At 39.1% G+C, this 144,179-nt stretch overlaps 1 long non-coding RNA gene across 1 annotated transcript; it reads right to left on the bottom strand.

Moving 5' to 3' along the window:
• Positions 1-48,454: 48,454 nt before the first annotated feature.
• Positions 48,455-135,930, bottom strand: LOC126086547 (uncharacterized). Its single transcript, XR_007519550.1, has 5 exons — positions 135,815-135,930; positions 133,508-134,732; positions 128,998-129,072; positions 60,606-60,746; positions 48,455-50,797 (listed from the first exon to the last, which is right to left on the bottom strand). It is a non-coding gene; the product is annotated as an uncharacterized LOC126086547 (long non-coding RNA).
• Between the last annotated feature and the right edge of the window lie 8,249 nt (positions 135,931-144,179).

The following is a 144,179-nucleotide window of genomic DNA, read 5'->3' as shown; positions in this document are numbered from 1 at the left end:
CAATTGTGGCCAGGCACCAACTAGTTCTTCTGGTCTCAGGATAATGTAGGTCTCTGGTTCATGTGGCCCTTTCTGTCTCTTGGGTTCTTAGTTGTCGTGTAACCTTGGTGTTCTTCCTTTGCCTTTGCTCCAGGTGGGTTGAGACCAATTGATGTATCTTAAATGGCCGCTTGTTAGCATTTAGGACCCCAGACGCCACATTTCAAAGTGGGATGCAGAATGTTTTCATAATGGAATTGTTTTGCCCATTGACTTAGAAGTCCCCTCAAACCATGTTCCCCAGACCCCAGCCCCTGTTCTGCTGACCTTTGAAGCTTTCATTTTATCCCAGAAACCTCTTTCCTTTTAGTCCAGTCCAATTAGATTGGCCTTCCTTGTATTGAGTGTTGTCTTTCCCTTCACCCAAAGCAGTTCTTATCTACTGATTGATCAATAAAAAACCCTCTCCCTCCCTCCCTCCCTCCCCCCTTTGTAACCACAAAAGTATGTGTTCTTCTCCGTTTTTTCTATTTCTCAAGATCTTATAATAGAGGTCTTATACAATATTTGTCCTTTTGCAACTGACTCATTTCGCTCAGCATAATGCCTTCCAGATTCCTCCATGTTATAAAATGTTTCAGAGATTCGTCACTGTTCTTTATCGATGCATAGTATTCCATTGTGTGAATATGCCACAATTTATTTACCCATTCATCCGTTGATGGACACCTTGGTTGCTTCCAGCTTTTTGCTATTGTAAACAGAGCTGCAATAAACATGGGTGTGCATATATCTGTTTGTGTGAAGGCTCTTGTATCTCTAGGGTATATTCCGAGGAGTGGGATTTCTGGGTTGTATGGTAGTTCTATTTCTAACTGTTTAAGATAACGCCAGATGGATTTCCAAAGTGGTTGTACCATTTTACAATCCCACCAGCAGTGTATGAGAGTTCCAATCTCTCTGCAGCCTCTCCAACATTTATTATTTTGTGATTTTGGATTAATGCCAGTCTAGTTGGTGTGAGAAGGAATCTCATTGTAGTTTTAATTTGCATTTCTCTAATGGCTAATGATCGGGAGCATTTTCTCATGTGTCTGTTGGCTGCCTGAATATCTTCTTTAGTGAAATGTGTGTTCATATCCTTTGCCCACTTCTTGATTGGGTTGTTTGTCTTTTTGTGGTTGAGTTTTGACAGAATCATGTAGATTTTAGAGATCAGGCGCTGGTCGGAGATGTCATAGCTGAATATTCTTTCCCAGTCTGTAGGTGGTCTTTTTACTCTTTTGGTGAAGTCTTTAGATGAGCATAGGTGTTTGATTTTTAGGAGCTCCCAGTTATCTGGTTTCTCTTCATCATTTTTGGTAATGTTTTGTATTCTGTTTATGCCCTGTATTAGGTCTCCTAGGGTTGTCCCTATTTTTTCTTCCATGATCTTTATCGTTTTAGTCTTTATGTTTAGGTCTTTGATCCACTTGGAGTTAGTTTTTGTGCATGGTGTGAGGTATGGGTCCTGTTTCATTCTTTTGCAAATGGATATCCAGTTATGCCAGCACCATTTGTTAAAAAGACTATCATTTCCCCAATTGACTGACACTGGTCCTCTGTCAAATATCAGCTGCTCATACGTGGATGGATTTATATCTGGGTTCTCAATTCTGTTCCATTGGTCTATGTGCCTGTTGTTGTACCAGTACCAGGCTGTTTTGACTACTGTAGCTGTATAATAGGTTCTGAAATCAGGTAGAGTGAGGCCTCCCACTTTCTTCTTCTTTTTCAGTAATGCTTTACTTATCCAGGGGTTCTTTCCCTTCCATATGAAATTAGTGATTTGTTTCTCTATCTCCTTAAAATATGACATTGGTATTTGGATTGGAGGTGCGTTATATGTATAGATGGCTTTTGGTAGAATAGACATTTTTACTATGTTAAGTCTTCCTATCCATGAGCAGGGTATGTTTTTCCACTTAAGTATGTCCTTTTGAATTTCTTGTAGCAGAGTTTTATAGTTTTCTTTGTATAGGCCTTTTACATCCTTGGTAAGATTTATTCCTAAGTATTTTATCTTCTTGGGGGCTACTGTGAATGGTATTGACTTGGTGATTTCCTCTTCGGTGTTCTTTTTGTTGATGTAGAGGAATCCAAGTGATTTTTGTATGTTTATTTTATAACCTGAGACTCTTCCAAACTCTTCTATTAGTTTCAGTAGTTTTCTGGAGGATTCCTTAGGGTTTTCCATGTATACGATCATGTCATCTGCAAATAGTGATAGCTTTACTTCCTCCTTACCAATCTGGATACCCTTTATTTCTTTGTCTAGCCTAATTGCCCTGGCTAGGACTTCAAGTACGATGTTGAATAAGAGCGGTGATAAAGGGCATCCTTGTCTGGTTCCCGTTCTCAAGGGAAATGCTTTCAGGTTCTCTCCATTTAGAATGATATTGGCTGTTGGCTTTGCATAAAAAAAAAAAAGATGCCCTTTATTATGTTGAGGAATTTTCCTTCAATTCCTATTTTGGTAAGAGTTTTTATCATAAATGGGTGTTGAACTTTGTCAGATGCCTTTTCTGCATCTATTGATAAGATCATGTGGTTTTTATCTTTTGTTTTATTTAAGTGATGGATTACCTTGATGGTTTTTCTGATATTAAACCAGCCTTGCATACCTGGTATAAATCCCACTTGATCAGGGTGAATTATTTTTTTGATGTGTTGTTGGATTCTATTGGCTAGAATTTTGTTGAGGATTTTTGCATCTATGTTCATGAGGGATATAGGTCTATAATTTTCTTTTTTTGTAATGTCTTTACCTGGTTTTGGTATCAGGGAGATGGTAGCTTCATAGAATGAGTTGGGTAGTATTCCGTCTTTTTCTATGCTTTGAAATACCTTCAGTAGTAGTGGTGTTAACTCTTCTCTGAAGGTTTGGTAGAACTCTGCAGTGCAGCCGTCTGGGCCAGGACTTTTTTTTGTTGGAAGTTTTTTGATTACTGTTTCAATCTCTTTTTTTGTTATGGGTCTATTTAGTTGTTCTACTTCTGAATGTGTTAGTTTAGGTAGGTAGTATTGTTCCAAGAATTTATCCATTTCTTCTAGGTTTTCAAATTTGTTAGAGTACAATTTTTCGTAGTAATCTGAAATGATTCTTTTAATTTCATTTGGTTCTGTTGTGATGTGGTCCTTCTTGTTTCTTGTTCGGGTTATTTGTCTCCTTTCCTGTTTTTCTTTAGTCAGTCTAGCCAATGGTTTATCAATTTTGTTAATTTTTTCAAAGAACCAGCTTTTGGCTTTGTTAATTCTTTCAATTGTTTTTCTGTTCTCTAATTCATTTAGTTCAGCTCTCATTTTTATTATTTGTTTTCTTCTGGTGCCTGATGGGTTCTTTTGTTGCTCACTTTCTATTTGTTCAAGTTGTCGCGACAGTTCTCTGATTTTGGCTCTTTCTTCTTTATGTATGTGTGCATTTATCGATATAAATTGGCCTCTGAGCACTGCTTTTGCTGTGTCCCAGAGGTTTTGATAGGAAGTATTTTCATTCTCGTTGCTTTCTAAGAATTTCCTTATTCCCTCCTTGATGTCTTCTATAACCCAGTCTTTTTTCAGGAGGGTATTGTTCATTTTCCAAGTATTTGATTTCTTTTCCCTAGTTTTTCTGTTATTGATTTCTAGCTTCATTGCCTTGTGGTCTGAGAAGATGCTTTGTAATATTTCGATGTTTTGGATTCTGCAAAGATTTGTTTTATGACCTAATATGTGGTCTCTTCCAGAGAATGTTCCGTGTGCACTAGAAAAAAAAGTATATTTTGCAGCAGTTGGGTGGAGAGTTCTGTATAAGTCAATGAGGTCAAGTTGGTTGATTGTTGTAAGTAGGTCTTCCGTGTCTCTATTGAGCTTCTTACTGGATGTCCTGTCCTTCTCCGAAAGTGGTGTGTTGAAGTCTCCTACTATAAATGTGGAGGTGTCTATCTCACTTTTCAATTCTGTTAAAATTTGATTTATGTATCTTGCAGCCCTGTCATTGGGTGCATAAATATTTAATATGGTTATGTCTTCCTGATCAATTGTCCCTTTTATCATTATATAGTGTCCTTCTTTATCCTTTGTGGCGGATTTAAGTCTAAAGTCTATTTTGTCAGAAATTAATATTGCTACTCCTCTTCTTTTTTGCTTATTGTTTGCTTGATATATTTTTTTCCATCCTTTGAGTTTTAGTTTGTTTGTGTCTCTAAGGTGTGTCTCTTGTAGGCAGCATATAGATGGATCGTGTTTCTTTATCCAGTCTGTGACTCTCTGTCTCTTTATTGGTGCATTTAGTCCATTTACATTCAGCGTAACTATAGATAAATAAGTTTTTAGTGCTGTCATTTTGATGCCTTTTCATGTGTGTTGTTGTCCATTTCATTTTTCCACATGCTTTTTTTGTGCTGAGACGTTTTTCTTAGTAGCTTGTGAGATCCTCATTTTCATAATGTTTAACTTTGTGTTTGTTGAGTCGTTACATTTTTCTTGGCTTTTTTCTTGAGTTATGGAATTGATATTCCTTTTTGTGGTTACCTTATTATTTACCCCTATTTTTCTAAGTAAAAACCTAACCAGTATCGTTCTATATGGCCTTGTATCACTCTCTGTCTGGCAGTTCAATGCCTCCTATATTTAGTCCCTCTTTTTGATTATTGTGATCGTTTATCTATTGATTTCCATGATTCCCTGTTATGTGTATTATTTTGTTTATTTATTTATTTTTTAGAATTAATCTTAATTTGTTTGTTTTTGTGCTTTCCCCGTTTGAGTTGCGTTGATATCAGGGTGTTCTGTTTTGTGACCTTGTATTGTGCTGGTACCTGATATTATTGGTCATCAGGCCAAACAATCTCTTTTAGCATTTCTTGCAGTCTTGGTTTAGTTTTTGCAAATTCTCTAAACTTGTGTTTATCTGTAAATATCTTAATTTCTCCTTCATATTTCAGAGAGAGTTTTGCTGGATATATGATCCTTGGTTGGCAGTTTTTCTCCTTCAGTACTCTGTATATGTCGTCCCATTCCCTTCTTGCCTGCATGGTTTCTGCTGAGTAGTCTGAACTTATTCTTATTGACTCTCCCTTGAAGGAAACCTTTCTTTTCTCCCTGGCTGCTTTTAAAATTTTCTGTTTGTCTTTGGTTTTGGCAAGTTTGATGATAATATGTCTTGGTGTTTTTCTTTTGGGATCAATCTTAAATGGGGTTCGATGAGCATCCTGGATAGATATCCTTTCGTCTTTCATGATGTCAGGGAAGTTTTGTGTCAGGAGTTCTTCAACTATTTTCTCTGTGTTTTCTGTCCCCCCTCCCTGTTCTGGGACTCCAATCACTCGCAAGTTATCCTTCTTGATAGAGTCCCACATGATTCTTAGGGTTTCTTCATTTTTTTAAATTCTTTTATCTGATTTTTTTTTCCAGCTATGTTGGTGTTGATTCCCTGGTCCTCCAGAAGTCCCAGTCTACATTCTAATTGCTCGAGTCTGCTCCTCTGACTTCGTATTGCGTTGTCAAATTCTGTAATTTTATTGTTAATCTTTTGGATTTCTACATGCTGTCTCTCTATGGATTCTTGCAACTTATTCATTTTTCCACTATGTTCTTGAATAATCTTTTTGAGTTCTTCAACAGTTTTATCCGTGTGTTCCTTGGCTTTTTCTGCAGTTAGCGTAATTTCATTTGTGATGTCTTTAAGCATTCTGTAAATTAGTTTTTTATATTCTGTGTCTGATAATTCCAGGATTGTATCTTCATTTGGGAAAGATTTTGATTCTTTTGTTTGGGGGGTTGGAGAAGCTGTCATGGTCTGTTTCTTTATGTGGTTTGATATGGACTGCTGTCTCCGAGCCATCACTGGGAAACTAGTTTTTCCAGGTAATCAGCTAAAAACAAATGCAGTCAGGTCCCTATCTGAATTCTCCCTCTGGCTCAGGGTATTCGGATGTTAATGGAGCCGCCTGGGGAGGGTGGGGGAGGGATCAGAGAACTAGAAGTGTAGCACCTCAGAATATAGAGCTGATGCCCGTGTTCATGCTCCGCCCGCATCTGCCAAAATCCCGGCGGGACATCTCCCCAGCTGGGTTGCTGCTCTCCCTGCTCCAAGACCAGTCACTTCCTCCCGGGGACTTCTCCCTCCGGCGGGTGGCTCCGCTCGCGTGAACTTGGTGGGCGTCGCCCTCATGAACAGCTGGGCCCACCCCCGGGGTCTATTTAGGGAACACACTCACGCCCCGCCCGCGCTCGCCAAAATCCCAGCGGGACGGCTCCCCGGCTGGGACGCTGCTCTCCCCGCTCCGAGACCTGTCACTTCCTCCCGGGGACTTCTCCCTCCGGTGCACTGCACCGCTCACGTGAACTGGGTGGGCGTCGTCCTCACAAACAGCTGGGCCCGCCCCCGGGGTCTATTCAGGGGAACATGCTCACGCCCCGCCCGCGCTCGCCAAAATCCCAGCGGGAGGGCTCCCTGGCTGGGACGCTGCTCTCCCTGCTCTGAGACCTGTCACTTCCTCCCGGGGACTTCTCCCTCCGGTGCGCTGCACTGCTCGCGCGAACTGGGTGGGCGTCGCCCTCACGAACGGCTGGGCCTGCCCCCGGGGTCACTTTAGGGAAATATAGCTGATCCCCATGCTCGCACCACGCCCGCTTCCCGCCAAACTCCCGGCGGGACGGCTCCCGGGCTGGGATGCTGCTCTCCCCGCTCCAAGATCAGTCACTGCCTCCCGGGTGCTTCTCCCACCGGCTGTGCCACTACGCCGCCCGCGCCAACAGGCTAGGCTCTCTCCCGGGATGAGTTCGGGGGGTAGGGCTGGGCCCCTTGTCTGTGCCGTCTGCCCCCCTGGGCTCTGGCCCAGATCAGGCTCCGAAGGTCACCTGCCTGGTACGCTGGCTCCTGGTTCTGAAAACGATCACTGTCTGCCCGTATTTGTTCGTTCTCCGTCTCTAAGTCTGTGTTTGTTGTTCAGAGTTCGTAGATTGTTATGTATGTGATCGATTCACTTGTTTTTCCGAGTCTTTGTTGCAAGAGGGATCCACGGTAGTGTCCACCTAGTCCGCCATCTTGGCCCCGCCTCCAGGGCTCTTTCTTAAGAATCTTAATTCATTATCACAGTTAATCTTCACACAGCCCTATGAAATATTTAGTACCATTCTGCTAATTTTTAGATTATAAAATTAAAACTCAGAGAGTTTAAGTAACCTCCTCAAGTCACACAATTAGGAAGGAGTAAATTTGGAACTACCTCAGTTTTCATATATACCATATTTTAACTCTAAGCTAGCTGCTATAGGGCACAATATGGCTTAAAGGACAATGACTGAGGACACAAGAATCTTAAAATAATATAAAATGGTGTATCTGTAATGCCAACCATTTACCAAGCATTATTTTAGAGGCCTTACATATATCATTGTATTTGATTTCATGTAATTATCACAACTGCACTACATAGAAAATATGTCTACCCCAATTTTTTAGTTCAAGAAACTCTCTCTCAGAGAGGTTAATTTGCCCATAGTCCCAAATCCAAAATGTGCTGCAGCAGAGCAGCAGGCTCCACCTGACTACATAGCTCATTCTCTCCTAGTGCATCTTGTTGCTCCCAACAGGACAGAGACCCCAGGTGAACACGTCTGTAGGGGACATAGTGAGATGATAAGACAGTGGGCAGAGCATGAAGGACACAGAGCATAGAGCAGAGTGCAGTGAGGGCTTCTTATGAAGACTTAGCCAGAGGAGCTAGAGAAGAACAATCTCATGAAGAGGGGAATCAGCAGGAAAAGGCAGAGGTAGATGGTGTGCAGGTAGTCAGAGTGGCTTTCCAGGCAGAAGAGAACTAACTTGAACTAAGTTTGGGTTCAGAGTATGACTCTCTCCCACTGCATGGCTTCCTCTCCTTCCACACACACAGAGTGACAGAGCAGTTTCTGAAAAGGGAAAATGGAGAACAAAGAAAGTGAGCTCTTTTGCTGCCCTTTCCAACAAATAATCTTTTAGGCAACTGACCCAGCACAATCAGAAATGCACTAGCATTGTCTTGCCAGGAAATCAGAGATGGTCTCAGACCCAGTTCCAGAAAAGCCTTGGCCCTCGTCTAATCTATAGAGAATAAAGATGCACATTTCAAGAATTGTCCCCCTAGAATGGGTTCCTGGTTCCTGCCACATGGCTGCTAACCCAAAAAACCAAACCAGTTGCTGTCAAGTGAATTCTGAGATTCACAGTAACACTATAGTGACATGGCTACTCGAGTAGCAGAATTTGCCAGAATACAAAGGACAGTAATTATTCTATAAGGTAGAGGCCAATCCTTTTGGCAGGAGTAGAGTAGGATATGGAGTCCCTGGGTGGTGCAAATAGTTAAGATGCTCAGCTGCTAACTGAAAGGTTAGAAGTTTGAGTCTACCCAGAGACACTTCAGAAGAAATCTCTGGAAATCTACTTCCAAAAAGTCAGTCACTGAAAACCCTATGGAGCACGGCTTATTCTGACATATATGAGGTTGCCATGAGTTAGAAACAACTCCAGGACAAATGGGTTGTTTTTGTTGTTGTTGTTTAGAGTGGGACATTTATGCCCCTGAGATCAAGGGAATTTACTTAGCTGGGAAGGCAGATGTATTAGCAAGATACATGCCAGACTATTTTTACATGACTGATGTAAGTCAGTAGCATAAGCTTCTATTCTTCTTTTAGGATATCATTTCACATTCTGGCAAACCACTGTATTAATTTGAGAGACTGTATTTATTTAGAAGAATAATTAGTAAATTGCTTTTAATGTGTGAAAACAGTAGCCACTATAATTCTCCCTATCCTGAAGCATTTTATTCGATCCTGATCTTAATGTTGGGATTCTTAGTACTTAATTTGTAGGAAATGTAATAATCAAGGGTTTTCATCGTTAGTGCCTGTTTGATTTGTCCTAATTCAATATGTCTTGTTAAATATCCAAGGAGGACAGGAACAGAATGCCAGAAGTCCTTCTTAAATAGGCCCAACAGCATCCTCAAGGGTTTCATTTATGACACATCACCTGGCATTTGGCACCATGAAGACTGGAAACACAAATAATAGTTCCTGAGGGACAAGCCCAGAGCCCCCAGGTCTTTGTTATCCTGCCTGAGTCTCTCAGTGTTGGGATGCTGGGAAGCAATTGCTTTCTCTCCCTCCTTTCCTCCTCCTCTTCCTTCTCCTCCCAATCTTCTGCCTCCATTGCTTTCCCTCCCTGCTGTTGCTTACACATTGCCCACATGCTGTTTTTTCTTTTGAGACTCCGAGCTGGGTAGAATAGCCTTTCTTGACTGGACACCTGCCCCTGGAAAGATGGTCAGAAACGATAATGATGTGTCCTGGTCCCCAAAAATCCCACCCAAAATGAAAAGTGTTTTTTTTTTTCCTAAAATAAAAGAGAATAGAGAGCACTACACGTGAGTGTAAGCTTGAATTGGGGGCAGTTGCAAGGGGTGGGAGTAAAATAAATCACAGAGGCACAAAGTGTTGCAAAAGGGTGAGAGGGATAAAGAGTACGGGTAAAACAGAGAGAGGGAGAAGCACAACTGCAAACTGCAAATTTGAAGGTGAAAAATCTATTCATTTTATTTAATTTGAATTTTTAGTGTCACGAGATTAAAGTTTTCAAATTTCTCATGTTTGTATTTATTCTTCTGCAAATTGTCCTCATATTCTATGCCCATTTTCTATTGTATTTTGTGTTTGATGATTTTTAAAAAAAAATAATATGCCACATATTTTGACATTTTTCCCAAGTAAAGATTTTTCTTTTAATTCTGTTTATACTATTTTTGGTCTCAAAATTTTGTATATTTTAATGTTTTGACACGTCCCTTATTATTTTTCCCTTCACTCTGATATGTAGAACCATTTTTCTTCTTATAATGTGAGATAAATCTTTACTTTTATTTTTTTATATGACTTCTACATTTTTTTAAATATTTTAATATTTAATCCTTCTGTAACGTCATTTAGATGTAGCACCTGGCAACTAAGATTCACACATCCTTCTTGTCTGATGTGATCCAGTGCCTTGTAACAGTGAATGCAGCATTCACACACTACTGTGCTCTCAGGCAGTAAGACTTAGTTATTTCATCAAAAACTAAATGAACACACACAGCTTTTTTTACTGTGGTAATACATATAAAAATACACATATGACATAAAATTTGCCATTTTAACCATTTTCAAGTATACAATTCAGTGGCATTAATTATAGTCACAACCATCACCATTTGTTTCTAAAACCTTTTCATCACACCATATAGAAACTGTACCCATGTAAGCCTTACCGCCCCATTCCCCACCCCCAAGCTCATGGTAGTCACTAATCTACTCTCTACCTCTGTGTATTTGTCTTTTATAGATATTTCATTCAAGCAGGATCATACAATATTTGTCTTTTTGTGTCTGGCTTATTTTACTAAGTACAATGTTTTCCTGGTCCATCCATGTTGTAGACTTTTATTTCTGTTTCTTGTCTAATTATTCTGGCTACAACTTCAAGTACAGTGTGGAATAGCAGTGGTGAAAGCAGGCATCTTTGTTTTGTTCCTGATCATACGTCTTTCACCATTGAGTGTAATGAATGTGGTGTATTACTTCGATTTTCTTATGTTGAACCACTTCTACATTCCTGGCATAAAACCTACTTTGTCAAAAGGTGTATAATCCATTAAATATGCTGTTGGATATGGTTTGCTAGTTCTTTGTTAAGGATTTTTGCATCTAAATTCATAAAAGATATCAGTCCATAGTTTTATTTTCTTTTGGTGTCTTTATCTGACTGTGGTATCAGGGTAACGTTGGCCTCATAGAATGAGTTAGGAAGCGTTCCCTCCTCTTCTAATTTTTGTAAGAGTTTGAGAGAGATTTGTGTGTTTCATAGAATTAACCAATGAAGCCATTTAGCCATCTGATTCACAATGTTTCTTTATTGGGAGGGTTTTGATTACTGATTCAATCCCTTTATTTGTCATAGGTCTGATGAGATTTTCTATATCTTCTTGAATCAGTTTAGGTAATTTGTGTTGTTTCTAGGAATTTGTCCATTTCATCTGTTGTTGTTGTTATGTGCCATCAAGTTGGTTCCGACCCATAGTGACCCTATAGGACAGAGTAGAACTGCCCCATAGGATTTCCAAGGAGCGGCTGGTGGATTCAAACTGCAGACAACTTGGTTAACAGCCGAGCTCTTAACCACTGCACCATAAGGACTCCCCATTTCATCTAGATTATCTAATTTGTTAGTGTACAATTTTTTATAGTATTCTCTTACAATCCTTTTTATTTCTCTATGGGCATTTTTTTTATAGGCATTAGCAATATCCCCACATTCATTTCTGATTTTAGTTATTTGTGCCTTCTCTCTTTTTTCTTTGTCAGTCTAGCTAAAGGTTTTTCAATTGTATTGATCTTTCAAAAAAAAAAGCCAGCCTTCGGTTTAGTTGCTTTCCTATTTTTATCTATTCTCTTTTCAATTATATCTTTTCTAATCTTTATTATTTATTTCCTTTTGCTAGCTTTGGGAACACATATAGCTTTGATGTGTTTTAACAGACCACATTAAGTTTCTCTTTCTAGCAAGAATACCAAAAGAATACAGTAAGGATTAATTTGAAAGAAGTTGGTGCTAAAGTGTTCTAATTATTCTATAATGTTTTGCTACTTAAAGTAAAGAAAAGAAAAGAAGAGGGATACTTTAAAAATCACCCCCAGATAGGTTTACCCAGAAAAAACAAAATGCTGGCAAATCCTTGTTTCTTCTAGGCTAGACCTTCCAACTCAAAGTGCGGTTGGCTGACCAACAGCATTGGCATTGCCTGGGAGCATTACAACTAGGATTCTCAGGCCCCGCCCCAACCCTACTGAGTCAGCATCTGCAATTTCATGAGATTCCTCAGGTGCTTCCTATGCACAGACATATCTGAGAAGCGCTGCTCCATTCCAGACCTTTTCATTTTAATTTCAGCTCTCAAATGAATCAATACCTTGTGCCAGCAGTGGACCTAATTGGGAAGCAGTATTTCTACAGAGCTTCTCAAACTTACAGAGAACTCGTTTTCCCATTGGAGTCAGAGAAAAAAATAAAATGAAATAAAAAGCTCAATATAAATAGAAAACTTAGAGCTAGATTTCAATATGCTGAAGTTTTCAAGGCTACAAAGAAGTATAAGTGTGTCATTGTGGCAGGCTCCGAAGGAACGCAGCACTCTCTCCCTCTCTGTGCTCATGCTTGAAGCTAATCCACTTCACCAAATCCATTCTGATTGCTACAGTCCCATTTATAAGTTTGGAACTCTCTCAGGCCAGGTGGATTTTGGCAAATGTTAGATAGTTAGTGATGTGAGTGCTCTATGGTTTCAGCCAGCAATTCTACTTCTAGGTGTCAACTCTAGATATGTTCTTAGGTTTTAGCACATCAAAACATGCTCATTACAGCATTGGTTCTAATGATAATAAAAAAATAAGATACAACACAAATGTCTATCAGCATGAAAATGGACCAATAAATTGTGGTACATTTACATAGTATAATACTACATAGTATTTTAAATACATGAACTTCACCCATTGACAGCAACAATTCTCAAAAGCATAGTATTAAAATAAAGCATTTTGTGTAAAATATGAAACTACTCAAATGAAGTTTAAAAATCTATAAAACAATACTTCATAATGTGTCTGAACACAAACAGAAATAGAAGTATAAAATCATTCATGTAAAATCATTCATGTGAATGATAAATGCTGAATTCGTGATTTTGGCAACTGGGGAGGGTACATAGATGTTTTTATACTAAGTCATACCTCAGACATATTGTGGGTTCAGTTCTTGCAATAAGGTGAGTCATAAGAATTTTTTGGTTTTCTAGTGTGTGTAAAACTTGTATTTCCAATAATTCTGTAGTCTATTAAGTGTGCAATAGCATTATGTCTAAAAAAAGAATGTACATACCTTATTTAAAAATACTTTATTACTAAAAGATGCTAACCATCATCTGAACCTTCAGCATGTCGTAATCTTTTTGCTGGTGGAGGGTCTTGCCTCGATGTTGATGGCTGCTGGCTGATCAGGGTAGTGGTTGCTGAAGGCTGAGGTGGCTGTGACAATTTCTCAAAATAAGACAACAATGAAGATTGCCGATTTGATTGACTCTTCCTTTCACAAAATGTTTCTTTGCAGTGTGCAATGCAGTTTGAGAGCATTTAAGCCACAGTAGAATTCTCTTGAAATTGAAGTCAATTCTCTCAAACCCTGCTGCATTATCAACTAAATTTATGTAATAAATCCTTTGTTGTCATTTCACCAATGTTCACAGCATCTTCACCAGGGGAAGTTTCCATCTCAAGAAACCACTTTGTTTGCTCATCCATGAGAGGCTACTCCTCATCTGTAAAAGTTTTATCATGAGATTGCAGCAATTCAGTCATATCTTTGGGCTCCACTTCTAATTCTAGTTCTCTTGCTATTGCCAACTACATCTTGCAGTTACTTCCTCCATTGAAGTCTTGAACCCCTCAAAGTCATCCAGGAGAGTTGTAATCACCTTCTCCCAAACTCTCGTTAATGTTAGTGTTTTGACCTCCTCCCATGAATAATGAATGCTCTTAATAGCATCCAGAATAGTGTATCCTTTCCATAAGGTTTTCAATTTACTTTTCCCAGATCTATCAGAGTAATCGCTATCTCTAATAAAACCAAAAAACAAAACCCAGTGCCATTGAGTCAGCTCTGACTCATTGCAACCCTATAGGACAAAGTAGAATGCCACACTGGGTTTTCAAGGAGCAGCTGGTGGGTTCAAAGTGGTGACCTTTTGGTTAGCAGCCGAACATTTAACTGCTGTGCCACCAGGGTCCAGTAACCTTACAAAATGTATTTCTTAAATAGTAAGTCTTGAAAGTCAAAATTACTCCTTGATCCATGGGCTGCAGGATGGATATTATGGTAGCAGGCATGAAAACAATATTAATCTTGTAAACCTCCATCAGAACTCATGGGTGACCAGGTACATTATCATAAGCAGTAATATTTTGAAAGAAATCTGTTTTTTTGAGCAGTAGGTCTCAACAGTGGGCTTAAAATATTCAGTAAACCATGTTGTAAACAGATGTGCTGTCATCCAGGCTTTGTTGTTCCATTTACAGAGGACAGGCAGAGTAGATTTAGCATAATTCTTAAGAGTCCTAGGATTTTCAGAATGGTAAATGAGCATTGGCTTCAATGTAAAGTCACCATCTGCATTAGCCCCTAACAAGGGAATCAGCCTGTCCTTTGAAGCTTTGAAGCCAGGCACTGACTTCTCCTCTCCAGCTATGGAAATCCTAGATGGCACCTTCTTCCAGTACAAGGCTGTTTCACCTGCATTGGAAATCCGTTGTTTGCTGTAGCTACTTTCATCGGCTGTCTTAGCTAGATCTTCTGAATAACTTGCCGCTTCTACATCAGCTGCTTCACCTTTCGCTTTTATGTTATGAAGAAAGTTTCTTCCTTAAAACTCATGAACCAACTTCTGCTAGCCTCAAACTTTTCTTCTGCAGCTTCCTCACTTCTCTCAGCCTTCATAGAATTGAAAAGAGTTAGGGCCTTGCTCGGGATTAGGCTTTGGCTTAAGGGGATCTTGTGGCTGGTTTGATCTTCCATCCAGACTAATAAAACTTTCTCCGTGTCAGCAATAAGTCTATTTTGCTTTTTTATCGCATGTTCACTTGAGTAGCACTTTTAATTTCCTTCAAGAACTTTTCCTTTGTGTTCACAGCTTGGATAACTGTTTGGCGCAAGAGGCCTAGCTTTTGGCCTATCTCAGCTTTTGACATTCCTTCCTCACTAAGATTAATTATTTCTAGCTTTTTATTTGAAGTGAGAGACTTGTGACTCTTCCTTTCACTTGAACGCTTAGAGGCCATTGTAGGGCTATTAGTTGCCGAATTTCAATATTGTCATGTCTCAGGCAATAGGGAGGCCCCTCTCTCAGGGAATAAGAGAGGGAGAGAGATGGGGTAACGGGGAACGATCAGTCAGTGGAGTAGTCAGAACACATACAACATTTATCAATTAAGTTTGCTGTCTTATATGGGTGTGGTTTGTGGTACCCCAAAACAATTACAATAGTAATATCAAAAATCGCTGATCACGGATCACCATAACAGATACAATAATAATGAAAAAGTTTGAAATATTGTGAGAATTACCAAAATGTGACAGAGAGATAGGAAGTGAACCCATGTTTTTGGTGGAAAAACGGTGCCGATAGGCTTGCTTGACATAGGGTTGCCACAAACCTTCAATCTGTAAAAAACGCAGTACATGCAAAGCGTAATAAAGCAAAGCACAATAAAATGAGGTATGCCTGTATTCTTTATTTTTATCTTCATTTTAAAAATATTTCACAATAAAAAAGAAGTTGGTGATTTTCAACTGATAAAGGAAACAAGCAAACAATAACAAAACAGCCATCAAGTCAAAAGGAATGTCCATAGAACTTCTGTATTTAATAAGTTACGGTTATTAAAAAAATAAAACACTTCAGAGTTATTTTTAACTAATAATAATTACTTTTTCAACTGGATGATGATCATATTACCTTCCAGTCCCTGCGTCCTGTCCTCATTCACTGCTCCTTGTGTGAAAGAATCAACAACAATTTATAGAAATTTCTCAGAGTCCAAATTCCATACAAATTTAATCAAATTCAAAAATTTTCTCTTTGGTTCATGTTGTCAGAAGGAAGTACGTCTTAGGGTATGTTTTAATTAGGAAACAAATTCCATGCAAGTTGATAGCATGAGCCTTTGGATCACTGTCCCATCCCTTGTGAGCTGTATGATTGATGTTGGAGGAAGTACTTAACCTCACTGAGCCTAAGTGGAAATAATAGTCCACCTAGACTAAAAGAGTTATTGTGAGGATGAAATAAGATGAAATATTATTATATTTAGCTCACAATAAGTGTCCAGTATATTATGGCTAATACTAATGATAATGGTCAAAACAAAACTGTGAAGAGTCTATACTCTATAAGTTTTCTTTCATTCAGGACTGTCATATCTGAGGAGATACACAGTCCATTTCATAATCTAAATAAACAAGGCACCAATACAAAACACTGCAGTGATGTAGCTTTTGTTCCAACAGGAAGACATGCCAAGGAAGATACACAGTGCTTTTTTAGCTCCTCCTTTTGACTTTGAATACATTTTCTCCTTGCCCCATCCTAAGTGTAGGTGCACTTGGGTTCTGACAAAAGATTTGTCCGATTGACCTGCTATTAGTATATTGGGCAATTGTTGAAAATACAAACCCTACAGTAATATTAAAAGGAAAAAAAAAAAAAAAAAAAACACCTGAGGTTTGACTGGAATGAATTTTTTAAGACTTGAAATCTGATTGCTTTTTCCAACTTAAAATTTCCAAAATAAGTTACGGAGACAACCTAGGTTTTGTCCTGGGACGCATTGCCCTGGGTGTAAAGTTTTAAATAAGAAACGTATGAGACCACAAACATTATTAGCAACATCCTTCACCCCCACACATACCCCTCTACACATAAGCCTTTCTCAGCAACCGTGGAACAAGCTTATTCTTGGCCTCTGCCAGCACCACTGGCTATCAATGGAGCCATGGGTATGATTACAGCTGAAAAACTAAGGGCTGCATCATGGTGCCAGCTGGCTGAGTACTCCTATGTGTAGGGCTCAGGGTGGGGACTTCCCTATATTTCCTCTCCACTTTGCCCTTCACTGATCAATGGCCATATTTCATGCTGTCTCATACCCCTTTTCCTGCCTCATCCCCCAAAGGTAGTTTTGTCTCTGAAATGAATGAGTCTTTTCCTCCCCCTTCCCCAGAATATAAAGAAACCATACAAATGACAGTATGATCTAATATCTCAGAGCTTCACTTTGAGAAAGTGAGTCAGGGTGCTGTATTTCTAAAAGCAAATGGAACTTAGGAAACTGGCAACAGACAACAGCATTAGAACAGAAACTAATCTTCATATTTAAGTTTTGATGCTCATACAGGGTACTTCTCAATATGCAGTTATAGGGATGTGTGAAAATTTTGTAATCCAAGGGTGTCAAGAAGCTCATATACATAAGAAAAATGTATGCCTGGAGGACAGGGAGCTATGGTCTCAGTCCTGCTTGGACATTGCCATCTCTCTACTGTGGTTTGAGAAAAGGGTTCTGGAAATGAAGGACTCCTTCTATTTGCAAAGCTGTCCAAAATTCTGAGTAATTGATGTTTTCCTGAGAATATAACCATAGAAAAAGACCTAATCCCTAGCAATACAAAGTTGGACATGGCTTACAGAACTGAGAGAGATGTGGAACTGAATAGCAGTGGGAGAGAAGGCCAAATGCTCATTACTTGCAGCAATGAATTTAATAGCAGCCTTGGTAGAGCATGGGGGAAGAAGGAGTAGAGTGGGGATGGGGTAGGAGGAGGCATGGACCTCTGTTAGTTCTAGCCCTGAAATTGGTTATAGGAAGATGACATTTTAGGTCAAGAAAGGAAGATTGGGAAGGAGAATTGGGCCTGGTGAATAGGGGAGGAGGTAAGAAGCACTGACAGAGAAATCTACATAAAGAAATTAATGAATTCCCACACTGGGAAACATTTTATCCATTTTTGTTCTGATAAAAAAGTAAGCACAGTGTCTTTAACAAATGGTACTGGTAAAACTGGATGTCTATTTGTAAAAAAATGAAGCAGGACTCATACATCACACCATACCAAAAACTAACTCATGATGGATCAAAGGCCTAAATACAAAAACTAAAACTATAACGATCATGGAAGAAAAAATAAGTGCAATGCCAGGGGACTTAATATGTGGCAAAAATGGAATACCAAATATAACTAAAAATGCACAAACAGCAGAAGACAAACTAGACAAATGGGACCTCCTAAAAAGTAAACACTTATGTTCATCAAAAGACTTCTCCAAAAGAGTAAAAAGAGAAACTATAGACTGGGAAAAAAAAATTTGGCTATGACATGTCCGAAAAGGGTCTAATTTCTAAAATTTATAGAAAACTTCAACACCTCAACAACAAAAAGACAAAAAATCCAATTAAAAAATGGGCAAAGAATATAAACAAACACTTCACCGAAGAAAACACTCCAATGGCTAACAAACTCATAAAGAAATGTTCTCAATCGTTAGCCATTGTTGTTAGGTATCATGGAGTCAGTTCTGACTCATAGCGACCCCATGCACAACATAATAAAACACTGCCTGGTCCTGAGCCATCCTCACAATCATTGCTATGTTTGAGCCCATTGTTGCAGTCACTGTGTCAATCCATCTCATTGAGTGTCTTCCTCTTTTCATTAGCCATTAGAGAGATACAAATCAAAATGCAAATCAAATCAAATCAAGATGCAAATCTAAACTAAAATGAGATACCATCTCACCCTGACCTCACTGGCACGAATCAAAAAACAGAAAATAACAAATGTTGGAGATGTTGTGAAGAGATTGAAACTCTTATACACTGCTGATGGGAATGTAAAATAGTATAACCACTATGGAAAATAGAACAGTGCTTCCTTAAAAAACTAGAAATAGAAATACCATATAATCCAACAACCCTATTCCTAGGTATATACCCTAAAGAAATATACCCTAGAGGAATGAAAATAACACAAATAGACACATGCAGCATTATTCACAATTGCAAAAAGATGGAAACACCCTAAACGCCCAGCAACAAATGAATGGATTAAGACACTGTCATATATACACAATGGAATACTATGCAATGATAAAGAATAATGATGAATCCACAAAATGTCTCACAACATGGATGAATTTGGAGATATTATGCTGAGTGAAATAAGTCAATCACAAAAGGGCAAATACCATATGAGACCACTATTATAAAGAACCAAGAAAAGGTTTTACACTCAGAAAAAAAAAAATTCTGACGGTTACCAGGGATGGGAGGGGGACGGAGAAAAAATTACCAAATAGATAGGAGACACATCTTAATATTGGTGAAAGGAAAGGCAATATGGGTGAAGTCAGCAAAACACGGCCAAAGCCGGGAGGACACTGAGAGGAACGCAAGAACAAAGAGCAACTATGGTAATTACTACAGCACAGACAATCTTGTAATAATCGTATGAACAAACACTAACACACAAATGGTGGATAGATATTCCAAGAAGTGTGGGAGGGTATAAGGGAACACACCCACCTGCAGATATAGGTTTGGTGGTGAATATTTCTACATGCATAACTGTATGTGCTGCTTATATATTCACATAGTAGAGCACACAAGGGCCAGAGTCAGGGCAACTTCTTTGACAACCAAACACCTTGCAGGATGAAATTCCTAGCCTCAAAGGTGAAGGACCACAGATTCAGGGGACATCTATGTCAATTGGCACAGTGTAGTTTGTAAAGACAAAGTTCCGCATCCTACTTTGGTGAGTAGGTGCTGGGGTCTTAAAAGCTTGCAAATGGACATCTAAGATACAACTACTGGTCTCTTACCATCCAGAGGAAAGGAGAGTGAAGAAAAGCAAAGACGCAAGTGAGAAATTACTCCAGAGGGCTAATGAACCACATGAACCAAACTTACAAAACTCTGAGACCAGAAGAACTAGATGGTGCCCAGCTATCACTACTGATCTCTCTGACTGGGATCACAACAGAGGGTCCTGGACAGAGCGGGAGAAAAATTGTAGAACAAAAAATAAAATTCACAAAAAAGACCAGAATTACTGGTCTGACAGAGACTGGAGGAACCCCCGAGACTATGGCCCTAAGACACCCTTCTGACCTGGAACCGAAGCCATTCTCAGTGACCACCTTTCAGCCAAATCATAGACAGTCCTATAAAATAAAGAACACCTGAGAGGAGCATGCTCCTTGGAACAGTCAATTATACAAGATCAAAAGGACAACATTTGCCCAGAAGCAAAGATGAGAATGCAGGAAGGGGTAGAAAATCAGCAGGCAAGGAAATAGGGAAACCAGGACAGAAATGGGAAGAGTGCTGATACATTGCGGGGAACAAAACCAATGTCATGGAACACTTTATAAACTATTGAACGGGAAACTAATTTGCTCTGTAAACATTTACCTAATGCACACACACACAAAAAAAAAAATTATTTAAGAAAAAAAAAAAGAGAAGCCATTGCCAAGGATAAGGTGTCAAGCAGATTTCCTACAAGTAAAGAGCTTTCCTAATAAATTATGTACTCAGTAAAAGGAATTGGATTTTACATGTTATGGCCTCACTTCACAGTTTTACAGATTTCTTTAATCCCAACTATAATTTTCCAGGTTTTATATGAGCTGCTGACACTGTGTACTGGTGGTGACTGGTGAAATTGTACTTTTTCCAGGGTTTCAAATCCACAAATGGTAGCTAGTGAGGAAGGAACTGGACTGCAATGGTGGTTGTGGCCAAAATCTTTATTAGTAAAAATGAACATGCATCGAAACAAAGTTCCCTTTTCTTCATAATTCTTTAAACTGATCTCATCAAGAAATGCATTATCACTTCAAATTTTCAGAAGGATTCTAAGCAAATTAAAATCATTGTAAATTCAGAAGGGACTAGTAAAGCAAGTCTGAAGAAGTTCCTTCAACATGTACTAAACATTCCTTTATTAAAGCCACCAGTATCACCTAGAGAGTGTTAGGACTTCTCCGAGATTAAAAAAAAAAAAAAAAGTTTTTTTTTGGATGACATTCCTGAATTCTAAAAAGTTTAACGGTGAAATACGAAATAAAACATCTCCTAGATTTAAGATGTTGAACATGATACTTCAATTCAAAGGCATATTCAGAAAATTAAATTCACTGCATCTTCATGGTGGTTTGAGAATTTTTTTTTTCAACAATTGCTAAATGGATATTGGAAAACAACAATAAAAATGTGCACCTCAGGCTCAGATTCTAGCACAGGTAGTTTACTGAGTAGTACACCTCCATGAGCTGAGGGATCAGGCTTCCAACCTTGATGGCTTCCACATGAGGCCAGCATTTAAATCAAAACCCCGTATTTAGTATGTGTGAATATCCCAAATTTTTTGTGGAAAATTGTAAGCAAGCATATGGTTTCTGTAGTACTCCTCCAAGCTATCTTCCCTGAGATAATGAAAGGTCAGTTGGTTAAAAGTCAAGAGACCAGAGCCCAATTGCAACTCTGTATTGCTTTGATGAGCAATTTTGAGAAAGTCATTTCCTTTGGACCTTGGTTTCTAAGTCTGTAAAATAAGCAAATGGTTAGAATCATGTCATTTACTGTCAGAAAAAATACAAAAGCAAATTATAGTAGAAATAAGATATCTACCTAAAATTGGATGGGGTTTTCATTATCATAAAATCAAATATTCCTGCATATATCCCAAACGTGGGACTTGGGAAGAATCAAGATAGCGTCTCAGCTAGGAGGCTTGATCTACAGCGGAGTACTGGGGCCTGGTCTCAGACAGTTGATAAAGTCAAATTTAAGAAGAAATGCTAACAGTAAAAACAGGAGAACCTAAACCTAACCATATGTTTAAAGGACTGTTGTGGAGCCAAAAACTAGGAGATTTGGGGATAGAATGAAGAGCAAGAAGCCAATGGAAACAAAGGCAGAGAGTGGCTATTACCAGTATAATCAAAGGGCACTAGACTTCTTTTTATTGAAGCTGGCCTCATGGGCTACGAATTTTATGGATCAACCTTAAAACTGAAGGTCAAGGTAGACAAGGGTGATGATGGTGCTTGGCTGCCCAAAAGATTCATTCGTTTTTCTTATTATTCCTTTGTAAATTAACATGTCTAGTATTGTGGTCTGATAATTGTCTTTTAAATCTTTCAGTATCAAATAACTTTGTAGATGCCTGTGTCTTCCCTCTCTAACTCTTTGATGGTTTTATTGGTTACTTTTCCATTCACTCACTCACTCATCTTTCCAAAATCATTTACTCAGTATCTATGACCTGGCAGATAGAAATATGTGAACTGGGGATACAGAAAAAAGTTAAGTCTCCTAATCTCAAGGAATTCACATTCTAATGGTCAAACAGGTAGATAAATTATCATTATCTTTTCCTTTGTATCCTCCACAGTAAACCATATAAACCTGGGTGATAATAGGCACTTAGAAAGCATTTGGTGGTGGAATAACTCAATAGATGTAAGTATGAAGGGTTGGGTATAGGGGATACGCGTTTGGTCAATAAGCCACTAAGGGACACATCTTGAATTTTGGAGGAGGTATCTTTAATTTATAAAATTAAGGGTTTGTTTTCCCAAGAATGGTTTCATTTTTATGAAGAACAGATGTATGGTGGATGTTTTGGGAAATCCCTAGCTTCTGAAGTTAATGTCAGAGAGGCTAACAAGGCTAACCAGGCATGACCCACTTTCTAAAGGAGTACCCTGTTACTTGTGTCGGACCTGAATCCTGGGTAGGGGGATAGACCATGGGATTAACCAGCATGGCCACCGTTCATTCATTTAAGGAGGTGCTTTTTTTAGATACCTCCTGTACTCTTTTCATAACACTGAAAGTTGCTGAACTCTCCTGTGTGCACATTCCCCAGAAAAAAAGGGTTACAGTGGCAGCCAAGAATTTCAAAGGTACAAGCCAGTTACTTTTCAACTACCCAAACCCTGTATCACACCCATGCATGGACCTTCCCTGGGGTGACTTCTCTGATCTCCCCTTTACAGGAGAGTGTAAAAGAAAACCAGGCTTTCCTGAAGGTAGCAACAATTCCTGAAATGGACTATGTGGGTTGCTAATTCTGTAACAGTGCCTGCTTTCCAGACAAGGTGGTGAGATATTGACAACCTGCTAATATAATGCAGTGGAGGATTTGGGAAGCCCTGTCTTTCCCACAGTTTCTCCCAATTCAAGAACAAAAGGGCCAGGTGACAGCAGAGGTACGAATCAAATTGCTGAGCCAGAACCAAGACCAAGCAAAGGGAATTCTCCAGCTTAGTTAAGCTTTAAAAAATTCCTGGGGTGAATATAACACAGTCAATCTTTCCATCAGACTCAGTTCTGCATTTTAAGATAAAAGTATCATTCATAAGTCAGCAGGTACCGGTGTCTGGCAAGAAGCCAAATAATACTCCTGTGAAACATGGGCTCCAAGCTTTGCCATCTACTTCATTCCCGCCACTTTCCCAACCTAAGATTCTGAGGTTTAGATAATTCATAACTAAGCCAACTGCAATTCAGAGAGCATGTTCTTTGACTGGATGGCAGAATAGATATGGAGAGATAGGCCTTGAAAAGTAGCTGCTTATTGGAATAAACATACCCTGAATCATCCATAACCCATAACACTGCAGTGAAGACTACAATACTTTCAAGGAACAAAACCAGGATTTAGGATCATAGCACTCCCCACAGACATCATGTGCCACATCCCTCAGCAATTCCCAGGTTCCCGAGGCTGGATTTTTTAGCAGATTTTTTTTTTTTTTTTTTTCCTCCAACCCAGTGTCCCGTGAGCTATTCACCATTGAAACTGGAAGTCAGTGCTGATTTCTTCACCCTGGGGAAGTGATAGTCAGTGGAGACACCATAGGTGTTTGTTTAAAATGTGATGTGGTGCAGGCCTCTTCAAACAATGATCACTACCCCCTTATATCCAAAAGGATACCACGTTTTAAGTTAAATATTGTCCTTTTAAACCCGTTACACATTCCAAACCTATAAATGATGTGAATATTTTTATCTCATTTATATCCATGTTTTACCCACATGATTCCCAAAACCCAGTGAAGATGTACTTTTACAGATCAGAAAATTGAATGTCAGAAAATCCCTGGCATCCGAAGTTAATGTCGCAGAGCCTAACCAGGCATGACCCACTTCCTAAAGGAGTTCCCTGTTATCTTTGGGATTACAAAGCAAGTTTGTATCAGAGCTAGACTACCAGTCCAGGCAAGTCTGTCTTCACAGATGGTTCTCCTTCCACTAACCATGCTGCCTTTTATTTTTCCCAAAAGGTAAGACAAAGGAAAGACGGGTACCTTGACAGCTGTGGACTGAAGGAAGAGGGCAGACAGAAGGGCTGAAAAAATAGTATAGAGAGATTCAGAGCAGGGAAGTCTCAATGCAAATTTGTCCTAATATGCAACTTTGTCTGGAGCTGGCCTCACGGAGCAGAACAAATATTCATATGACACATTCTGAGAAAACAAGTGTGTTTTCCCCAGGGTCAGGAGAAACCTAGGCTTCATGTGAGCTTTTAAGGGTCTATATTTCAGAAACATCATCTCATTACTCACCTAGTCTTGTCGATTTATTTTTTTTTAATGTCTCCAAAATCTATTTCTCTTCCTATCCCAACTGTCTGTCACTTAGATGAATCTCCTGACTTATTCTTCTGTACCACCTGTATTGCTTTCAAACCATTTGTAACACTAAAACCAGAAGAGATTTTCTGAAACATAAATCCTCATCATGCAATGGTTCTATTTAGAAACGATTAAAACATTGGGATAAACATAAAGGAAAGCTATCAAACTCCTTAGTATGATGCTAAAAAAACAACCGCTCACTGCTGTCGAGTTGATTCCGACTCATAGCGACCTTATAGAACAGAGTAGAACTGCGCCATAGAGTTTCCAAGGAGCCCCTGGAGAATTTGAACTGCCAACCTCTTGGTTTGCAGCCGCAGCACTTAACCACTACGCCACTATTAACCTCCATGATTCTGCACTGCTCTACAAGCAGTCCCTCCACCTCCTTACCTTCTCCTCACCATCTGCCTCAGACTCAATGTCACTTCCTCAGGAACCTCCTGAACCTTCAAAAATTCACTTTGATGTCCATCTGCAACACTACCTTCCATTTTGGGGGCTATAGTTTTAAGGAAGTAGAAAGTCTAGGGTGAGCCTAAAAGATCACATGCAGCATGGTGAGAGTTACAGAAACATGTCACGTGGAAAATATTTTAAAAATATGAGGAGATTAAGCAGGAAAAAACCGAACCCAGAGACAAAACAAAAACTAAGAATAAACAAGAAATATTAAGGGAGGAAGCAGACTATTGTGGAGATTTGTCGATTATAGCCTGGAGTTCAGAACTAGAATCTGTGGTTGGAATTAGCAGAAAGTCAGGTTTAACATATTTTTGTTGTTGTTGTTGTTAGGTGCTATCAAGTTGGTTCCGACCCACACTGCCCGGTCCTGCGCCATCCTTACAATCGTTGTTATGCTTGAGCTCATAGTTGCAGCCACTGTGTCAATCCACCTCGTTGAGGGTCTCCCTCTTTTCCGCTGACCCTGTACTTTGCCAAGCATGATGTCCTTCTCCAGGGACTCATCCCTCCTGACAACATGTCCAAAGTATGTAAGATGCAGTCTCGCCATCCTTGCTTCTAAGGAGCACTCTGATTGTACTTCTTCCAAGACAGATTTATTCATTCTTTTGGCAGTCCATGGTATATTCACTATTCTTCGCCAACACCACAATTCAAAGGCATCAATTCTTCTTCAGTCTTCCTTATTCATTGTCCAGCTTTCACATGCATATAATGCAATTGAAAATACCATGACTTGGGTCAGGTGCACCTTAGTCTTCAGGGTGACATATTTGCTCTTCAACACTTTGAAGAGGTCCTTTGTCGCGGATTTACCCAACGCAATGCTTCGTATGATTTCTTGACTGCTGTTTCCATGGCTGTTGATTGTGCATCCAAGTAAAATGAAATCCTAGACAACTTCAATCTTTTCTCTGTTTATCATAATGCTGCTCATGGGTCCAGTTGTGAGGATTTTTGTTTTCTTTATGTTGAGGTGCAATCCATACTGAAGGCTGTGGTCTTTGATCTTCATTAGTAAGTGCTTCAACTCCTCTTCACTTTCAGCAAGCAAGATTGTGTTACCTGCGTAATGCAGGTTGTTAAATGAGTCTTCCTCCAAACCTGATGCCCCGGTCTTCTTCATATAGTCCAGCTTCTCAGATTATTTGCCCAGTATACAGATTGAATAGGTATGGTGAAAGGATACAATGCTGATGCATGCCTTTCCTGACTTTAAACCAATTGGTATCCCCTTTTTCTGTCCCAACAACTGCCTTTTGATCTATGCAAAGTTCCTCATGAGCACAATTAAGTGTTCTGGAATTCACATTCTTTGCAGTGTTATCCAAAATTTGTTATGATCCACACAGTTGAATGCCTTTGCATAGTCAACAAAACACAGGTAAACATCCTTCTGGTATTCTCTGCTTTCAGCCAGGATCCATCTGACATCAGCAATGATGTCCCTGATTGCACATCCTCTTCTGAAACCAGCCTGAATTTCTGGCAGTTCCCTGTCAATGTACTGCTGCAGCCGTTTTTAAATGATCTTCAGCAAATTTTGCTTGCGTGTCATATTAATGATATTGCTCTATAATTTCCACATTCGGGTGGATTACCTTTTTTGAGAATAGGCATAAATATGGATCTTTTCTAGACAGTTGGCCAGGAAGCTGTCTTCCATATTTCTTGGCATAGATGAGTGAGCACCTACAGCGCTGCATCCGTTTGTTGAAACATCTCAATTGATATTCCTTCAATTCCTGGAGCCTTGTTTTTCAACAATGCCTTCAGAGCAGCTTGGACTTCTTCCTTCAGTACCATCAGTTCCTGGTCATATGCTACCTCTTGAAATGGTTGAACATTGACTAATTGTTTTTGGTATAATGACTCTGTGTATTCCTTCCATCTTCTTAAGATGCTTCCTGCGTTGCTTAATATTTTCCCCATAGAATCCTTCACTATTGCAACTTGAGGCTTGAGTTTTTTCTTCAGTTCTTTCAGCTTGAGAAATGCCAAGTGTGTTCTTACCTTTTGATTTTCTATCTCCAGCTCTTTGAATAGGACATCATAATACTCTACTTTGTCTTCTTGAGCCGCCCTTTGAAATCTTCTGTTCAGTCCTTTTACTTCATCAGTTCTTCCTTTTGCTTTAGCTTCTCAACGTTCATGAGCAAGTTTCTGACTTCCATCTTGGTCTTTTCTTTCTTTCCTGTCTTTCCAATGACCTCTTGCTTTATATATGATGCCCTTGATGTCATTCCACAATTCATCTGGTCTTCAGTCACTAGTGTTCAATGAGTCAAATCTATTTTTGAGATAGTCTCTAAATTCAGGGGGGATATACTCAAGGTCATATATTGGCTCTCGTGGACTTGCTCTGATTTTCTTCAGTTTCAGCTTGAACTTGTATATGTGCAATTGATGGTCTGTTCCACAGTCGGCCCCAGCCTTGTTCTGACTGATGATATTGCACTTTTCCATTGTCTTTTTCCACAGACATAGTTAATTTGATTCCTGTGTGTTCCATCTGGTGAGGTCCATGTGTATAGTCATCGTTTACGTTGATGAAAGAAGGTATTTGCAATGAAGAAGTCTTTGGTCTTGCAAAATTCTGTCATTTGATCTCCGCCATTGTTTCTATCACCAAGGCCATATTTTCCAACTACGGATCCTTCTTCTTTGTTTCCAGCTTTCATGTTCCAATCACCAGTAATTATTAACGCATCCTGATTGAATGTTTGATCAATTTCAGACTGCAGCAGCTGATAAAAATCTTCTGCTTCTTCATCTGTGGCCTTAGAGGTTGGTGCATAAACTTGAATAATGGACGTATTAACTGGTCTTCCTTGTAGGCATGTGGATATTATCCCAACACTGACAGGGTTGTACTTCAGGATAGATCTTGAAACGTTCTTTTTGACGATGAATGCAGCACCATTCCTCTTCAAGTTGTCATTCCCGGCATAGTAGACTACATGATTTTCTGATTCAAAATGGCCAATACCAGTCCAGTTCAGCTCACTAATGCCTAGGATATCAATGTTTATGTGTTCCATTTCATTTTTGATGATTTCTAATTTTCCTAGATTCATACTTTATACATTCCAGGTTCCAATTATTAATGGATGTTTGCAGCTGTTTCGTCTCATTTTGAGTCATGCCACATCAGCAAATGAAGGTCCTGAAAGCTTTACTCCATCCACATCATTAAGGTCGACTCTACTTTGAGGAGGCAGCTCTTCTCCAGTTATCTTTTGAGTGCCTCCCAACCTGGGGGGCTCATCTTCCAGCACTATATCAGACAATGTTCTGCTGTTATTCATAAGGTTTTCACTGGCCTATGCTTTTCAGAAGTAGACTGCCAGGTCCTTCTTCCTAGTCTGTCTTAGTCTGGAAGCTCAGCTGAAAACTGTCGTCCATGGGTGACCCTGCTGGTATCTGAATATCGGAGGCATAGCTTCCAGCATCAGAGCAACATGCAAGCCCCCACGGTACAACAAACTGACAAAAAAAAAATCTTTTTTAGGAAAGGTTTTCTTGAGATTAAAGACTGTTGAAATGGGAACAAACATCCCTGTGGAAAACTGTGTGCTCCAGTTTTGAAAGTGGGACAGTGGTTGTTCAGTGGTAGAATTCTCAGCTTCCACGTGGGAGACACAGGTTTGATTACCAACCAATACACTTCACATGCAGCCATCACTGATCTGTCATTAGAGGATTGTATGTTGCTATGATGCTGAACAGGTTTCAACAGACCTTCCAGCCTATGATGGACTAGAAAGAAAGGCTTGGTGATCTACTTCTGAAAATCAGCCAGTGAAATGGCTGGATGGATCACAATGGTGGATCTGCAACTGATCATCAGAAAGTCACAGGACCATACAGCATTTCGTTCAGTTGGGCACGGGGCCATTATGAGTCAGGGGACCTACTTGATGGCAGCTAACAACAACAACCAGTTTGGAAGCAAAGGCTAGATAATGCTATGCAAGAGATTGCTGCAGAAGTTAGGAGGACAAATCCTCAGCTTTTACGAAGACAGACCATCATGGATGACTTAGAGAAATGGGACAGCAATGGAGTGGATAGGAGAGCAACTAACCCATTGGAACCTATTAATTCCTCTGCCTAATAAGTCGTCCATGTATGTGGACTCACTAACAGAATTAACCACAGCATGGCCACAGTCATGTGAGCCTAGAGGTTATTACTTTCTCCAGTTTTATAACTATTTGAGAAATGTATATCATTAGCAAGAATTTCATGCCCTCGGCTCTCCAATATTTCTGGGCAAGGAATTTACAAGCAGCATTATTGGGAATATATATGAATATTTGAGTTCATGGACACATTCAACAGAGAAATTTTTTTAGATACAGGCATATTTTTAAACTGGTACATAAATGTGTGCATAATTTATCCTCTGATGTTCAGCGTGGGTCGTGTTATGTCCATTCAGGTCAGAACAAGTGATGATTTGAGACTACTGGATTGTCTTCTAAAACAGTGACTCTTATATTTCAGTGTCATAACTCATTCTTGAGACCAGTTCACTGATGAGATAAACCACAAGTAATTTGTTATTAATTTTGGGTAAAGTCTAAAATTTGTGAATGATTTAAATTTAGAGCTCTATAACTCAGATTCAAGATCACTCCCAAAATAATGTCACTCTCACTCACCTGCTTTACAGTATGCTTTCTTAAGTGAGGAAGAACAACGTGGAGTCATAGTGAGCACTGAGGAAATTGCACAACCTCACATGCCTCCCAAAGGAGTGTGTGATGTATGTCTTTCGTTATATGTGTTGTAACCGAGAAGTTGAAGACTACTTATCTAAAACGTTGAGTATAAATAAAATTAAAAAAAAAAAAAAAAAAACCATTGCCATTGAGTCGATTCTGACTCATTGAGATCCTGTAAGACAGAGTAGAACTGCCCGATAGGGTTTCCAAGGTTGTAAATCTTTATGGACGCAGACTGCCACATCTTTCTCCTGTGGAGCGGCTGGTGGTTCAAGCTGCCAACCTTTTGTTTGCAGTTGAGTGGTCAACCACTGTGCCACAAAGTCTCCTTGAGTACAAGTAGCACAGTGTTTATCTGTTGTCCTGAAACTCTCTACCTTTGCATGACCTTGGAAATACATGTGATGTAGGAAAAGATGCTAGAGCAATATTTTTAAGGTAAAGCTTTCAGTCATTAATTTCACAAGGTAGCAACATATAAATACATTAATCAAAAGCATAAGCATAATGCATTGGCTTTTGGAAGAAAAATATGAAAACTATATCACTTGGGGGCATGTGCACCCATCAGTAACAACTATATTGATTGTCTAAAAAGCTAGAACATTATATGTGATGTCAACTTGTTGTCAAATTTCAATAATAGGGAGGTAAATGTATCTTTGTGTGTAGTAATGGCAGAACATTTAATGCCTTTGTAAATTAAGTGTATAAATATTTAATGAATGCTAGTATTCCTCTGGAAACCCTGGTGGCATATGGCATAGAAGCTAAGAGCCCAGGTGCTAACCAAAATGCTAGCAGTTGAAATCCACCAGGCACTCCTTGCAAACTCTATGGCGCAGTTCTACTCTGTCCAGTAGGGTCACTGTAAGTTGGAATCGACTTGACAGCAATGTTTTTTTTTGTTATTGTTGTTGTTAGTATTCTTCTAAGAAGCCCTGACGGTGCAACGGTTAAGCTCTTGGCTGCTGAACAAAAGATCAGTGGTTCAAACCCACCAAGGAAGAAAAGACTGGTGATCTGCTCTCTTAAAGATCATACCCTAGGAAAACCTGTGGGACAGTTCTACTGTCATATAGGGTTGCTCTGAGTCAGAATCGACTCAACAACATACAATGACAGTATTTTTCTGTACAAACAACATGTGTGCTACGCTCTGAGAGAGCAAGGGACAATGTGGTGAAGATGATGCTAGAGAGGCAAGGAGGGGCTAGACCTTGCAGAGTGTTGAAAGCCATGTTAAGATTTATCTTTTTTCCTAAAACTAGTGTGAAGACACTGAAGTATTTTAAGTGAGATTTAACACAAAAAACATATATCTCAAAAGCATATTATGGAGGTAGATGAGAGCAGATGTGGGTTAACTAGTTTAGGAAGCCTCTACAAAAGTTCAGGCAGCAGATATTAGGCTAGGTGAAGAAAATAGAGACATGTGGATGAAGTCAAAGTATATTTAGGAGGTAACACTGAAAGTCCTTAGTGAGGAAGCAGTAATGTGGAGGATCAAAGAGAGGTAGGGACGGAGAATGACCCAAGTTTCTGGCTTGCACAACTAGCAGGGGAATGTAAATAAAGGAGCCTGGGAACACAGTGAGAGGATCAGGTTTAGGAAGAGGATAAAGAGTTGGATTTCAAATATGTGGAGCTTAGGATATCTTTAAGTCATCCAAGATGAGGTATAAAATAAATATTCAAAAATAAAAAAAGTCGCGAAGCTCAAAGGAGAAATCTGAATTAGAGGTATCAAGTTCCATGGGGTCCTGGTGGTGCAGTGGTTAAGTGTTTGGCTGCTAACCAAAATGTCTGCAGTTCGATCTCACCAGCTGCTCTTTGGAAACCCAGTGGGGCAGTTCTACTCCGTCCTAGAGGATCACTGAGTCAGAATTGACTCTATGGGAACAGGTTTTTCTTTTTTTTTTATCAAGTTCTGTTGATGTATACATCTATCCTTACCCTAATCATACTCTGCTCTGATTACTGTTGCTTTATATATAGTAAGTCTTGACAACAGATATTGTTCTTCAACTTGGTTCTTCCATTTCAAAACTGTTTTGACTGTTTTAGATCCTTTGCATGTTTGTATGAATTTTACAACCACTTTCTCAATGTCTTCAGTAAAGAAAAAAACGTGCTGGAATTTTTTAAGTATTGCATTTAATACATAGCTGATCTTGGGGAAAATTGACACCTTAACAAAATTGAGTCGTCCAATTCTGGAAAATGATATAGCTCACCATTTATTTAGGTCTTTAATTTCTCTCATTAATGATTTGTAGTTTTCAGTATACAGGTGTCATGGATTGAATTATGTTCCCCCCAAAATATGTGTATCATCTTGGTTAGGCCATGACTCCCAGTAGTGTGTGCTTGTCCTCCATTTTGTGATTGTAATTTTATGTTGAGAGGATTAGGGTGGGATTGTAACAGCACCCTTACTCAGGTCACCTCCCTGATCCAAGGTAAAGGGAGTTTCCCTGGGGTGTGGCCTGTACCTCCTTTTCTGTTCCAAGAGATAAAAGGAAAGGGAACCAAGCAGAGAGTTAGGGACCTCATACCACCAAGAAAGCAGCACCAGGAGTAGAGCGTGTCCTTTGGACCCAGAATCCCTGCACCTGAGAAGCTCCTTGACCAAGGAAAGATTGAGGACAAGGACCTTCTCCAGAGCTGACAGAGAGAGAAAGGCTTCCCCTGGAGCGAACACCCTGAATTTAGACTTTTAGCCTGCTTTACTGTAAGAAAATTAATTTCTCTTTGCTAAAGCCATTCACTTGTGGTATTTCTATTACAGCAGCACTAGATGACTAAGACAACAGGTCTTGCCCATATTGTGTTAAATTTATCTGTAAGTGTTTTGTTTTTTTTATGCTATTGAAAGTGATAATTTTTAAAGCTTCATTTTCCAATTCTTAGTGCCCAGCATATAGAAAGTCAATTGTTTTTTATATATTGAATTTGTATCCTGAGATATTGCTTACTTATTTGCGGGTTTTGGGTTTGTTTTTGGTAAGTTCTCTAAAATCCTCTAAATACATGGCCATGTTGTCTGTGGAAAAAATACAGTTTTATTTTTTTCTTTCTCTTATATTTGCCTTCGTTTCTCTCTCTTGTTTTAATTACACTATCTATGGCCTCTATTAAAATGTTGAATAGAGGTGGTTGGAGGAGTTCCATGCCTTGTTCCCAATCCTAAGAGGAAGGCGGTCATTGTATCACCATTAAGTTCGATGTTAACTATAGTTGGTAGGTTTTTTTTTCCCCCCCTTAATATGTTGTTGTTAGGTGATGTCCAATTAGTTCTGGCTCATAGCAGACCCTATGTACAACAGAACAAAAACATTGCCCAGTCCTGTGCCATCCTCACAATTGTTGATATGCTTGAGCCCATTGTTGCAGTCACTGTATCAATCCATCTCATTGAGCTTCTCCCTCTCTTTTGCTGACCCTCCATAACCTTTTTAAGATTAAGGAATTCCTTTCTATTGCTAGTTTGCAGAGTTGTTATCATGGATTAGTGTTGAGTTTTATGAAATACTTACTTTCCATATATTTAGATGACCATTTGTTTTCTACTTTAGTTAATGTGGTATATTAAATTGATTGATTTTTAAATGTGAAATCAACTTTGCATTCCTAGGACAATCTCTCTTGGTCATGTTATATTATTCTTTTTATGTATTTTTTAATTTTGTCAATTTTTTTGTTAAAGATTTTTCATCTATATTTATGAGGCATGTCATTATTTTTATTTACTTTGGTTGTCTGATTTTGATATCAAGATAATTCTGGTTCTAAAAATGCATTAGGGTATACCTTCTCTCCTATTTTACCAAAGAATTTGTGTAAGATTTGTATTATTTCCTCATGAAATGCTTTTACAACCCATCTGTGAATTCTTCTGAGCCTGGAGTTTTTGTGTGTGTGTATAAAGATTTTTAACTATGAATTTAATGTATTTATAGGGTTATCTGTTTCTTCTTATAAAAGTTTTCATAACTTGTTTTTCAATGAATTTGTATAATTTATCTAAATTGTTGAATGTATTGACCAAAATTATCCTTTTAATGTCTGTAGGTCTGTGATAATGTTCTCTTCTTCATTTCTGATATTAATAACTTGTGTATTCCCTTGCTCTTTCTCTATGTTGTGTGTGTCATTAATTTTTTCTATTGTTAAGTCTTAGTCTATTTCACTGACTTTCCTTTTAGCTTTATCCTTTCCTTCCTGATACTTAATTTGAGATTAATTTGCTCTTATTTTATAACTTCTTAAAGTAGGTGCTTAGGTCATTGATTTTAAATGTTTGTGTGTTTGTTTATTTATTGACTGCTTCTGCCCGTTGTGTTTGCTAACCAACAATAACTTAACTCTGGCTTTTATATTTGTCAAGATATTTCCTTTAATGGGGAAAAAAATTTCCTTCTGTATACATAACATCAAGCTACTGTTACGTGCTCTTATTCTTCTTTCTGGAGAATTTGCTTTAGAATTTCTTGTAGGGCTGGTCTGATGGTAACAAATTCCTTCAACTTTTGTTTATGCGGGAACGTCTTCATTTCACCCTCATTTTTTAATGATAGTTTTGCCAGATATAGTATTCTTGGATGACAGTTCTTTTCTTTCAGCACTTTCAGTATGTCATCCCACTGCCTTCTTGCCTGCATGATTTCTGTGGAGATATTAACACTTAGGAAACGCTGGTGGCGCAGTGGTTAAGTGCCACAGCTGCTAACCAAAGGGTCGGCAGTTGAAATCCACCAGGCGCTCCTTGGAAACTCTATGGGGCAGTTTTACTCTGTCCTACAGACTCGCTATGAGTTGGAATCGACTCAACAGCACTGGGTTTGGTTTTTTTTTTTTAATTAACACTTAATCTTTCTGAAAATATGTGATATTTTATTTCTCTCGTGCTGCTCTCAGAATTTTCTTGTCATCCTTAGTTTTTGAGAGTTTGAATGTAATATGCCTTGATGTGGCTCTATTTAGATATATCCTAACCAAAAAAAAATCCAAACCCAGTGCCATCGACTCAATTCTGACTCATAGCGACCCCATAGGACAGAGTAGAACTGCCCTATAGAGTTTCCAAGGAGTGCCTGGCGGATTCGAACTGCCGAGCCTTTGGTTGGCAGCCGTAGCACTTAACCACTATGCCACCAAGGTTTCCAGATATATTCTACTTGGAGTTAATTGAGCCAATATTGTGGATATGTAAGTTCTCCCGTTTCATATCTGAGAGGTTTTCTGCCATTATTTCTTTAAAAAATCTTTCTATCCCTTTCTCTCCTCTTCCAGAAGTTCCATAACGCATACTCAGTAAAACCTGTGAAAGCTGGAAACTATGGAAACCTGTCAGAGAAGGAAAGCTCAAAATATTTTCCTTTAAAATGAATGACAGAAAAGCAGTAAGACTGCACCCTATCAAAGGCTGAAAACTTGTGAGACCCAGAAAAACAAGCCAGTTCCATAGAGTTCCAGCTCTCACAGGTTTCAATTTTTTATTCCTCTTGATGGTGTCCCACAGATCCCTTAGGGTTTGTTCATTTTTCTTCATTCTTGTTTTGTTTTTTTCTCCTCAAACTGAATACTCTCAATTGCAGTGCTTTGAGTTCACTGATTTCTGCAAATGCAACTCTGTTTCTGAGCTCTTCCAGAGAATTGTTCATTTCTGTTATTGTGCTTTTTAGCTCCAGTATCTATGTGTATTTTTTTTAATTTCTATTTCTTTATTGAAATTCTTGTTATGTTCTTGGATTGTTTTCCTGATTTCCTTTAGTTCTTTTACGTGTTTTCCTTTAACTCTTTGAGCATCCTTAATAGTGTTACTTCAAAATCATTGTATTGTGATTCTGTTATCTGTTCTTCAGCAACAGTTTCTGTCCCCCCATTTTGGTCTTCTCCGTGGACCATTCTTTCCTGCCTCTTCATATTCTTTGTGATTTCTTGTTGTAAATGAGATATTAAGGTATTTTACCATGGTAACTCTGGAGATTAAATTCTTCCTCTTCTCTAGTTTTGCTAGTCTTTCTTCTTCTTATTATTATTATTTTAATTTATTGAAGGTTGCCGTTCTCTCCTTCAGCTCCAGACTCCCCATCTAGGTGCACCTGCTCTTGTTCCTTTCCTATTGGTTTCTCTGACCAGGGGTGCTGTCACCATTTCACCTCTAGGTTGCCTGAGTGGGGGGTGACTTCAGGACAAAACTCTATGGCTTTTAGCACGTGATGTGGTCACCTCCCCACAAGATATTGGGTATGCTATTTGTATTACTCAGGTACCATGCCTCCCCCAGATATGCCAGCTATACACCTTTACTGCCAGCCTCTAGTTTGGGAATACTGGTTGTCTCTGATTGCTCACCACAAATTACCCCCTTTGTATGCTCCAGCCATGCAACTCTGGCACTAGACCCTCCCACTCAGGAGCTGCAGATTTCACAGAGGCACCACAGACTCCCGTCCCAGGAGTGTCAGCTGGGCTACACCAGTCTCAGAGTGCCACCCCGGAAGCTCAGCTATAGCCAATTTACCACACATCCTCAGTGTTCATCAACTGCAGCCCACTCTGTGCTCACACTGTGGCTTCTTCTCAGAGTCCATGAGAACTCCAGTCTGCATTGTGCTCACCAAGCCATTCTGACCCAGGTCTGCCGGCTCAGGTGCTTTGGCCTGCGATGCCTCACCAAGTCTCTCTGTCCCGCCCAAGTGCTCAGAAGCTAAGGCCAGTGCTAAACTCACCCAGCTGCTCTGTCCCAGGACTGACTGCTCAGGTGTTTTGGCCTACACTGTGCTTACCTAGTCTGTCTTGGGCCCAAGCACTCATGAACTCAGGCTGCCACTGTGCTTGCTGAGCCGCTCTGCCCCAGGTCCCCATGCTCAAGTGTTTCCGCCTGTATCGTGCTTTCCAATCCCCCTGTGCCAGGCCTGAGTGCTCCTGCACTGAGATCTACGCTGTGCCTATTGCAGTGTGATTTTTCTGGACTCACAGGAACTCTGCGTTGTGCCCAACTAGCCATTCTCTCTCAAGTCCGAACCACTTTACGGTCTCTGTGAGCTCCAATTGTGGGTTCCTTGCCCGAAAGCACTGGCTGCAGCCACCCCAAGATGGCCGCTCCGAGCTGGACGGTGGTGCGGGTTGAGGAGGCTTGGAGAACTTCTGTTCTTTCGCCATCTGTATGCTACTTTTCTCTTGATTCAGTGTTTCCTTTGATCCTCCATTCCTTTAACTACTCTCTAGAGTCCTGAGGTTATTGATTTTATCAGTCTTTACTTATTCTGTATTAGTTGTAGAGGAACAGCGTGCGACTGCTTCTCCACCATTTTGTTTCGCCCCAGGTCATTGATATTTGATCTCTTTGGCGCTCTCGCTCTCTGTTTTTTCTTCTTTTTTAATTTATGCATTTAGAGCCATAAATTTCTCTCTAAACCCCACTTTATCTGCATCACATAAATTTTAATATGTTGTGTTTTCATTCTCATTTAGTTCAATATACATTTTTTAATTTCCCTTGTGCTTCACAAATGATTCATGGATAATTTAGAAAGTTCTGTTTAATTTCCAGGTATTGGGGATTTTTCAGATGTCCTTTTGTGTCCAATTTCTAATTTAATTCTGTCCTGACCAAAGAATATATTCTGTATGATTTAAATCCTTTTAAATTCATAGATAACTCGTTCAGGGTCCAGAACATGGTTTATCTTTTGTGAATGGTTCACGTGCACTTGTATTGTGGCATTACTGGATAGAATATTTAGAAATGTTAGCTAGTTTAAGTTGGCTGATAGTGTTATTCAAGTCTTGCTCTTTTCTGTCTGCTTATTCAATCCATTTCTCAGAGAGGAGAGTTTAAATTTCTAACTGTAATTGTGACTTTTGTCTAGTTCTTTTAGTTTGGTTATCAGTGCATACACTTTTAATACTGTTCCTTAATTCATGATGAATTGCTCCTTTATCACTATGAAGTTTTCCCCTTTATGTCTGGTAATATTCTTTGCCCTGAAGTCGACTTTGGTATTAATTTAGACACTTCAGCTTTCTTTGGGTTAGTGTCTGTATGGTACTTCCTTTTTTTGTGTGCTTTTAATCTGTGTCCTTATATTTAAAAAGTGCTTTTAGTAGCATAGTTTTCTCTTTATCCAGTCTAATAAACTCTGCCTTTGAAGTAGACTAATCTTATTTTTTAAATATGTTTTTTGTCAGTTTTTTTCAATGCTTTAAAGATGTTAGTCCATTTTCTTTTCACTTATTTATGATAAGAAGTCTTCAAATTTTCTCACCTCTTATATTGTCTTTAATGTCCACCACACATCTGTCAGTTTGTCATACTGTGGAGGAATGTCTGTTGAGTGATGCTGGAAGCTATGCATCCTGTATTCAGATACCAGCAGGGTCACCCACGGTGGACAGGTTTCAACTAAGCTTCCAGAATAAGACAGTCTAGGAAGAAGGACCTGGCGGTCTACTTCTGAAAAAAATTATCAAAGGAAAACCTTATGAATAGCAGCGCAACACTGTCTGATATAGTGCCAGAAAATAAGCCCCTCAGGTTGGAAAACACTCAAATGATGACTGGGGAAGAGCTGCCTCCTCAAATTAGAGTCAGCCTTAATGATATGGATGGAGTCATGCTTTTGAGATCTTTACCTGCTGATGTGGCATGAATCAAAATGAGAAACAACAGCTACAAACACCAATTAATAATCAGAATGTGGAATGTATGAAGCATGAACCTAAAAAATTGGAAACTGTCAAAAACGAAATGGAATGCATAAACCTCAGTATCCTAGGCATTCATGAGCTGAAATGGAACTGGTATTGGCAATTTTGAATCAGACAATCATATGGTCTACTATGCCAGGAATAACAAATTGAAGAGGAATGGTGTTGCATTCATCATCAAAAAGAATATTTCAAAGATCTATCCTGAAGCACAACACTGTCAATGATAGGATAACACCCACACACCTACAAGGAAGACCAGTTAATACGACTATTACTCAAATTCACCCACCAACTGCTTAGGCCAAAGATGAAGAAATTAAAGATGTTTACCAACTTCTGCAGTCTGAAATTGATTGAATATGCAATCACTATGCACTGATAATTAAATAACTGGTGATTGGAATGCAAAAGTTGGAAACAAAGGAGAAGGATCAGTAGTCGGAAAATATGGCCTTGGTGATAGAAATGATGCTGGAGATCACATGATAGAATTTTTTAAGACCAATGATTTCTTCATTACAACTACCTTTTCTCAACAACATAAATGGCAACTATACACATGGACCTTGCCAGATAGATTATACAGGAATCAAATTGACTACATCTGTGGAAAGAGATGACAGAGAAGCCCAGTATCATCAGTTAGAACAAGACCAGGGGCCTACTGAGGAACAGGTCATCAATTGCTCATACGGAAGTTCAAGCTGAAGCTGAAGAAAATTAGAAAAACTCTATGAGCCCCAAAGCACGACCTTGAGTATATCCCATCTGAGTTTAGAGACCATCTCAAGAATAGATTTGACACATTGACCAAAAATGACTGAAGAACAGTTGAGTTGTGGAACGACATCAAGGATGTCTTCATACATGAAGAAAGCCAGAGACCATTAAAAAGACAGGAGAGAAAGGAAAGACCTAAATAGATGTCAGAAGAGATTCTGAAAGTCGCTCTTGAACATCGAATAGCTAAAGTGAACAGAAAAAATGATTAAGTAAAAGAGGTGGACAGAAGATTTCAAATGGAGGCTCGAGAAGACATAGTAAAATACTAGAATGATATGTGCAAAGACCTGGAGGTAGAAAACCAAAAGGGAAGAATATGCTCAGCATTTCCCAAGCTGAAAGTATTGAACAAAAAATTCAAGTCTCAAGTTGCAATAGTGAAAGATTCTATGGGCAAAATACTGAATGATGCAGGAAGCGTCAAAAGAAGATGGGAGGAATACGCAGAGTCACTGTACAAAAACAATTGGTCGACCTTCAACCATTTCAGGACAGGAAGTAGCATATGATCAAGTACCAATAGTACTGAAGGAAGCAGTCCAAGTTGCACTGAAAGCACTGGCAAAAAACAAGGCTCCAGAATTGACTGAATAGCAATCAAGATGTTTCAACAAACAGATGCAGCCCTAGAAGTGTTCATCCACCTATGCCAAGAAATCTGGAAGACAGCTACATGCCCAACTGACTGGAAGAGATCCATATTTATGCCTGTTACCGAGAAAGGTGATCCAACCCAATGCAGAAATTATCGAAAATATCATTAATATCACACAAATAAAATTCTGCTGAAGATCATTCAAAAGCAGTACATCAACAAAGGACTGCTAAAAATTCAAACCAGATTCAGAAGAGGACTTGGAACGAGGATGTCACTGCTGATGTCAGATAGATCCTGGCTGAAAGCAGAGAATACTAGAAAGATATTTACCTGTGTTTCATTGACTATGCAAAGTCATTCAGCTGTGTGCATCATAACAAATTATGGGTAACATTGGGAAGAACTGGAATTCCAGAACAATTAATTGTTTTCATGTGGAACTCGTACATAGATTAAGAGGCAGTCAACCGAACAGAACAAGGGGATACTGCATGGTTTAAAGTCAGGAACAGTGTGCTTCAGGGTTGTGTGTTTTCACCATACTTATTCAATCTGTATGCTGAGGAGATAATCCAAGAAGTTGGACTATATGAAGACGAACAGGGCATCAGGATTGGGGGAAGACTCATTAACAACTTAGAATATGCAGCTGACACAGCCTTGCTTGTTGAAAGTGAAGATGACTTGAAGCACTTACTGGTGAAGATCAAAGCCTACAGTATTCAGTATGGATTACACCTCAACATAGAGAAAACATGAATCCTCACAACTAGACCAATAAACAACATCATGATAAATGGAGAAAAGATACAAGTTGTCAAGGCTATCAATTTACTTGAATCCATAATCAACACCCATGGAAGCTGCAGTCAAGTAATCAAAGGACGCATTGCGCTGGGCAAACCTGCTGCAAAATACCTCTTTAAAGTGTTAAAAAGCAAAGATGTCACTTTGAGGACTAAGGCCTGACCTAAGCCATAGTGTTTTCAATAGCCTTATATGCATATGAAAGCTGGACAATGAATAAGGAAGACCTAAGAAGAATTGTCAAAGAATACTGAATATCCAGTGGCAAAGAATATTGAATATATCATGAACTGCTAATCTGTCTGGGAAGAAGTACAACCAGAATGCTCCTGAGAAGCAAGGATGACAAGACTTCCTCTCACATATTTTGGACATATTATCAGGAGAGACCAGTCCCTGGAGAAGGAAATCATACTTGGTAAAATAGAGGGTCAGTGAAAAAGAGGAAGACCTTCAGCGAGGTGGATTGACACAGTGGCTTCAGCAGTGGGTTCAAGCATAACCACAGTCCTGAGGATGGCGCAGGACTGGGCAGTGTTTCATTCTGTTCTACATAGGGTCACTGTGAATCTGAACTGATTTGATGACACCTAATAACATATTTAATGTGTCTCCCTCTCCCAACTTATTTGACATTTTCGATATGATAATGGTTTTTAGAAATTTAATTATGATGTGGCCTGATATTGTTTTCTTTCTTTATTCTATTCAGAATTGTTGAGTTTCCTGGATATATGGATCTATAATTTTTATTAGAATTTTTTAAATGTGGTTATTTCTCTTCAATGTTTTTGACTCCCTCTTTTCCACCTGTAATTCCAAATATATATGTATTAGACTGTTTTATATTGTTGTACAGGTCACTGGAGATCTGTTAATTGCTCATTCAAAATTTCTGTTGTTTTTTTTCCCCCCTCTCTTTTACAGTGTCTAATCTGATAATTTGATCAAGTTTGATCAAGTGAGTATTTACTTTATGTGCTTCATAATTCAGCCTCTTAAATTTAATTTTTTCTGTTTTCTATTTCTTTACCTATTATGTTCATCTTTTTCTTTAAATCTTGGAGCATATTTTTAATACTTCTAAAGTTCTGCTAGTCACCTCATATCTTTTTTTTTTCTGTAGCTATTGACTAATTATCTGCTTGTTATAGCTCACATTTTTTTCTGTTTTATTGCATGTCTAATTTTTTTTTGTTTGATTATTCTAGACATTTTTTTGTCAAGAGTCTGGACTTTGTTGTCTTCCTTTAAACAGTGTTGGACTTTGCTTTCTCAGACAACTGAGTGACTTCAAGGTCAGATTGTTCTTTTCAAAGCTTTTCTTAAATTTTATTAGAGTTGGTTAAGAATAGTCTTTGCTCCAGGGCTCCTTTAGCCCTACTACAAAGATATCTTTATTAAACACTGGGTGTTTAACCAATGTTTTTCCACTCCTGTTGGTGAGAAATTAAAATTTTTCTAGCCTTGTGTGAGCTACTGGAATTATTTAGGTTGTAGTTTTCTAGTTGTTCTTTGCCCACCCTTATACAGTACTCCTCTGTACATTTATATCTTACTATTTAGGAAAAGAATTAAGCGGGTCCCAAATCAGATTACTGGAGCTTTTTTTCTGTTGTTGTTTGGCTTCCTTATTTCTGGTACTCTGCTCTAAAAATTCTACCTGCTTCAGCCACTCCAAGCTCTGCTATTTTTTCCTCAGCTCAGTGAGACCACCATATTTTCCTTGAGTTCTCCATCCTGTACTACATTCCAAAAACTGCCTCCAGGCATCAAACTGGGACAATCATAGGTATCACCTCATTTTTTCATTTCTCTCAAGAATATAGTACTTTACTTCCTGTTGTGTACTGAAAACAGCCACTTCACATATTTTTGTTCAGTTTTCTAGTGTTTATCGCACAAGTGCGAGTCACTACCAATTACTTCAATAAAGCTGGAAATGGAAGTTTGAGCCATGAATTTTTTTTAAAGTAGATGAGTAAATAGACTAGTGGAAGCAATGAGTATGAAGAATTGTTGTATGAAGAAGTCAGAAAGAGGGATGTTAGAATTCATGATTTTGGAGATGAAACAGTTATTAGTGGTGACACAATGTCACAATGTGATAGAGTAGCTTTCTCTCCATCCTAAATCAACACCCAAATGGTTAAGAATGTAGTGGGGGGAAATCGATTAGCTAATTGGCGCTACTGTGTGTGTATATTTAGATAATCATTCACTAAGCTATAATGTATATTCAATTCATTCTATCACCAAACATTTACTGGATACCTCCTGGGGTTAAGACAACAATGAATGAAAATTCAGAATTATGAAGTTCGCCCTGTGGCTAGAATGAGGTTCTAGGAAGCAAATTAATCTTAAAAGAAGACACCAAAACTTAGTAGAACTTTAGAAAAGGAAGTAAGAAGTCTTCCTAGTTAATACGCTTAACGATTTTAAACAGAAATATTATTGATACAAATACTTTACTATGTGTATAAACCTTTACATCTTCAGTTAATGCTCAGATTACATCCTATTGGGGGAAATAAACCAGTCTATCCATCTATTTCTCTGTCAATGCCTCATAAAATAGCTGGTTTATGTCTCAGACATAAGACAAAACAAAAGTCCATGGAGGATTTTTCTTCCCAATGTGTTCCAGAATATGGCAAGTTATATTCTCTGGAATTGCTTCCCATACTAGCAAAAGAATCCCAGTTATTTAAGTATAAGCCAGAAAGGTGATACAACTTAGTGAGTCAGGCAGAAAGGATTTCAGTCCTGGCTCTACATCTGTTCAGAACAGTGACCTTGGGCAAGTTGCTAACTAAGAAAAAGAAACAGGGCACAGAGTCAAGAGACGTGGAAAAAAAAACAGTCAGGAGTAGTGGCTGACTTGCTATTGAGTGAGAAGAGTCAAAAGTTACTTCTGCTTTCCCAGACTGAAGATTTTGAGAATATTGACATGATAAATACAAACAGAAGAAGGAGATCTTTAGGAAATTAAGTTTAATTTGAGGTATGTAGAGCTTGAGCTCCAAGTGGAACTCAAACAAAGTCAAGCTTCTGTGCAGCTCTCTAGCAGAAATTATACTGTTTGAAATAAAATGTTGGTGCTCAGCAGGGAAGCTAGTTATTCATATGTTCACTCAGTCAACATTAGTCAAGTACAGTCATTGTGCTAGATGCTATGGATTCAGAAATATAAGACTCAGTAACTGCCTTCAAGGAGATCACCTTAGTAGATAAAACAGATTGTATTATACTCTTGCTGTTGTTGTTACGTGCTGTTGAGTCAATACTGACTGATAGTGACCCTATGTACAGCAGAACAAAACACTGCCCAGTCTTGTGTCAGCCTCACAACTGTTGCTACGTTTAAGCCCATTGTTCCAGCCGCTGTGTCAATCCATCTTGCTGAGTGTCTTCCTTTTTCATTGACCGTCTACTTAACCAAGCATGATGTCCTTCTCCAGGGACTGGTCCCTCCTGATAACATGTCCAGAATACATGAGACAAAGTCTCGCCATCCTTGCTGCTAAGAAGCATTCCAGCTGTACTTCGTCCAAGACAGATTTGTTTGTTCTTCCAGCAGTCCACGGTATATTCAATATTCTTCACCAACATCATAATTTAAAGGCATCAATTCTTCTTCAGTCTTCCTTATTCATCGACCAGCTTTCACATGGATATGAGGTGATTGAAAATACCATGGCTTTTTTTTTTTTTAGGTCAGGCACACCTTAGTCCTCAAAGTGACATCTGTGTTTTTTAACATTTTAAAGAGGTCTTTTGCAACAGATTTGCCCAATGCACTGCATCGTTTTATTTCCTGGCTGCTGCTTCCGTGGCCATTGCTGCTTCCATGGCCGTTGATTGTGGATCCAAGTAAAATGAAATCCTTGACAACTTCAATCTTTTGTCCATTTATCATGATGTTGCTTATTGGTCCACTTGTGAGGATTTTTGTTTTCTTTATGTTGAGGTGTAATCCATACTGAAGGCTGTAGTCTTTGATCTTCATCAATAAGTGCTCCAAGTCCTCTGTGCTCTCAGCAAGCAAGGTTCTGTCTGCTGCATACTCTAGGTTGTTAATGAGTCTTCCTCCAATTCTGATGCTGTGTTCTCCTTCATATAGTCCAATTTCTCAGATTATTTGCTCAGCATATTGATTGAATAAGTATGGTGAAAGGATATAACCCTGACATACACCTTTTCTAATTTTAAACCATGTAGTATCCTTTGTTATGTTCAAACAACTGCCTCTCGTATGCTGAGAAAATAATATATATATATTACTAAGTGTCCAGCACTCAGGGTTAAAATAAAGCTAGGGACACAGAGCTGTGGGAATATCCTGCTGAGAAACCCTATACAGTAGGCAAAAGGTAAGGAATCAGACTAGGCTTTGCAGAGGAATTGAACTAAGTCTTGACAGAAGAGTAGGTGTTTTCCAGGCAGAGAAGATGAGGAAGGCTTCCTTGAGGCAAAGGTGAGTAAAAATATAGAGGCTTACACCAGTATAATAGGCTAAGAAAACCTCGGGGGGTTTATATTTCAAATACCCATTTATATAAAGTATATTACTTTATATACTTTTACATACATAAGTATAAAAAAAAAGTATATAAAACATAAATTTATAATTTTTAGTAACACTTCATTCCCCATTTTACTTTTACCTCCCTGTCCATTCCTTTTTGTTATCCCCGTTACCTCTTTTTCTGCTCGCTTCAAAATGAAATGATTGGAAACCCTGGTGGTGTAGTAGTTAAGTGCTATGGCTGCTGAGCAAGAGGTCAGCAGTTCAAATCCACCAGGCGCTCCTTGGAAACTCTATGGGACAGCTCTACTCTGTCCTATAGGGTTGCTATGAGTCGAAATGGACTCGACGGCAGTGGGTTTGGTTTTTTTGGTTTTCAAAATGATAGCACACTTTCCTGAGTTTCTTTTCTCCTCTACCTATCTCCTCTCCTAAGTGATCACATCTATGCTTTGCATATCATTTTCATGCCAATGACTCTTCATTAAGCTTTAGACTCACAATCCCTTGATGTACCCACCTATCAGGGCCTCCTCCTAGGAAAAGAAAACAAGCAAAACACTGAATTTCAATACTCTTTTTCAAGCCTGACCTAAGCCTCCTCTTCTCCATAACCAGCAAAATCATCCACCAGTTACTCAAACCAAAAACCTTGGAGTCATTCTTTGTCCCTCTCTTCCCTTTACCTCCTACATCAGATTAACCAGTGTATCCTTATGAACTCATCTCCAAAATATCCTAAAATATAGCTATTTTTCTCCATCTTTGCTACTACTACTCTAATCCTAAACCAAAACCAAATCAAACCTGTTGCCATCGAGTCGATTCTGACCCATAGTGAATCTAATCCTAGCTGCCAATATCTTTCTCAGTTGGACCACTGCAATCTTAAGAGATTCTCTGCTTAATATCTCGTTCATTTATAGTCTTTACTCAACCGGGTCCCTGTGTTCTGTAAATGGTTAACACACTTGACTGCTAACCAAAAGGTTGGTGGTTCAGGTCTACCCAGGGTTCCCTGGGAAGGAAGGCCTGGCCATCAGCTTCTGAAAAATCAGCCATTGAATTAACCTGTGGAGCACAGTTCTACTCTGACACACATGGGGTCACCATGAGTTGGCGTAAATGGTAGCTGTTGTATCTTTTTTTTTTTTTTTAAACTGATATCCACTCAGCAGCCAGAGTGGGTTTTTTTTGTTTCTTTGTTACTTTTTTTTTATTTAAATTAAAAACCCTCCCAAATATTTATCTTAGCCTTATAATCTTACATGACTTCGCTACCACTTACCTCCCCTAAATCATCTCTTAGGATCCGTCCACTCCAGCCCACTGATCCCCTGTCTGTCCCTCAAACCTGCCAACCTCCTTCTTGCCTCAGGGCCTTTGTGCCTTCTATCTACTCCTCCTGGAATCCCTAGCTTCCTGGAATCCCTAGCTTCACATATTCTGTGTCATTCAGAGCTCAGCTCAAACGCCACCTTTTCCGAGAGATTTTATGTAGGATCTCCAAACCTAATAAAGAAAAGTTCCATCAGATATTCCCTATCACATCATCCTGTTTTTCCTTCATATATCTTAAACTATGGTCTGAAATTATCTTGTTTCTCCATGTGTTTACTAATTTATTCTCTCTCTCCCTGATGGAAATGGAGGACATGCCTGGCTTGTTCCCTCTATATCCTTAGTGCCTACAACACTATCTAGCACCGAATACATCATCAGTGCTTTTGGAATGAGTGAAAAAATGACACCCCCCCAAGAAAAAAAAAAAAAAAAAGAAGTAGATGTTACAGAGGACAAGAGATGAGAGTAGGTTTGCAACTGACCATCCCTTGTGAAGGAGTTTGGATTTTATTCTGCAAGAACAGAAGTGTTTAAAGGATTTGAAGTCTGATCACTTCAGATTTTTATTTTTGAAAGACCACTTTGGAATCAGCATGCACAGTGAATTGGTGGGGTGAGAGACTGCGAGGAGGAAGAGCTGGAGACTACTGGAGTCCTTCAAGATAGAATCAATTGTGATGTTTAAGAGGGGAATTTCTGGGGCAGTGGGACAGAAACCAGTCCATAATGAGTTCAGAAGTAAGTGAGTAATTAAGTTTTTTTTATCAATTCATTCATTCATTTTTGAGAGCAACCTGGGCAGTATTTTAGGCAGATGTCAAAGTATCAGCAAAAGGTATCAGTAGAAAGGAAAAACATGAATATGCAAGAGGAACACTGACAGAGCTAAAGTTCCAAGGCATTGATGAGGGACAGTATAGCACCTGGGTTAAGAAGATTGTCTTTGGAGCTAGACTATTTTTTTTTTTTTTTTCACATTTTAGTAATGTGATCCTGGGCAAGTTATTTAAACTCCCTTGAGCCTCATTTCTCTCATAAGTTAAATGCAGATGGTTGTTGTGGGGGTAAATAAGCTATGGGAGGAAAGGGCTTAGAACAGAGCCTGGCATAAAGTAAGTAACCAAAAACCAAAATCAAACCCACTGCCGTCAAGTCGATTTCAACTCATAGCGACCCTATAGGACACAGTAGAACTGCCCCATTGAGTTTCCAAGGAGCACCTGGTGGATTTCAACTGCAGACCTCTAGGTTAGCAGCTGTAGCATTTAACCACTACACCACCAGGGTTTCCAAAGTAAGTAAGCACTCACTAAACATTTGACACTGTTTTTTAAATTACTGTTTGGATATACAGAGGTGTTTTGAGGCAGAAAGATTGTAAGCCTACAATCTCTTTTGTAAAGGAAAAGTCAAGACCATCTGTAAAGAGTAAAAATGGAAGTTTTAGAGACTGAATAATAATATCAGTTATTCTTTATTGATTGTTTACTTTGGGTAAGGGACAATGCTAAGTACCTTATGTACATTATTTTAGTTAGTTCTTCCAATAACCCTGTGAGTTGCATACTGATATTACCTCCACTTATAGATTATACAATTGAAGCTTAAAGAAGTTAAATAACTCACCCAAGACCCCATGGTTGCTAAGTCAAGATTTGAACCTAAGTGGACCTGATCCCAAATGTGGTGCTCTGAACTGCTGTACTATATTGTCTGTCAACTCCCTACTCTGCAGAATTGGACAGGGTTGTGGGAAACCCTGGTGGCATAGTGGGTTAAGAGCTATGGCTGCTAACCAAAAGTTCAGTAGCTCAAATCCACCAGGCACTCCTTGGAAACTCTATGAGGCAGGGTTGCTGTGAGTCAGAATCGACTCTACGGCAACAGGTTTGGTTTTTGGCTTGGTGTCAAACTGAATTACAATCACCACCCTTTCATTCAAATAAAGGTAGAACAGACTTATTTTGAAATTTCAAATGTTGATGCTCTCCCTTCATACAATTAATAAAAGAAAAACAATTGGAACAAGACTTAGTCTTCCACAGAGCAGAAACTGAAATTCCACAGAGCAGAAGACAAAAGCATCCATCATCTTGAATTTTATCATGCTGGTGATTGACAGAGAAATCTCTCCACGAACCAGGAGCCCAAGCGTACTACAATGAAATCAGCTTATTTTTATAGGGAATTCTAAAAATTAAAAATTTGCTTTTGAAGTTTCTTTTATCCCTAGAGCATGCTTTAAATATTTGCTTTTCAGGCTTCTGTAATAGAACTACCATGTCTTTGCACACAATACACAGAAATAACCCTGGGCTGACCTGGAGCGTCGGAGCCCAACGAGTGATAAATCTGTTAGCCCCGGTTTGGAGAGCAAAGTATTTTCCAAAGGTCATCATGCCAGCCATACGCAGAGGCCTACAAATGCTTTCAGAGGTGCCCCCTAGTAAAATCGTGACCAGTGCTTTGATCTGAGGGTCTCTTTCTTTCAGTAACATGTCCGAATACCTGGGATTAGCTGGCAGCCAGAAGTCAGAGCAAAATTAAACAAACAGTGGAGAGTGGACAGCCAGGGTGGCTTCTAGTACTGAGGTCATTTGTTTGCCCCCCCTACTTGCAGACCAAGGTGAAAAGTGCATCCTGAGCTCCGGCCAAATACGGTATATAAACAAACATGAAAGAAGGATTAGCTCTCTTCCCTGAGACTAATGGGGACCTCAAGAATCAATAGCTGATTTGTGACAACAAGACTAAGTCAATATCAGAACAAAAGATACTGGCTGCATTCAACTCGCCTCTAATTTCAGGTAAACTTGTAGGAAGTTCAACAATTATTCATTCCCCTGGCTACAGTTCTGCCTCACTCGGAAGAAGTACTGATGTAGGAGGTACACACGAGAACCACCACTTGTTTCTTCTAATCAGATCCCTTTCTTCTCTGACTTATGACAGATTGCTGTTTGCAGACCCTTTTTGTCCTAATTCTAGTTCTGCCAGCAAGAGCTGTGTGTGGTGAGAAAGGTGGCCAGTGAGCTACCTCCTGTTCTACTTGTGTCCTGTGTTCCTAACGCAGCCAGGGACCCTCAAGAGCAGGGTTCTTCGTATGGGAGAAATATTTCTCAGGCTGAACACGCAACATGGCAATTTCCCTTCGTCTAACTGACAGAAGGAAGGAGCCTTGGTGGTGCAGTGGTTAAAATGCTTGGCTGCTAACTGAAAGGTCAGAAGTTCAAACTCACCAGCTACTTCATGGGAGAAAGATGTGGCAGTCTTCTTCCATAAAGATTTACATACAGCCTTGGAAACCTTATGGGGCAGTTCTACTCTTTTCTGTAGGGTTGCTATGAATCTGAATTGACCCAATGGCAGTGGATTTGGTTTTAATTTTTGGTTTAAGTGACAGAAGCTACCAGCAGCTGGAGGCACGTGAGGTGAAATTTATGGGTTTTAGGGGTGATGCTGTCACTGGATTTCTTAAAGACTTTAAATTGCACCACAGATTTAAGGCCCCACAATTAAGTTTTTATGAGCTAGTGGTGGGAAGTGGCTAAATCCCATGCCATTGGTCCCCACTCCTGAGGCAGAAGTTCATAACATGTTAGAGCAGTCCCAGACAAACCTCGCCAGTACACATACATTCAGTGCACTTTGGTTAACCTGACAAGCTCACGCTTGGAGAGCTTTCCAAAACCTACAAATAAACTCCCAGGCATGTGTACTATTATCCTCTACATATTTACAGATGAGGAAACTACTAGAGACTATGCAATGAATAAAAGGTGAATCCGGAATCCTCTCCCAGGCGTTCTTTACCACTATGCTCCACTGAGTTACCTTAGCAAGGGTTTCAATCTCACTGAACCTCGGTTCTCTCATCAGTAAAAGGCATGTTTTAATACATGTCTGGCAGTGCTATAGTGAGGCAGTGCTAGTCAATAGAAAATATATGTTAGATACTTAGTGCAGGCTTGGGATATAATCAGAGGTCAATAAATGACCATTTGTTTGCTCAATGACAATGGTATTCTTTCATGAAGGAGAAGGACATACATCCAGCTCTGATTCTCCGTACCTGGTCTTGGCACTACCCTGACACTTTTCATACATTTCCATCTAGGTTCCTCTTCAAAATGAGGTTTTCCCTTTTTTAAAAATTATATTTTGGTTGACATTCTATGATTTACCTTGGGCAGATTTGGGTTATTTTTTGGAAATATACCTGCACGTAACTCCTCCAGCATCAGAAATGGGCTCATCTTTTCTCTCATGGTCTAATGGCTTCAGCTTTTTTCACTTACCTGGGATTCTGCCCCTTAGGAGTTTTGATGAAGCATGAAGAGCTAATTCAAAAAGAAACCTGAATGGCTGCTCCTTGGATCTGCATGGTCTTCTCAGTGACTGAGGAGGTAAAAGGAGCGCATGATGTGATGGAGAGAGGGAAAGTTATGGGCCTCACTTTCCCCGCTGTCTTCAAATCCTGCCAGAGAGAGAGAGAAAGGGAAAAGCTTGCACAAGATCCACAAGAAGTCAGTAGACAGCCTTCTAGGTGTTGTGATATCCAGGGCACCAGGGAAACCTCCCTGCACCCTCACAACCAATAGTAACAAAATAGTCATAAATGGAGACATTATTTTCAGGCAGTTGACTAAGTGCTACACATTCATCCAAGTGCACAAAACATAATTTTGGCCTAACGCCAAATGAATGATTATTAAAACCAGTGTTTGGCTGGAAGTTGAAGCAAAAACTGAAATGTCACTATCATGGAATGAACCTTTGAGATACAAGAATAAATCTGAACTTTTATCAAAAATTAAATATTATTGCAATCTTATCTTCAAAATTTTAGAGTCAAATTTTGAGAGATTGATATAGTACTGAAAAAATAATTTCTTAGCACTATCAGTTGCCAAATTACTTTGGCATTTGCTGTACTGAACATTTTCCACTAAGGACAGTGGGGAACAGTTAGTGTTGGTCCTGCTCAGCTAGTAGAAGGTACTGCTGAAGTTAATGTTGCTACTAAGTTGAGTTTTTCTTCCTTTCAGATTGTAACTGACCAACACAAGCATTTATCTCCTCTTCATCTTCCCTGAAAGATTCAATCACTGAAGCCATTTTATAAGCCAAAAGGTCTGGGCTTGCTTTAAGAAGACACTTTCTGAATATTTTCATAAGCACAGCTGATACTGTCAGCCTTGCGCATCACTGCATACACTCACCCACACATACACACACGAAAATGTTTTTTAACCCTTCCAACAGCCCTTTGAATAGGTATCATTGTCTTTATTTTACCATGGAGAAATCAAGGTTTAGAAATGTTAAGTGGTTTACCTAAATTAGTAGATAAATGGCCGGAATTTTAAATGGCCAAGCCGTCTAAGCTGTATGTACAGTGCTTCACTGTGCACCAAAGGGAAAAAAATAAAGGCAGCAGTTTACCGTATGCCTGTTATGTGTCTGAATTTACATATACATAAGTTCATTCATTCTTACACACTAATTTGGAGTAGCCATTCTGATGCCACCTTCACAAATGGCCTGAGACCTAACCTAGAGACTGTTGTTGTTGGGTGCCATTGAGCCGATTCTGACTTATAGTGATCCAATGTGAGAGGAGAACTGCCCCATAGGGTTTGCTAGGTTGTAATCTTTACTGGTTGATGGAAATCTTTACTGGAGCAGATTGCCAGCTCTTTCTCCTGCAGAGAAGTTGGTTGGGTCCAAACTGCTAACCTTGTAATTTGCAGCCAAGTGCTTAACCATTGCACAACTCAAAACCAAAACCCATTGCCTTGGAGTCAATTCCAACTTATGGTGACCCTATAAGACAGAGTACAACTGCTCCATAGGGTTTCCAGGGAGCTGCTGGTGGACTTGAACTGCTGAGCTTTTGGTTAACAGTCTCTGCTGGAAATCCCATGGGGCCATTCTACTCTATCCTATAAGGTCACTATGAGTCAAATCAACTTGGCGGCAATGGGCTTTTTGGTTTTCATCTTTACAGAAATGGACTGCCACATCTTTCTCCCCAGAAGTGGCTGGTGAGTTTGAACCTCTGACCTTTTGGTTAACAGCCGGGCACTTAATCACTGTACCGCCAGGGTTCCTTCAGGTCTCCTTAGTCAGTGGTAAAACCAGGATTTGAACCCTAATTCCTAAATCCATGCTAATACTGTTCCTCACCATTTTTTCCACCACCCTGAGGCTTCTTTTGACAATATTCAGCAATTATTGCTAAGTTCTGACCATATACAAGGCAGTGGTAAGTGCTTTGGTCTATCGTTCCCTTCAAAGGTATGAAGTCTTATTCCACACTGCAAGTAAGTAAGGCTTGCTTTGTCCCTCACTGAGGAGAAAAGATACACTGTAACACAAGCACACTGAAAACAAACCTAACAGCAAACTGTAGATTTGGATTCATCACAGTGAACAGAAGGGAAAGCTGAGAGGGCAAAACCAACCTCCCTGTTCCTTACCATTTGGCCCACAGTCTCCCCACTAAGATGTGATATTAGATTAGAAGACAGAAAAGTCAACCTCATGATGGTAGCTTCCAGAAAGGCAGCCTTATCTTTTCCGTGGCCCCCACCCAGGGTCTTCCTGTGGGACAGGCAAGGATACACCACTGCAAGCTAAGTTAGCTGCTGGGAATACGCTGGAGCTAACCCCTTCCCATGGATGTTTATTACTTAAATATCTTCCCCCACTTCCAGTTAACCAGTTTTCCATTATGTGAGTCAATCTGACAGTTTAAACTAACAGAAATATTTTTTTCTTTTCTTAAAGTGTGGGTTAAAAGCGACACTTAACATAATGAGTCCAAGGGGGAAAACAGTTCACAGTGAAGATAAATACTTCTCCTAAAAAAATAAAAATAAAAAATACATCCAATTAATAACTAGATTGTATACATTTGCAAACAATGAAAGGGGGAGCTAACTTTTTTTTTTATCACAAGTCCTATTGTTTTGTTTTAAAGACTGAACACTGATATATTTCATACATTATGGCTATTTTCTTAAAGGAAAAATATAAAACTTATTAACCACTGGTCCCCCATATTTACTGTAAGGTAAACAGCAGTCCTAGGTAACAGCTCTTTTCCTCCTAAATTACTACTTCCTCTTGCTCCCCCGAGACCTAACTAACTCCAGTTTGACTAAGATTGATCCTCAGTCGAGACTGAAGAAGTTATGCTTCTCACAAAGCACTCACTCCTTACTCTGCAGTTCACACTGGTCAAGTTCCAAATCCTCCCCAAATCACTCAGGGTTCGGACTCTCTCACTTTTCCCAGGGAAAGCAAAACTTATTCCTTAAGAGGGTTTTTGCTAACAATGCTTATTAAGATGAGTTCGTGAATATTGCCTTTCTCCTAGCTAACAGAAGGCTGAGGATTTAAGTCTAAATGAATCAGAAACATATGGCATGCATTTCTCTTAATAGTACACTGGGTTTTTATAATTAAAGGAGAACAGCACTACAGGCAAATTATGCTTTGAGAAGCTATTGAAAGCGCACCGTTGACTGGGGTTGAGGATGGTCCACAAATATAAAAGACAGGTCAACTTAGCCTTGGAGTTTGCAGTCCTGAGCTACTGGGGAGGACTCTATGCCCTCTATAGAAATTGCTAAGAGAACATTCCATTTGCCCTATTTCTCCATGTTTATTTTACTTATCTGATTCATTGTCTACCCATCACCCTACCTCATCTCCAGACACTTCTGGTTCTTCTACTAAGATCTTACTTATTAAGTTTAATATGCTGCCTTTTCTTAGAAGCATATATATTTTAAGCATATATATTCGGTTAGTGCAAATGGTTAACAAGCTCAGCTACTAATCAAAAAGTTGGAGGTTTAAGTCCACCCAGAGGTACCTCAGCAGAAGGACCTGGCAATTTACTTCAAAAACATCGTCATTGAAAACCCTCTGGAGCATAGTTCTACTCCTGACACATACAGGTTCACCATGAGTCAGAGTCAACTCAATGGCAACTAGTTTTATTGGTTTATATGACATGGAAGTAGATGCTCAGTTACTGACTGTGTGACCAAAGCCAGATCTCAGTATTATATTTATTGAACTTTGTTGCTAATCCACCTTAACCTCCATCTCATTGAAAGTCCATGGAGACTTTATGTTGGTTTATCAGGTTGTATCCACCTTACTGATATCTTTACCAGGTCTATGTTTGTACATATGTGTGTTTATGTGAAAGGGGAAAGAGATATCTAGAAAAGCTGGGTCCCACCCTGGCAATTACAATCTGCTTTAGAGAAGTCACTCCATTTTTCTGAATTTCGGTTTTCTACATCCACAAAGTGCAGATGACACTAATTCTATATTAGAGGACTGTTTTGAGAATGAAATAAGATAATGGATTAAAAATTATTAGGTGAATTGTTGTATTCAATTTTTTTTAACAAATTATTACTACATCTGGTCTTTCTATGTTCAAAAGGCTCTTAGAAGTGTTCCATATTCCAACGTCCTTATATACCCTTTTGCAAGGTTATTTTTTTCCTCCACATAGAGAAGTGGGATAAACCAAGTGTCTCTTGGAATACTTGTAACCAAATTCCAGTGAGGTTGTCCCTTAAGAACTCTACCTTTTTTCAAATGTTTGCCCTTCTGAGAGTCTGTGAACGCATAGCCAGATCTTAGAAACAGTCAAATAAAGTGAATCTTGTATAAAACTACTGTCTAAACCAGAATTGGATATCTAGACCCTCAATTTTCTAGTCTGTCACCTAGACTAGAACTCAGGCTCAAATTCCCACAAGAAAGGACTGAAGGCCTTTGGCGTGTTGCCGTACACTGAACTAGGCCATTTCATATGTACTATTTCATTTAATTTTATCTCCATTCAACATGATAGTAGGAGTTGAGTCACACACCCAACCTAAACCAGGACATCTGAGGGAAGCCACTGTATGACAGATCAGTTCTGAAGCCAAAAACAAATCAAGTCCATGTTGATTAGAAAGTAAGAACCACATGCTAGGTCCCCTATCCACTCCCAGGAGCCTGAGGGCTGCTTCTCTCTCCAGCTCCTGAATCTGTCCACAGTCTACCCAATAATGTCCATCTTTGTATGGCAACTTAAATGGCTCTGGTCAGCACTATGTGAAGGCCTGGCTCTGGACAGAGTTAAGCCTTCTGAGATGTAAGCCTATTTCAAACACTTGAGGCCAAGAGAAGCGACCGGGATGGCCGAGATCAGGAATGGGAGGTACTCCTATGAAAAGGGATGCAGCACCAAGCAGTTGAGTGAGCCAGTTACAGTTACAGCGGGCCCTGGAAGCCTAGGTTCAAACTTTAGCACCTCCATGTACTAGCTAGTTGACCCCGTGTAAGTCACTATTCTGGTCCTCACTTTCCACATTCGTGAAATGGGAATGACAATTCCAGCCATTCCTACCTCACATGGAAATGGTGAAGGTCAGATAACATTTCTTAAAAAAAAAAAAGTTGCTATGTACAGTATTGAGAATTGCATAGATGTTGTCATTGACCATCTGTGACGTATCAGGGCTGCAATGGGCCTGTTGCTCTCCTTCCCAAGCCAGTGGATGAGGGACCTCTTTAGAGAAACCTCTGCATAGGCTTTCCTCTTGTTGATCCATTTCTAGGACATTTCAGGAAGAGTCCTGGGTCCTCAATGCTTTCCCTTGATCCCCGGACCCTGGTCTCTGCTACAAGCCGTATTAGGGTCGAACAGAGCTAGAAGGCTAAAGGTCTCTCTGAAATCTCTCTGCATGGTGTGACATGACATTAGCCCTCTCACAGCCTGGTTGGATTCCCAAAGAAACAGGATTCAGAAAACCAAGACAGAGCAATCAGCTGAAGGCAATGGGAATTGGAGGAATAAAAATGAAATCCAACCAGGTGCAGTCACCAAAGAAATGATCAAAGGAATCCCACGGGAAGAAAAATGGCCCGATGACGAGAGGAGCTGTTGGAAAATTCTCTCCTGCATTTTGTATTAACCATCGCTGTTTTATTCAACTTACTATTATGAAAGATTTATTATAAGCATATTCAGAGCATACTGGATATTATTACAGATGGGATGCTGAGGATGAGTGGAAGACGGGGCAGGATGAGAAAAGGGAGAACAGAAGAGAATAAAAAGGGAGAAAGAACAAATTTGAGGGTAGGAAGAAACAAGACAAAAGAGAATACAGAGGGAGACTGATTCCTGGGAGGATGAGGTCACACTTTTTGTGCAGAACAAAAGTTAAGTTGAACCCATCATTCATGGAAAACGAAACGCAGTAGCGCAACCCATTTATTACCCCGATTTCCCCAACCCTCCTCCCACCTTAGCATTATTTTGAAGTTAGGGACTCTGGAGCTCAACCAAATCCCTATGACCTCCATCTCTGCTCTTTTGAAAAATAACATAGGAAAGACAGCGTGTGTATGTGTCTTGGGGGGGTGGGCAGAGCATCTGCTTCCCAGGGTCCTGGCACATGTTGCCCCAGGAGCCTTTCCAGGAGGATGGCTGAGACAGCAAACCCAGCTCGGGTTTCACGAGACTTCTTCCTGTCTGAAGGCTGGTCACAGAGCAAAGTCGGGTGCATTTCAGAGGCTGATTAAAGCTCTCACAAATGCAAGCTTATATCATTTCAGTGACTATTAATTTAAAGAAAATATTTGCCTGGGAAAAAAAAAAGAAAAACATGGCAAACCATTCCTGTTTTATCACCAAGAGGTCCTTTACTCACTCTCCTCAGATCCTTTTCTTTGTCACAAAGTGGGCAAGACTGACCCAGGCAAAGTTATCGAGATGGAGCAATTATGGGAACACAGGCCAGATTATTCCAATTAGGTAACTGCGCACGGCCCTTTGCCACGGTGATTGCAAAAAACTACTGTTCAGGCCCCCATTCCCACTGTTCAAGTGATAAATGACCCCCAGGCTGCTCTCCCCACAGCAGAGTGAGGCCTGTCTCTGGACAAGGGCCAGGGAAAACAGAATAAGATTTATAAAAGCCAAAGGCAGGGTGAAGAAGAGCCGCAGGGCAGGGGAAAGACCACATGAGAAAATGGGAGCATTTTAGTAGCTGCGTGTTACTTGGTGATGACGGGGTGGGAGCAGGAGAGTAGGTAGGGGAGCAAGTGGCCACAGCCAAAGAGCCAGCCTGGGACTGCCTGAAAGGCTGGGAGTTCTCCAGAGATGGCACTGCTCTTTTGGAAGAGGGAAGGCCAGCCCTCAAATCCAGGTCTGGCTCCTTCATTCACCCCGGCCCCTTCTAAACAGACACTGTTAAAGGAATGTATTTAAAATTAAAGAGACAAATGGAGACAGAAAGAGCTGTCCTGTGCTGCTGAGATTAAAAGGCATGATGGTACAATTAAAGATATTTACCAGAGAAATTCGAACCCCATTATACGCTGGCGTACAGTATGTGAGGAAGAGCTGTTTTATATCATTAAAGACAAAAACCAGGTCTATAGGTAAGCTTTAAGAACAATAAACATCCTGAATTCAAGAATAAGTCTGTCAAATGAAGGGATATTGATTTTGGAACAAGGAATATTATGTCAAACAACATTAGTTTAATTGATCTGAATTTAGTTTAAGTACTAAAAGCATTTATATACAAACAGCAAATGAAAATTAACTGCAGCTGAGCCCTGCTGCTGGCTCTCAGGGACTTCGGGGTGGACGAGAACCTGGCACCGAACAGACCTGGTTGGAGTCCTGAGTGCAAAGCAGAGCTGGGGTTTCTTCCTCGAGACCGACAATGGGGAAGGCAATGTGCTTTTTCTCAGAGGTAGGAACATTTAACACCGGCCTTTGACTTTTCAAAATACACAAATGCCATTTCTTGCTCCAGAGGAATTCATAAGAGAACAGGAGGAGAGAGAGGCCAGGAGTGAGGAGCCAGTGCCCAAGGAAGTGAAAAGGTTCTAGTCCTGAAATGAATGAGACAAGTCCCTCCTCTGCCTTTGACCATTCACCCTATCTGAACTGCTGCTAAATTAAGCCTGCCTTTGGATCGGCAGTTCTAATCCACCAGGTGCTCCTTTGAAACCCTATTGGGCAGTTCTACTTTGTCCCATAGGGTCGCTATGAGTCAGAATCGACTCAACAGCAACAGGTTTGCTTTTCGTTTTTGGTTTGCTCTGCACTGACCACCCCTCCAGCCCCCCCACTTCAGTCACTGCCAGCCCCTGAGAGCCCTGAGTAGAGCCTCTAGACAAGGCCCTGGGCATGGGGCCAGGACAGAACAGGTTCTCAATGAGCAGTACCAGGCTCAGTCCCTCCATGGCAATAAAATGGAGAAAGACTTGCAAAGTGGCCAAAGCCATTTCTTGCCTTGTGTCCTTGTTTCCTCCTCAAACAGAAAGAACAAAAATCAACCACTTTTTCTTGTTTAACCCCTTCCTGCAGCCATCCCATCAAACCCTCTCCAGAAGGAGTCTTGAAAATACAAAGGGAATGATCAGTGACAAAGCCATGGTAGAGACACACATTTTCTCATTAGTTACCAAAGCTTTCTGGGTAGGAATAACTATGACTCTACTGGAGGGTTTTTCAAGGAAAAATTCAGGGAAACTTTCTGAAAGTATGAAGTCCCTGGGTGGTACAAATTGTAAACAAGCTAACCTAAAGTTTGGAGGTTCAAATCCACCTAGAGGCAGCTAAAAGAAAGGCCTAGCAATTTACTTCCCAAAAATGACCCACTGAAAACCCCTTGGAGCACAGTTCTACTCTGACACACATGGGGTCACCATGAGTAACAACTGACTCAAGGGCAACTGGTTTTTTTTCTGGAAGTACACGGGTCCTGGAGAACACCCAGCACTTGCTTGCAGAGGGCTCATTTGTCATGGACCCTTGTGAACGGACGAGGGTGTGAACAGCTCAGCTTTGTGTCAGACTCATTTTTTAATGTCTGATCAGCTCAGGAGCCAACCATGTTTCCACTTTGTTTTCAGAAGGCCTGACAAAGGCCCCAGGATGTTGTTTTGTTTACATCTTGTCACTTGTGCACTCTCTCCCTGAAAGGAACCTCCACTCCAAGATCAAAGGGCAGCTAAGTCCTAGACAGTCACATGGAGCTGGAGGAAAGACCTTCTCCACCCCTCTAGCCCTCAGCTTTCCCTTCAAAGTGCTGTATGTGTGTCAAAGTTATAACTCTATGTGTGAACACAGTTACAAAAACTAACAGAAACAGCCCAAAGGTGTGGTTTTCTATCCATTCAGTCTCTTTGCCACACACTTGAGGTTTAGTGTAGGGTTTTTAGCTGTTAGAGGATCTTTATAGGAGCTCCCAGGATAGAGTTATCCCATCACTGTTTTGATTTGTCCTTCTTGAAATGTTTTCCTATTCCGTCCAAGATTTAAAACATGTTCTATCAAAATATTTTTCCCCTCTGATGTCCTCAGCCAGTACAGTCAGTGGGAGAGCAGAGAGACTGAGGACCAGGGGGGCAGCATCCTGGAACACCAGATATAAGTTTGGTGGGGAAGGTATGATATGCAAATGACTCAGGGGCTTGGGTCAGCAGAAGTCTGTCTTGGAACATTCACTCTTTCTACATGAAAAAACCAAATCCGTTGCTGATAAGTCGATTCCAACTCATAGCAACCCTATAGGACAGAGTAGGACTGCCTCATAGTGTTTCCAAGGAGCTGCTGGTGGATTTAAACTGCTGACCTCTTAGTTAGCAGCCAAACAGTTAACCACTGCACCACCAGGGCTCCTCTGTAGGAAAGGGCACCTAATTAATATTTCAAAATGTTCTTCATGTGCAAGGGACTATGTAGTATCTTATACATACCAAAGGACTAGGGTTCCTGGGGTGAATATTCATATTTTTTTTTTTTTTTTTTTTTGCTCATTAGATGTATATTGAGTCCCCTGGAAGTGTCAGTCTTTATGCAGAGCACACAGAGAAGACTTGCACACTGTCTATGCCTTAGTCATGGGGAAAAGACGATCCTGGCAGGGTTTGACTTATATCTGCCAAAGCAAAGGTAGAAACAAGCCCTGAGAAGAATCCTGAAGACAGAGGAAATTGCTCTTCTAAGAAAGAAGAAGGGCATTGCAAAGAAAATTAAAGTGTCAACACAGGATCCTACCCACTGGAACAGGTGAAACAGGAGAAAGGATGTTCCATGAAAAGGTGGCAGCAAGGCCAAAGCATGGAGGGTGCAGGTAAGGGCGACACCATGCTCAGTAGCCTAATGCAGCTGGATCATGGGGGCTGTGGTGAGAGTCTGACAAGGATCCTAGACAACAGCACTCATTGTTCCTTACCCTTTTATTGCTTTCCTTTCCCCCTTGAGAAGTTGTGAAGAACTGAGAAGTAGATGGCCTTTGGTTTAAGTCAGTCTCCTCCATTTCTTAGACATGTGACCTTGGACAAGTCACTTAACCTCTCCAGACCTCGGCATCCTCCTGTGAAATAAGCAGAAAATTACAGTTTTCCTATTTCCCCACAAAGCGGATGTGGAGCTTAAATAGAGACAATATGTGTGACATCCCTTACCTACAGTATGGGGCTACACTTACAAGGGCCTTCAGCCATGCCAGTAAAAATGAGATCAGAGGGACTATACAGAGAAATGAAGGAGGGCTCAGGGATTTCCTGCCTTGAGGAAATCTCAGGGGTTCTCCCTTTGTGACCCTGTGGAAGTCACATCATTTCTCCAGGTTTTATTTTCCTATCTTACATTTCTTTATCCAGGGTAGATTTCTAAGGCCTCTTCCGGTTTTGATTTCCAAGTACAGAGTTTAAAACTTACTGGGCAAAATCTTCAGATTCCTGAAAACCTTGTTTAAATCCACCTCCTGGAGTGTAACTGTTGTATGTCTGAACATTATAAATTATAAAATATGAAATAAATATATGCACATATACATAAACACATGTGAGTATATATAGACATGCGTGTATATATGTAACTCAAGTGCTCCAACAAGGGACATCGGTCCAATGCCTGGAGTTTCTCTTTTTCTTTCAGGATTCAACAACATTTGGCTCAGTTCCAATATATTCCCTAGTTTCTGAAGCTTGCTCCCACAAAGATCTGTCTTCTCTCTTTGGTTAAAAGAAATGCATGCTGGGCGTTCTGCCAAGCACTTGGGGGCCTTGTAGCATTCTGCTGCGGCCCATGGGGTGTGCCCGTTTCCTGTGTCACAGCTCTGTGGGGGTGAGGAAAAGCCTATGGTGGCCTTGTTGGAACTGTGCATTGAATTCTGAGGCATGAAGGGTTTATCAGGTCCAAGACTGGACTCTCAAGACTGTGCCTCAAGAATCTCAGTTAACTGTGTCTTGATATATCCAGTGCCTCATAGAGTGACCCTAAGGTAGAAGGAGGGGGATCTGTCTGCCCTTTTACAGCCACAGTCACTAATACTATATCTCTCACCCTGAAATAGCTTTTTGTGGTTTACAAAACACATTCACATTCTTGGCCTGATGTAAGCCAAGCCAGACCTTCGGCATTCAAACAAGTACTTAATACATAACGCATATGCATATGGAAGCTAACCCTCACTCCCCCCGCCCCCCCAAAAAATCTGTTGCCATCAAGTTGATTCCAACTCATGGCAACCCCATGTGTTACAGAGTATAACTGCTCCACAAGGTTTTCTTGGCTGTAATCTTAACAGAAGAAGATCACCAGGCTTTCCTCTATAGCACCACTGGGTAGATTCAAACCACCAACTTTTAGGCTAGTGGTCAAGGGCAAACAGTTTGCACCACCCAGGTAGCCAAGAGATGATCTTTTGAGGAAATGCCCTCTTACTGTCCTCTCGTAATGTTGGAAGGACCCAGATATACTCGGCCTGGGGAGAAGATACTCTCAGGCTCAAAGGATAGAAAGGAGTAAGGCTGGCTATTAGCGAAATGGAGAAAGAATAAAAGATAAGGGGGTACTATCCATCCCTCATCAAGGCATCATTTCTACTCCTCTCACAGTCATTCTCTCCGTCCTGGAAACAACTGCTTTCAGAACAGAATTTACTAGCAGTTTCTAAGGATCTTTAAAGCTCTGACATTTCATGGTTCTATTTGAATTTCATCCAATTTATTTTTATGAGATGAGGGACTTTGTCTGCTATTAAGGAGTATCAGAAAAGTTGGGGTTATTTGGGAGGAGAGGTAGAGGTTTTCCTACGTAAGCAGTTTTATAGTGACTGTATGGAGACTGGCATCATCATGCTGCCCTAAGGAGTGACAAGCAGTCTGACCAGACTTCCTCATTTTAAGAGAAGGTGGCCCAGGCCAAGAGGAAGCCCCAAGAAACTGATCCTGCTTCTTGAGAGACAGTTCTTCTAATGATGAGCTTCAGTTCAGTTCCAGTATACTTGGAACCTAAGGAGGTATGAAGAGAAATACTCATGGCTCCTGGATTCAAAGAGTTCACTGTCAAAGAGTTCATTGTAAAAGACTTCACTGTTCATGTGAGGAGGTTAAGCTTTTGATAGGCTAATATTTTACAGCAATATTTAATTTGCTTCAAACAAAGCCATCCTCTCTAGAAATGTAAACCTTATGATCCAGAAACACAATCACACTTACAGTTCCAAAAGTTCGCAATTTTTTTGATCCAGAAACACCATCTCACTTATAGTTCCAAAAGCTTGTGATTTTTTTCACTTTTTGTGCTTTGTCTATGCTCTTCCTTTTGCATGTAATATACTTTCCCACCTTTTGACCACTTGGTATCTTCTCTCCGATTCTTAAGAATTCAATTCAAACACTACTCTGAGCTCTGCTCCCTCAGCCTCTTCAGCACACATCTGTCAGATCTCATTCTAGGATAACTACTTTTTCATTTTTTTGTTTTTTTTCTCAATCAGATAGTATGGTTCATGTGGACAAGGGCTTTATTCTATATGGGATCCACTCAACGGCAATGGGACCCTTATGTCGTATGTATTTGTGCTTATTCCAAAGAAAGGTGATCCAACAGAACGTGGAAATTATGGAACAATATCATTGGTATCACACACAGGTAAAATTTCGCTGAAGATCATTCAAAAGCAATTGCAGCAGCATATCGACAGGACTGCCAGAAGTTCAAGCCAGATTCAGAAGAGGATGTAGAATGAGGAGTATCACTGCTGATATCAGATGGATCTTAGCTGAAAACAGAGAATACCACAAATATGTTTACCTGTGTTTTATTGGCTATACAAGGGCATTCAGCTGTGCATCATAACAAATTATGGTTAACATTGTGAAGAATGGGAATTGCAAAATACTTAATTGGGCTCATGAGGACCCTGTACATAGATCAAGAGGCAGTTGTTTGAAGAGAACAAGGGGATACTGTGTGGTTTAAAATCAGGAAAGGTGTGTATCAGGGTTGTATCCTTTCACCATACTCATTCAATCTCTATGCTGCACAAATTATCCCAGAAGCTAGATGTGTCACGCCCACACTAACAATGAAAAAGAGCCAGATTAACTTCAAATGACATTCTCAAACACATCAGAGAGCTGAAGTTGCAGAGCAAATGATTGGCTGGCTAAAAGAGAGACAAGTGCTTGTAGGGAGAGAGATGTGAGTATGTGCTCACCTGGAGAGACACAACTGGGCATCAATAAAAAGGGTTCATCTAGAACAGCTGACAAATTGGTAAAGGCTAAGTGTGGGCTTCTGGGACAAAGTGAATGTCCTGGGGGACACAGAAATTAGAGGGGTCTGTAACATCTTTCAGGATTGCTCTTAATAGACCCCACCAGGTGCTCACAGAAAAGATCAGAAAAACTCTAAGAAGGGTCCATCATGGATGACAGGAATAGTAGCCATGTGGGAAAAGCAAGAAATTCTTCTGAATTCTCCTTTATCTACACTATGAAACAAAAGCCTTTATTTGTGGTGGTAGGACAATACCACTAGCCTTAAAGAATTGGTGACCACTCAATGCAACTGAGTGGAAGGGAATGTGAAGGGGGAAAAAAAAAAAAAACTCTTGCGGGAGAAATAGGTTATGTGCTGAGTGACAACTGCAGGCAGGGGAAAGGAAGAGAGCAGATAAGGCCACAGTACTGAAACCCAGAGGCATACTGCATACCTAAAACCAAGATCTAATCAGTAAGACAGCGATCACACACCCACCACCACCTCCAAGATGTATGCTTTAAATAGCAGTGGGGTAATGGAGATAACCATGGAAATGACAATCTCAGCAATGGAGAACCTTCTTGAAATCAATTTCCCTTCAAACTTTAATCTCATTAATTTCCGACAAAATAGATTCTAAAGTTAAATCCATTAGAAAAGGTAAGGAAGGACACTATATAATGATTAAAGGGACAATATACCAAAAAGGTATACCATATTAAATATTTATGCACCCAATGACAGAGCTGCAAGATACACAAAACAAACTCAATCAGCATTGAAAAGAGATAGACAGCTCCACAATAATAGTAGGAGACTTCAACACACCACTGTGGGTGAAGAACAGGACATCCAGAAAGAAGCTCAATAAAGACATGGAAGATCTAAATGCCACAATCAACCAACTTGACCTCGTAGGACATATACAGAACACTCCACCCAACAGCAACCAAGTACACTTTCTTTTCTAGTGCACATGGAACATTCTCTAGAATAGATCACATATTAGGTCATAAAACAAGCCTTAGCAGAATCCAAAACATGGAAATATTACAAAGCACCTCCTGTGACCATAAGGCCATAAAAGTGGAAATCAATAACAGAAAAAGCAGGGAGAAGAAATCAAACACTTGGAAACTGAACAATACCCTGCTTAAAAAAGACTGGGTTATAGAAGACATTAAGGGTGGAATAAAAAAATTCAGAGAATCCAATGAGAATGAAAACACTTCCTATCAGAACCTTTGGGACACAGCAAAAGTGGTGCTCAGAGGCCAATTTATATCAATAAACGCACACATCCAAAAAGAAGAAAGGGCCAAAATCAAAGAATTATCCCTACAACTTGAACAAATAGAAAGAGAGCAACAAAGGAAACCCACAGGCACCAGAAGAAAACAAATAATAAAGATTAGAGCTGAACTAAATGAATTGGAAAACAGAACAACAATTGAAGGAATTAACAAGACCAAAAGCTGGTTTTTTGAAAAAATGAACAAAATTGATAAACCACTGGCCAAACTGACAAAAGAAAAACAAGAGAGGATGCAAGTAACCTGAAAAAGAAATGAGATGGGCAATGTTACAACAGACCCTACTGAAATTAAAAGAATCATATCAGATTACTATGAAAAACTATACTCAAACAAATTTGAAAACCTAGAAGAAATGGATGAATTCCTAGAAACACACTACCTACCTAAACTAACACAACAGAGGTAGAACAACTAAATAGACCCATAACAAAAGAAGAGATTGAAAAGGTAATCAAAAAACTCCCAACAAAACAAAACAAAAAAGCCCTGGTCCAGATGGCTTCACTACAGAGCTCTACCAAACTTTCAGAGAAGAGTTAACACCACTACTACTACAGGTATTTCAGAGCATAGAGAAGGACGGAATACTCCCAAACTCATTCTATGAAGCCACCATATTCCTGATACCAAAAGCAGGTAAAGACACCACAAGAAAATTACAGACCTATACCCCTCATGAATGTAGATGCAAAAATCCTCAACAAAATTCTAGCCAATAGAATTCAACAACATACCAAACTTTAATCTCTTTGACTTTCTCTTCTGATACCAGCTGGAGAACACTCCTTGCTTTTTTAAAGGGTTCTTATTATATTCACATATTTCACCTACACTCAAAGGGCAGGAGATTATACAGAGGATGAGATGGTTCTTAATTTCCCTCCACTTGAGTGTGGTCTTGACTTGGGAACTCGACTCAAACTTCTTTGAAGAAAGTATGGAAAGCAAGACATCATAACTTTTCAGTGGGAAACCAGGCAGTACCACCCTAACCAAGCAATCAAGGTTAATATCACCAGTAATAACACATCTTCATACAATTTACCCCTTGATATGATGCAGTCAAAAGGGAAAATCACTTCTGTGGTATCGTCCCACCAAAACATAACCAGAGTCTGTTCATGAGAAAACATCACAGAAACCCAAATTAATAAGTATTTTACAAATCACTTGATCATTATTCAAAAATGTGAAAACCATGGAAGATAAAAAAGACTGAGAAATGGTTACAGGTTGGAGGAGATCAAGGAGACAAAGTGATTAAATGCAAGGTGGCATCCTAGATTACATCCTGCAACAGAAAATGGACATTAGTGGATAAACTAGGGATATCTAAAAAAAATCTGTAATTTAGTTAATAGTGTTGTACCAATGTTAATTTTGTGTCTTGATAAATATGCCATGGTTATGTAAGATGATAGTATTACAGGAAACAGAGTGAAAGATATAAGTAACTGCATCATCTTTGCATTTCTTCTATAAATCTATTTTTTTCAAAATAAAAAGTTGTGAAAATAGTATTAGCATATTTAGAATTCAATATAACTCCTCCCCCCCCCCCCAATTAAATAGAGATTCTCTAATTCTTGCAGTAGAAATCCTAAACGGTTATTTGGATTTGGCCCTTTAGCCAAGGTCACACAGGTAATATATAGTATGGATGAAGAAATCTGCCAGATACATTTCAAACAACTGATCGAAGTTAATAGTACAAGAAATGGCACCCATTTAATCATGTACCAGCTGATTGGATGCAATGGAAAGAACACAGCATCATTCCTATGCTATTTCTGCCAAAGATGCATAAGCTGAGTCTACTCACAAGAAAATATCAAACCCAAATTGAGGGATAGGGACATTGATAATTGTCCTTATTGAAGATAACTGGCATATTACCTTCAAAAGCATCAAAGTCATGATAGTCAAGGAAAGGCTGAAGAACAAGTCCAGACTGAAGAAGTGACAACTAAAAGCAATGTGTGACTCTGGACATGATCTTGTTTCTAAAAAGAACATTTTTAGATAATTGGTAAAATTTGAACGATTATAATTTATTCAGGGGTGAGTGGTTCATCATGTCAGCAACTGACTCTCAGATAGTTAAAACAAAGTTATTTTTACTCTCCTTGAAACTTATGAATAAGTTTAAATAGAAATTTAGACACATATGCACAAGGTTATTCAAAGCTGCATTATTCATAATTGCAATGTATTGAAATCAACCTAAACACTCATACATAGGAGACTGTTTGAATAAACTGTGGTATATCATACAATGTAGTATTATGTAACTGTAAAAAAATTTTGGAAAGATTTCTATGAATTAATATGGCATGATTTGCGTAATACATTGTTGAGTGAAAAAAGCAAAGTGTAAGATTATATTATTTATAATATGCTATCTTTTATGCAAGAATGATGGGGACATAATAAAATATACATGTAGAAATAATGGGAAATTGGAAGTTGTAGAAGGTATGAGTTTGGGCTGACACCTAATTACATAGTTTTGACTCTCAGAATCATAGTAATTTTTGATCTACTCCCAAAATAAATAAATAATTGTAATCAAACAGGACCTGTGTATGGGGAGGGTATTCAAAGTAAAGACAGTAACAAGTGAATCTGCCTGTCTTACAAATGAAGAGTATAGACATAATGAAGGGTCTAAGGAAGGAAAGAACTACCATGTAATTTTGGAAAGCACTAGCATTGGTGGAGAGCCCTGGTAGTACAGTGGTTAAGAACTTGGCTGCTAACCAAAGTTTGGCAGTTCAAATCCACTGGCTGCTCCTTGGAAACCCTATGGGACAGCTCTACTCTGTCCTATAGGTTGGCTATCAGTCAGAATTGGCTCTATGGCAACAGATTTAGCCCGGGTGGTGCAATAGTTAAGTGCTCACTGCTAACCAGAAGGTCTGCGGTTCAAACTCACCAGGGGCTCCACAGAAGAAAAGGCCTGGAAATCTGCTCCTGTAAAGATTACAGCCTAGGAAACCCTACTAGGCAGTTCGACTGTGCTATATAGGGTCACGATGAGTAGGAACCCACTCGATGGCACACAACAACAAAGACAGAAAGTACTATTCATAATCATGCTATGATTAGTAAGTTTGGTTTCCATGGGATTCTAGGTTAGCAATCCTAAAACTACTTTTTATGTACATGGTTATTAAGCAAATAAGTGAATATATTATGGATAAAGAGTGCCAAGCTTGTCACTGTTAGAGATGTTACAAATAAAGGAAGGGGAAAAGATAAAATAAACCCTGTGGTCTTGGATTGAAATCCAAGGTATGGATTCATAGTGTTTACTTTATGGGTAGATGTAGAAATAGATACAAATTTGTATGCATGTATCTGTGAATACATATATTTCCTAGCTCTTAATGCTGAGACAGTCTAGAAGCAATGTCCCAGTATCAGTGAGCGTGCCTAGCACCCAGATCTTGATTTCTAAATACTATTTTCCAATAAAAGCAATCAGGAATTCTTTGGTTGATTCTGGCAGAAATGGTTGATTCTAGGACTCGGCAGGGAAAGCACATGACTAGCATGGAAAATCTTGTGGAAAGACACTCAACTTTATTCCAAAAAGTAAGAAAATGTTCAAAAATTAATATGGTCATGTTAAAGGACATACAAGTCAATTTGAAGGAAATCACAATGGCAAAATCTGGATAATTTAAGCAGTAAAAGAAACAATGATAGCAACAGATTATAACTTGTAGAATAAAATAATTATCTGTGAATCCATACTTAAATAAATAAATGAAGGAAGGGGCATTTCTTCCTTCTAGTAGAATCCCAATTAATAAATAAATGTAGAAGCAATGCTGCAAATACAAAACCAGCATTTGGCAAACAAAGTAGTAATTGCCGCAGGCAAGAGGTATAACTGGATGCTAAAGGAAGTTCTTAAAAGCACGATGAGTTACAGGTTATGAGCATATTCTCGATGTGATTAAGATACAAAATTCAATATATGTATCAATTAAAAAGAAGAAAAAACAGCAACTTTCAGTAGGAAGAACTTAAAGACGTCACCTTAATCAACTAAACAAGTGATCAAAATTAACATCACCATAATAAAATATACTGGCATCATGTACCTTCTCAGATGATGCACTAACAGGGGCAAAAAAATAACGTCTGTAGTATTCTTGCCAAAAATGCATACACCTGTCAACACATGACAAAAACAGCCGATAAACACAAACTGAGGGACATCATACCACCAGCAATCGTCAACAGTATGAAGGTCTTGAAAGACAAAGAAAGACTGGGTAGCTTCCAGATTGGAAGAGACAAACCGACATGTCAATCATATACAATGTGCGATCCTGGGGCAAGAAAAAGGGCATTATTGGGACAATAGGTAAAACGAGAGGAAGCTGGATGAAGGATACACAGGGAGGAACTCACCATGAAAACCCACAATGGTTTTCTTCTTCAAAATTTTAATCTAAAATTATTTCTAAATAAAAATTTTACACAAATTAGATAGACAAAATGAACCACAAAAGCTCATCTATCTTCTGCAAGGGAAGGAGAGTGCATAGTCATCTGGCTGTATGAAATGGGACATGGTATTTAGGGTCTAACCCTCAATCTAACTATTCCAAAAAACTAAAGTTGGTTGAAAACCTTCCAATCAATTCTCCTGTTTTCAGTCCCACCTACACTTTACTATCAATGGACCTGGAACACCTTATTCTTGAGCTTTTATGTGGATCCATGGCAAGAACTGATTTTACCCTATTAAACACCTCCTTCTGGAAACTGGAAACCCTCGTGGCTTAGTGGTTAAATGCTACAGCTGCTAGCCAAAAGGTCAGCAGTTCGAATCCACCAGGCACTCCTTGGAAACTCTACGGGGTAGTTCTACTCTGTCCTATAGGGTCACTATGAGTTGGAGTTGACTCGACGGCAATGGGTTTTTTTGGTTTTACCCCTACACCATCACCACCACCAAGAACTGAAGTATGTAACTTTTAGCTTTCTCTGGTCTACTAAATCAATCACTACCCACTGATCTGCTTTTCAGCTTCTGGATTTTTACTAACATCTCTGTGTCAATTCCCTACTTCTTCTGTATGTGTTTGCTGGCTTATTCCTATTTTATCCCATTATGTTCATTTTAGTGAGTTTTTAGAAGGTAAGAAGGAAAAATATATTTTCGATCTGCCACACTTTTTTTTTTTTTAAATAACTCTAGTGTTTGTACCCAACTTAATGTTTGTCGAACTGAACTAAGTTTATGAAGAATTATTCTTGTGTAGCTCCAGAAGACAAAGTTCAGTAAGGACATCCTTGCCCACATCCATATCCATAAACACCTAGAGAGCTGTTTAGAATAAAGAACCACAACTGGTAAGTTTGATGAGGCAGATTTTAGCTAATTATAAGAAAAGGTTCTCTAATTGTTAAAATGGTTCGAAAATGAACAAATTGAGGAAGTACTGAATTTCCTGTATAGAGCCCAGTTAAGGACTGGATGACCACTAGTCATGAATGCTAGTATCTCCAGTGAATTTAGAAAACTTCTAAAGTGTGATATTTGGGATATCTGAAAAGATTGTTACATAGTAAATTAATTCAACAAGCATATTATGAGCACTTACCATATGCATCTTGTGAGCCCTGTTGCGCAGTGGTTAAGCAAGCACTCAGCTGCTAACTGAAAGGTCGGCTGTTCAAACCCGTAAGCCTCTCAGTGGGAGAAAGATGTCCACAGGGGAACTGTACTCTGTCCTGTAGGGTCACTATTAGTCAGAATCGACTGGATGGCAACATGTTTGGTTTGGTTTGGTATTGTGCGCGTAGTTTGGTTCTAAGTGTCATAGCAATTAGGGAAGTATGCCTTCTGCTTTTTTGGCATTCCCATTGCTGTTCTCTCCCAATATCAGCTCTCACCTCACCAGTGTACTGCATTTGCTTCAACTTCCTCATCATGCCCTCTGAGGGAAGCCTGCTTCACCAATTCCTAATATACCATGAGGAACATGTTATCAATAGTTTTCGGTGTCTTTTAGTAATTATTTCAGACCACGTCAGCAGATTCATAAAATCACATTTCCTCCTTCCTCCTATTTGGGTTCTGCTGAATTAGACAGCTGAAGTCAAAGGAGATCAATAAAGATAGCTGAAGTCAAAGGAGATCAATAGTCACTAGCATATAATCATCATGAAAGGTGCATTTTCACCAGGGAGAGCTAAACAGAACAAGGCATCAAGAAGTGGGAGGCCTGGGACAAGATCTCGCAGTCGTATCTCATCTTGAATCCAAGGTTGAATGGTGGAGGCTAAGGCATGGTATAAGGCTTTGTGACCAGGACACACATGAGCTATCAGATATTGCCCTTCTCTGGATGGTATCAAAATGTAGAATGCTTTTTGACTTTGGGGAAATGCATGGAGCTTATTTTGATAAAACTCAGACAAGTAAGGTCATTATGGAATTATCACATACTACATAAGACTATTTGCCCATTCTGAGACCAGAGTTCTTGTTAATTGGCAAATTTATTAACTGGTCCAAATCAGGGTTAAAAAGAAACTAAGCCTGCTAATTACCCTTACCTGGAGACAGGTAGCTACTGTGATAGGTGTCAGTGTACTCAGCCTGTGTGATACTTCCCCACCTCAAGTTGTTTTTTGAATATATAAATTCTATGTATAACAAAATAAGGTAAATACTAGTATTTATTAAGGAGATGCTGCTTCTATTTGTGTACTTAATAACAGGAAAAAAATCATCACAAATGTTTTAAATAAGCTCAGGTTTTGGGATTCTCACAAAAACTGTTGAAATATATATTTCCATACAGAAATAAAACTAAAAAATGAATATTTTTAAATAATAAGCTAAAAAACATTTTAATAAATGCTTTAAACTGATGTAAAATTGCAATTTATGTAATGCTGCTGAGATAATCCTTTTATTAAATGGTTGCATGAAATGCAAATAATGATAAAATTATTGACATGATAACTCAAAGAATAGTTATGTGTGTTGGGAGTGCAGATTTATTACAAATATATTACAGTGATCGAAAAATATGGAAAGTCTAGGAACCCCCAACAGCAATAGAGACACTAATTGGAATAGTTGCTATCTTAAATGAGTGCTTATGATGTGCCTTGCATTGCTTTAAGCATTTTATTTCTTTCATTTAGGTTTTACAGCTCAAGTTAGTTTGTGCCCAATTTGGTAGGAAGGAACCATGGCTCAGCCAAGTTCATTATCTTGCTGAAAGTTACTTATCTTGTATGTGACCAAGTCAAGATTTAAAACCAGCGCTTTGAGATTTTGCTCAAAAACAAAACAAATTCCAATTACATAGACTTGATAAAATTTCATCAGCAACGTTAAACCATCAATCAGACAGCCTTATGTCTGCAGACCTATTGTAAAAACTGTCTGATTTTTACTTAAGGAACTCATGATAGAAGTTTAGCAGTAGGAAATCATATACACATTTTTGAGCCAAATCTAGTCTTTATTAGGAAAATGTGCCATCAAAGAAGCCATTGAACCCCTCCAAAACCAAGCTTCATGTCTACATTTAATATAGAGATACTAAGTAAGAGAACATGTCAGTCTCACTGTTTATGCTTTCTCAAGCGAATGCCCTGAATTTTTCTGTAGTGCGACAATGTCATGAAAATAGAGTGTTATGATTCAGTTAGGAAGTGAGTGATATCTCTGCTGTCTGCTTTCCTTCCTGCCTGTCCTTTTGGATTCAAATTAAATAACAGCCCTGTGTCTATAACCCAAATGTGTAAAAACAATGGTCAAGGTGAGTGAAGCTTCCTGGTGCTGAAAATAACACAAAGGAAAGGAAATGGAGAAAGGAATGAATGCAGATATAACATAAAAGAGCATCCAGCCCTGGACATCTGGGCCATCTTCAGATGGAGACTGGAGCAGCAGGAAGATTTCAATGATAAGAGGGGCAAAGAGGATATCCTGAAGAGTGAATGTGAAGGCTGGAAATATTCACAAAGGCAATGAGAAGACCTTGTATCCAGCCATTTAGGGCTTTTATTTGGCCTCATTCTCTCCAGCTTCCAACAGCGTGACCCATTTGGTTTTCAGAGATATTTGTTGATTGTGGAGCTGAAATACAACTTGCTCTAGAGCTGGAAGGAAACACATAGGAAACCAAGGTCACAGTACCGTCTCTTTCCCTAGATTTGTCTGGATATCAGTCAATGGCAGCTGAGAACTCAACCACAGAAAAGGCTTTGACAGAGCAGAGAACTCCACAGGAAACGAACCATGCAGTTGGTAGATACAATTTTAAGGACTTTTGAGCAGAAAGCATGGCCTACTTTTTAGCTTTATCAAATTATATAAATCTCCCACCATATTTGTCTTTCATTCTTTACAATCTTTGGTGTATTTCCGTGGATTGGTAATTCTAAAAGAAACCAGAACTATAATCAAAATATCTACTCTTAATATGTTAAGGAAACCAACGGAGCATTTTAATTGATTGCAATTTTAACCACAGATAAACCATAAAATTACGCCTGAACAAACAGTATTCATGTCAAAAAAAAGGCGGTACAAATTTTCATCATTGTGCACAGGCATGGACTGCATGACCTAACAAGTCCTAAACTTCACTCACACCATATTAATAATTAGTACACTCCCATAATGGAGAGATACAAATCCAATTCTTTGGATAATAAGTGTGATGGTTAAATCTTTTTTAAAAAAGGTGTTTGATAAAGAACTGCTATAGATCCTAATGGCTTACTAGAGTTTTAAAAAAGTCAATACGTTTGATTTTTCTCACAGGAAATCACTTCCCAAGGTTGAAGGGTAGGTGGTTCACACCATGGGTTTATTTTTAATTAACATTTTTTTCTCATTTCCTTTCCCACTTCTGCTCTACTCTTCACCTGAGCCAAGGGGTAAATACCCACTAATGACACCCATTAGCTTTGTCTTTAAAAACAACAAATTGATGAGCAGACACCCCAAATCCTTCATTAGGTGGGTCATAAACTGAAAGAGCTCTTTGATTATAATATGATGAAAGATTTATTAACAAACATGTATTCAGCTAAATCATAGAATTGGCAGGTTTATGAGATTGTCTCTCCCCAGCTGACAGGTGGGGCCTGCAGGCTGCTGTGGGAATGAAAACACTGAATCCGTTAGTGTAGTACATAATGATCTAATTACCGCCCCAACGGAGGGCCTCACAGGGACTCGGATTTCTGAAAGTTCCTCAGGGTTTGCTTGGTCCTGACACAGAAAAAGAAACATGTACTAAAATTTAAGGGATGAAACAAAAATTTGCTAAATAAAATGGAATAACCTAGGGTCTAACAGAAGGCATGTGGTTAAGTGACCTTACTAAAGAATGTAAGAAAGAAAAGAAGGAAGGAATGAAAGAAAGGAAGCAGAGAAAGGGCAGAGGGAAGGAAGAGGAGAAGGTAGGGATCAAAGAAAACAGGGAGAGAGGGAGGGAGGGAGGACAAAAGGAAGGAAAGAAGAAGGAAGGAAGGAAAGAAGGGAGGTCAGATGAATGAAAGAAATAAGAGGAACCCTAGAAAATGCCAAGTACTTGCAGGCAGTTTTGACTCTTCAGAATCTCCTAGTAGAGAATTTCTTGGAAAATATTTCAACATGTAATTGTTAAAAATTTTAAATATAGAATAAACTTGCCAAATAGTACACTTAAGTCACATTTTTTCATAAAAGAAGTACACATAGAAAAAACAACAAGTGATAGAAGCTTTTTGTAAAATGATGGGCAAAAATCATATTTAGATTATTTTATGTAATATATTTATGTCATATATTTATACCTTATAATATATAATTTCATATTATAATACACTATTGGACAAGTTGAGGTTTTGCCACTGGACATCCGTTCACCTACAACTGCAAAGTTTTAATACGGGTGTATATTCTTAAAAAGGAGCCCTGGAGACACAGTGGTTAAGCTCTTGGCTGCTAACCTAAAGGTCGGCGGTTCAAACTCACCAGCCACGCTGCAGAAAAGAGATGTGACAGTCTGCTTCTGGAAAGATTTACAGCTTTGGAAACTCTATGGGGCAGTTCTACTCTGTCCTAAAGGGTTATTATGAGTCAAAACCAACTTGATAGCAATAGGTTTTAGGTTTTTATAATCTTAAAACATGGTGTATGAGAAATTCTAAAAATATTTATCATATTACCAATACTGTCTATCTTAACACTCCCCTAAACACTGAATTATTTTGAATCCTTAAGGATAACCAACTTGGACAATAGTTACAATATTTGAATTTTGATGAATTCAGTTTTTACAAGATATATTTTCTTTGAAATGAATTTCTTATCCAAAAGATGTTTTTTCGTTTTCTCATAGCATACTTAGAATCAGTCCTTTTTCCCCTATTAACTGTTGTTTTGTCAAACACAGACACACTGACTAAACTAAAATTACAAGTAAAATTTACAACCAAATACCTTAGTTTGAAATGTGGCTTTGGTCAACATTTTTACCATTAAAAAAATTCATATCCCTCTGTGTAGATGTTAAAGTAGAATACCCAAACCCATTGCTGTGAATCCATTCCAACGCATAGTGACCTTATATGATAGAGTAGAACTGCCCTAGGGATTCCAAGGAGCGGCTGGTAGATTCGAACTGCTGACACTTTGGTTAGCGGCCAACCTCTTAACCACTGCTCCATCAGAGCTCCTAAAGTAGCATAAAGAAGATTATATTCTTAACCCCTGTATTTAATCCACCCACTGCCATTGAGTTGATTCCGACTCATAGGGACCCTACAGGACAGAGTAAACTGCCCCGTAGAGTTTCCAAGGAGTGCCTGGTGGATTTGAACTGCTGACCTTTTGGTTAGCAGCCATAGCACTTAACCACCACTCCACCAGGGTTTCCTCCCTGTATTTAATGAACGTGAAATGAGGAAAGGAAAATTCTTAGACTCTTAATATTGGAAACAAACAAACAAAAAACCCATTGCTGTCAAATCGATTCTGGCTCAGCGACCCTCAGGCAGAGTAGAACCAGCCCACAGAGTTTCTAAGAAGCACCTGGTGGATTCGAACTGCTGACCTTTTGGTTAGCAGCCATAGCTCTTAACAACTACACCACCAGCTTTCCTAGTATTAGAAAGGAGATTAAACAGTCTAACCATCTCAGCATAGATATAGTTAGATAAATTCAGATAATTTTCTCAGACATACTTCCCATAAACATAGCATTTATTATCCATCATATGTACACAGATATGAAACCACAAAAAGCCTCTTAAGGAAGTATCAGTCTTCTGATGTTAATAGAGATCTCTGTCATCATAAACATCTAGATGAAAGTGTGAAGCTAAAGTAGTACTTGACATAAAATAATAGAAAAATATTAGTGTGTTTGTCTCTGTGTGTTAGAAAAATAAAATTCATTTTAAAGTAATAATTGAAACAGCTCCCACGTTTTCAGCATCAGTCACTTTACTAAATGGTATAACAGGTACTGTGTGTGTATGTGTATACATATATATATATATTTATATATATATGTGTATATGCAGAGCCCTGGTTGCGCAATGGTTAAGAGCTGGGCTGCTAATCAAAAGGTTGGCAGTTTGAAACCACCAGCCAATCCTTGGAAACCCTGTGGGGGCAGTTCTACTATTAGTCAGGATAAACTCGAGGACACATAACAACAACAACACATGTATATGCATTTTGCTTTAAAGTTATTATAGTAGTATATATCCTTCTAGCACATGATTCTCTCTCTATATATGTATATGTACACACATTTTGTGTATGTATATGTATATACATTTTATATATATATACATATACAAAATGCATGTGTATATGGGTATATGTATATACACCAAAAGACCAAACTCAGTGCTGTCAAGTAGATTTTGACTCATAGCAACCCTACAGGACAGAGTAGAACTGCCCCATAGAGTTTCCAAGGAGCACCTGACAGATTTGAACTGCCGACCCTTTGGTTAGCAGCCATAGCACTTAACCACTACGCCACCAGGGTTTCCAAATACATATATATATATTCCAAGGAGTGGTTGGTGGATTTGAACTGCCAGCCTTTTTGGATAGCAGCCTAGCTCTCAATCACTGTACCACTAGGACTCCATTATAGATAGATAGGTGGATGGGTGGGTGGGTGGGTGGACGGATGGATGGGTGGGTGGATGGATGGAGGGGGGGTGGGTGGGTGGATGGAGGGGGGGTGGGTGGGTGGATGGATGATAGATGATAGATAGATGATCGATCGATTGATCGATCGATAGATGATGGATGGATGGATGGATGGATGGATGGATGGATGGATGGATGGATGGATGGATGGATGGATGGATGGATGGATGGATGGATGGATGGATGGATGGATGGATGGATGGATGGATGGATGGATGGATGGATGGATGGATGGATGGATAGATGGATAGATAGATGGATAGATAGATGATAGACGATAGATAGATAGATAGATATAGATAAATGATAGATAGATGATAGATGATAGATAGACAGATAGATAGATGATAGATAGATAGATAGATAGATAGATAGATAGATAGATAGATAGATAGACAGATAGATAGATAGATGATAGATAGATAGATACAGATTTAAGCATTCTGCTGCTAACCAAAATGTCAGCAGTTCAAGCCCATCAGTCGCTCCACAGAGGAAAGATGTGCCAGTCTGCTTCCATGAAGCCTTGAAAACCCTATGGGGGCAGTTCTATACAGTCATATACAGTTGCTATGAGTCAGAATCAACTCGATGGCAGCAAGTTTTTGGATATATATACACCCACTCTTCATTTATAGACATGGTTGAGTTCCAAAGACCAGGTCATTATGTGAAAATCAATGTCATGGAAAAATAGAGGATGACCACATGAGATCGCAAAATGGAGGATGACTATATCATTACATAACTGACAAACTACATCATTATATAACTGACAAACCACTGAGAATCACTACCCTGGCAAGTTGACACACAACCTTGACCATCACAGCCAGCGTTATTCTCGCCTCCCACCTCAGCAGATTTTTTACTATCGTCGTAAATGCGAAATGTCACATAATGAGATAGTCGATAAGAGAGGAGTGGGGGTGTGTGTGTGTGTATATATATGTATTTGTTATTGTTGTTAGGTGCTCTCAAGTCAGTTTTGACTCATAGCGACACTATGTACAACAGAACAAAACACTGTCCGGCCCTGCAGCATCCTCACAGTCCTTGCTATGCTTGAGCCCATTGTTGGAGCCACTGTGTCTATCCACCTTGTTGAGGGTCTTCCTCTTTTTTCACTGACTCTGTACTTTACCAAGCATGATATCCTTCCCCAGGGACTAAGCCCTCCTGATAATACGTCCAAGTATGTGAGACATAGTCTTGCCATCCTTGCTACTAAGGAGCACTCTGGTTGCGCTTCTTCCAAGACAGATTTGTTTGTTCTTTTGGCAGTCCATGGTATATTCAATATTCTTCACCAACACCACAATTCAAAGGCATCAATCCTTCTTCAGTCTTCCTTATTCATTGTTCCGCTTTCCAATGAATATGAGGTTATTGAAAATACCATGGCTTGGGTCAGGTGCACCTTGGTCCTCAAGGTGACATCTCTTTTTTTAATACTTTAAAGAGATCTCTTGCAGCTGATTTGCCCAACACAATTCATCTTTTGATTTCTTGACTGCTGTTTCCATGGGTGTTGACAACAGTTCAAAGTAAAATGAAATCCTTGATAACGTCAATCTTTTCTCCTTTTGTCATGATGTTGCTTATTAATCCAGTTGTGGGATTTTTGTTTTCTTTATGATGAAGTATAATCCATACTTAAGGTTGCTGTCTTTGATCTTTATCAGTAAGTGCTTCAAGTCCTCTTCACTTTCAGCAAGCAAGGTTGTGCCATCTGCATAACGAGGGTTTTAATGAGTCTTCCTCCAATCCTGATGCCCCGTTCTTCATAGAACCCAGTTTCTCGGATTATTTGCTCAGCATTCAGATTGAATAGGTATGGTGAAAGGATACAACCATGACACACACCTTTCCTGACTTTAAACCATGCAGTATCCCCTTGTTCTTTTTGAACAACTACCTCTTGATACATGTATAGATTCCTCATGAGCACAATTAAGTGTTCCAGAATTCCCATTCTCTGCAATTGTATTCATAATCTGTTATGATCCACACAGTCAAATATTTTTGCACAGTCAATAAAACAAGGTAAACATCTTTCTGGTATTCTCTGCTTTCAGCCAAGATCCATCTGACAACAGCAATGATATCCCTGGTTCCATGCCCTCTTCTAAATTCAGCTTGAATTTCTGGCAGTTCCCTATGTATATACTGCTGCAGCCGCTTTGAATGATCTTCAGCAAAACTTTGTTTGCAGTGATATTAATGATATTGTTCGATAATTTCCACATTTGGCTGGATCACCTTTCTTGGAACTAGTCATAAAATATGGATCTTTTCCAGTCGCTTGGCCAGCTAGCTGCCTTCCAAATTTCTTGGCATAGATGAGTGAGCACTTCCAGTGCTGCATTCATTTGTTGAAATATTTCAGTCAGTATTTTGTCAATTCTTGGAGACTTGTTTTTCACCAATGTCTTCAGTGCAGCTTGGACTTCTTCCTTCAGTACCACAGGTTCCTAATCATAGGTTACTTCCTGAAATGGTTGAACATTGATCAGTTCTTTTTGGTATAGTGACTGTATTCCTTCCACCTTCTTTTGACGCTTCCTGCATCGTTTAATATTTTCCCCATAGAACCCTTCACTTTTTCAACTCGAGGCTTGAATTTTTCTTCAGTTATTTCAGCTTGAGAAATGCTGAGTGAGTTCTTCCCTATTGGTTTTCTATCTCCAGGTCTTTACACATGTCTTATTAAGTATTATTAATACTTTGTCTTCTCAAGCTGGCCTTTGGAATCTTCTGTTCAGCTCTTTTACTTCACCATTTTTTTTCTTTTTTTCCTTTTGCTTTAGCTACTCGATGTTCAAGAGCAAGTTTCAGAGTCTCTGATGACATCCATTTAGGTCTTTTCTTTCTTTCCTGTCTTTTAAATGACCTCTTGCTTTCTTCATGTATGATGCCCTTGACGTCATTCTACAACTTGTCTGTCTTTTGGTCATTAGCATTCAACGTGTCAAATCTAATTTTGAGATGGTCTCTAAATTCAGGTGGGATATACTCAAGGTCTTATGGCTTTCATCGATTTGTTCTAATTTTCTTCAGTTTCAACTTGAACTTGCATATGAGTAATTGATGGTCTGTTCTGCAGTCAGCCCCTGGCCTTGTTCTGACTGATAATATTGAGCTTTTCCATCCTCTCTTTCCGCGGATGTAGTCTATTGGATTCCTGTATATTCTATCTGACAATGTCCACATGTATATTCACCACTTATGTTTGTGAAAAAAGGTATTTGCAATGAAGAAATCACTGGTCTTGCAAAATTCTATCATGCAATCTCCAGCATTGTTTCTATCACCAAGGCCATATTTTCCAACTACCAATCCTTCTTGTTTCCAGCTTTCACATTCCAATCACTAGTAATTATCAGTGCGTCCTGATTGCACGTTCAATCAATTTCAGACTGCAGACAGAAGTTGGAAAACATCTTCAATTTCTTCATCTTTGGCCTTAGTGGTTGGTCCACAAATTTGAATAATAGTCGTATTAACTGGTCTTCCTTGTAGGCATACGCATATTATCCTATCACTGACAGCACTGTACTTCAGGATAGATCTTGAAATGTTCTTTGATAATGAATACAATTTCATTCCTCTTCAAGTTGTCATTCTTGCCAAAGTAGACCATGTGTCTGTCAGTTTGTCGTACTGTGTGTGCTTGTGTGTTGCTGTGATGCTGGAAGCTATGCCACTGGTATTCAAATACTAGCAGGGTCACCCCTAGTGAACAGGTTTCAGCTGAGCTTCCAGACTAAGACAGACTAGAAAGAAGGACCTGACAGTCTACTTCTGAAAAGAATTAGCTGGTGAAAACCTCACCAATAGCAGTGGAACATTGTCTGATACAGTGCTGGAAGATGAGTCCCTCAGGATGGAATGCACTCAAAATACAACTCAGGAAGTACTGGCTCCTCAAAGTAGAGTTCATCTTAATGACGTGGATGGAGTCAAGCTTTCAGGACCTTCATTTGCTGAAGTGGCATGACTCAAAATGAAAAGAAACAGCTGCAAACATCCATTAATAATTGGAACATGGAATGTACAAAGTATGAATCTAGGAAAATTGAAAAACATCAAAAATGAAATGGAACACATAAAGATTGATATCCTAGGCATTAATGAACTGAAATGGACTGGTATTGGTCATTTTGAATCAGACAATCTGTGGTCTACTATGCTGGGAATGACAACTTGAAGAGGAATGGCGTTGCAGTCATCGTCAAAAAGAACATATATATATGCAGAATCATGTGCTAAAAGGATATATAACATATATATATATATATACAGTATATAGAACCATGTGCTAAAAGGATATATGTATTACTATAATAACTTTAAAGCAGAATGCATTTAACTGGCCATTTCATTATTTTCAACAATTCAGATTACCTGAAGGAAATATTTATTGGCATACAGATATTTCTAAGCTTCAGTAAGGAAGCAGGGATAATCTGAGTCCTACTTAATTAAGTTTGTCATAAGACAGCAATGATAATAATTACATTGATATCACAGGCTTGCTGTGATGATAAAACAATATAACATATGTAGGTCCTAAGCTGCAACTATATATAAGTCAGTGACCATTGTTTCTGTTATTATGGCCCCTGAAACTTTTTTCCCTCTTTACATCTGGGACTTCTCGTCCCACTGTGATCTTTTATGATAACCCTTCTCTGATTCAAGTACTGGGGAACTTGATCCACAAGGATTCAAACGAAGCAAACAAGTTAATTCAAGCTGTCTTAGTCATCTAGTGCTGCTATAACAGAAATACCACAAGTGGATGGCTTTAACAAAGAGAAGTTTATTTCCTCACAGTAAAGTAGGCTGAAAGTCCAAATTCAGGGCATCAGTTCCAGGGGAAGGATTTCTTTCTCTGTCAGCCTTCTCATCAATCTTTCCCTGGACAAGGAGCTTCTCCACACAGTGACCCTGTGTCCAAAGGACATGTTCTGCTCCCAGCACTGCTTTCTTGGTGATATGAGATCCCCTTGTCTCTCTACTAGCTTCTCTCTTCTATATCTCAAGAGATTGCTTCAAAACACAATCCAATCTTATAGATTGAGTCCTGCCTCACTAACACAACTGCCGCCCATCCTCCCTTAATAACATCATACAGGCAAGATTTACAATACATGGGAAAATCACACAATACCAGGAATCATGGCCCAGCCAAATCGATACACACATTTTTGGGGGGACATAATTCAATCCATGACACTGCCTTATTTTTTCCCCAGTTAGTATAGAAATATTTCACCTCCTAAGAAGACTGGGTATTTCCTTAGGACAGAGAACATATCCCTCTCTCTCTTCTAATCTCCACTGCTCCCAGAATAGATTGGGGGACAAGAAGTAGACTCAATGAACGGCTAGCTCAAAATACTGTGGAAATGTGAGACTCTCTCCAAGAGGCAGATTTCATAAAACAAAGCATTCAAGATTATTTTGAAATACTCCAACATACATTTTGTTGAAAACCCACTTTGTGGGTAAATGCCCTTACTGAGCATTACTGAGCTATCCTAGGCTACCTGTCTGAGATTTCATCCAGCTACAGAAGTTTCAACATCTACATTTTATTTTCTCACAATTAGATTACAGAATTCCTTTAGTCATTGACTCCTTGGCAAATATTACCTGAACACTTCACTGCATGGAGAACACTGTGCTCCTTGCACTTAAGAAAAGTCAACGGAGATGTCAAATAGATGATTGCTACCATGCGTAGTTGCTGTTGTTGTTGTTGTTGTTAGGTGCAGTTGGGTCAGTTCTGACTCATAGCAACCCTACGTAGCACTGAACCAAACACTGCCCAGTCCTGCGCCATCCTTACAATTGTTGTCATGCTGGAGCCCATTGTTGCAGCCACCATGTCAATCCATCTCGTTGAGGCTCTTCCTCTTTTCCACTGACCCTGTACTTTACCAATCATGATGTCCTTCTCCAGGGACCAATGCCTCCTGACAACTTGTCCAAAGTATGTAAGACACAGCCTTGCCATCCTTGCTTCTACGGAACATTCTGGTTGTGCTTCTTTCAAGACAGATTTGTTGGTTCTTTTCGCCAACACCACAATTTAAAGGTGTCAATTATTCTTCAGTCTTCCTTATTCATTGTCTAGTTTTCACATGCATAGGAGGCGACTGAAAATACCATGGCTTGGGTCAGGCGCATATTAGTCTTCAAGGTGATATCTTTGCTTTTCAAACATGCCTACAGCATAATAAAACTCAGTAAGTGACTTATAATAAATTGTTATGAACAGCAGGGTGAAATCTATGCAATAATGGGAAAAGCCAAATACAATTAAGGAGTTTATTCTTAGGTAGGTAATGGGATTGTGAGGACAAGATCATTCACAGATATTTATTGCCTGTTAGGCAGGGGCAGATTATCCAATAGGCTTACCTTGCTTACAGATCATCTGCAGTGAACAATTTCACATTTTTTTAAAATCACATCAAAGGCTCTGCTTCTAGGTATGGCTGGCATCTGTCTCTCTCCCAACCCCACAGCACCTTCCAACAGAATCAAAACCTCTTTTCCAATTTACAATCCCTGACAAGAATGGATGACCCAGTAGGCAAGGTAAGCATGGGTTTACTTGTGCTTTTTTACTAATTTGGGTGAAAATTTTCACTACAGATGATCTGGTAAGCAAGGTAAGTTCGATGCTTATCTTGCCTATTGGATAATCTGCTCCTGCTGTCAGGTGAGTCCTGCTAGATTCTGGAGATTAAAAGATGAAAATGAAAAATTTACACTCTACTAGGAAATAGATACAAGCACATAAACAAATGCAACATAGTATGATCAAAGTGCTACACTAAGAAAATAGAGGGGTCTGTGGGAGTACAAGGAGTCCTGGTTGCGCAATAGTAAAGAGCTTGGCTGCTAACCAAAAGGTCAGCAGTTCAAATCCACCAGCTGCTCCTTGGAAACCCTATGTGGCAGTTCTCCTCTGTCTTATAGGGTCACTATGAGGCAGAATTGACTTCACAACAGTGAGTTTGGTTTTTTAGTATGGGAGCACAAAGAAAGGCACTTTACCCTCACATGGGGAATAGGATTTCCAAAGTATTAGCCAGAAGAAGGCATAAACACAGAGCAAGAATGTTCTAAGCAAGGGAAGGCCTCGAGATGAGCAGTGAGAGGTATTCTAGAAATTTAAGAAGAAAAAAATAGTGTAACTTACTCCCCTGCAAAGTACCAGGGGACAGGTGCTAAGAGATGAAGCTAAATATAAGGTCTTTCTCATAAAATATATTAAGGAGTTTGGGCCTCATCCAGAAGACAATGAGTAGCCAGCCAAAAAGCTTTTTGAAGAATAATGACATCCTCGGCTTGCATTTCATGAAGACCACTTGGCTTGCCATGAGAAGAATGGGTGAAGGAATCTCCCAACAGGATGCATGAAAGGCCATTATTTCAGAGCTTCTGAAAAATCCATGTGAGAGATTATAATAACCTAGACTAGACCATGCCAATGAGGATGAATAGAAGAGGACAGCTTAGAGATATATTTCAGAAAGTAGTTTTATATATTTTTTTTCAAATTTAGGTATTTATTTAGTTTTTATGTCTGATTGGATGTGGGGAAAGAATAATCAAGGATGACATCAGGCTTTTAACTTGAGAAGGTGAGATCAGCAGCTATGAAAGGGGCAGATCGAAGGGTAAAAATAATGACTTCAGTGTGGGATATATTGACTTTAAGATGCTCTTGGGGTGTTCAACTGTTTCCATCCATTAGACAGTTGAAAACATGGGTCTGAAACAAAGAATTGCAAAATAACTTGGAACTGTACATTTAGGAGGCATCAAAACATGGGAAGGAATTAAGTCCTTGAGAGTGGAAATAAGCACCTGTGAAAAACAACTACTTGGTGGATGGACAGAATAAGAGATTCCCACCAAGTACAATGGGGAGAGTTAGAGGAAGATTAGGAGAATGGCATGTCATGGAAGCCAAAGAAAAATGATATTTTAAGAATGGGGTTGAGAAGTCAAGACAAATAAACACTACAAAGGGTTCATTGGATTTAATAAGAATTGTGGTAACCTTAATTGGAGCAGTTTCATTGAAATGATAAGGAAGGGAGTAGTTGGAGGGGAAATTTCTGTTAAAGAAGGGTATTTTTTAAAAGGTGGGAAAAGTTCACTGACCAAATGGCATTGGAAGAATGAGTGGATTTTCTACTGGGAGGAAAGGGAAAAAAAAATAAATAAAAACCTTCTCACAGAGCTAAGTATGGTTAGTAGGAGAGCAAGTGAGGTGTTTGATGTGGTTTAAAAATAGCATTACTGAGATATGTTAGGTGGCCTGATTGAGAGAGGACAATTCCAATATTTGGAAATGGCAGATCGAGGCATTTGGATATCATTCTGTGGGGAAAAAAGGGAGCCATTAAAAGGTTTTAAATGGGCAACTGTCACATTTAGAACTGAATTTTGGAAAGATCACTGTGAGAATAAAATGAACGATTAAATCACAGGATAATTATCATTAGTCAATAAGCGATGAGGGCTAATTTCAACGTCCTTTCTCAATACTAAAGTACTGAACTATGTCAATATATTCATCATATTATCCCTCCGTTTCTCATGTCATAACTTGATAGTGCCGTGGCCTCACAGTACTCGTGACTTTACAAAGTACCTGTGGATATGTTAAGGACATGTGAAGAGAGTTTCTCTTGGATGGTTTATATGATGCTTTTCTTTAAAGCAAGACTCTCAAATTCCTAATAAATAGTCCATACCTTCTATATCCAAATGAAAGTAGAAAATTCTCCTCAGATTCTATGCTGATTTTACTTTGGAAAGTGCCAGTGAGAGCCAGTTTACAAATCACTCAAGATAATCTGAATTCTTCTTTTCTTGAATTTGTACTTCTTTTTGCAGAGAATGATTACTTGGCAATGATTATCATCATACCTCCACTATCCGGGGTTCTTGAAGGTTCAGACTGTCTCCAAAATCAACTTCAGGTTCCAAGTTGGAAATACTGCCTTTCTTGTAAACATTCAAAAATTCTGAAAGCATCTCTAAAAAGACATATCCAAAAATACTTGGCTCAGCAACAGCCTGGTCTGAAGATGTACCAGCTTTCCATTGTTCTACAGTAACAGTTCTCATTTGCCTACAAAGGAGAAAGGCTGCTACCTACAGTTCCTCTTCCCTTTTAAGTCCCTAAACTAGCTAGTAATATTAACTAATTAACACAGCTGGGGACCACTTAACAGCCGACCCTTTTACTCAGCATCTACATTCTCTATTTGACCTTCAAACAACTACATCCTCCATAAAATGCTTGATTCCAGCTACTCAGGCATGGGGACACCGATAAGGGAGAAGAAAGGTTTTTGTTTCTGAAAGCAAGACACTCGAGTCAATTTGTCCCAATTGTATCTGCACAAGGCCTATTATATGGACTATGATTTCGAGGGATGAAAGCTGTGAACTCCCAGGTCACTTGTAAATTGATCACTCCCCAGCCTCACCTCCTCCTGCTTTTAAGTGGTTTGAGGCTGGTAAACTGAAACCTGAAGAAACACAGAGCTCTGATCCCTGGGACCTCCAGAGCAAACCTGGACTTTGGCTGATTTGCTGTAGGAAGTAACTGCTTACTCACCCCATAATTAACACCACAAGCTGATCTTTGGAAGATAAAGTACAGAAGGTCAGACATAAGATCAGCCAGCGACGGATTTCATGAAAGCACCACTTTTAGTAGCTCTTGTGGCTACTTCACTCCTGAAACAATTGGGTACAATTTCTAAAAATATGACTGTTCATAGAAATGGAAGAAAGGGTGAATTGTACATCGCTGTACATGCCTTCAGTAAACCCCACCCCAACCTTTGGCTAATGAAGCCATAGCACATGCCAACTTAATACTGTGCCAAGATGTAAAACATGCCGTTTGTTCAGTGGCAAGTTAAACAACGTTAACTACCTTTTATTATTCTGTGTAAAGACTGAGCTTTCTAAAACACAGAGCTGGTCACATTTTTTCCTTGGTAGAATTATTTATGCTCCCTTTCTGCATCAAATAAAGTGCCAACCCCTTTAGAGCCTACAGGTCTCAGTGACTTGGTTTCCTAACTACCTTTCCTAGCTGCCTTAGCCTCATTGCCATCTTCTCAGCCATACTCACCTCCAGATGTCCAAAAAGATACAGATAAATTTCATGCCTCTACACCTCTGCACAGGTCCCTAGGTGGAGCACATGGTTTGCACTCAACAACTAACCTAAAGACTGATGGTTTGAACCCACTTAGCGGAACTGTGGAAGCCCAGGGATCTGCTTCATTAAGACTATAGCAAAGAAAACTCTATGGAGCAGTTCTACTCTCCTCATGTGGGCTTGCTGTGAGTCACAATTGACTCAGTGACAACTAACAACACTTCTGCACAGACTGTTCCTTCCCTTGGAATGGCCTTACTGCTTTGTCTATGAGGCATATTATACTTCTCCTCCAAGAATCAGCTTAAGAATTACTTCCTTGCAAAGCCCTCCTTGGCTATATCTCCAGCATCACCCTTTCCTGTGTATACAACGCAGCTTATACATATTGCATCGCTGCAATGGAAAATATTACACTGTCCTGTAATTTACGTTTACCTGGCCGTCTTCCCCAGGGAACTATGAGCTTGTAAGGGCACGAATAACATCTTCTTCATTTTTACTCCCCAGCATATAGCTCCTAGCACATGATAAGTACATAAGACATGTTAGATGAAGGTACAAATAGCTTGTTAAGAACTTCATGAAATATTCTAACACTTATGGTATGACATTAATGGTATTTTGTTCTGATATCTACTACTCTTAGATGAATTCAAAAATAGATATTGAATTATGGGAAAATGAATAAAGATACATGCTAATAACAGATTTTTTTTTTTATTTGTTGCTTCCCAAATAATCTATAATCAAAGCCTAGCTTGACCCACTTTATTCTACATCTCAGAATCAATGACATTGGAGGCAGGTAAATTGTTTTATGGAGTAAAGACCACTAGGATTTAATTCAGGCAGTTCAAATAAAATCACTATTCATTTTTACCTAGTTTCCAGGTACACATCTCTTACCTGGGAATCAAGAGGCCTAAATTTCAGTCGTGGCTCTGGCATGAACAATAGAGAAGTTCCTCTCTTCCTGCTTAACATTGTCTTTTTTTTTGTAGAATATAGGAGTTAGAATGTTTCAAAGTATACTTTCCAGCTCTAAGATTTTATGATTCCACAAAATATCCAGGTAGATTTTATGATTCCACAAAATAACCGTAGTACATATATCTATAAGGTCCACTCTCGACAATGTAATTGCTTGATCTCATTAAATTAATTATTTTAACTCAGGTGCTAAGAGAGTCAGAGTTTAAGGCCCCTATGGGCAAATTAGCACCAACAAAGCAAAACCTCTGCTTCCTCAGACACAAATTGTATCCTTTGTTTTAATGGGTCTCAAGATGTATTCTGCTGGTCACACAGGGACACAAAGGTGAGAGTGCTCAGACCATATTGGTCAAGGCGATTAAGAAGTCACTTGTGACATGTATGTTTTGTTGACCCCGGATCAACAGCTTCACCCTCATATACAAATGTGTATCCCCTTTCACCCAGTGGTTTTACTTTTGGACATCTATTATAAAGAAACAGTCCCCCAAATTGACATCACTTTAAACCCAGCAATCTGCTTTGTAACATTATTCGCAATATTAAAAACTAGAAAATAAGTTATAAATCCAAAATAAAGACATTGATGCATTAGTACATATTGAAAAGAAGTATGATAAAATATCACAAAGCCACTAAACGTATTAATGTGAAAATTACTCTTTTCGTGTTAGGTTATAATAAACGTTGTCTTTAGAAAATAGTCACAAGGGCATGCAGAGGAAATATAAATGGATTCCTATACTAAGATACGGCTGCTAACCCAAGGATCAGCAGTTCAAATCCGCCAGGCGCTCCTTGGAAACTCTATGGGGCAGTTCTACTCTGTTAGATAGGGTCGCTAGGAGTCAGAATCGACTCGACGGCACTGGTTTTTTTGGTTTTATACTAAGATAATGTGTAATTGTAAGGGTATTGTGGGTGACATTTAAAATGTGTCCAGTTTTTAATATTTTCCAAATTTTCTATAATAAATATGTATGAATTTGACGGCCAGACAAAAAATATAAATGGGTATTAAAGGGCAGTATTGCATTTTTTCTTAAAATACATTTGCAATTAAACAAAATAACTTAAAACATTAAAGCAGACCACCTAAATTTGAAAAGCGTTCTACTCATGCAATTAAAAAAAAAAAATGAACTTCGTTGAATTAATAAACAAGCACGATACAGTTCAAATGAACTGTAATTGCTGATGTTGCTGATGTGTGCTATGGAGTCGATTCCAATTCACAAATGGTCTAGAGGAAACCTTTTTAAAATAAATCTCAAAGTATGTTTATTAATCTACAGGTAAAAATGCATTTGTAACCAATAATCCATGTTTCAAGTTTACAAAACTCATGATATATAGATTTGCACTAAAACAGAAAGTACTTTCAAAGAATTCAAAGTATTTCAAAGAGAGAGAGAGAGAACCCATGTTTTATGAGAGAAAAAGATTAGTAGACTATCTCTCAAGTAAGCTCCAGAGTGAAAAAGTAGAATGTATATGAGATTCAAGTCCATGTGGCAGCTGAAGCACTACAAAGTCCCTTATCCAATCCTATTCTGTGGCTACTCAGAAAATGGCATCTCACCCTCTATTACCTCCATCAGAACTTGGGGCCATCAGACCTTGCAAGCCATTACCCATAGAATGAAAATGAACAGGAAACACAAATGGCCAATGTAAAGAGGATAAATAGGTCATTCCATTCAGATAAGAGATAATTAATATTTTAACCATATCTCCAAGTATACATCTCCACCTGGATAATCCACAGGAACTTCAAACTCAGTGTTCCCAAATTGGAACTCATCATAATGCCCCACACCTGCTTCTTTTCCAGAACCTTTGTTTCAATGACTGGCACCTCTTTATTTCTAGGCTCCAGGCCAGATGTCTGGACACCATTCAAGGTGCTTCTCCTGACTTACCTCATGAATGTCCAGTGTACTGATTATCCCCTAAAACATCTCTGGATGTGATATCTTACTAGACCCTATCAGGTCTGAGTTACTCTAATAGGTTCCTAACTGGTGTTCTCTCAAATCTGATCGCTCTACCACCCACCCATCTGCCTCATATCCAAGAGAATGTGGAAATTACCAAACAATATCATTATTATCCCATGCAATTAAAATTTTGCTGAAGATAATTAAAAAATGATTGCATCAGTACATCGACAAGGAACTGCTAGAATTCAGGCCAGAGTCAGAAGAGAACATGGAACTATGGATATAATTGCTGATGTCATAAGGATGTCGGCTGAATGCAGAGAATACCAGAAATATCTGCTTCACAGGTCTTCTATACTTTTTACTCTGGTGTCCCTACGGGTGCCTTCTCTTCCATATTCAATATTTACACCAGAAGTCAGTTATGTAATGATGCAGTAATCCTCCATGATGTGACTTGATGTGACCAGCAAATTAGTTGTAAGGAGAATTTCCCTGGGGGTCTGGCCTGCATCCAATGTATATATGGATGGTCTGGCAAAGTTGCTTGCTCTGGATTTTACATCTGGATCATCATCATCTGACCTCTGGTTACTGGAATTTGAGCCAGCTGTCTGTCGTATTGTCTCCCAATCTTGGGCTTCATCAGCCTGTGAGCCAGAAGCCTTCATCTCACCTGCTGGCTCACAGGCTGCAGAGATCAACAAATCACAAGATCGGCAGATCTTGTGATTTGTTGATCTCTGCAGCCTGTGAGCCAGCAGCCTGCCGTATTATTTGCCAGTCTTGGATTTGTCAGCCTCCACGGCCTGTGAACCAGAAGCCTACCATCTGATCTGCTGGTCTTGGATTTAGTTCCTGCAGCTACATGAGTCAGGAGAAGCCTCCAGCCTGATGTCTGACCCAAGGACTTGGTACTTGCCACTCTCTCTCTCTAAATATATATACTTGCTGTTGTTGTTGTTATACATTACACCTTAACATACAGAAAACAATAATCCTCACAACTGGATCAATAAGTAACAGCATGATAAAAGGAGAAAAGATTGAAGGGTTTCATTTTACTTGGATCCACAATCAACATCCATGGAAGCAGCAGTAAAAAAAATCAAACGAAGCATTGCACTGGGCAAATTTGCTACAAAGGATCTCTTTAAAGTGTTAAAAGACAAAGATGTCACTTTAAGGACTAAGGTGTGCTTGACCCAAGCCATGGTATTTTCAATCACCTCATATCCATGTGAAAGCTGGGCAATGAATAAAGAAGGCTGAAGAAATGTTGTTGCCTTTGAATTATGATGTTGGCAAAAAATATTGAATATACCATGGACTACCAGAAGAACAAACAAATTTGTCTTGGAAGAAGTACAGCCAGGATGCTCCTTAGGAATCAAGGATGGCACGACTTCATCTCATATACTTTGGACATGTTATCAGGAGGGATCAGACCCTGGAGGAGGACATCATGCTTGGTAAAGTAGAGTGTCAGCGAAAAAGAGGAAGACCCTCAACAAGATGGATTGACACAGTGGCTACCAACAATGGGCTCAAGCATAATAACAATTGTGAGGATGGTGCAGGACCAGGTGGTGTTTCGTTCTGTTGTACATGGGGTCACTATGAGTTGGAACGGAATGGAGGGCATCTAACAATAAAAACAATCATTATTCCTTCTGTCAGTTAACTCATATTTTTTTATTCCTTATCTCTGTGAATGGTGTCATGACTCAGTACGACAACTTACTTTTTTAGGTTCTCTCTCTCCCTCGCATTCATCCCTAACAGGAATTTTTAAAATTGTAGAATACTTTTTACCAATATACGAAATGTCTATCTCGGTGGTCTCCTCAGATCTCCCTATTGAGACTCTATTTACCTTTCACTTGGATTGCTTTGAGGGCATCTTAACAGTTAAACGGGTCCCTTGCCATATCCACTTCTCACACCCCACACGTCATATTTTATATTGGTGCCAGAGCCTAAAATCTAGCACAACACTGCAATAGATATTTCTGTAATGACAGAAATGTTCTGCATTGCCCAATATGTTTACATTCCCTGCATGGGGCTACTGAGCACTTGACATATGACTCATGCAACTGTGGAGCTGAATTTTAATTTTAAATGACTATATGGGATAGTGATTATCACAGTGGACAGTGCAAGTCTAGATTTCATGTAAATCTAACCAGTCCCTGATTTGAAAACATTCAGTAACCCAACTGCATTTCAACAGCGAATGTGAAATAAACTGAAAACTTATCAACATGATACTTAAGATTCTTTAGAATCTGGCTTAACCCAAACTTCCATTCTTGTTTCCTGTTTGGTTCCAAGTGAAACTTATCATGGCCCCTATGATACAAATATTTTGGAATGCACATATCTTTTTTTAAAGTCCCTTAGATTTCCCCTCTCTGGGTCTTTGTTCAATCCCTTTTACTTAGAAGGCCCTACTTACCATGTCTACCACCCAAAAACCTGTCTACGCTTCAGGGCACAGGAGGCTCAAAAGTGCTGTCTCTTCAGTGAGAACCCACCCATGGACCCTTGGTTGAAATAAGTCTCTCTCAATTTCTTGGCACCACAATAGCTGTGCCAATGATAGACTACACTTAAGAGTTTGCCTTATATTACTCATATTTTTTCTTATTTCTGTCTCCTTGACTAGAGTCTAAGGTCGTACAGGGTAATGTTGTATCTGGATCAAATTTGTAAAGCCAGGACATTCCAAGTGGTACCTAGTTTTAATAAACACTTACTAAATGCAATATTAGGAAACCCTGGTGGTGTAGTGGTTAAGTGCTATGGCTGCGAACCAAAGGGTCAGCAGTTCGAATCTGCCAGGTGCTCCTTGGAAACTCTATGGGGCAGTTCTACTCTGTCCTATAGGGTCGCTATGAGTCAGAATCGACTCGACGGCACTGGGTTTGGGTTTTAAATGCAACATTATGACTTTGCAAAACAGGAACTATATTTTTCTATAACCATTGGTCCTTGGACCTTTAGCATGATTGTGCCAACATGGAACTTGTTTTGAACAACTAAATCTAGATATATTCACACACTACAAATACAATTATTACATTAATGAGCAAACACTTGAGATATATTCCATCTTAAGAATAAAAAACTGAACAAAATTCATAATTCATCTATATTTCAAACGTGACTGGAAATTCACCTCACAGAACTGTGCTTGTGCCACTACCTGAAATGAAATAATAATAATCTGCCTGAAATGATGACATAAATTGTGCAATATTGCAGATGAATTGAGGAAGAGTGCAGATGCCAAATAGCAAGGGGCCTTCATTCCAATAATAAATAATATGAACTTAAAACCTGAGGCAGTGGGAGACTTTGAAATCTTTTGATTAAGGAAAAAGAAAATGAAATAAAAATACAAAATTCACAGAAAAGATTTCTCCCATTTAGTTTTAACTTTAAAAACTAGTTCTCTCATGAGCTGTGGAATCACAGAGTAAGGAGCTCAGTAGACACTCTCCCCAGCAAAACTATTTAAATGGTAAGAATTTATGGTGTTACTGTTGCTAGGTGCCGTCGAGTCGGTTCCGACTCATAGCGACCCTATGCACAACAGAATGAAAAACTGCCCAGTCCTGAGCCATCCTTACAATTGTTGTTATGCTTGAGCTCATTGCTCAGCCACTGTGTTAATCCGCCTTGTTGAGGGTCTTCCTCTTTTCTGCTGACCCTGCACTCTGCCAAGCATGATGTCCTTCTCCAGGGACTCATCCCTCCTGACAACATGTCCAAAGTATGTAAGACGCAATCTCACCATCCTTGCATCTAAGGAGCATTTTGGTTGCACTTCTTCCAAGACAGGCCTGTTCATTCCTTTGGCAGTCCATGGTGTATTCAATACTCTTCGCCAACACAATTCAAAGGAATCAATTCTTCTTTGGTCTTCCTAATTCATTGTCCAGCTTTCACATGCATATGATGTAATTGAAAATACCATGGCTTGAGTCAGGCGCACTTTAAGTCTTCAAGGTGACATCTTTGCTCTTCAACACTTTAAAAAGGTCCTTTGCAGCAGATTTGCCCAACGCAACGCGTCTTTTGATTTCTTGGCTGCTGCTTCCATGGCTGTTGATTGTGGATCCAAGTAAAATGAAATCCTTGACAACTTCAATCTTTTCTCCATTTATCATGATGTTGCTCATTGGTCCAGTTGTGAGGATTTTTGTTCTCTTTATGTTGAGGTGCAATCCATACTGCAGGCTGTGGTCTTTGATCTTCATTAGTAAGTACTTCAAGTCGTTTTTCACTTTCAGTAAGCAAGGTTGTGTCATCTGCATAACACAGGTTGTTAATGAGTCTTCCTCCAATTCTGATGCCCTGTTCTTCTTCATATAGTCCAGCTTCTCATATTATTTGCTCAGCATACAGGTTGAATAGGTATGGTGAAAGAATACAACCTTGACCCACACCTTTCCTGACTTTAAACCATTCAGCATCCCCTTGTTCTGTCCCAATAACTGCCTCTTGATCTATATAAAGATTCCTCATGAGCACAATTAAGTGTTCTGGAATTCTCATTCTTTGCAATGTTATCCATACTTTGTTATGATCCACGCAGTCGAATGCCTTTGCATAGTCAATAAAACACAGGTAAACATCCTTCTGGTACTCTCTGCTTTCAGCCAGGATCCATCTGCAAACATCCATTAATAATTGGAACCTGGAATGTATGAAGTATGAATCTAGGAAAATTGGAAATTGTCAAAAATGAAATGGAATGCATAAACATCGATACTGAAGAATTTATATTAAAAAAAATCATTTAAATTCCTGGAAGTTGTCTTAAGAACATATAGCATTTGGAAAAAACGTTCATTCAAGAAAATCTATTAAATTTTAGTAAGAAAAGCAATAGTCTTTTATAGTTATAATCCACGTAATTATCAACTCACCCACTTCTACCAGCTCTATATTATGGAAAATTTACCCAAGTGTGTTTAGCCAAGTAAATAGGCCTCATTCTCTCATTAGCTCCCAGGAGAGGCAGACTTCAGGTGTTCTTTTTGCTCACAGTCCTGTGTTGCAGCAGCTCTGTTCCAGGAAGATGACACAGAGAGGACCAGATCTCTTTTTCCTACTCAGCTTCCACTCATAAAATAGAAATTCTACCCAAGGCATAGTAGGCCAAAAATACTGGAGTCTTAATTGCCCCTGCCTCAGTTTGCTCACAGGGTAGAGGTTCCCATAAGGAGGATCAAGTCAAAAAGACGTGGGGCTCCCATCTCTCCCTGTGCCCCCTCATAGAGCAGGACCACTCTGGATCCTATCTTTGGTACAGTGGTAGTTCTACCCAGAAGGAAAGGAATATCATCAGGACAAAGAGCTCTGCAGTTTTGCCAGGGGAGAATAACTTTATATAGAGCAAAGACTGGGGAGCTCCATGTCTAAAGGTGTTACCAAAATCAATGGATATCTTAGAGGAGAACAACTAAAAGGAGGCTGTTAGTTCTAATACAAGGCAAATGTCAAATCAATTACGTTTCTTTGAGAGAAACAAGAAAATAGACAAAAAAATAAAGCCTTCCTGGGTTCTTCACACAATCAACTCTGCAGATTTAGAAGGCTGTGCACATAATGCTAAGCTTCACTCACACAGGAGCAAATCAGAGTGAAAGTGGGCATACGTGAATATCATTTCTTCAAGCTGCACACAGATCGACCAGCATAGGTCAGAAGTCTTACTGGAATAAGGGACTAAAACATATCTTTTACCAAATATTGACTGAATAATAAGCTACTCTGACTGAAGGGCAACTTCTAGGAAGCCAAAAATAAAATCACACACACTCCTGGCAGAAGGAAACACTATGTACATACAATAATTATACTGAAAGTGAATGGATTAAATCCTTTAATCAAAAGATAGAGATACTTTGAATTTGAAACAAACAACCAACCACAAGGTTCACCTATATGCTCACTACAAACCAAAATCCATTGCTGTAAATTCAATTCTGACTCACGGTGACCCCATGTGTTACAGAGGAGAACTGTTCCCTAGGGGCTAGGTGGGTTTGAACCACCCACCTTTAGGTTAATGGTCAAGTGTAAACCATTTGTGCCACCCAGGGACTCCCTATACACTCTATAAGAGACACTTTGCTTCAAAGATACAAAGTCTAAAAGTAAAAGGGTTGGTAAATATATACCACGCAAACAACAATCATAAAAGAATTGAATGGCTACACTAATGACAGACAAAATAGGATTTTAAGCAATACCAATGTTACCAGAGATAAAGAGTGTTATTTCATAATGGTAAAAGGATTAACGCACCTAACAAGAAAGACACAAACAGAAACCATCATACTTGAAGGCAGAAATAGGCAATTCCATAATAATAGCTGGAGACAAAATTCTCCCACTTTCAATAATGGATAGAAAAACTACGCAGAACATCAACAAGGAAACTGAATACTTCAACAACATTATGAATGAACCAGATCTAACAGACATCAACTGAATATTCCACCCATCATCAGCAAAACACACATTCTCTGAAGTGCAAATGGAACATATGGAACATTTTCAAAGATAGACCATATTCTGGGCCTTAAAACAAGCTTCAGTAAATTTAAGGATTGAAATCATACAGAGTATGTTTTTTCAAATACAAGAGAATTGAATTAGAAATCAATATAAGAAAGAAATTTGAAAAATTCACAAATATATGAAAATTAAACAACATACTCCTAAATAATCAATGGGTCACAGAAGAAATCCGAAGAGAAATTAGGATATACTTTGAGACAAAAATACAACAACATATGGGATACAGGTAGAGCAGTGCTCAGAGGTAAAGAGAATGAGAGAAAGATCTCATATCAATAAACTCGTATTCATACTTAAAAATTAGAAAAAGAAGAGAAACTAAACACAAAACAAGGAGACAGAAAGAAGTAGGAAAGACTGGAGCCCTGGTGTAGTGGTTAAGAATTTAGCTGCTAACCAAAATGTCAGCAGTTTGAATCCACCAGCTGCTCCTTGGAAACACTATGGCAGCAGTTCTACTCTATCCTATAGGGTTGCTATAAGTCAGAATCCACTTGATGGCAATAGGTTTGATTTGGTTTGGCTTATTGTAGAAATAAACAGAGAATTTTTTTTCTATAAAAATAATAGAAAACATTAACAAATAAAGTTTTATTTTATTTGAAAATATCAATGATAATGGCAAGACTTTAGCTAGACTGACCAAGGAAGAAAGATGATTCAATAAAATCAGGAATGAAAGAGGGGACACCACTACCAAAATTACAGAAATAAAAAATATTATAAGAAAATGCTATGAGTAATTGTATGACAAAAAAGAAAACAGGTAACTTACACAAAATGGGAATTTTTTAAAATTTCATTATTGAATTTTTAAATTTTTTTTACTGAAACTGACTTAAGAAGAAATAGAAAATCTGAATAGTCCTATAACAACCGAAAAGATCCAATTATTATTTTAAAATCTCCAACAAATAAAAGACCAAGCCCACAGCTTCACTAGTGAAATCTACCAAATGCTAAAAGAAGAGTTTATACCAATTCTTCACCAGTTCTTCCAAATAATAGAAGAGGAGAAGCTTTCATTCTGTTAGGCTAGTATTACCCTGATACCAAAACCAAACAAAGCTATTACAAGAAAAAAAAACTATAGACCAAATACCTTTTATGAAGACAGATAAAAAAAATCCTCAACAAAATAGTAGAAAACAAAACCCAGCAACATGTAAAAAGTATTATACATCATGGCCAGGTGAAATTTATTCCAGTAATGCAAGGTTAGTTCAACATATAAAAACTCATTAATGTAACAGACCATATTAATGGAGTAAAGGACAAAAAAGATACGATCGTTGTGAGACAAATAACTTGATTTGGCCTTTATCTTTGATTCTTGAAAGACAACTCGTGGAATTTCCCAAGTGTTCAGTGTATCTTTGTTACCTAAAACAGCCACACAACACTTGCAAATATGTGCAAATGAGTTGGGGTTACATAGTCCACACCTGGTCAGCTAACCTCAGGAAGGGAGCTGGGCATAATGTAATCATTCATCCATATATAACGATTCAATCAATCATGACTATGCAATGAAGCCAATAAAAGGCCTTGAACACAGAGGTAGCTTGTGGATTTCTGGTTGGTGAGAACATCTGCTTTCAGAAGGGTCACTTGTTCCTGGGGACTCTCCCTGGGGACATGGAGACCTTGTACTGGGGTCCCTCCCAGACTTCACCCTATGTGTCTCTTTGTTGTTATTCTTTCCTATTATAATAAATTGGTAACTGTAAGTATAGATACTCCCTGTGAATTCTGTACCATTCCAGGGCCAGTGAGAGTTGGCAGGGGCTGGCAACTCCATATTTGGACTGAAACAACTGTGTTCTTTTACCTTGTATGCTCTGACCTGGCTCAGGGTGGCTGGCATCAGAAGGACAGACAGTCAGAAGGCCAGTGTCCTTTTAAATTGTGTGCTCTGACTTAGCATGGGGTGGCTACATCAGAGAAGGATTGCACAGGAAGCTGTTCTGAAGGACACTATCCTTTTAATTTGTGAGCTCTAAAACATCTCCAAGTGGCTATGGTTGAACAATGACAAGGATGAAGAGGTGGAAAGGTGAGAACTGGATCTGCTTCCAGGTAGGAATTATATTCATGTTGATGTTTACCATACATTTAACAATGAAGGTGGGATTTTTCAACTGCCCCTTGTTTAGTGTGTTCATATCAACAGATGCAGAAAAAGCATTTGCTAAAACCTAATACCATTTTTTTTTTAAAGATAAAAACATTCAGGCTAAGTCTAAAAGGAAACTTCTTCCACCTGATAAAAATGTATATTAGAAAAACAGCTTAATTTTCAATGGCACACAATAATAACAAAAATGTCATATATAATGGTCAATGGCAAAGTAGAGGGTCATCAAAAAAGAGGAAGATCTTCAACGAGATGGATTGACACAGCGGGTGCAACAATCAGCTGAAGCATAGCAACAATTGTGAGGATGGTACAGGACCGGGCAGTGTTTTCATTATGTTGTGCGTAAGGTTACCATGAGTTGGAACCAATTTGATGGCACCTAACAACAACAACATAATGGTGAAAGATTGAATCCTTTCCTTTTAAGATTAGGAACAAGACAAAGGTGTCCACTTTGAGATGTCCATTTAACATTTTTCTGGAAGTTCTAGGGATGGTAATTAAACAGTATCCAGACTGGAAAGAAAGAAGTAAAATTCTATTTTCAGATGACATGAACTATATATAGAAAATTGTAACTAATCCACCATAAGACTATGAGAACTAATGAGTGAGTACAGGAAGACTGCAAGAGATGATCAACAGCCAAAAATTATTTTTATTTGTATAACTGGAATTAAAATTCTTAAAATGAAATTAAGAAAACAATTCTATTTATGATGTTATCAAAAAGAATAAAATACTTAGGCATAAATTTAATAAAATAAGTGCAAGATCTGTAAACTAAAAGCTACAAAAAAGTTGAAAGACATTAAAGAAGGCTTAAATAAGTGGAAAGATACCCCATGTTCATGGATCTGAAGCCTTCATATTTTTAAAATAACAATACTCTCCAAAGTGAGCACCAAATGCAATCCCTATCAAAATTCTAGCTGGTCTTTTTGCAGAAATTTGAAAACTGATCATAATATTTACAGGGAAATGCAATGACCCACAATAGCCAAAACAATCATGAATGAGAAAAAAATTAGAGAACTCACACTTCCCATTTTTAAAAGTTATTGCATAGCTACAATAATCAAGACAATGTGGACTAGCATTAGTATAGACATACAGACCAATAAAATAGAAGAGAGTTGAAAAGTCAGACCATAAACATTTATAGTTAATTTATTTTTGAGAAGGCTGCCAAGACATTTTAATGGAAAAATAATAGTCTTTTCAACAAATGGTCCTGGGACAAATGGATATCTACGGTAAAATAAATAAATAAATAAAGTTGTACCCCTGTCTCAAAATATATGCTAAAATTAACTCAAAATGGATTACAGACCTAAATGCCTGAGCTAAGACTATAAAACAGTTACAAGAAAATAGAAGTAATTTTATGTGACCTAGGGTTAGGCAAGGCTCTCTTAAATATGATACCAAAAGCACAAGTGACAAAAAAAAAATAGATTTGGACTACATCAATTTAAATTTTTTTGTCCTGCAAACTGTGCCATCAAAAAAGAGAAAAAACCAAAACCAAAAAACCCATCGCTGTTGAGTTGATGTCAACTCATAGTGACCCTACCGGACAGAGTAAAACTGTCCCATAGGGTTTCCAAGGAGCAGCTGGTAGATTTGAACTGTTGACCTGTTTAGCAGCTGAGCTCTTAACTACTATGTCACCAGGGCTCCAAAAAGGAGAAAAGACATCTACAAAGTCTATAAATAATATCCAGAATATATAAAGAACTCTTATAATTCAATAACAAAGAGACATATGACCTAAAAAAAAAAAAAAAAAGGCAAAGTATTTAAATAGAAATTTTTCCATAGATGATATAGAAATGTCCAGTACACACATAAAAAGGTGCCCAACACCATTAGTCATTGGAAAATGCAAGTCATTTACAGTGAAATATCATGTCCCACCTAGTAGGATGGCTAAAATGGAAAAAAAAAAAAAAAAAAGCAGACAATAGCAAGTGCTGGCTGGTGAGAATGTGGAGAAATTGGAACTCTCGTACATTGCTGTTGGGAATGAAAAATGGTGCAGTTACTTTAAAAAGAGCTCAGCATTTCCTCAAAAAGTTAACTATAGAGTTACCATACCCCCCCCCCCACACACACAAACCAAACCCATTTTCTTAGACTCAATTCCAACTCACAGCAACCCTATAGGACAGAGTAGAACTGCCTCATAGGGTTTCCATGGAGCAGCTGGTGGATCTGAACAGCTGATCTTTTGGTTATACATAACCTAGCAATTCCACTTACAGGTATTATCCAAGATAAAGGAAAGCACATGTCTATACAAAAATGAATGTTCATAGCAGCCTTATTCATAATAGCCAAAAAAAATGGAAACAAGTCAAATGTCCATCAAGTGATAAATGGACAAAAAAAATGTAGTATATTCATATAATGGAATATTATTTGACCATAAAAATGAAACACTGATACATGAATACATGGATGAACCTTGAAAATATTATGTTAAGTGAAAGGAACTAGTCACGACAGAACATATATTGTATGATTACATTCATATAAAATGTTCAAAATAAATGATTTTATCAAAGCAGAAAGTAGGTTAGTGGTTGGTTACGGTTAGGAAGGGGGAAAGGACACCTAATAATGATAAGCATCTTTTCATATGCTTATTGACCATTTGTATTTCTTTGGAGAAATGTCTATTTAGATCATTTGCTCACTTTTTTAATAGGGTTTTCCTTCTATTATTGAGTTGTAAGAGTTTTTTTTTTATATATTGTAGAGATAAGTCCCTTATCAGATATATAAATATTTGTCAATATTTTCTTCCATTCTCTGGATTGCCTTTTTACTTTCTTGATAGTGTTTCCTGAAGCACAAAAGTTTTTAACTTTAATGAAGTCAGTTCATCTATTTTTTATTTTGTTGCTCGTACATTTGGTGTTCTGCTCTTACCCTTTTTAAAAAGAAAAACAACAGTCTGATTCCTATTTCCTCCTCCTGTTTATATAGACAATACTCAAATCCTAGCCTGACTAAAACGTCTGACTAAAATTTTATCTTACTGGTGACAGAGATGCTGTGAGCAGAGTACACCATTATGGAGCTAACTGGCTTGTCAGTAGGTCATGATTTAGTGACTACTTCTCTGGTGCTGGAGCCCTGGTGGCGCAGTAGTTAAGAGCTTGGCTGCTGTCATGGATTGAATTGCGTCTTCCCAAAATATCTGTCAACTTGGCTAGGTCATGATTCTCTTGTATGATTGTATGATTATTAACCATTTTATCTTCTGATGTGATTTCCCTATGTGTTGTATATCCTATCACTATGATGAAATACGATAGATTAGTGGCAGTTATATTGATGAGGTCTACAAGATTAGGTAGTGTCTTACAGTAATCTCTTTTGAGATATAAAAGAGAGAAGCAAGCAGAGAGACATGGGGACCTCATACCACCAATAAAGCAGTGCCAGGAGCAGAGCAAGTCCTCTGGACCTGAGGTTCCTGCGCTGAGAGATGCTCCCAGACCAGTGACTGATGACAGTCACCAATGACTGATGACAAGAACCTTCCTCCAGAGCCAACAGAGAGAGAAAGCCCTCCCTTGTAGCTGGCACCCTGAATTTGGACTTCTAGCCTACTGGACTGTGAGACAAATAAAATTCTCTTTGTTAAAGCCATCCACTTGTGGTATTTCTGTTATAGCAGCACTAGATGACTAAGACAGCTGCTAACCAAGTGGCTGGCAGTTCAGATCTACCAGCCTCTCCCTGGAAACCCTAGGGGCAGTTCTATTCTGTCCTATAGGGTCACTATGAGTTGGAATCAACAGCAACAGGTTTGGTTTAGTTTTCGGTTCTCTGGGGCTGGGGAGAAACCAGAGCATTTTGTTAACATGGAACAAAATAAAGTTTTGTCCCAATGAGAGGTAAGAGATGTGACTGTCATTGAGCGATTTATGATTTTATCCTTTTCATGACAACTTAGGGCCAATGTATTCATTTGTTTCTAAGAGAAAGGTCTTTGTTTGTTTGTTTGTTTGTTTTCCCCTCTACAGCTAACTTCGATTGGCAGAGAAAGATAGAATCTGTTTATTTTCTGTATTTCCTCTGTCAGAGTGTCAGAGTTCCCCCTGTACTCCCACACTCCATCCTTAAGAGGCAACAATAAAGCATCCAGGTTAGAGCAAATATTAGGTGTATAAAACATGAAAAAGTATCTGACAATAAAGACACTTACGCAACCTCCAGCGTCTTCACAATTCTCAAATTAGAAAGAGTGTCTCTTGTTTGAGTGTGTACGTGGGGAGTGGGAAGCAAGGACAGAGAAGATGGGCTTTTACCACTTCTTTCAGCTTGTTTTCTATTCCCACCCAAGCTATCCTAAACCTAGCATGTCAGAAGGAGTGAGGCTAGTAAAGTAAACATCACTCTAACATCAAGGAAGTGCCAGGCAAAAAGACAATAAGCAGTTCAAATTACTACTGGGAGGTGGTAAGTATCTGGCTTCATTAGAGCCCCTATATCGCCAAGATGCCTGAGGTATGAAGCTGCTGATGAACACAGTGGACATAACCACTCTCTGAAACTCTAACAGTTAGCTGACCATTTTCTTTCTGACACCACAGGAGACTCACATTTAGAAGCAACTGGGGTTCCATCAAAATTCAAAATCCACCCCAGGAAAATGATTTTCTATATGATAAGAAGTCATATAATGTACATCACTCTTTTCATGTCAATATTTGGTTATCAAGACACACTACCCAATAGTTGAAGATTGATATATATGTGTATCTATGTATACATATATTTTTGTACATCGAGTCGGAATCGACTCGATGGCACTGGGTATATTTATGTATTATTTCAAAATGAGTACATTTAGAAAGGGTTAATATTCAGAATAAAAGCACAGAGCTTGGTGAAGTGGAAGTGTGTAAACACATGTCTTCCCCAGGTGAATTATTTTTTTCACTGTGATTATTTCCAACTATTTTATTCATTTGTTTGATATGTAATTATTATACATCTACCATGGAAGCCCTGGTGGCTCAGTGGTTAAGAGCTCAGTTGCTCCAGGGTTTCAACTAAAAGGTAGGCAGTTCAAATCCACCAGCTGCTCCTTGGAAACCCTGTGGCACAGTTCTACCCTGTCCTATAGGGATACTATGAGTTAGAATCAACTCGATGGCAGTGGGTTTGGTTTTTTTTTGCTGTTGTTATTGACTCTGGGATTGGCATGCTCTAGGCATTAGTGAACACCAGAAACAACCAAGATCAATCCATTCAAGTAGTTTACATTCTATTGAGGGGGCACAATAACAACAAAAAATAGACAGTGGTTAGTACTATGCTGAGAAATAAAACATAAGGATGTGATAAACAGAGCCTTGGGCTCTACTCAGGGTTGCCTAGTCAAGCTCTCACTGAGGAGGTGGCATGTAGACTGAGATCTGATTGACAAGAAAACACTCATAATGAGACAAGATTGGTGTGGGTAGGAGTCAACATTTCAGGCAGAGCCACCAACCACTGCAAAGATTTGGAGACGGAAAATGTCTTGATGTATCTCAGGTTCAAAAAAAAGACCAATGTGGCAGGAGCAGAGGGAATATCACTAGTGAGAGGAGACAAGGTCAGCTAAGTTAAGCACCTTGGATTTTAGTTGAATGTTAATGTATTATCGGTGACATTCTAGTCTAAGAATCAAGATTTTAGAGGGTTTTGATCAATGCCCTACCATTGACTTATTGTACAACTCTGGAAAAGTTATATCCCTTCTCTTGGCCTCAGAGTGACCTCAACTGTGATACAAAGAGATTGAACTAGAAAGTGGATGATCCATGAATTTCCTTTGAGTGCTAACATTGTATGATTCTAATCTTTGCCCTCAAAGATGAAGTTGAACACTCCCTTTTCTTAAAAGTACTGAGGCACTTCTGTGAACTAGGGAAGTACAGCTCAGAATAAGCTGGTCATTTGCCCTGAATTGTAAAACTGCCAAAACTTAACCTGGGATGAGGGGCCAAAGATTGCATTTCCTTGCATTTTTGACATTTCATACATGACATATTTGCTATAAGTTTTCTTATTTTTCTCCTATCTTCATTACTTTTCCAGTTTCTTCTGAGTCCCTAATTAATGCCTCTTCTCTAGCTCTCCTTCAACAATTAAAAAAGAAAGAAAGAGAAAGAAGTAGCAGAAAAGGAAGGAAGGGAGAAAGGGAAAGGGGGAAGAGGGGAAGGAGAAAACTAGGGAGGTAAGGAGGAAGGAATGTGGAAGCCATTAATCCCTTCCCAAATATCCCATACACACTGACTTTCAAAATACTCTTCTGATAATAAGATTGAGGGTCCAAAGACCTGTTCCCTTCTCTCTGCAGAAAGGTGCCTAAAGCTAAAACATTAGGGTAAGTTTGACCATTTTGTGGAAATTCTTGATTGGAAATATAATCATTCAGGGTAGTTATTCTCACAATATAAAACTCACTGTGAGCAAAGATTAGTTGACTTTCACCATAAATAATTTAGAAAGACCACTAAACAAACACTCCAATAGCTTCATAGGGTTGCTAAATAAACAAGCAATACATGCACAAGATAAACCTGTTAAAGGAACAGCTCAGAGATTTGGACTTTTAAAGAAGAATATTTACCTTGGAACTGAGATAAAACACAAGACTGAGTTTAAAGAGGCAGATAGCATACAGAATACAGTCACTTTTCTGCGGCTGAAGACCAGAAGAAACTGTGTTTCTGATTTGTGGCATTTTAAGTTTCAGGGCAGCACTGATACTGTGACCTCTTTTTCTAAGTCACACATGTTTTAGCAGGGGAATTTTTTTTTTTTTTAAGCAATATGAATGATTGTGAGTTTGCCGTGTTGTGAGATCTTTATCATGCTTTCAGGCCAAAATACATCATAGGAAAACAACTGAATTTTATTATGGAAAATAATATCTGACACACAGAAATCTTATTTATAAGAAAAAATCTATAATTTTCAGCTAAACTATAACAAACACCCTGGAAAAAAATTTGTTTATATATGTATATATATACACACATATATATATATATATGCTAGGGCTGCTAACCAAAACGTCGGCAGTTCGAATCCACCAGGCGCTCCTTGGAAACTCAACGGGGCAGTTGTACTGTGTCCTATAGGGTTGCTATGAGTTGGAATCGACTGGACGGCACTGGGTTTATATGTGTGTGTGTGTGTATATATATATACACATATATATGTATATATATTACTAATGATATGAGTCATTTAAAAGGTATTTTATTAAGCAGAAGAAATTGTACATATAATAACTGGGTTTTAACACTGCTTCTTTAGTAATTAGCAATTTAAATTAGGACAAGTTATTCAGTTTCTCTGAGCATCCCCAAAACCAATTGCTGTTGAGTCAATTCCAACTCATAATGACCCTATAGGACAGGGTAGAACTGGTAGATTCGAACTGCTGACCTTTTGGTTAGCAGCAGCAGCTCTTAACCACTACACCACCAGGGTCTCTACCAGTGTCTGTCAAATAAGGCAGTTGGATTAAATGTTCTCAAATTGTAATTCAATGCTGAAAATGTATTTTAACACCACACATTACATTTGCACGCTGCACACAGTAAGTATTTAATCAGTTCATCAACAGTTTAGTGAAGAACTAAAGCAGTGGGACACCTTGTTTTGCTAATTAACAGAGTACAACTTATCCTGGTAGTACAGTGGATAGAGCTCTGGAGTTGTTACCACAGAACCCTGGTTCTGCCTCCCAATGGCCATAAAGGAAGTTCAGGAAGATCACATAAACTCTTTGGACCACAATTTCCTCATTTGTGAAACAGGCACAATAGTATTGTCTTTTGTTGTGACTAGCTAAGAGCACAGCCACTGAAATCGGAAAATTCCATTTTAAAATCCTGCCTCACCGTTTATGGGTTGTGTAATCTTGGTGGGCAATTTGTTTAACTTCTAAGTGCCTCAATTTCCTCATCGGTAAAATGGAGATACCAACAATATCTAAAGAGTTGCTGTGAAAACGAAGTAAGAGAACATATGTAGAACGATTAGAATAGTGCTTAGCATTCAGTAAATGTTAGCGTTCATTTACATTATTATTACTGGTAACAATAGTAGTAGCAGTATGTGAACATCCAGGTACTAGGTAGAAAAAAGAGGACAATGAGAAATCAAATTTATTTGCACAGAAAATAGAGTAGTGTTGTGGGTTAGGGTTATGAAGGAAGGCATTGATTAGGGTTGAACCTCAATAAAGGAAAAAAAGGTCAAAAGAAAGATATTATCATCTGAAAGGACATAATGACCAAAGAGATGGAAGAGGAAAACCAAAGTTAGAGTTCCAGATGAAGGTAGCAGAATAAACACATGCATTTACTTTTTGCTCCTTCCTGAAACCCTACTAAAATTACATGAAAGAAATATTTTTAAGGAATAAAATCTTACAAAAAAAAAATATAACAGAAAACAGCGATACAAGTTTGGAATCTGGTAAGCAACTGGACTGGTGTTAGATGACTTAGGAGACTTGAGAAATATGAATTTTGAGCTGGAAGTAGAAAACGCTAAAATGTGACTGAACTTGTAGCAAAAAACTCACACAAAGTTCAGGAATTGTCCAGAACCATGTACCTCAGGAGTGGAAGTGAGGGTAGGACTAAAAAAGAGGAAGGTTAATTGAAAGTTTAAGAAGCACTTACATCCCAGATTCCCTTCCCAAAACAGGATAGTCAGAGGGCCTCTAGACAAGGAAATACCAGTCACAGTTAAAGATGGGGTTATCTTACAGAAGGATATAGAAGGAATCTGTAGATACAACCTACTATCCCATTTCCAGCCTTTTACAGTCTCTAGGAGTCGGAATCAACTTGACAGCAATGGGTTTTGGTTTTGGTATCCTTACTAAGCCTCCAGAACACTGAAAACTAAACCTATTTATTGCTCTGAAAAAAACTGGAAAACTTTCTCTGAGGAATCTGACTAGTGCAAGTGAGGAGACACAAAGATACTGGCATTGAAGCTTCCTCCACAAAACATTCCTCCCACCCAGAACACCTCTCTACATTCAAGACCATGGTTGATAAGTTACACCCCAGCACTAAGAATTAAAAATCAACTTTTTAGAAGAACATTCAAAAAAAGAAAAAGATCAGGCCATTCAGAAAAGATGCTAATATAAAAGATAGACACTTAAATACGAAGTGGGAGGGGGGAGCAACTTAGAGATAACAGACAAAATGCAGGAAAAAACTTCAACAGAAATTGTTATAAATGTATCGCACTAATAAAATAAAACTGCACACACTTAACAAAAAGAAATACTCTAACAATTTTAAAACTAAAAAAAAAATTTTTTAAAAAGGTCTTGGAAATCAGTATGATAGCAAAAATAAAAGACTCAGTATATGGGTTATAAGATAAAATTGAGAAAAATTCCCAAAAAGCAGAACAAAATGACTAGGAGACAGAAAACAGAGGAGAAAACAATAAGTAAACTTAAAATCAGTCCAGAATTTTTAATATTCAAACAGAAAAGGAAGAGAGGAGCTATTCAAGAATGACACGAACCTATGTATAGAAAATCCCAAAGAATTCACAAGAAAGCTTCTAGAGCTAATAAAGGAATTTAGCAAAGATGCAGTGGTATAGTGGTTAAGAGCTATAACTGCTAACCAAAAGGTCAGCTGTTCATATTCACCAGGCAGTTCTACTCTGAGCTGGAATTGACTCGACGGCAACAGGTTTGGTTTTGCAGGGTACAAGGTCAACAAACGAAAATCAATTGAGTTTTTATACACCAGCAATGAGAATCTGAAAGGGAAATAAGGGAAATGATTCCATTTAAAAAGCAGCTAAGAGAATAAAATACCTGGGAATAAATTTAGTCTAGATCTGAAAGACTTCTATAATGAAAATTGTAAAACACTGTTGAAAGAGATTAAAGAAGACTTAAATAAATGGAAACATGTTCTGTGTGCATGGATTAGAAGGCATAATATTATTAAGATGTCAATATTAGCCAAGGTACAGTGGAATCACTAGAGGGACATGGGGGCTGTGGAGCTAAAAGGTGACACTGTTAGAGGTGGGATACCATAGTGATTATCTATACAAAATCCCTGTAGTTAGTTATAACAGCAAAAACATTTTTCTAAGCCTAGATTACATGTATCAATATACCTACAAGGCTAAAACTCTATGCTAATTTACTTTTTGAACCTTCTAATGCGTTTCAGTCAGAGCTGTCATTATTACCCAATTACAATGATACTTCAAATCACGTGGTTTCATCTGCACATGCCACAAAGCATACACTGTTGTTTTCGTTGCTGCCAGTGTTTCTATGGTCGCTGCCTTTGTCAAATTTTTTGGTGTTTTAGCTACAACATTGTCGTAATTAGTATTTGTAAACCTGTATCAATAACTGTTTTGAGAATGAAGTAGTAATTAAAGGAAAAGAAGGAGTGATATACAGGAATTAAGATTTATGAGTAACTTCAGTACAAAAACCATTACTAAGGATTCTGTATGGTCTGGTACGAGAGGAGGTACATGGGGGGAGGGGGGACATCAACAGTTACCACACTGCGTGACAACAACCCTAGTTATACCACTGCCAAGGTGATCTGTAGATTCAATGCAATCCCTATCAAAAATTCCAACAGCCTTCTTTACAGAAATGGAAAAACCAGTCCTCAACTTTATACAGAATGGTAAGGGGCCCCAAATAACTAAAACAATGTTGAAGGAGAAGAACAAAGTAGGACAACTCACATTTCCTGGTTTTAAAACATATTATACAGCTACAATAATCAAAATGACCCGGTACTGGTATAATAATAGACACATAGATCAATGGAATAGAATTAAGAGTCCTGAAAATAAAACAAAAACAAAAACCCAGATCTGCAGTAAACTGATTTTTGGCAAGGGTGCTAAGTCCTTTCAATCGGGAAAGAAGAGTCTCTACAATAAATTGTGTTGTGAAAATTGGATTTCCACATGCAGAAAAATGAAACAGGATCCATGCCTCAAGCCAAACACAAAAACAAATTCAAATCTATTAAGGTCCAAAATGTGAAAACTAAAATCATAACATTCTTAGAAGAAAATGCAGGGATAACACTGTCGGGCCTAGCTTTTAACAATGAATTACCTAATATAATAACAAACATACAAACAGCAAAAGACAAAATAAATAAATGGGACCTCATAAAATTAAAAAAAAAAAAAAAACTTGTTCATCAACATTTTACGAAAAAGCCCCCCAGACACCCTTATAGCTCAGTAATGAAGTCACTGCTGAGGTTCAACCTTCAGGCAAAGATTAGAGAGGCCCAAAAAACAAAGCGAGACTAAATGGGCATATCAGCCCAGGGGCAAGGAAGAGAAGGCAGGAGGGTATAGAAAAGCTGAAACAGAGAACCCAAGGTTGAGAAGGGGAGGGTGTTGACATGTCATGTGATTGGCAACCAATGTCACAAAATGATATGTGTGTTAATTGTTTAATGAGAACCTAGTTTGCTCTGTAAACATTCATCTAAAGTACAATTTAAAAAAAAAAAAAAAAAAAAGATTTTACCAAAGAGCCAAAAGCTACCAACTGGGAGAATATCACTAAAAAAAAAAAAAAAAAAAATTTTTTTTTTTTTTGGAGAATATCATTAGAAACCATATATCCAATAAGAATTTAATAACCAAAATATAGTATAAAACTTCAACAACTTGGGAACAAAAAGACCAAATCGAAAAATTGGTGAAGAACTTGAAGAAACATTTCACCAAAGAGGATGTTCAAATGGCCACCAAACATATGAAAAGATATTCAACGTCATTAGCCATCAGAAAGGTACAAGTCAAAATCACAATGAGACACCATTTCACTCCAACTGGATGGCTAAGGAAACCCTGGTGGCATAGTAGTTAAGTCCTAGGGCTGCTAACCAAAGGTTTGGCAATTTGAATCCACCAGGTGTTCCTTGGAAACTCTATGGGGCAGTTCTACTCGGTCCTATAGGGTTACTATGAGTTAGAATCGACTCCACAGCAATAGTTTGTTTTTGTTTTATATAAACATATAACAGCAAATAACAAATCTTGGTGAGGATGTGGGGAAATTGGAACTCTTTTTCATAGCTGGTGGAAAGGCAAAGTGGTTCTACTATGTAACACATGGGGTTATTTTGAGTTAGAATTGACTCAGTGGCAACTGGTTTGATTTGATTTGGGTTTTGTATCAGGCTGGATGAAGTCCCCTTAGCTAGGCACCTTGGGAAATGGGGTCTTCTAAAACATGGTCCAAATCCATCTGTTCAAGTCTAAAAAGAACAGGTTATTGAGAACCAATCTCCATTGTCTCCCCAACCTTCCCAAGATGCTTCTCCATTGTTGGCATCTTACTGCCTTCTCATCCTCTATGGAAATGATACAGAACAGCCCTTGATCTTTAGTCAGCAAGCGCTTCCTAGTATTTTAGAGATGATTGCTACTTTTCTATGGTGCTGCAGTATTCTGTGGTGGCGCAATGGTTAAGCTCTTGATTGCTAACTGAAAGGCTGGAGATTCGAACACACTTAACCATTCTGAAGGGGGAAAATCTGGTGATCTGCTCCCATAAAGATTACAGCCTAGAAAACCCTATGGCGCAGCTCTGCTCTGTCACAGGGGACACTATGAGCTGAAACTGACTTGATCGTACCTAACCACATAGCAATATTCTAATGATTTAGCACCATAGTTGAAAGCACAGGCACAAACCTCACTGGACGTTTAATTCTATTTCTAATATCAGCATTTAATTGTTTAAAAAAAGGTCACTTTTGGTTAATATGTTTTATAATATGGATTCTAATTTCTTATGAATTTCTTTCAGGCATATGCAAAATATTGTATTCTAATGCAAAACTCAGAGGAAAAATTGTAAACTTTAAAAAGATTGGTGGGGCGGAGCCAAGATGGCGGACTAGGCAGACGCTACCTCGGATCCCTCTTACAACAAAGACACGGAAAAACAAGTGAATCGATCACATACATAACAATCTACGAACCCTGAACAACAAACACAGATTTAGAGACGGAGAACGAACTAATACGGGGAAGCAGCGATTGTTTCCAGAGCCTGGAGCCAGCGTACCAGTCAGGTACGGCACAAGCACAGAGACCTGCTCCACCCCCCTGAACTAACCCCGGGAGGGGGACCAGCTGGTTCCACGGGCGGCGTGGGACGCAGCCGGTAGGAGAAGTCCCCGGGAGGCAGTGACTGATCTTGGAGCAGAAAGAGCAGCATCCGAGCCGGGGAACCGTCCCGCAGGGATTAGGACTGCACGCAGCGGATTTTCTGGAAAAACTAGTTTCCCAGTGATGGCTCGGAGACAACAATCCATATCAAACCACTTAAAGAAGCAGACCGGGACAGCTTCTCCAACCCCCCAAACAAAAGAATCAAAATCTTTCCCAAATGAAGATACAATTTTGGAATTATCAGATACAGAATATAAAAAACTAATTTACAGAATGCTTAATGATATCACAAATGAAATTAGGATATCTGCAGAAAAAGCCAAGGAACACACTGATAAAACTGTTGAAGAACTCAAAAAGATTATTCAAGAACATACTGGAAAAATTAATAAGTTGCAAGAATCCATAGAGAGACAACATGTAGAAATCCAAAAGATTAACAATAAAATAACAGAATTAGACAACGTAATAGGAAGTCAGAGGAGCAGACTCGAGCAATTAGAATGCAGACTGGGACATCTGGAGGACCAGGGAATTAACACCAACATAGCTGAAAAAAAATCAGATAAAAGAATTAAAAAAAATGAAGAAACCCTAAGAATTATGTGGGACTCTATCAAGAAGGATAACCTGCGGGTGATTGGAGTCCCAGAACAGGGAGGAGGGACAGAAAACACAGAGAAAATAGTTGAAGAACTTCTGACAGAAAACTTCCCTGACATCATGAAAGACGAAAGGATATCTATCCAAGATGCTCATCGAACCCCATTTAAGATTGATCCAAAAAGAAAAACACCAAGACATATTATCATCAAACTCACCAAAACCAAAGATAAACAGAAAATTTTAAAAGCAGCCAGGGAGAAAAGAAAGGTTTCCTTCAAGGGAGAATCAATAAGAATATGTTCTGACTACTCAGCAGAAACCATGCAGGCAAGAAGGGAATGGGACGACATATACAGAACACTGAAGGAGAAAAACTGCCAGCCAAGGATCATATATCCAGCAAAACTCTCTCTGAAATATGAAGGCGAAATTAAGATATTTACAGACAAACACAAGTTTAGAGAATTTGCAAAAACCAAACCAAAGCTACAAGAAATACTAAAGGATATTGTTTGGTCAGAGAACCAATAATATCAGATATCAGCACAACACAAGGTCACAAAACAGAACGTCCTGATATCAACTCAAATAGGGAAATCACAAAAACAAACAAATTAAGATTAATTAAAAAAAAAAAAATACACATAACAGGGAATCATGGAAGTCAATAGGTAAAAGATCACAATAATCAAAAAGAGGGACTAAATACAGGAGGCATTGAACTGCCATATGGAGAGTGATACAAGGCGATATAGAACAATACAAGTTAGGTTTTTACTTAGAAAAATAGGGGTATATAATGAGGTAACCACAAAAAGGTATAACAACTCTATAACTCAAGACAAAAACCAAGAAAAACGTAACGACTCAACTAACATAAAGTCAAACACTATGAAAATGAGGATCTCACAATTTACTAAGAAAAACGCCTCAGCACAAAAAAGTATGTGGAAAAATGAAATTGTCAACAACACACATAAAAAGGCATCAAAATGACAGCACTAAAAACTTATTTATCTATAATTACCCTGAATGTAAATGGACTAAATGCACCAATAAAGAGACAGAGAGTCACAGACTGGATAAAGAAACACGATCCATCTATATGCTGCCTACAAGAGACACACCTTAGACTTAGAGACTCAAACAAACTAAAACTCAAAGGATGGAAAAAAGTATATCAAGCAAACAATAAGCAAAAAAGAAGAGGAGTAGCAATATTAATTTCTGACAAAATAGACTTTAGACTTAAATCCACCACAAAGGATAAAGAAGGACACTATATAATGATAAAAGGGACAATTGATCAGGAAGACATAACCATATTAAATATTTACGCACCCAATGACAGGGCTGCAAGATACATAAATCAAATTTTAACAGAACTGAAAAGCGAGATAGATACCTCCACAATTATAGTAGGAGACTTCAACACACCACTTTCGGAGAAGGACAGGACATCCAGCAAGAAGCTCAACAGAGACACGGAAGATCTAATTACAACAATCAACCAACTTGACCTCATTGACTTATACAGAACTCTCCACCCAACTGCTGCAAAATATACTTTTTTTTCCAGCGCACATGGAACATTCTCTAGAATAGACCACATATTAGGACATAAAACAAACCTTTGCAGAGTCCAAAACATCGAAATATTACAAAGCATCTTCTCAGATCACAAGGCAATAAAACTAGAGATCAATAACAGAAAAACGAGGGAAAAGAAATCAAATACTTGGAAAATGAACAATACCCTCCTGAAAAAAGACTGGGTTATAGAAGACATCAAGGAGGGAATAAGGAAATTCATAGAAAGCAACGAGAATGAAAATACTTCCTATCAAAACCTCTGGGACACAGCAAAAGCAGTGCTCAGAGGCCAATTTATATCAATAAATGCACACATACAAAAAGAAGAAAGAGCCAAAATCAGAGAACTGTCCCTACAACTTGAACAAATAGAAAGTGAGCAACAAAAGAATCCATCAGGCACCAGAAGAAAACAAATAATAAAAATTAGAGCTGAACTAAATGAATTAGAGAACAGAAAAACAATTGAAAGAATTAACAAAGCCAAAAGCTGGTTCTTTGAAAAAATTAACAAAATTGATAAACCATTGGCTAGACTGACTAAAGAAATACAGGAAAGGAAACAAATAACCCGAATAAGAAATGAGAAGGACCACATCACAACAGAACCAAATGAAATTAAAAGAATCATTTCAGATTATTATGAAAAATTGTACTCTAACAAATTTGAAAACCTAGAAGAAATGGATGAATTCCTGGAAAAACACTACCTACCTAAACTAACACATTCAGAAGTAGAACAACTAAATAGACCCATAACAAAAAAAGAGATTGAAACGGTAATCAAAAAACTCCCAACAAAAAAAAGTCCTGGCCCGGACGGCTTCACTGCAGAGTTCTACCAAATTTTCAGAGAAGAGTTAACACCACTACTACTAAAGGTATTCCAAAGCATAGAAAATGACGGAATACTACCCAACTCATTCTATGAAGCCACCATCTCCCTGATACCAAAACCAGGTAAAGACATTACAAAAAAAGAAAATTATAGACCTATATCCTTCATGAACATTGATGCAAAAATCCTCAACAAAATTCTAGCCAATAGAATCCAACAACACATCAAAAAAATAATTCACCCTGATCAAGTGGGATTTATACCAGGTATGCAAGGCTGGTTTAATATCAGAAAAACCATCAATGTAATCCATCACATAAATAAAACAAAAGACAAAAACCACATGATCTTATCAATTGATGCAGAAAAGGCATTTGACAAAGTCCAACACCCATTCATGATAAAAACTCTTACCAAAATAGGAATTGAAGGAAAATTCCTCAACATAATAAAGGGCATCTATGCAAAGCCAACAGCCAATGTCACTCTAAATGGAGAGAACCTGAAAGCATTTCCCTTGAGAACGGGAACCAGACAAGGATGTCCTTTATCACCGCTCTTATTCAACATCGTGTTGGAAGTCTTAGCCAGGGCAATCAGGCTAGACAAAGAAATAAAAGGTATCCGGATTGGCAAGGAAGAAGTAAAGTTATCACTATTTGCAGATGACATGATTATATACACAGAAAACCCTAAGGAATCCTCCAGAAAACTACTGAAACTAATAGAAGAGTTTGGCAGAGTCTCAGGTTATAAAATAAACATACAAAAATCACTTGGATTCCTCTACATCAACAAAAAGAACACCGAAGAGGAAATAACCAAATCAATACCATTCACAATAGCCCCCAAGAAGATAAGATACTTAGGAATAAATCTTACCAAGGATGTAAAAGACCTATACAAAGAAAACTACAAAGCTCTACTACAAGAAATTCAAAAGGACATACTTAAGTGGAAAAACATACCTTGCTCATGGATAGGAAGACTTAACATAGTAAAAATGTCTATTCTACCAAAAGCCATCTATACATTTAACGCACTTCCGATCCAAATTCCAATGTCATATTTTAAGGGGATAGAGAAACAAATCACCAATTTCATATGGAAGGGAAAGAAGCCCCGGATAAGCAAAGCACTACTGAAAAAGAAGAAGAAAGTGGGAGGCCTCACCTTACCTGACTTCAGAAACTATTATACAGCCACAGTAGTCAAAACAGCCTGGTATTGGTACAACAACAGACACATAGACCAATGGAACAGAATTGAGAACCCAGACATAGATCCATCCACGTATGAGCAGCTGATATTTGACAAAGGACCAGTGTCAATTAACTGGGGAAAAGATAGCCTTTTTAACAAATGGTGCTGGCATAACTGGATATCCATTTGCAAAAAAATGAAACAGGACCCATACCTCACACCATGCACAAAAACTAACTCCAAGTGGATCAAAGACCTAAACATAAAGACTAAAACGATAAAGATCATGGAAGAAAAAATTGGGACAACCCTAGGAGCCCTAATACAAGGTATAAACAGAATACAAAACATTACCAAAAATGATGAAGAGAAACCCGATAACTGGGAGCTCCTAAAAATCAAACACCTATGCTCATCTAAAGACTTCACCAAAAGAGTAAAAAGACCACCTACAGATTGGGAAAGAATTTTCAGCTATGACATCTCCGACCAGCGCCTGATCTCTAAAATCTACATGATTCTGTCAAAACTCAACCACAAAAAGACAAACAACCCAATCAAGAAGTGGGCAAAGGATATGAACACACATTTCACTAAAGAAGATATTCAGGCAGCCAACAGATACATGAGAAAATGCTCTCGATCATTAGCCATTAGAGAAATGCAAATTAAAACTACGATGAGATTCCATCTCACACCAGCAAGGCTGGCATTAATCCAAAAAACACAAAATAATAAATGTTGGAGAGGCTGCGGAGAGATTGGAACTCTCATACACTGCTGGTGGGAATGTAAAATGGTACAACCACTTTGGAAATCTATCTGGCGTTATCTTAAACAGTTAGAAATAGAACTACCATACAACCCAGAAATCCCACTCCTAGGAATATACCCTAGAGATACAAGAGCCTTCATACAAACAGATATATGCACACCCATGTTTATTGCAGCTCTGTTTACAATAGCAAAAAGTTGGAAGCAACCAAGGTGTCCATCAACGGATGAATGGGTAAATAAATTGTGGTATATTCACACAATGGAATACTACGCATCGATAAAGAACAGTGACGAATCTCTGAAACATTTCATAACATGGAGGAACCTGGAAGGCATTATGCTGAGCGAAATTAGTCAGAGGCAAAAGGACAAATATTGTATAAGACCACTATTATAAGATCTTGAGAAATAGTAAACCTGAGAAGAACACATACTTTTGTGGTTACGAGGGGGGGAGGGAGGGAGGGTGGGAGAGGGTTTTTTATTGATTAATCAGTAGATAAGAACTGCTTTAGGTGAAGGGAAAGACAACACTCAATACATGGAAGGTCAGCTCAATTGGACTGGACCAAAAGCAAAGAAGTTTCCGGGATAAAATGAATGCTTCAAAGGTCAGCGGAGCAAGCGCGGGGGTCTGGGGAACATGGTTTGCGGGGACTTCTAAGTCAATTGGCAAAATAATTCTATTATGAAATCATTCTGCATCCCACTTCGAAATGTGGCGTCTGGGGTCTTAAATGCTAACAAGCAGCCATCTAAGATGCAGCAATTGGTCTCAACCCACCTGGAGCAAAGGAAAATGAAGAACACCAAGCCCACATGACAACTAAGAGCCCAAGAGACAGAAAGGGCCACATGAACCAGAGACCTACATCATCCTGAGACCAGAAGAACTAGTTGGTGCCCGGCCACAATCGATGACTGCCCTGACAGGGAGCTCAGCAGAGGACCCCTGAGGGAGCAGGAGATCAGTGGGATGCAGACCCCAAATTCTCATAACAAGACCTAACTTAATGGTCTGACTGAGACTGGAGGAATCCCGGCGGCCATGCTCCCCAGACCTTCAGCTGACACAGGACAGGAACCATCCCCGAAGACAACTCTTCAGAAATGAAAGGGACTGGTCAGCGGGTGGGAGAGAGATGCTGATGAAGAGTGAGCTAATTATATCAGGTGGACACTTGAGATTGTGTTGGCAACTCTTGCCTGGAGGGGGGATGGGAGGATAGAGAGAGAGGGAAGCCGGCAAAATTGTCAAGAAAGGAGAGACTGAAAGGGCTGACTCAAGACGGGGAGAGTAAGTGGGAGTAGGGAGTGAGATGTATGTAAACTTATATGTGACAGACTGATTGGATTTGTAAACGTTCACTTGAAGCTTAATAAAAGTTATTATAAAAAAAAAAAAAAAAAGATTGGTAAAAACAAATCTCTTATGAAAATTGACCCACATTTTAGCAACCAATACCCTAGGATGTTTTCTTGCATTTTATAAATTTTAAAGTTTTTATAAATATTTACCTCCAGAAAAGGTCTATCTAGCTATCTAGCTTTATATCCATCTATGTCTCCCTTCCTCCATCCATTGAGAGAGAGAGAAGAAGAAGAAGAAGAAGAAGGAAGGGGAGAAATAGGGGGAGAAGGAGGAAAGAGGGAAGAGGAACGGAAGAAAAAAGAGAAGGAGGAGAAATTTTAAAAGGACAATAACAAAAAACTGCACTTATCTCTAATCAAAATAGTTATTTGTCATAGGGACCTATTATGTTAAATAGATTTAGACTGGATAACCCGTTGCCATCAAGTCAATTCCAACCCATAGTGACCCTATAGGACAGAGTAGAAATGGCCCATAGGGTTTCCAATGAGAGCCTGGTGTCGAACTGCCAACCTTTGTGGTTAGCAGCCATCGCTCTTAACCACTATGCCACCAGGGTTTCCTTATATTAGACGGATCAACTGAATTCAATTGATAGAATATGGCTATTTCTTCCCATTACTTATCCATCTCTCTACTGCAGACAAATCAGACATGCAAACTTTTGCATCTTCCTCCTATTTTACTCTAAAACTTTCCCATGCTCATAGCACACATGCACACTGTTAATGGAGCAGTCACAATTGTCTGAGGCCAAGACGCTATCTCAGAAGCTCACCTCATTCCCAGAACAAAGGAAAAAGGTGGGCCCAGTTTCATAATCTGTGGCCACAGCTAAACACCCCCCAGCTTCCTTTTCTCTCCCACCCCCTCCATATTCACCACCATCTCACTGCACCCAGGATTCATCCTCAGGTTTTACAGGGAGGAATCCCTTCCTCGAGAAAGTCCGTCATGGAAGGGAAGGTTATAAAATAATTGCCCCTCATTGACAGTTAAGGCAATCGTTTAGTTTTCTTAAATAAAAGAAGCATTCTATCACTTAAATATATTGGATCCTTCACTTTATCCTGCTCCATAGGGTCCAGGTGGCTTCAAAGCACCTTCCCTTTCCCAGACCACAGAAAATGCTATCCAGAGCACTGACTTCCATTTGAATGTATTAGTTAATATATTTACCCATTCTATTAAAGTGTTAAATGAATCTCTACTGAGCTCAGTAGAATTTGGAATATAGGCAAGAAATCAAGCAACGACTCTATATAAAAAAAAAAAAAACAGTGGAAGGCACGATGCTCTGTTTCCTCATTGCAAGAGAAGAACACCTAATCAGTGATGACTGTGGGGAGGAGTGGTGAGGGTGAAAGGGGGGAGGGGCGCTTTGGGTCAAGGAAGAAGAGTGTTCTGGGCGGAGAAAATTGTGCGAAAGACCAGAGTTATGGAAAGTGCTACGAACTGCTGACCTTTTGGTTAGCAGCCAAACGCTTAACCACTGTGCCGCCAGGGCTCCACTTGGGAAATAAAAGATTCTATTCTGGTAAAGCACAGAAAGAAAAGGGGGTGGGTTGGAGTTGGCTGGTGAGACATGAGATGAAATGTGGGCAGGGGTCAATCGCACGTAGCTTTGTAAGCTCACTTCAGTGATGGGAAAACACTGAAGAGTTTCTAAAAGGGCAAGAAATATGATCAGATTTGCATTTTCAGAATTTTACTAATTCTTGCTAACAACTGGAATAGGAAAACCAACTGAAGGCTTCGCAGGTCTATTTCTACAATTAAAAAGCAATGACTACTTGTACATGAACATTCATTGCCATATTATTTACAATAGCAAAAAAAAGGAACCAACCTAAGCGTGCATCAGCAGATAAAGAGAAAAAAAAAAATGCGGAATATACGTATGTTGTTGTTGTTAGGTGCCATCTAGTCGGTTCCAACTCATAGTGACCCTATGCACAACAGAACAAAACACTGTCTGGTCCTGACCAATCCTCAGAATCGTTGTTATGCTTGACTCATCATTATAGTCACTGTGTCAATCCACCTCATTGAAGGTCTTTCTCTTTTCCACCAACCCTGTACTCTGCCTAGCATGATGTCCTTCTCCAGGGACTGATCCCTCTTGACGACAGGTCCAAAGTATGTAAGACACAGTCTTGCCATCCTTGCTCCTTGCTTCTAAGGAGTATTCTTGTTGTACTTCTTCCAAGACAGACCTTTTGGCAGTCGATGGTATATTCAATACTCTTTGCCAACACGACAATTCAAAGGCATCAATTCTTCTTTGGTCTTCCTTATTCGTTGTCCAGCTTTCACACGCATATGATGCGATTGAAAATACCATGGCTTGGGTCAGGCGCACCTTAGTCTTCAAGGTGACATCTTTGCTTTTCAACATTTTGAACAGGTCCTTTGCAGCAGATTTGCCCAATGCAATGCGTCTTTTGATTTCTTGACTGCTGCTTCCATGGCTATTGATTGTGGATCCAAGTAAAATGAAATCCTCCACAACTTCAATCTTTTCTCCGTTTATCATGATGTTGCTCATTGGTCCAGTTGTGAGGATTTTTGTTTTCTTTATGTTGAGGTGCAATCCATACTGCAGGCTGTGGTCTTTGATCTTCATTAGTAAGTGCTTCAAGTCCTCTTCACTTTCAGCAAGCAAGGTTGTGTCATCTGCATAATGTAGGTTGTTAATGAGTCTTCCTCCAGTCCTGATGCCCTGTTCCTCTTCATATAGTCCAGCTTCTTGGATTATTTCCTCAGCATACAGATTGAATAGGTATGGTAAAAGAATACAACCCTGACACACACCTTTCCTGACTTTAAACCAATCAGTATCCCCTTGTTCTGCCCCAACAACTGCCTCTTGATCTATGTAAAGGTTCCTCATAAGCACAATTAAGTGTTCCGGAATATCCATAATTTGTTATGATCCACGCAGTCGACTGCCTTTGCATAGTCAATAAAACACAGGTAAACATCCTTCTGGTATTCTCTGTTTTCAACCAGGATCCACCTGACATCAGCAATGATATCCCTGGTTCCATGTCCTCTTCTGAAATCAGCCTGAATTTCTGGCAGTTCCCTGTCGATATACTGCTGTAGCCATTTCTGAATGATCTTCAGCAAAATTTTGCTTGCATGTGATATTAATGATATTTTTCTATAATTTCCACATTCGGTTGGATCACCTTTCTTGGGAATAGGCATAAATATGGATCTCTTCCAGCCAGTTGGCCAGGAAGCTGTCTTCCATATTTCTTGGCAGAGATGAGTGAGCACCTCCAGCGCTGCATCTCTTTGTTGAAACATCTCAAGTGATATTCCATCAATTCCTGGAGCCTTGTTTTTCATCAATGCCTTCAGAGCAGCTTGGACTTCTTCCTTCAGTACCATTGGTTCCTGATCATATGCCGCCTCTTGAAATGGTTGAACATCGACCAATTCTTTTTGGTATAATGACTCTGTGTATTCCTTCCATCTTCTTTTGATGCTTCCTGCATCGTTTAATACTTGCCCCATAGAATCCTTCACTATTGCAACTCCAGGCTTGAATTTTTTCTTCAGTTCTTTCATCTTGAGAAACACTGAGCGTGTCCTTCCCTTTTGGTTTTCCATCTTCAGCCCTTTGCACATGTCATTACAATACTTTACTTTGTCTTCTCGAGATGCCCTTTGAAATATACATATGATGGACCATTATTCAGTCCTAAAAAGGAATGAAGTTCTAATACATCTTACAGCAGGATGAACCTTGAAAACATTATGCTAGGTGAAGTAATCCAGGCACAAAAATTATATGATCTCACTCACATGAAACATCTAGAACAGGCAAGTAAACAGAGAAAGAAAGTAGCTTAGTGTTTTCCATGGGCTGCAGGGAGGGGGAAATGGGGTGTTATTGCTGGAGTGGTACAGAGTTTCTGCTCAGGATAATGAAAAAAGTTCTGGAAATTAACAGCGGTGATGGTTGGGGAAAAAAAAAAAGCAATGAACCCTGATTATTACAAATCTATTAGTATTTAACTTGAATAGTAGTTATATAACATGAAGAAATTACTAAATACTTCCAAATGTATTTTCATATTTTATCATAACTTATCTATAAGGCCAGTATGATTACCCCCTTTTTTTTTTTTTTAAACAAACACTAAGACTTTAAAAAAAAAAAACAAAAGACTTAGAAAAATAAAGTGGAGCCCTGGGACTGGCTCTTGATCAGTGCCATCTTCTCGCTTCCACCACTTTGTTACCAAGCTAACATTCTGTAGCAGAGTGAAGGTACTCATACTCACTTCAACAGCTTGCGACAGACAATATAAACAGGTAATATAAACAGAATGGTTAAGGGAGGGAAGATTATAGTTGATTGACGTTTATCACCTATAGGATGATCCAGTAAAAAAAATGAAAAGACTTGTATCTGAAAATCAGAAGACCTTCAGAACCTTTGTGGAAGTCAAATGAGACAGCCAACGTGGAAATTCTGTGGAAAATATCAGATGTTCTTTCAGTTACCCCTCTATTTATATAGAATGATCTCCAAATAAAATTGTTAATTTTTTTTAAAAGGCACAACACTGCACGTATTATAGTACTATTTGTATATATAGTCCTGTGTGAACATAGATTATCTTGGAAAGGATGTATGAGAAATAGGTATTGGCAATTGCTTTCGGGAAAGGAGAGGCGAGGGATTGGACGGAGATTAATTTTCACCGCATATGCTTCATACTGGTGTAATTTTTTGCAGTGTGCATGCATCACATTTTCAAAATGGGACTGTATTATCAAAAATAAAGCTATCTTAAAGAAAATGATAATCCTGTGCTAACTCAGATGAAGTGTTTTAAAATATAGACCCTGAGAACATAAGCAGAATATCACGGTACCTTTTCTGTAGTATCTGACACCTTCTGGAACTAGTTTCCTTCTGCAGAACAATGTTCCTCAGGATTATATAACTCCTAAGAAAATGGTCTCACATACTTTGGACATGTTACCAGGAGGGACCAGTCCCTGGAGAAGGACATCATGCTTGGTAAAGTAAAGGGTCAGCAAAAAAGAAGAAGACCCTCAACAAAATGGGTTGACAACTGTGGCTACAACAATAGGCTCAAGCATAACGACAATTGTGAGGACGGTGCAGAATCTGGCAGTGTTTTGTTCTGTTGTACAGAGGGTCGCTATGAGTTGGAACCAACTTGACGGCACCTAACAACAGCAAGAAAGTTGTTTTATGCCTCCTCATCCTTGCAGTGTGCCCTAGGCACTCTAGTCCAAAGAGCTGTAGACACTTTACCATTTGTTTGCCCCCCAAGAGTGGTCAACTCTGCCCATCACTGTAAGGCACAGTGTCAACAAACCAGCCTCAGATCCTAAAACTCCACTGACTTCAAGTTCACCACAAAAATGTACTGAGGGTGGGAGGTAGAAAGGTCAGAGGAGCCAGTCTTCTCAATGCCCTGGGCCAGTGTTTTCAAACTATTTTCTGTGGTGTTAACAGCTGTTTCACAAGGAAAAGGAAATTTCTGTCAAATGCATTTGGGCTATGAGATTTTCTCTTCTTCCTATTGAGATACAATGCATATTAGCACATTAAAGTCTTTGGGGTTTATTGCACATATTCTTTACCAGGGAAATCTTTTTTTCAAGGAAGGTCTCTTAACCTCTTGTGCGTTGAGTTGAACCTCTTGCAGGACAGTTATTATATGGAACTTTCTTGGGGCTACATTTCCATAAACTGCGTGATAGATCGCTATAGTCATGGCCCCAGTTACTTAAGCTTCTTGATTCTCACACTCTTGTGCATTCTTCTTCCACCTTTGTTCATAGATCAGCTGCATGATTTGCTTTTTTCAGTGGGACATCAGCAAAGAGAGAAAGCAGAGGTTTGATAAGGGGCTGCGCCCTGGGGGCTGGACTCTTGGGTCCCTCCCCTGAGTCCCCATGTTGTGAAGAAGTCTAGCATAAAAGACCAAGTACAGAGAGAGGCCCTGACATCTCAGCTATGCAGGCAAACCCAGCCACCAGCCAGCCAACCAGCCAGATGAATGGAGCTGCCTGAGTGAGCCCAAAGGAGCCCAGCAGAACTGCCCTGCTAACCACATGATTGGGACAAATAATAAATCATTGTTGCTTCAGGTAACTAAGTTTAGGGGTGGTTTGATACTAAGCAATAGATAATTGATATGACAGACGCATTGCATTGGGTAAATCTGCTGCAAAGGACCTTTTTAAAGTGTTGAAAGCAAAGATGTCACCTTGAAGACTAAGGTGCTCCTGACCCAAGCCATGGTATTCTCAATCACATCATATGCATATGAAAGCTGGATGATGAATAAGGAAAATCGAAGAATTGGTGCCTTCAGATTGTGGTGTTGGCGAAGAATACTGAATACACCATAGACTGCCAAAAGAACGAACAAATCTTGGAAGAAGTGCAACCAGAATGCTCCTTAGAAGTAAAGATGGTGAGGCTGCATCTTACATATTTTGGACATGTTGTCAGGAGGGACCAGTCCCTGGAGAAGGACATCATGCTTGGCAGAGAACAGGGTCAGCGGAAAAGAGGAAGACTCTCAACAAGGTAGATTGTCACAGTGAGTACAACAAAGGGCTCAAGCATAACAATAATTGTAAGGATGGCGCAGGACCAGGCAGTGTTTCGTTCTGTTGTGCAAAGGGTTTCTATGAGTCAGAACCAACTCGATGGCACCTAACAACAATAACGACATGACAGTTAAATGTCAACATAAAGCAGGGGTCCAAATGTCAGGATATGAGGTCTATTCTGAACTCTGCTCTCTGCCTCAGTTTCCTCATGTGTGGAAAGAGGCAGTTGGAATAGATAACCTTTAATGAGACTTCCAGCTCTAATGCTGTGTTTAATGCAAAAGGAATGTGTTCCATGTAAATATACTATTATTTTGGCATCCATTTGACCCCAAGCTGCAGAGTTGAGCTTAAAACTATACCTTGCTGGTGAAAAAAGAGCTACACTTGAGAATTTGCAAATCTGGTTCCCAGTCCCCTAGGCTAACTGAGCCCAGATGTTAGAGTTGAAGTATCTGAGTCTGGAGTATGATTCTTTGCCTCATTCAAGGTGGGGTGATGCCCCCACAGGTCACAGACACTTTGCCTCCTCACTTTTCCAGGCTCAATGGGTCTGTCAGCAGCAGCACGACCCTGAGCTTTCTGAGCAGCAGTGTTCGTGTTGACAGCGCATGGGACAGAAGAGCAAGAAAAACCACCCCAATCCCAGCCAAGCTTCTAAGCTGTCCAGGAGGAATAGGAGCGCGGGATCACACTCTGTTTATTTGTGGTTCTTTTAAGTGATGTCCAGAGACCTACATTTCATACTTGTTTGAAAGTGTGTATGTAACCGGGGAAGCCGTTACACAGCAGTCTGCCTTCCCTCCAGCTATTTACTTATTTAGTTATATGTCAGCCTGCAGTTCACTGAGTCATAACTCTTTTTTGCGCCCTGAGGTAACCAGCCTTTGAGGGTATCAGAAGAAAACCTACATCTCACATTTATAACTATTTACCAGGGCCTCATATTTCTCTTTGTATGTTTCAATTACAAGAGGAACTTTGTTTCTGTGTTCAAAAAGCCTTTCTTGGTGATCAGTGATTTGACAATTGCAAAAAGGGGAGGAAAAGGGAAAGAAAGAAAAGAAACATTCATTCCAAAGGGAGGGGAAAAAATACAAGTTATCCCAAAATATACTCAACAAAATTCCTTGAAAGTGCTGAAAGCTACTTTCAGAAGTGTTGTTGTTGTTGTTAGGTGCCGTTGAGTCGGTTCTGACTCATAGCGACCCTATGCACAACAGAACGAAACACTGCCTGGTCCTGAGCCATCCTCACAATCGTTGTTAAGCTTGAGCTCATTGTTGCAGCCACTGTGTCAATCCACCTCGTTGAGGGTCTTCCTCTTTTCCGCTGACCCTGTACTCTGCCAAGCATGATGTCCTTCTCCAGGGACTGATCCCTCCTGACAACATGTCCAAAGTATGTAAGACACAGTCTTGCCGTCGTTGCTTCCAAGGAGTATTCTGGTTCAGAAGTGTAGACTGTTGAAAGAGAGAGAAAAGCAGGAATTCAAAGTCACGGATCTTCAGGGCAAACGTCTAAACTAATGCAGATAACTTTAGTTTAAATATGGGGGGAATCAAACACAGAACACATTTTTACCATTTTACTGTGTTGCATTGTGTATATTGGCAGGCAGCATTAAAAATAAAAGTTCTTCAGGGAAAAAAAAATACATATCAGTGAAAAAAAAAAAGGTGAAAAGACACCAGAAAATTAGGTGGAAATAACACATCAGACAAAAGCTGCCTCTGTCACTTTTCTAAGACAACCAACAATGGCAATCTATGTCAACATTTTCTAGCTTGCACACTAGGCGTGCAGGCCATGGAAGTGTGACGCCTGTCACAATACCCACTCAGAAATGAGGTGTTTTCTTTTGAACTTCCTGGAGTTTTTCTGTGTAATACAATGAAGGCAAAAGCAGGATGGTTTTGCACTCTGTGTGCAGCAGGAAACGGCTGGCTTAAAACCTGTCCTCTAGGTCATTTCTCCTGTTCACCTTTGTGTTCTGCAATTAGCAGGAAAACGGAGCTACAAGAGAAGCTCCGTGGTGGGTCACGCTCCCCCTTTCGGTCTGTCAGAAAGCTAGGTTACACTCAGAACCCAGAGCTGCCTCTGCCTTGCTCCCAAGAAAATGCCCACTGAAAACAGAGCTGAGGAACTGCCTGGAAGAATTTGGCAAGGTGTGGTCAGCTCCTTGGCCACATTCTCACGCTCATTTTTATAACCATCGTGAGTAATCAGTCTTAAGAGATAAAAGTTTATTTGGAAAACTCAGTCAGCATGTTAACTGTGGTTAAAAGCGAATGGCTCCCCCTTCGCTCATTCTGGCCAGAGATTTACACCCCTTCCAAGCCAGCCCTGGTCTTATTTATGTAACTGCACTGGAGACTGGACTGAGGTTGCCTCTTACAATAACAAGCCCTATTTATGCCTGGTGAGGCTGGGCCCAGGCAGTTAAAGCACCTTAGATCAAAACAGGCACCTAGCAAGGAGGCACAGGCAACACTGACAGGTTTTTACCAGGAATGTCTCCACTTTAAATAAGACAGCTTGAGCGTTCTAATTGCTCAGCCCTCAGAGCTACGTGTAGTCTCCTAAGGAGCCCCCACCCTGGGTTCTCAATTGTTTCAGGCACTAAAAATCATTGCCATGGAGTTGATTCTGACTCATAGCGATCCTATATGACAGAGTAGAACTGCCCCAAGGCTGTAATCTTTATGGGAGCAGACTGCCACATCTTTCTCCCATGGAGCAGCTTGTGGGTGTGAAGTGCTGACCTTTTGGTTAGCAGGTTAGAGCTTAACCACTGCACCGCCAGGGCTCTGTATCGGCACTAAACCAAGGGCCAAAACCAAACCCACTGGCGTCGAGTCGATTCTGACCCATAGCGACCCTGTAGGACAGAGTAGAACTGCCCCGTAGAGTTTCCAAGGAGCGCCTGGCGCATCCCAACCGCCAACCTCTTGGTTAACAGCCGTAGCACTTAACCACCACGCCACCAGGGTTTCTGTATCAGCATTAAGCCCCCTGAAATGTGGGCAAAACATTAACACACAACATTTACTGTTAATGACACGAGACACAAATGTTTTTCTTTTTTCTGCTGTTGCTGCTGCTGCTGTGGCTTATCATGATAGAAACAGGGATTATAGTAGATTTTGAGTCAATTTTTATTCAAAGAAAAAAAAAAAACCATTGCTATCAAGTCCACTCTGACTCATAGCAACCCCACATAGGACAGGGTAGAACCTGCTCACAGGGTCTCCGAGGCTGTAAACCTTTGTGGAAGCAGACTGCCACATCTTTCTCCCAGGGAGCAGCTGGGGGCCACATCTTTCTCCCAGGGAGCAGCTGGGGGCCACATCTTTCTCCCAGGGAGCAGTTGGGGGAGTTGAAGCACTGACCTTTCAGTTAGCAGCCAAGCGCTTTAGCCACTGCACCACTAGGGCTCCTAACCCTCTCCAATTCCAGATGTTGTCCTGTAAACACACACAGATATGCAAATATTTATATGCATATATATATAAATAAATTTTAATAACAAAAAGTTATAACCATTATTATTACTATTTTATTAAGATTCTTACCTTTTATAAATCCACCTGGAATTTTTAAGGAGAATAATTAGTGCTATGCACAAATTTACAATGGAGCTTAGAAAAGGTATCCTTGGCTTTATTCTTAATTCAAATGTCAAAGGTTAAGTAAATTGACATCTCAAAGAGTATGAAATATATTTCAATTTCAGAAAGAGTAGAAAGACCTTCTCTTTCTCTAAAAAAAGTTACAAAAGCTAACCTTCTTTCTCCACAAGCTGTTAAATGGCTCCCCCTTCCTGTCAGTGGTGAATTTGGTCAATGGGGGGAAAAAAATCAAACTGCCTTTTAGGATCTCAATCTGTTAAAGAGCTGTAAGAATCCTGCAGAAAAATTCTCATGCGGACCCTTCATCAGACTGAGATTCAGAAAGGGATTTAATTTAGTGACGTGTTCAAAAATAATTTTGAACACCCACCAGTACTGTGTTAATCACTAGAAATGAACTCAGGCCCTAACATTCAGGGAACTCAAAATCTCAGAGGGGAGACATAAAGAAAACAAAGTATTGCAATACAGGCCAATAACTGCTATATTATACATACACATATACCAAGTGCTGTTGTGGAAATCCTAAGTTTGCCAGAGCAGCTTACTGAGACAAAAAAAAAGAGCCTCCTAGAAAAGTTGACCAGGCATGAAAGGTAGAAAGGGGATTCTAGAAAAAGAAAATGGAATTTTCAAAGTCTTTGAAGTTTTAAAGGATATATGTAAACAGGGACCATCAAGTACTTCAGGGTGGCAGCCATATCAGATTTACACAGACAAGTAAGAGAAGAAAAAAAAAAATTTTTTTTTTTTTTTTTAATAGAAGAAGGTAGGGTATATTGTTAGCCTTACATGCCAGGCCAAGGAATTTAGAATTCAGTCTGCAAGTGATAAGGAGCCTCCGAGAAGTTTATAAACAGTCTAGTATGTACTCTGTAATGCTTTAGTGTTGTCCTTGTTCTGTTAAACAACCAGGTCAATTCAACATCCATCCAATAATCCTTATAGGGTATCCATTCCATGCCAAGCCTTATGGTACAGGTAAGAGCTTCAGAGGCATCTTCTTTACCCTATTTAGCCACAGAATGGAAGCATTATAAACCTACAGAAATAACAGGCCAGATGGCAGAATACAGCCTATTGTTACATTGAATCTTTTCGAAACATTTGTGAAAGATACGATCTGTGTAAGAAAGGAAGAAAATACAGATAAATCTGCTTATTTTTGCATAAGAAAACATGGGACAGATTAAAACAAACAATACAATTAGTTATCTAGAGGGGAGGAACAGGAATAGAGAGGTAGGGAATTGATACGTCTTTATGGACACACTGAATATGTAATTTTATAGCATTCAGACTTCGGGAAGCACAGTAATAGAATACCTATTTAAAAAAAAAAATGAACAAGGATGATGAGGAAAAAAAAACCAAATGAAAAAAGAAACAAAAGAATCCAACTGTATTTAAAATGAATAAAATTGCACTGAAGAAAAAAATAAAACCAGTGCAAGTAATTTGGAGCATAGTAGTATGAATATATAACTTCTGTCTAGAGGAAAAAAGAACTGAAATCAAACCTTGAACTCCTCTGAGAAGGCTTCCCCCCCCCCCATAATAGCTTGGGTATAGCAATTCTAAAAGGTATAAATTTTTACAGTAATTTACGGAAAATTTAAAAGTAATTTTTATGTGCTGTCGTTGTTGTTGGTTGCCGTTGAGTCAGTTCCGATTCATGGCAATCTCATGTACGTGGAGTAGAACTGCTTCATAGGGTTTTCAAGGCTGTGGCCTTTTAGAAGCAGATCACCAGACCTTACTTCCTAGGTGCCTGTGGGTGGGTTCAAATTGCTAACCTTTGGTTAGCAGTCCAGCACTTAACTATTGTGAACTGAATAAATGTACTGATTGATGTATTTGGGAACAAGGTTTCCACTGTGGAAGACACAAGGTGGAAATATGGAAAAGGGGAAGGGAAGGAAGAATCCTGTGGGGTTGAATTGAAACTGGAGGTATTGTTACAAATTTAATTATATATATTTGGAGGCGTAGTGGTTAAGAGCTATGGCAGCTAACCAAAAATTTAGCAGTCTGAATTCACCAGGCACTCCTTGGAAACCCTATGGGGCAGTTTTACTCTGTCCTATAGGGTGACTATTAGTAAGAATCAACTCGACGCTTGTCATGGATTGAATTGTGTCCCCCCAAAATATCTGTCAACTTGGCTAGGTCATGATTCCCTTGTATGTTTGTCTACCATTTTATCTTCTGATGTAATTTCCCTATATATCGTAAACCCTATCACTATGATGTAATATGTGGATTAGCAGCAGTTATATTGATGAGGTCCACAAGATTAGGTAGTGTCTTAAGCCAATCTCTCTTGAAATATAAAAGAGAGAAGCACACAGAGAGACATGGGGACCTCATACTAGCAAGAAACTAGTGCCGGGAGCAGAGCGCATCCTTTGGACCTGAGATTCCTGTGCTGAGATGCTCCCAGACCAAGGGAAGACTGATGCATTAGAAGGACCTTCCTCCAGAGCCGACAGAGAGAGAAAACCTTCCCCTGGAGCAGACGCCCTTAATTCAGACTTTTAGCCTCCCGGATTGTGAGAGAATAAACTTCTCTTTGTTAAAGCAATCCACTTATGGTATTTCTGTTACAGCAGCACTAGATGACTAAGATGACCCTTGATGGCAACCAGTTTGTTTTTTGGTTTTTGGTACATATATATATATATATACATTTTTCCCCCCAACTCTGTCTGCTGAAAGTGCTTAGAAGCAGTCCAGTAGCAATGACCATACTTAGAACCCAGATCTTGGTTTCTAAATACCATTTTTTGGTAGAAGGAAAAAGAGATTCTTGAGGAAATGGTTGATTCAGGGCTGGAATAATAAAAGTACAAGATGAGCCTGAAATATCTTATTGTACCAGAAAGTAAAGAATTCCTCAGAAGAATGCTGGGAAAATGTCAAAACGACACAGGAGCCAGACTGAAGGGGTTCCCAGTGGCATCAAAATAAATAAGGAGAATAATGGTGTGTTAGCTTCCTAGGGCTGCCATAACAAAGTACCACAAAGTGGGTGGCTTTAAAGAACAGTAATTTATTTTCTCACAATCCCAGAGGCTAGAAGTCCAAATTCTGGGCATTGGCTGTGTTGATTCCTTCTGAGGGATTAAGAGAGGAACCATTCCATGCCTCTTTCCTCGTTTCAGGTGGCTGTCGGCACTCTTTGGCATTCCTTTGCTGATACAGATGCATCTGCTACTGTCGCCATGGTATCTTCCCCCTATATGTGACTCTGTTTCCATATCTATTCTCCCCTTTTATAAAACACCACTCAGAAGGGATCAGAGTTAGGGTCCAACCTACTACAGTATGACCTCTTTTAACTCAACTGATGACAAAAGAAAAGACCTATTTCCACATGGTTATTTTCACAGATATAGGGGTTAGGACTTCAATATATCTTTCTGGGGCACATAATTAAATCTATACAAAACAGATTATAACTCCTTGATTAAAATATGAATCCATGAGTTCATACTTATAACTGATTGATAGACAAAAGATGACAGGCAATGGATACAGGTAACCCCTGATTTATGACGTATTGGAGTTATGACAAACTGCACTTCTGTCTGTACTTTTTTTTTTTAACATCTTATCATTAGTAATATGTACTGCATACAATGTTGTAACATGTAATTTGCTGACATATCATTTTCAGATGTTCACTCACAGATGTTCAATGTTTTCATTTATAAAGATACTGATAATAAAAGGCGATAATAATGAAAACTAAAAGAAAAAAAACAAAGAGGAATTCCACTTATATCAGAACCAACTTATGACAGAGTCATCAAAACAGAACCTTGTCCTTAGTCAGGAACTACCTACCTGTAGATGATACATAGATGGATAGATACATAGATGGACAGATAGATAGATGGGATAGATAAGCAGACAAACAGACATATATAGAGATAGAAAGATAGATGCATACATAGATAGCTATAGATGAAGAGAAAGGGGAGCTTTTCCTTATAATAACCAAAAACTAAAACCAAACCAGCTGCTGCCAAGTCAATTCAAACTCATGGCGGTCCCATGCGTTTCAGAGTAGGACAGGGCTCCAGAGTGTTTTCATGGCTATGAACTTTCACAAGCAGATCACCAAGCCTTTCTTCCAAGGTACCTCTGCGTAGGTTCAAACCATCAACCTGAGCTGCCAGCCTTACACTTAACCATTTGGGCCTCCCCCAACCCCCCAAATAAATAAGTAAATAAAACCACTGCCATTAAGTGGATTCCGACTCACGGTGATTCCATGTGTTACAGAGTAGAACTGCTCCAGGTTTCCTTGGCTGTAATCTTTATGGAAGCAGACTGCCAGGCCTTTCTTCTGTAAACTGTTGGTGTTGTTAGGTGCTGTTGAGTCAGCTCTGACTTATAGCGACATTATGTATAAAGGGATGAAATGTTGCCCAGTCCTGTGCCATCCTAATGATTGAGGCCATTGTTGCAGCCACTGTATCAATTCATCTCATTGACAGTCTTCCTCTTTTTAGCTGACCCTCTACTTTCCCAAGCATGATGCCTTTCTCCAGTGATTGTTCCTTCCAGATGACGTGTCCAAAGTGAGATGAAGTCTTGCCATCTACGCTTCTAAAAAGCATTCTGGCTGCACTTCTTCCAAGACGGATTTGTTCATTCTTTTGGCAGTCCACAGGATATTCAATATTCTTCTCCAACACCTAATTTGAATGCATCAATTCTTCTTTGGTCTTCTTTTTTTATTTTCCAGCTTTCACATGCATATGAGCTGAATGAAAGTACTACTGCTTGGGTCAGGCATGCCTTAATCTTCAAAGTTTCACCTTTGCTTTTAACACTTCAAAGATGATGTTTGCACCAAATTTGCCAATGCAATACATCATTTGATTTCTTGATTGCTGCCCCATGAGCATTAATTGCTGATCCAAGAAGAATGAAGTCCTTGACAACTTCTATTTCTTCACCATTTATCATGATATTATTCTTTGGTTCAGTGGGAAGGGTTTTCATTTTCTTTAAAATCAGATTAATCCATCCTGAAGGCCACAGTCTTTTACCTTCATAAGTAAATGCTTCAAATCATTTTCACATTAGGCAAGCAAGGTTGTGTCATCTGCATATCTCCAGTCGTTAACCAGTCTTCCTCCAGCCCTGATGATGCGCTCTTCTTCGTATAGCTCAGCTTCTGAGATTATTTGTTCAGTATATATACTGAATAAGAAAGGTGAAAGAATACAACTCTGCTGCACACCTTTTCCAATTTTAAACCACACAGTATCCCCTTGTTCTGTTCAAGGACTGCCTCTTGATTCATGTACAGGTTCCACATGCACACAGTTAAGGGTTCTGAAATTCTCATTCTTTGCAATGTTATCTTAATTTGTTACAATCCACACAGTCAAATACCTTTGAATGGTCCATAAAATTCAGGAAAACATCTTTCTGGTACTCTCTGCTTTTGGCCAAGATTCATCTGACATCAGATGGATCTGCAAATACCAAACGATTAACATGAAAGAAGTGGTGCAGTCATCATGGTAAATATTGGTTTAGACAAGGATCATTATTGGATGTTAAATCTAGTTGAGAAAGCATACTAATCGCAAGGGGAACATCATAACTCTAAATGGAGAAATAGAACTATCTCTTGACTGGTAATCAAAATTAGCATTAACAATGAGAAGAGGTAAACATTGCAGGCTTTTGGATATGATATCCTGACAAGAACACGATATCACTTTTGTAGTATTTCCACCAGGAATGCATAACCTAACTATAATCATAAGGAAAATAAGACAAACTCCCACTGAGGAACATTCTATAAAATAATTATTCTGTAGTCTTCAAAAATGTCAACGACAGGAAAGACTTATCAAGGCTGAGTAGCTGTTACAGATTAAAGAAAACTAAAGAGACATGACAATTAAATGTAATATGTGATCTTGTACTTGATCTTATAACGGAGGAAAATGTGCTACTAAGGGCATTATTGGGACAATTGATAATATCGGAATATGGAATGAAAATTCAATCAAAATTTTTTCAGCAATGGTATATTTCCTAAATTTGATAACTATAATGTGTGATTACATAAGAGACTATGCTTTCTGTTCAGAAATACACAGAAAAGTCTTAAAGAATAAAGGAGTATGATGGATGTAACCAACACTCAAATGGTTCAGAAAAATTAAGCATATACATATATATGAGAGAGAGACAGGGAGAGGCAAAGATGGAAAGATTGTGGTAAAAAAAATGTGGCAAAATGTTAAAAATTGGTGAATGTTGGTAAATGGTATGTATATGCAGTATCGGTACTATTTTGCATGTTCTCTGTTTCCTTGAAATTATTTCAAAATAAACCATTAAAAACAAACACAGCCATGCAAGATGTATGGCCAAGTTTCATCTAATGATATGCTCAATGTATCCCACGGTTATTTATTTTAATTAACCATGTAGCAACAGGTCACATAGGTCCTAGAGGCACTGAGCACTGAATGTGTATATCCATTTGAACAACTTCAAGGAAAGCACATAACAGAAAATCTGTATGCCCCAAAAGACCTACCCCAATTCAACTCTATAATGATCCTCCAGGTTAGAGACCTGGCCTTCACAGCTATAATGCCACAGACCCAGCAGGGCCTTGGCAACATCAAGAGCAGTCCAGACATCCTGAAGGACGGGCTCTAATTAAAAAAAAAAAATTTTTTTTTATTATAACCTCTCCCAAAATGCTTTAGGTCAGACCATCCCTGGATAGTTTTTTTCTAGAAGAGTTGTAGCCTGAAAAATTTATTCTCTTGGTCCACATTCATCAGACTCTACCTTAAGAAATGCATTCTGAGATAGCAGAGAACAAAAAACAAAAGGCTGTGGTGCTATAGCTTTGCAAGCTCTATCCACAGTAGAAATTATTTTAAAAACACCTTGAACGATTTTAAAGAGACCACATGGTGTGCCAAATACATTTCTCTTCTTTGAGTTCAAGCATATAGTGTTATGACTGAGAATATTACTAGTATTATCTACCTTGAATCCTAATTTTATTAATTGCTAAACGACTCATTTTCATATAAAACCAAAACCAAGCCCACTGCCATTGAGTCGATTCCAACTCCTAGTGACCCTATATAGTACTCTGCAATTTGACTAGCACTTTCAGGTATCTGAGGATCTTTGTAGCAACGATACTGTCAGTGATACCACCGCCAGTTCCGCTGAGTCAGTTCTGACTCATAGAAACCCCAGTGTTTCAGAGAAGAACTGCTCCATAGAGTTTTCATGGCTGTGAACTTCTAGAAGAAGAACACCAGGTCTTTCTTCCGAGGCACCTCTGAGTTGATTCGAACCGCCAGCCTATCAGTTAGTAGTCCAGTGCTTAACCTAATAATTGTTACTTATGAAGCACTTACTTACACGTATTGTCTCATTTAATCATTAAGTAGCTATATGAAGTAGGTATTAATTATTTCCATTTTTCATTGAAGTTCAGATAGGTTAAGTAACTTGTTCTGTATCACGCAAAGAGTAAGCAGCAGAGCTAGGTTTTGAACACAAGACTGACACTAAAATCCAAGCTCATAATCACAAGGATTCCCACAAATGCCCTGATGAGTATCGCTTCCCTTATTCGAATAAAGGAACTGAAACTTTGAAAAGTTACAGAATTCATCCAAGGTTGGACTAGCCTAGACCTGATCTTTTCACTACAAATTTGGCATCATTCCCACCTTGGATGCTACGATCACGTGAAACAATGGGTAGAAAGTGCTTTGTAAATTGTGAAGTTTATGAATATCTGAGGATTGAATATCATTATTACCATTAAAAACTTCCCTAGGGCATCAAGAGAGAAAGTAGCAGCTGGAACTAAAAGGGAAGCAGAGCCCCTTTGGAAATCAATTTGGCAATTACATATAAAGTTAAACATACAGCAATCCCACTCCCAGGTATCTACCCCAGAGAAATGAAAATATATGTTCACGTAAATATTTGTACGGGAAAGTTTACTGCAGCTTTATTAATAATTGCCAAAAACTAGAAACAACTCAAATGCCTGTCAACCGGGTGAATGGATAAATAAACTAGGGACCATCCATGCAATGGAGTATTATTTGGCAATAAAATGAAATGAATTACTGATGCATGTAAACAACACAGCTAAATCACAAATGCGTATTGCTAAGTGAAAGAAGTCATGCTCACAAAGCTACATACTATATGACTCTGTTTAGATAATCTCCTGAAAAGGCAAAACTATGAGGACATAGAACAGTGGTAGCCAGGGGCTGGGTGTGGGAAAGTATACTGACTGCAAAGGAACACAAGGGAACTTTTTCAGGTGATGTAAATGTTTACTATCTTGATTGCGCCAATATCGTATTCATTAAAAATCACAGGACTGTACTCAGAAAAAAGTGCATTTTACTGTATGTAAATTATACTCCAATTCACCCAAAGTAAAATAAAAAAAAAAAAAAAGGAAGCTGAGATTTTCTAAGAGTTGGCAAACAGGTTCATGATGCACACTGGAATCTCCCTGGTTTACTGGGAACACCTTTCAAAAAGGAATCAATGCCCTAAGATGCTACATGAAGGTTTTCCTGGTAAAATCATGTACACTCAAATCCTACACAAATGTATCTGTAAGATTTTTGTTATCCCATGGTTTACTTTCACCTCCCAATTTATTCTGCATACCTAATTTAGTACTAAGGAGCCCTGGTGGCACAACAGTTAAATGATCACTGCTAATTTTTTTTTTTTTTTTTTAATGGAAAGGTTGGAAGTAGGAACCCACCCAGCAGCTCCACAGGAAAAAGACCTGGCAAACTGCTCCCATAACAATTAACCCATGGCCATGGAATTGATTCCAACTCATATCATAGCAACTGTGTAGGATAGAGTAGAACTGCCCCATATGGTTTTCAAGGCTGTAAATCTTTACGGAAGCAGACTGCCACATTTTTCTCTTGAGGTGGGTCAAACCACTGACCTTTAGGTTAGCAGCCAAGGGTTAGCAGCCACCAAGTCTCCTTTCCTGTAAATATTACAGCCTAGAAAACTCTATGGGGCAGTTCTACTCTGTCACATGGGGTCACTATGAGTCAAAAATCAACTCAATGGCACCCAACAACAACAATTTAGAACTACTAAATGTAGTCCATGCTAACTCATTCACCTGGAGTGAGTCTGAGGACAGTATACCTACTTTGTTTCTGTCTGGGAGACCCACTTTCGTGCTTCCCTCCCGTCTGGAGCCCCCTTCTCCTCTCCTGCTCCTTCTTGCATTTCAAGGCCCAGCTTACCTCTGCCATCCTGACTACTTCAGCTCACAGTCTATGTTTTGTCCCAGCTCTGACTAGGCTTCACTTGGTTCTTACTATATGCAATTGTTTGTGATCACCTGCAGCCTCTTGCTCTGGCTCTCAGATATAGATACAATATAGCGGACATTACTAGTGCCTATGCAGTATCAATTTGTCTTCTGATTTCTGGATACTAGGAAAACTATACTTTCTAGGCACATTTGCAGTCAAGTGGTACCATGTGACAGTGGCCAAGAAACAGTAAGAATTAACATGTGTTGCTTCTAGAGCAGAGCTTAGAAGAGAGAGTGTGAAATCCCAATTTACTTGCTTCCTCTGCTTCTGAAAATGTGGAATTTTCATATTGAGATGATAAAGACTGGAATGGTCTGAATCACTGAGATACCGTATAGAAGACAGCTATCCTAGAGAGTCGTCTGGACCTGCTGTAAACTTTGAATAGGGGCAAAACAAACTTTCTGGAGATAAGTTGTTGATACTTAGGGGTTGTTTGTTACTGCAGTATAACCTATGCTATTATGACTGAAACAAGTAGACAGTACCGAAACACAGATGCTAACATCCAATCCCATGGAAAGGAACCAGAGAAAGGGATAAGTAAATATCTCTGCAACTCCAAAGTTTAACGCACTGCCTGAAGCCTGGCAAGCTTGTTCGCAATAAATGTCTATTGAACTGTAGTTACAATCCAACCTATTAAGTACTTTATTGGTTTAAGAAACCCAATGAGGTTCACAACGATTCCTTAAAGATTATTTATTATTAATAAAGGCAAATATTTGGTCACCGTAGCTAATTAGTGCCAAGCAAGGATCTCACTCTGCTCTAGTAGTTATTCCACAGCTGGCTACTCTCAATTACAGCAGATAACAGTGATTTGAGATCATCCTTACTTCAGCTTTTTAATTTCCTTCTCCTGAAATAATGGAAGCATACCTGAAAGGAAATTTGTTTGGGAATCAGATATTCTTTGTGCTTTCATTTTCTTATTTTCATATTTACAAACCTATTTAGTGACTCTTTACTCAAGAGTGATCCTAGAGGCCCCCTCACTATACATAGGTTGACTGAAAGTCAAGTCTTGTTAAACGTACCTGTAAATAACAACACACTAACAACAAAAACACATTAAAAAAAAAAACACATAAATAGTAATTCTGTCCTTAAAATACATCTTTCACTATATCTTATTCCAGTAAGGCCCTAGGTTTAGTCACCCAGGTAAATAAAACTAGAAGTCAACTCAAATGAAAAGAATACTAGATTCAAAGTCAGAAAATGGGGGTTAGGACCCAAGTCTGCTGATCCTACATGTGTGGTCTTAAACATTCTAATTCACCCCTCTACAAAATGGACATATCATCTTACCTACTTATTCATAGAATTGTTGTGAGATACAAATGCAATTTTATAACTGTCAATATCTTTTAAAGTTAGCTTATTCCAGGAACAACAACAAAAAATCAGATTTAGTTGGTTCTCTCCTAGTAAGAGCAAAGATTCGACATAGGCCAACAAATAATTTTCTTCACAACAGAATTTTACATTCTATCAGGATTTAAGATTTACTAATTGTTCATCCCAGAGGCAGAGGAACATTTCTAATACATCTATCCCTCAATGCGCTTATTTCTAGGCTCAATGTTCTGAAGTTAGAGCTATCATCAACTCTACTCCCCTCACAGCTTTTGGAGGTCTCTCTTTTCATCCAGGTGTTCTCTACACTCCTGATCCTGTTTTTCTCTTCAGCCCACATAGGTTTTCATTAACCAGTACAAGACATCAGGTGAGATTGTGCCTACTGTGGACAGAGCACAGAGGGCTATGGGGAGCCTCGAGGAGGTAAGGAGAGGGATGTGAAGGAAATGTGGGAGTGTTGGGTGAATGGACGTTGATAGCACTGTAGGTGGGAAAGCTGCTCTGGTAATTGCTTCCCCTCAGTCTGGATAATGTCCACAATATCTCCATTCTCCTGACGTTGCTGGGGTTGCTCCTTTTTCACCTGGTGGGAAACTATTTTGTTAGGTTCACCCTTCATTCGGCAAAGAGCTTTTTTGAAGACTTCTGACCTGCAGTTGCTGACTTTAGGATTCTGCCAGCCCTGCGTACCTCAGTAGCTACTTTTCCACCATTCTGGAGCTTCCAATTAAGTTGTAGTCAAGGCTCTTATAGCATAAATTAGGAACAGAAAAACCAGTTTTAGCTCATGGCTCTGAAAAACAATCAGTAGAGTAATGAGACCTGCTTTGGCAAAAGCTCTCTCTCAGCTAGAGAAATATGACAGCCCAGCCCAATCAGTCAGCTGTGGGTCTCCTAAGCCCATGGAAGCAGAGCCACTGGTAGGCACATGGCTGACTGTTTTCAGTGGCTCTGCTCCCTACCCTATGGCAGCGTCCTTGCTGCGTTTTTGGCAAGCTCAGAAGAGTAGTGGGAGATGACTGATGTTAGCATTCTCTTTGGGAGGCCAACTGCTTTCCTCCCAGATTTACTGTTCCCAAGGCCTGAGGGGTACCCAGCCTAGGTCCTGGTAACTCACAGGATGGCTTTGCGTTACTATTTGGAAACTTTCTATTATGTTCTAATGTAAAGAGCCTGGGCTGGGGGAGTCACTCTTTGGGATAACCTTTTCTCTAAGCTTTAAGGGAGGTGCTGGCCTTGTCTATTCCCTTCTATGCATGCACAGAAGTTAAGTCCAGCATGCCTCAGTCTGACACGGCCCATTAGTCATAAAAACATGGTACCAAAAGCAGCAGTGGTGGTGACGGCCGTGGCAGCACAGCAGCTGTTTTCCTCCTCCTCCTGCTCGTGGGGCTGTGCTCTGAGTGCACACGAATCCACAGCTCCGTCTTTCTTTCTTGGCCCTGGCCCTCTCCTTTCCGGCACTCTGTTTCAAAAACATCACAAGCCATGCAGGTGGTTTTTGTTGCACCACAGCTCATATTCTTGACAGATTCTACATCTGCACATTAATACTCCTTGATTCCTCCAGCCTGAAGCCTTCCCAGACACACTGGCCTAAGAGCGTCAGAAGCGATACATGAGAGGAAGTAACTACACTGGAATGCCTTACTGGGTCTGAGGGTTGGGGGTCATGGCATTTTAAACAAGAGAAACTTCATGATCACTTAGTTGTGAACTTCAAGGTATCTGACTACATTAACAGAGAACTCCCCCTTACCCTTCAGAGCAATGAGTGTTTTGGCCAGGGCCCTGGGGTAACTCCTAGTTACTGTAATCATGAGTTATCACCACTGCCACAATTGCAATCACACAATTAATGTTAGTTAAAAAAAAAAAAAAAGAAAAAATGAATAATAAGACTAGTATTCCCTAGGTGGCACAAATGATTAAGCACTTGGTTACTAAGTGAAAGGTTGGTGGTTGGAATCTACCCAGCCATTTTTAGGAAGAAAGGCCTGGTGATCTACCTCTAAGAAACCAACTGTTAAAAACCCTGTGGGTCACAGTTCTCCTCTGACAACACCTGGGTCACCAGGAGTCAGAATCGACTCAATGGCAACCGAATTGGTTTGGTTCCCACGTGTAATAATCATAATCTTGAATGCTCACAACTGCCACACAAGGTAGGTACTAATTTACATACTTTACAGATAAGAAAACTACAGACGAAAATGTATAATAAGAAACAAATAAATCTGACAAAGTCCACACAGTTGGTTTAACAGCAGATCAGGGAACTGACCAAGATCATAGATTCCCAAACATAGGCTAATGCCATCTAATCACGCTGAGTTATAAAAAAGGGAGGTAGGTGTAAAGAGACTAGAGCCTTTGAGAATGAACTGCCCAGGAACTGATTTCTGCACTGAGGTGGTGTCTTCTAAGGAGCCTTTAGAACGCTTCTCTAGCAAGAACAACCACTTTTCCTATTGCATTAGTATGCAGTGAAAATGAATGTGGTGCAGCATTTTGACTTGGGTAAAAAAGAAGCTTTTAATAGTCAACAAAAAATAAAGAGTAGGAGAGAAAGATAAAAAAAAAAATGATTAATCTCCCAGAAGGGCTAGAAAGAACAGCATCATCCCTGAGGACACTGGATAGATGAGTAGAGTGACTACGAATAAATTAATGCTTTCAGAGAAAGCAGCCAATAAAAAGAAACACTGTACAAGCATTTCCTTCCCTGCTTCTGAAATAACATGAATTGTAACACCATTGATATAGCTGCAATGACTCCAAAATGTTGTTTCTTTAAATCTCGAATTTTATTTTGGGACTCACCCTGAGATATTTGGCAGTTGTAAATGCTGTCAGGATGAAGGAAGAAAGAGAAGTTCAGGAAGTATGGTGGGTCAACACAGGGTTCACGCTATCTATTGAGGCCTGACAGCAAGCTGGAGAAGAGTTAGCAGGGGCAAAGGGAGCCCCATGGAGAGTCTGCTGGAGAAAAGTAAAGAAAGACCTAAGCCAGAGGGCTTCTCTAGAGGGGGAGGCTGGAGAGCTGCGTAGGTCCAAAACATATGACTAACCCATGGCTTAAGGGGGGCATGATAGATCTGACCTTAGAATATGGAAAAACCACACCACAACTGGCCACAGCCCTTCCCTGGGCCTTATCTCATGCCCCGAGGAGGGCTTTCACCAATCTGTAAGTATGATATGGTTAGTTATGAACAATATCTGTGGGTTTCAACTACAGGCGCACACTCTCAAAACACACACTGTAGATCTTGTACTTATCTAGTTTTGATTCCATCTTATCTAGTTTTGATTCTATCCACTGTTTGGGGTAGAGGGCTGAAAAGGGGGGGAGGGGGAAACCTGTTGCCATTGAGTCAATTCCAACTCGTAGAGACTCCATTGGACAGAGTAGAACTGCCCCATAGGGTTTCCAAGGAGCTGCTGGTAGATTTGAACTGCTAACCTTTCGGCTATTAGCCGAACACTTAACCACTGTGCCACCCGGGCTCCAGGAAACCAAATGGAGCTTTGATTCTGTGAAATATAACACTTTAAAATACATAGTCTAGAATATAATCTTGAAACTAAATTTGGCTTCTCAAAAATTAGTTTGGAGGCACCACGGATAGAAATAATCAAGCTAACATGTACCAACTATTGGCTAAATTAAAGACTCTATTTTTACATTTTAACAGATGGGTCAGTAATGTTACTAATTCAAATCCTGGACATTTAACCAGAAGCTTCTGTGTGCAAAGAGGAAGGCGTAAAATTTACAGGGAGGTTGTGGCAAGACAAATTTAAGATACTGCCCCTATTTTACTGGGAGCTGCAATCGAGTTGAGAACAGACTTGCAGTGTTTCCATGATGATCTTGCAGCAGGAGCATAAAGCAGTGTGGGATGAATGTGAAATGGGCAGAAGTTGCCTAAGTGCTCTCAACAAGCTGAAATTTCTCACCTGGCCCCTTAGGCTTACACAAGGCACCTGGAGAGAAGAAGAATCAAGACAAAGATGTTTAACTCCCAGAACACAAAGATATCTTCTTCCCTTACAACTTGAGATTCCATCATAAAAAAATTCAGAGGGCTCAGGGGTTAGGATAAAAGGTTAGGACCTGCCCCCTGGTGGGTAGTCTAACAGGAGACCCATGCGTACAGCTAGAATTCTAATGGGCTA

This window comes from Elephas maximus, chromosome 12 (assembly GCF_024166365.1).
Source record: "Elephas maximus indicus isolate mEleMax1 chromosome 12, mEleMax1 primary haplotype, whole genome shotgun sequence".
In the NCBI taxonomy this organism is placed as follows: Eukaryota; Metazoa; Chordata; class Mammalia; order Proboscidea; family Elephantidae; genus Elephas; species Elephas maximus.
The sequence above is the reverse complement of the archived record's forward strand: the minus strand, read 5'-3'. Positions and strand labels throughout refer to the sequence as shown.